This window comes from Gobio gobio (genome assembly GCF_949357685.1).
Source record: "Gobio gobio genome assembly, chromosome: 24".
Lineage (NCBI taxonomy): Eukaryota > Metazoa > Chordata > Actinopteri > Cypriniformes > Gobionidae > Gobio > Gobio gobio.
In genome coordinates, this window is record NC_137120.1 from 15,100,142 (window position 1) to 15,244,320 (window position 144,179).

Here is a 144,179-nt window from a genome sequence, read left to right on the forward strand (position 1 = left end):
TAAATATTTAATTTAATACATTTTTATGATTTAAATAACCTTACTAGGCTATAATATGTATTATGATAATATAATATAAATGATCATAATATATTTCTTGATTATCGGTAAGACTTTCCTTTTCATAAACAGACTTTCTTTTTTTTAATTTTAGATTTTATTAAAATTATTTTTTTTTTAAACAGCTTTCTTCGAGGAAACTAAGAAAAAAATAAATGAATCAAAAAGCTTTATGTTATTATATTTTATGATCAGTACAGCATTTAAGATCATAAAATAATTCTTTATTAATGAGACTTTCTCTCTCTCTCTGCTGTAATGTGTTCGTGTAGGTCTGAAGGTTTGGCAGTAGGTGGAGCCACATTCACTACAATCATATTCCAACAAGAATGTAGCAGTGAGAAAAAACATAATTTGAAAAGGCTTGTGAGAAGAACCTGGGTCGTATAAGAAGATGATCGCAGCACCTCGTGTGTGAGAGATCCAGCACTCAGTGGGAGAATCACACACGGTAAGCATCTCTGCTCACTTCACACTCTTCTAGCACTTCTGGGAAGATGGGGGGAACCATAGTTTCCAAGGTACATTGCTCTTGCATTGCATTATAAGATCTATGACAGGATTTTCACATCATTTAGATTGATATTTACAGTAACGGCTTGCAAAATAAGCACAACTGTTTGTGTTTCACGTTGAACAACTGCACTTTGTTTTATAGGGTGAAGTATCTGGTGATATTACACAAATACTCAGTGCTTTTGAATGAGAATGAACTTCTGCAAGTCTTCACTGAAACAAAGCTAGCATGATTACACGAATAGGAGGTTTTCTTGAACAGAAAACAACAATTTCAACTAGAGGTTGCTGGAGGGCTTTGTCAGATAAATATGGTGTCTAAGTACTAGTTGGTACATGCCTTCAGTAGCACTCCGTTTGAAATGGCTGTAATAAGCTTGTACTGTAGATTTACTGCTTGTGTTTTATTTGAACTCTTTCACTCTGGGAGGTTCAGAACAGAGATCTGCATCCTCATTCCTCAGGGAAACCCGTTAAATTCAATATCACAAGACTGAAATTGTCAAGAACATTCCCACAGTGTTGAAATGAGATCTGCTGCCTCATCTCAGATCTGCAGGATATGGTCGTTTGCACAAGGACAATGCGTTAGTTTTAAAAATGTGCCATGGCATAATTACTTTTATGAACCGGGTGAACGGGCACGGATCGGACACTGTTGTTTTGAGGAGGACTCTGCCAAGTTTCTGCAGGACTGAGCCAGCGTCAACAGCCGTTGTATTCAAACCAAACAATGTGACCTTTGCAACACGGACGAAATGTAATTGGGGTTTCGGTGGAAACGGTGCAAGTGCATTTGAAGGCGCATACTGGTGATTTATGAAAGTGTGCTCATCTATTCTCTCTGTGTGTCTGCAGGTCACAATGCTCGGGATCTGCTTGTGTTTGAGTGTTGCCGTCCGCTTTGCGGTGTCTCAGGAAGCCGAAGCTCAGGAGCCAGTTACATACATGGCAAGTCTAAAACACATAAAAGCACATAAAATGCGTTACAATATTACATTACTCCCTAAAAAAATAACTAATTGTGTTACTTAGTTACTTTTTTATGGAAAGTAATGTGTTACGTTACTTTTGTGTTACTCACTAAAAAAATAACTAGTTGCGTTACTTAGTTACTTTTATGGAAAGTAATGTGTTACGTTTTTTTTTTGCGTTACTTCCTAAAAAAGTATCTAATTGTGTTACTTAATTACTTTTATGGAAAGTAATGTTACGTTTCTTTTGCATTACTCCCTAAAAAAGTAACTAGTTGCATTACTTAGTTACTTTTTATGGAAAGTAATGTTACATTACTTTTGTGTTACTCCCTAAAAATGAACTAATTGTGTTACTTTGTTACTATTTTGTGGAAAGTAATGTGTTACGTTACTTTTGCGTTACTCCCTAAAAAAGTTACTAATTGCTTTACTTTGGTACTTTTATGGAAAGTAATGTGTTACGTTTCTTTTGCGTTACTCCCTAAAAAAGTAACTAATTGTGATACTTACATTACTTAGTTCCTTTTTATGGAAAGTAATGTTTACTTTTGCATTTTTCGTTACTCCTACTAAAAAGTAACTAATTGTGTTACTTAGTTACTTTTTATGGAAAGTAATGTGTTACGTTTCTTTTGCGTTTATCCCTTAAAAAGTAACTAATTGCATTACTTAGTTATTTTTTATGTAAAAAGTAAGGTGTTACATTTCTTTTGCATTACTCCCTAAAAAGTAACTAATTTTGTTACTTAGTTACTTTTTATGGAAAGTAATGTGTTACGTCACTTTTGCGTTACTCCTACTAAAAAAGTAACTAATTGTGTTACTTAGCTACTTTATATGGAAAGTAATGTGTTACGTCACTTTTGCATTTTGCGTTAATCCTACTAAAAAAGTAACTAATTGTATTACTTAGTTACTTTTTATGGAAAAGTATTTTTATAGGTGCGTTACTTTTGCATTACTTTTTCTCACCTTGGCTGGGCTGGACTTGCTTGTTTGCATTATAACAACAACAAAAAAAAAATTGGCAAATGTGAAGGCCGTTTCACACCAAAAGTGAAACGAATAAGCAAATTCACACAAATGCAAAGTAATTCTAAAGCATACTTTACTAAAGCTGCTGAATTGGATCATTGAAGGTAAGCAGCAAAGACATTGGTTAATAAACAGAGATTAAATACATAAAGTTTATTTGTGTTATTTAACATTATTTAATTATTGCAGGTTTGCTAATATTCTGAGTTTGTATTTTACTGTTTTTATTCATTTTGAGGAATTCTGAATCTGTTTTTGTGCAAGTGAGATGTGTAAATGCATGCTCACATTTAGTCTAGAACTACAATAACATCATGTTCACACATGACGCCTCTGCACTTACTCATGATTCTCTCAACATGAGGACAGGAGAGCTGTCAGTCAATAAATGGGAAAACAACTTGCGTAACTTATTTTTAAAAAATAACTCAGATATTTTGTATTTTTGTAAATTTAAAAGTAATGTGTTTCTTGAAAAACTTAATCTGATTTCATAACTTGCGTACTTGTAATGCATTACCCTCAACACTGGTGTAGAGTTCTTATTATTATTCTTCCTTCTTCCTTCGCTCTTGAGTCTATGGCATCCCGTAGAACTGCTTGTGGGTACAGGGATAGAGGACAGTCTGATCATTCACCACAGCAATTTTTAAGTCTCTTACTTAATCCCTCTTGCGCCACCAACTGTCCAAATATGTTTATACTAATAACTTTTGAACCTCAAGGACAAGAAACGAAATTTTCCCTTGACTCATCAATTTCATGAAAAACCCTTTTTCAAACTCGTCCTAGACAGTGCATCTGATTTTCAATAAAATTGGTACAGATAATCTTCAGATCATGCTGGCAGAAATATATTAAAAGAATTTTGATAGACCAAACCATTTTCGAATAATACCCAAACGATTTCGACAAACAGAGCAATGTGAGGCTATATCTCTGCAACACTTTAGCATATTGAGGCGAGTCTTGGTACATGTCATCACAAGCATGCCCCGAGGCTACGTGCAGTGTTCCGGCACAGTGCTAGGTCAGGAGATATGAAAAAGTCCTATTTTTGTTTATAACTTTTGAACGGTTTGCTCAAAAACTGATCTCTTTGGATCCAGTGCAGCGTACCGAGTCAAATGATACCCAATTGATCCCATATCGACCATTTTGGGTGTCGGTCATTTTTAATTTGGTAGTAAAATGCTGTATTTTATAAACACATTAGTGTATCATTGCGAAACTCGGTGAGGGTCATCGTCACCATGCCCTGAAGGTACATTTTGGAACAGCACCACCTTCTGGTCAAAATGTATAATTACGTTTCAATAAATGCTAATACTTTTGATTAAGTTTGCCTATTTTAATTAAACTGGTCTTGATACATACTTGATTCATACCGATAACAATTATACCAACTATGCCATATTCGGTTGAACTTGCTATCCACCATTTTGCATTTCTTTGAAAATATACTTTTTGAACTCCTAGATAGATACAGACTGATATATATTTGCTGCATTTATTATCATTTATTTTAACACATATTTATCATCTCTTGCCTCTTACCCATTTGTTTTTTCTTTTGCAGTGCACTGAAGGTTATGAATTTGACTTTGATAAACAAATCTGTAAAGGTAACGCAGCTCTTTTCCCCTCGATCAATTGTAATAATAGTATAAGCATTTGTGTTAAACCAATATATAGGGCAGGACAGAATTTGTTGACCCAATTGTGTTAATCATGTGTCTTTCTATACATAGATATAGATGAGTGTACGACAGTCCAGGACGCCTGTAAAGGGGGCATGAAATGTGTCAACCATTTTGGTGGATACCTCTGCTTACCCCACAACGCTCAGATAATCGTGAGTAACGGCGAGGATAATCCAACTACTGCCCCACCAATGGAAAGAAGAGAAGATACGCCCGGGATAGCCCCTAATTACAGGGGCGATTACTCAAGACTCATTCAAAGCGCAACACATACAATCCAGTGTGGTGTCGGTTTCATGCCAGACTCTCAGAACTACTGCAGAGGTAAGCAATAGCTGTGTGATTGAGTCTCTCCAGAATCTTCTTCAAGGTCTGGACATTGCACTATGGCGGGCGAAAAGCGAAACAAAAAAAAGGCTCTTTATTGGCAATGATGGTTCCATGAAGAACCTTTAACGTCCATGGAAATTTCCATTGCACAAAAGGTTCTTTAGATTATTAGAATCTTCTTCACACTAAGACAAAAATAGTTCTTTTAAAAAACTAAAATGTTTCTTCTATGGCATCGCTGCGAAAACCTTTATTTATAAGAGTGTACGAATTAGTAGGATTCATTAAATTCAAAATGGCAGAAACGTACACAGTACACACATTCAAATTATCCAATGAATTCTAGCCCATACAGAGCAACAATTTATTACAGCGGCACCTTGTGTCTAATTCTCACAAAATTTTGTACATAGCTTTTTGTGGACAACCTGCACATGTATACCAAATTTCACGATTAACGGATTTTAATTTTACTTTCAATGGCAATTTACATTCAAATGGCTGCTTAACTTTATTTGGCTGCTGTCTTTATTCCTGTTGATTTTTTGTTCAAAAACACAAACTTCCATACTATATAGAATGCTTGAAGAGTAGTATGTCCGAAACTTTAGTATTAATGAAACAGTATGTGTGAAATTACCCTGATGGATTAACGGCAAGATTTTTGAGTGTGCAGTTGATGGAGACTCTTATATCCCATAAGGCCATGGGAGAGGACACAGTTGACAGCATACGTCACATGGTGCAGATGGAAAAATTGGGCTGGTTATGAAAATTGCATGACACACTGTCCGCAAGAGGAGTTGAAAGTGTATAAGTGAGGTATACTTTGCGTTTTACTCTTGCAAAATATACTTTTAGTCTATTATATGATACACTACAAATTTTGTAGCAATAGAATGTGAATGAAAAAATAGGTTTTACATTTTTTTAAATTGACAGAAAAAAATATACTCTGTCCCATACACTTCCAAAGTTATTAGCAAAAATGCCCCAAAAAATGCTTATTAGCCCATAGCACTTGAAATACACTATATTGCTAAAAGTTTTGAGACGCCTGTTTTACATGCACATGAACTTTAATGACATCCCATTCTTAATCTTTAGGGTTTAATATGGTGTTGGCCAACCCTTTGCAGCTATAACAGCTTCAACTCTTCTGGGAAGGCCCAAGCCCAAGCCCTGAAAAACAACCCCCATACCATAATCCCCCTTCCACCAAACTTTACACATGGCACAATGCAGTCAGACAAGTACCATTCTCCTGGCAACCGCCAAACACAGACTCGTCCATCGTATTGCCAGACAGAGAAGTGTGATTGGTCACTCCAGAGAACACGTCTCAACTGCTCTAGAGTCCAGTGGTGGCGTGCTTTACACCACTATTGCACTTTTGGATATGTAAGGCTTGGATGCAGCTGCTCGGCCAAGGAAACCCATTCCATGAAGCTCTCTACGCACTGTTCTTGAGCTAATCTGAAGGCCACATGAAGTTTCAAGGTCTGTATCTATTGATTCTGCAGAAAGTTGGCGACTTCTGCGCAGTGCGCACTGTGCGCCTCAGCATGCGCTGACTCCGCTCTGGGATTTTACGTGGCCTACTACTTCGTGGCTGTTGTTCCCAATTGCTTCCACTTTGTTATAATACCACTAACAGTTGAGCGTGGAATATTTAGTAGTGAGGAAATTTCACGAATGGACTTAAAGCACAGGTGGTAACCTATCATGGTACCACGCTTGAATTCACTGAGCTCCATAAGCGACCCATTCTTTCACAAATGTTTGTAGAAGCATGTCCCAATACTTTTGGCAATATAGTGTATTAGCGTTATGGCAACAGAGTACCCGCCTTCAAGGAAGTTAACGCTTGAGAGTGGAGAGTGGCCAGACTCTCTGTACAAATGAAATATACGAGAGTCTGGTAGAACCAGGCTACAACCTTGCATGTTCAACCCAAAATGTTGATATTAATACGGTTGACGTAAAACCTGTGTTGGCAGAGAAAAGCAAATGTTGCTGAAAATATTAAATTAGTCAGCATACATGGCTAATTTAATGCTGAAAGATCTTTGTGGGCTGAATGTGTAGTCAAGACACACACCAGCAGGGCTAACTGGACCATGCTAACAAGCCAAACACTGAGCCCCTGGGAAGTCATTGTGTCACTCTTTGGGATGTGGTTGTATCAGTTCAGAGGATGCAGTTCCAGGAATTTGCTTCCTCTGGGTCTGTCTTCTTCTATCTGGTGGATAAAACAATTTTTGTGTGTGCGCTAATGATGTTTTTCTTTCCCAACTTGATAGATGGCTCAGTCGTGTTACAGCATGCAGAATCCCTGTGCTAGAAGCAAACAATTTGAGTTGCATAAACCATTCAAGATGAGACTGAAAGACATGAATTGCAAAGACATGCCAACTAACATTTCATCCCAAAAGAGTAATACATTTGTTTCCCAATCTTAAATCATTTTATTAGATACTATAGCCGCGTTTCCACCGAAATTACCCGGAACTTTTTTCCCAGGAACTTTTTCTCCCCCAGACCTGCTACTATGAGAAGTCATTTGCACAGATTCCATTTGCTTTATTACATGAGAGCGAAGTGAAGAGATCAGGGGAAGTTGGTTTGTACTGGTTAGCATTGGTTTGGTTTTGGTCTTGCTGGGGGATTATACTGTTTAAGAGCAAAACATAGCTGGTGCAGCAGTTTCAAGAAAAGTTTCCATTTAAATGTCATGTGGTGACATCAAAAATGAACCATCAAAAAGTAATAATATATTTTCCTTACACTTGAATACATGTGAGTGTACACATCTTAATAATTAATTTCACACAAGATTTTTTTAAATACATTTTTAAAGTAATAAAATATTTTTTACAAATATCATGCATTATTAATTCATACATTTGAATTTTGTTATAGGTTTGGGGAGTCACATTACATCCTGAACTATTTAAAATAAATAATAAACATTAATAATGCTTATTAATAAGCAGTGAACCTTTACATATTGCTGGGTAGATTACTTAAAAATTGCAGCCAGTTACGGATTCCAAATTACATGACAAAAAGTGTAGTTATTAAAGTAATCCATTACATTACACATTTAAGGTAATCAGACTACTTTTGGATTACTTTTTTTGACTAACTCATTTGCCACATTGATTTGAATAGGATAATCTTGTACCATTTAAAAATACAAAGAGAATGAAAATATAGACTATTCCATTGATTGTTATCAACAACATAGGCATATTTTAAGATATGCTTTCAGTTAAAATATGCATTTTAGTCTGAGACTAGTTTAAGCCTATGCCATTGTTTTGTCTCAAGATGTACACCAGTAATGTTTTTTTTTTTTCTAAGGCACATTTATAAAAGCTACTTAAATGCCCCAATTGAACTATATCCTAATCATGCCTTAATCTAAGCCCTGTCTGTGAAACCAGGCTGAAGTGTATTAAATATTACATTATGTCAGTGTTTTCCAGACTGGGTGGATTTGTACAGTGTTTGTACGACAAAAGCCTTCCAAAGCCTTCATACATGGTTAAATGACTAACTGAGTGATCATTCAAATAATAATTAATGTGGATCTGATTAGATATGCAGTGTTGTAACGTAGAGAAAACACTTGTTAGAAGTGAAGTGTTTTATGTAAATCCAGATCAAATGCTGTGGGTCCCAGTTTTCAGTGGTAGTCACATGATTAGCCACATGGTCAGTATCTCCACAAACCTGTAAGAGCTTCTAAACGGATATAAGCTATAATACAACTCTTATGTAGTAAGGAGAATCAATGAATTATGGGAGAATAACATGTAATCAATAAAAAAATGACTAGAATGATTGCAAGTATTTTAAAATGTAATATAATCTATTTACAAGTACTTAATTTTTTGCACTACATGTATTCAGTTACTATACTACTAAACAAAAATATTTTATCAGAAGTGATAAAACCTGGTACCCTAAAACATGACTTTGTCTCCAGGATAAGTGCATTGCACCAGCCATTGTATTATAATAACTGGTTCTTTCTGTCACAAACAGCTAACATAGGTTATGTGGTGTTATTCGAGGAAGTATGGGTCAGGACATGCATCTGTCAGCCCATTAAAATGAGTCAACAATTAGCTCGGGCCTCTTCCCGCAAAGAGAGTCGGCCTTCCTTCAGTTTACATATTTTCGTCCAGTCTCTTTCAGAAGTGCCTTGGCAGCAATTCCTTTGGAATCTGAAACCAGTTTTTTTGTTGGAATTAAATCACCATCATGTGGGTGATCACAGACTCCAGGTGTGCCTCTCTCAGAGAGGTGGGCAAGAAAACTGCAACTTTTTCATCTGAACTCTTGCCTGCGAGGTCTCGCACCTCATTTTTTCCAGTGTGCATCGTCCAGTTTGGCTATCAGCAGTGCTGAACCCCCTGAAAGGGCCCAAACGCTGGTCAGCAAAGCTTTGGAAACGCTGGACGAGAGGCCCCCCTAGAGGCTTCGGGTCTGTGCTTTGACATTACTCTCACATTAATGCTTCAAATGGTCACTAGGAGGAATCTGCCTGAATGTCCTTTCGTTTGGATAAGGAGGTTTTGCAGTCACATGTGTTGCACATCCAATAGTCTGTATATGAATCACAGAAAACTGGGCTATTCTTAGGCCTTTGTATATAGTTACTTGACCAAACCTGGCAGATAAGCGCAGACCACCCACGATGGCCCCCACAACGCGTAAGGACAGAACTAAGCTGGAAATCTCGCCAGACATACCAAAGAATGATTAGGAGTGCAGAAAAGATGTGGGTTTTGGATTATGCTACCTGTTGTTTTAAATAAGTGGTGTTATTAGTGTTATGTTTGAGGAACGGAATTAAATGGCCAGTGAATTGCATTAACAGGCCAGTAGTTATTTTGATTACTCATGCACTCGCATTTTTAATTTCATAATTTGTCATTAATGTTCAGTTGCGTACCACCTTTTTTCTTTTTACAGATGTGAATGAATGTCTCACCGCAAACCCCTGCCAACATCAGTGCTACAATCTGATTGGTTCTTACCTCTGCCAATGTGAAGTCGGATACGAACTGGCTTCAGACTCCGTCTCCTGCCAAGGTAATTTTTAAAAATATATATTTTTTTACACTTTTTAAATCTATGTAAGAAAGTATAACCTTTTAATTTTTTTTATTGCATGCTAGTTTGTTTGAATATTTCTGGATATTTTTTAACCTATTACCAAGGACAACAATTTTGACTCTTCTCTCAGTGTATGTAAACAAATGAGTAAAGTATTCACAGTAATATGCTTACAAACATCAGATTGACATTCAATTCATTTAGTTGATGTGATTGCAATGCCTGACAAAAAAAAGCATATACTTTTTTTTAACACTATACGGTTGTAGCAGATCAACACAATCAAACAGTATTTCAATGCCAATAACATCAAACAATTTATTTTTTTCCCCATTGATATCAGATTATATCTTGGGTCCCTGTGAGTTTCATTCATGTGTTTTCCAGACATCGATGAGTGTGAGTTCTCAAACTACATTTGCCAGTTCCAGTGTGTGAATCAACCTGGAGGATACAGTTGTGTGTGTCCTGAGGGATACCAGCTCCAAGGGACACGGATGTGCCAAGGTATAATCCTGTTTTTGTAGTTCAGGGCTCTTGCAGTAGCTTCTGAAGGTGCTAATTGACCTTTTCTACCCTGTTCATAGATATAAACGAGTGTGAAACGGCACACAACTGCAGAGAAGATGAAATGTGTTGGAATTACTACGGAGGATTCCGTTGCTATCCCAGAAACCCCTGCCGTGAGCCATACGTGAAAACAGGCGAAGGGTGTGTCAAATGTCCTAATAAAATCATGCTGTTGCAATAAAATAAAAAATTCCACCCTGTTTTTAACGTTTAACTCTCTACCAACAGTCGCTGCCGGTGCCAATCACCAGGTGTTTGCCGGGGACTGCCGCCTGTCATTGTCTACAAGTACATGAGCATCTTTTCCGATCGCTCAGTGCCTGCTGATATCTTCCAGATTCAAGCTACGAGTGTCTACCCCAATATGGTAAACACTTTCACGATCAAATCCGGCAATGAGGGAGGAGAATTCTACCTGAGGGTAAGATGTGACAAATTTTTAAACAGATACCCCAATCCTAAATCAGTGAGTACAGCCTTTCATACATAATAAAAAAACTAATTTAAATCCATGGCATTTCTCTGCCAAAACAGGTTTTACGTCAACCCTATTAATATAAAAATTTAGTTCTCTTCTTTTGTTCTCTCTCGTACATTTAATTTGTACAGAGAGTCTGGCCACTCTCCACTCTCAAGCATTAACTTCCTTGAAGGCGGGTACTCTGTTGAAGTTTAAAACTATTGGATCTGCCCAGAGCCCCTCTGGATCTGCCATAACCAATCGCTAACGTTTGGTCATGATGTACATCACCTCAAACTAGCACACGACATCAACATCATCGTTCTCAGCCACTCCCTCTGTTCGCTGATTGGACCGGTTAAAATTTGACCGGAGAAAATCAGAGAATATACCGCAGTCCCAGACGGAGTACTGAAGGAAAATGAAAATTGAAAAAAATTAAAATTGAAATGAAAAAGCGGAAGTACGTAGGAGGGCGGAGCCAGGCTAGCAAAGTTGAAGATCAGTGCAAAATGCTAAAGCCTTTTTTTCTGTAAAAGACTGATAACGATTATTTTCCATAACAGAGTTGAGAGCTTGACAATATAACTAAACATAATAAAAAAAACTTGTTGACACTGTTAGAGATACTCACCTCTGTTTGAACCGGAAACCCATAACATTCCTTTTCCAAAACAGGTTTAGCGCCAACCAAGTTACATTTTAAATATTTTTAGGTTGAATGTTACAGGGTTGAAAGGTCTAATAAAGACTTTTTTTCTGTAAAAGACTGATCACTATTATTTTCCGTAACAGAGTTGAACAATTGAGCTTGACAATAATACTGTAAACATAATACAAACTTATAGAGACCGTTAGATACTTACCTCTGTTTGAACCCATAATATTCATTTTCCAAAACATGTTTAACACCAACCCTGTTACATTTAAAATGTTTTCAGGTTTAAAGTTACAGGGTTGAAGATCAGTGCAAAAAGGTCTAATAAAGGCCTTAGCACTGCAAACATTATTATTGTTCTTTTTGCCGAAAATCTTTTTCTGTAAAAAAAAAAAAAAAAAGATCACTGTTATTTTTCCATAACAGAGTTGAACAATTGGGGTTGACAACATAACTGTAAACGATATATAAAAAATGGATGAAGACTGTACGAGATACTTACCTCATTTTTGATCCAACGGCATTTCTTTTCCAAAACCGGTTTAGTGCCAACCCTGTTACATTTAAAATGTTTTTGGGTTGAATGTTACAGGGTTGAAGATTAGAGCAAAACAGACTAATAATGACCTTATCTACCAAAACGCCAGATTATTTACAGTCAGTATTCTAGTGCTTTTTGCCAGTAATGTTTTTCTGTAATAACCAGTGTTGGAAGTAACGCGTTACTTTGTAGCTGTACTGTAATTCCACTACTTTTAGCAGTAACGCGCATTACAATTACTGAAATTTAAATGAGTTTGTTACTTGCGTTACTCTCTTTTGTGAAAAGTTAACGCTTGCAGACAAGAAGCTCAAATCTAGGCCCTAGCCTGGCCCATGTCTGACAGCTTATCAAAATTCTCTGCCCGAGTCCGACTGGAGCCCGTGTTTTTTTTTTATCCTCCCCATTACACATTGTTGCAGCCATTAAAATAGTTCAGTTTTGTTTTGAATGTCAAAGTTTTGTTAGTTTCGTAAGTTAATTTAGAAAAATATTTGGAGCATTTTTTTGTTTGTTAAATTAAAGTTTTTATTTTTTAAAGTGGCAACCAAGCGGCCAGCGGCCACCAGTGAGTTAACCCAACGCTTTAGCCTCTCAAATCAACACTTGACTTGTCTTGCCTAAAATAAAATCCATAGATATAAAACACTTCAAGCATCACAATGTTAGTTTAAACGTTTAGCCTACTATCGTCACCACCACAGTAAAAAGGCATTTTTGATAAGTTGAGGTAGGCTGATCGTACATTCGCAAACTAAACAGGCTACACAATCTAAAAAACATGCAGGTTGTCTTACCTTACACCTCTCCGCAAAATTAATATAAATATGATCTTCAATTCCTGCGCTTTATGCACATTTAACAGAGTTCACGTCAACGAAAGCAACAGATATGAGCTGCATTTTATTAATCAGCTCATTTCAAGATCAAAGACCACAATATGAGAAAGAGCGACCTAAGCACTGGTGAGATCATTTAGTCTCATTAGTTTTAATGAAGATGATTGTGTTTTTGAGCATCTGAGACTTACTTTACTTGCGGCAGTTTGCCTGTTGGCTTGCTACTCATTTGTGGTGATGCGTGCTACAGTAACGCCGTCATATCTGGGTACAACATGTCATATAAAGCCTATAACGCTCTCACACATTTAATTTTTAACAATTTGCCAGGAGTAAAATTTACATATGTGGTTTAAACAACTAGATGCATTTACACCTGTCCAGTTTCGCCTGAAATGTTGAATGAAAAATTATGTTTATTGTGTTTGACTGTTCAGTACTGTTCATATTTACATTTAAAAAGTAACTTAAAAGTTACTTTCCCTAGTAACTAATTACTTTTGATATACATTAATTGGTAAAGTAATTCAATTACTTGTAAAATAAGTAACTAGTAACTGTAACTAATTTTCAGTAACTATTTCAGTACTATTTTCTTAGAACAGAGTTGAACCATAATTGGGGTTGATGATGTAACTGTAATCATTAAAAAATTATAGAGACTGTAAGAGATACTTACCTCACTTTGCACCCATGACATTCCAAAACAGGCTTAGCGTCAACCATGTTACATTTAAAATGTTGTGCTGTTGAACGTTACAGGGTTGCAGATCAGTGCAAAAAGGTCGTATAACGGCTAACACTGCACATCATCAGATTATTTACAGTCAGCATTTTTTTTGCCAAGAACAATAATCTTTCTGACAAAAATCATGAGTTGAGCTATGTAGCTCTAAACACAATACAGATGAAGACTGATGTTTTTCTTTTGCACTAACCCTGTTATAATCAAAATAAAATGGGTCACTTTGATTGATAACATTTGCTTGTGGTGTAGTCTCTCTAGTCATTGTCTTTCTCTTTGTCTTTCAGCGCTCCAGTAATGTAAGTGCCATGTTGGTAATGACCAAACCTTTGACTGGACCCAGAGAACATGTTGTGGATCTGGAGATGGTCACCCAGAGTAATGCATTGAGCTACCGTTCCAGCTCACTGCTGAGACTCACCATTGTAGTGGGCCCATACCCTTTCTAAATTATCTAGTTTGACTGAATCAGCACCTTGGTTTTATGTTTGTACTGCAGCTTACTATGTTTAAAATGTTCAACACAGCATGGTCACCTTGTCTAGATCAGTGGTTCTTAACAGGTTGGTTACAACCCAAAAATGGATCATAGACGGAAACCAATTCTAAATTAGTTCATATTTGAATGTTTATCTTTATATGACAAATCTTTTGTATAATACATTCCATGGTACTGTATTGAGTCACCAATTAATGTTCAATGTAAAATGTGGCCCTAAAGCAAAACCAGCTGAGAACCGCTGGTCTAGATAGTTGCATATTTACTGGGTTTCAAACAGGAATTGGTTTACTAATCATAAAAAGTAGGCTGTCTGGTTTATTGAAGTTTTCAAGTAATTTGTACTTTGAAAAATGAAAGACAAGGTCTGAGAGGGTGACATGAACACAGCTGGATAACAGAAGAAAACACAGTTGCTCAAGTTTCATTCTGAAAAGCACTTATTGGTTATTTTTTGTCTTGGTAGTAAGAGGTTTGCGAGATTCTGCTGCATGGATGCATGTCAGTCTTTTAAAGGAGTAGTTGACCCAAAAATGAGAAGTCATCATTTACTCACTTTTTGACTTTCTTTCTTCTGTAGAACACATGAGGTGAAGTTTAGCAGAATGTGCCCTGTGCTTGTTTCCATACAATAAATGTAAATGGATGTTTCAACGCCAAAAATGACAAAACACACCATAAAAGTAGTCCTTACAACTCTTCAGCTATATTGCAAGTCTTCTGAAAAGACCAAAATGTAAGTTATACACTGAAATGATTCCATCCACCACAGCTCTCAAAATGGTCCAAAAGGGTTGTCCCTAGTCTCTTAATGAGTCATGGGATGTGTTTTGGGCATAATGTGCAATAAACCAATCAGAGTCTCATCTCACATTCCCTTTAAAAGCCAGTTGCACTCGCACCATTGCGGATTCACTATTTACATGCGAGCGGAAAGACTGAACGCTTCTCCAGAGAGGAATCCTTTCATTTTTAATATTTGGCATGTGTGTGTGCTGCTGCGCGTGTGTGTGTAATAATCAGAGTGTACGTGCGTTGTGCACCGCCTATAGGCGCATATTACTAACACACCCTTTAAATAACACAAAAATACTGCACTATTGACTTTAGAGCAGGTTTGTGTTGGTCAATGGCGCAGTCGTTTTCAGTTCCTCAAAATAGCAACACACCAACAATGCGCCTGAACACACCTGGTTTTCAGACCAGCACACCCATGGGCGCCAGTGCATTTGCTATTTAAACAACGTGGCGCTGGATGTGAAAATGAGAACTGCTTCAGGCTGAAACTAGCAAAAAATATTTTTTTTGTCATTTCCATCCACATTCGCTGTTACTGTATGGAAAAGAGCAGCATGAACATTTTACTAAACTTCTCCTTTTGTGCTCCTCAGAAGAAAGTAAATTGTACAAATTCGCAAAATGCAGAGCTTTCATTTTTAAATGAACTAACCTTTTATCAATAAATCAATGCTTTACATTTCTTGTACATGGAATATGTAGAAACAGAATGTAATTATCAAAAAGCACTTATAGATTTGACTTTAGCAGGGGGAAAGTGTTTTATAGGTGGAAACAGAACTGCATATATAGTTAGGTGGAACAGTTTGTGTCGTAATCTAATGGCATCCTTAGCTAATGGAAATCTCTGAATGTGTCCTCCGCCTTGCAAATACTGCAGAAATGACCTCCTATCCTATGAGAATAAGGCAATAATGTTTTGGAAACAGAAGTGATGTTTTCAGGAAATTGCTGGCAAGGCTTTTGGGTCGCATAAGCAATGGAACTGTTGCCTAACATGTCTGTATGGTTGCCAGAGCAGCGTTTGATCTTCTGCAGTGTTTTGTGTCGATGGTTTGTGACAAACACTGTTTCTTAAACCGTTGCGTCACACCCAGCACCCCCAGAGACGCGGGTGAGGCCGGAATGGGTCGCGCACCACCACGGTGTATGAAATTATTTTGGCAAACAATCTCGGTGTTGGATGCATCTTAGTATTGTGATATAATATGGATGCTTGCAAATCAAAAATGCTTTCGTATGATCAAACACTTTGATTCACGCATGGTGAATGCTCCCTGTTTTTCTCTTATTGAGATAATTTTTGCTTGAATCTAAATTGATGTGGACCGGTTGTTTCTGCTAAGTGAGGGCAACAACGGTCTTTGTGTTTGTTTAACAAACTAAAATTGGATTTGCACCTATTGTTTGGAATGTTTCTGTCAGCTCTCAAGTTGCACTTTTAAAAAAAAAAAACTCATTCTTAGTCTTTGTGCCATTTATTCGGCTGTAAAGTTTTTGGAAATAAAAATGAATTCAGTAACAATCGTGTCATTTTCATTCCTTCGCTTCGCTTGCAATCTATATAGCTGTATCAAAACAAACGTAGCACCAGAAAGAAAAACGCTCATGTTGAAAAACCTTCTGCTAGTATTGCATAACATGCATGGGTCAGTTTGGTGTATTACTGGAACAGTTTAAGACGACCACCAAGATTCATCTGCAGTTATTACCTCCTGCGGTTGCAGATGGGAATATATTACTATGTGATGTTGTCATGACAATAGTTGAGCATTTCCTGTAAGAATATTTACACTCTGACAGCCCACTCATTTACAGAAAGCATGCAAGTCATACACGAACTGCATGTCTTTGCTTAGATTTCAATGTATATAAGAACAATCTTTGAAGTAGAATGTAAAGTCATTTTCTTTATGGCAAACTTATTACTATTGAATAATGTGAATATATTATTAAGTGAAAAACTAGGTTTGGTGGGTTAGAACTTTTATGAAACGCGCCCTGACTTTGCTATACTACTTTACTAATACTGTATTATTGGTGTTAAATGTTTGTATTCACATGGTCCAGTGATAAACCTTTAAAATATTGATTTTAAGGGTAATATTTAAAAAGACTGTCTTACTTTAAACTGTTGTTTGCAACCAGCTGAAGATAGCATGTCTATCATAGAAGCAATACCACAGTAATTGTCATAGCAAAAAGGTGCAAACGCGGTCTCAAATGTATAATTAATTGTGTAAATGTATTTTTTTGTTTGTTTTGTTTAGTTGTAAGCAGATGAAATGTATGAGACGCTAAAAGCCTGAGTTTAGTGTAACTTTAAACCAATAGTCAATGTAATAGCTTCATCTGCTGGTTATAGGGAGTATCGCATCATTTCCACAGCTCTCACAGAGATGAAATTCACCTTAGTTTGTACTGAAATTAAACTCAGCAGTCAATCTCAAAAAACGCTTTTTGTTTTTAAAAGACAGTAAGTGAATTTGATTTACCTCATCACACATTCCCCGCCAGAACTGGTGCATTTTGTCGGTAATATTAATGTTTAGGTCGAAGCTAGTTCGCTGTGTATGACGTAAGCCATTTCTGTCGGCCAAATCAGATTTGAACCAATCGCGAAGGCGGAGAGGTTTGCGTAACCAATCGGAGCGCAGCACTGTGACTCACCATACATGGACAGCCATCGCCATATAAGGAAACATCGACTCGCTTTATATGGAGGAAAGTAGATCTTTGTGCGAACGTCCTCGTGAGTTAAATACCATAAATAAGCCCGAAATCAGCATTTACACGCTCCCAAAAAACATTAAACTTCACATAAAACCACAATATTGTAATACACGTGTTCAACGTGACATATTAAGCGTGATATTGACGTTACTGTTGGGAACTAGTTATTTTTGCGGAGGTGCATTGTACGGTCGCGATTCGTTGTTTCCAAATGTGGCAAGCGCAGCGTAAGTTCAGTTGAGGTTTGATTGATGGACTGTAGGCGGAAACTATATGTTGTAAACTTTGTACGATGGTCGTAAAGGGCTAGTTCTGGAGGTTTATTTTTGTAGTTTGCAAGCCAGGTAAATCGCGACTTTCCTAGGGAAATTAAACCCCAGATAGCGCGCGTTACGTCCGAGTTGTATGTTGAGTTGAGCTAATGTTTCTTAGCCTAGCATATGTGGGGTAAGTTCTGTATCGAGTGAAGCGATCTGCGATCTGCTCGGATCGCTACACGGACCGCAGACTGCAGTAGTGCCGCTATAGCAGGTCAGTGTGTCAGCGATGCTGGGGGGAAACGGGGCCGCCAGAGGGGCTGGGCGCTCGGGGAACGGCGCGGGCTTGACCCATCTACAGGTGGGCAGCACATCTGGGGCTCTAGGGGCGGTGAACTCCGTCATAAACCTGCCCGACGGCGGCAGATACGACGACAGGCCGTCGGTCGAGGCTGTGCTGAGCGGCTCTGACGGAGACTCGGATTCCGGGGATGACGAAGAGAGTTCTGTGCTGGACAGGAGAGGGGTGAAGCGGGAGAGGAGCGAGATGGAGGTCGGGGGATCCTCGGGGTCTAACGCCGCACTGTCGGCGGGATATGGAGTAGTTTCCAGCGGGGTGGCTGGTGCGAAACCCGGCAAGAAAACACGAGGACGGGTGAAAATTAAGATGGAGTTTATTGACAACAAGCTGAGGAGATACACGACCTTCAGCAAGAGAAAGACTGGCATAATGAAAAAGGTACATGTACTGCACCAATAGTAGTGCTAAACCATGTTGTCACTACAACTACTACCGTTACTAGTGCTGTAATATACTGATACAAGTATTAAACACTACAAGTACTAATATCACTATACTGCTTCTAATACTGTAGAAATACTAGTATCTCTTTTGCTAGTACTATATCACTACTATTGCTATATCAATTTTCTGACAATAGCACAATAGTACCAATACCACTAGCATTATACTATTGTATAAGTATTGTATTACTCCTAGTGTTGTATCAATACTTGCACTACTATATACAATTTACTGATACTAGTAAAGTGTCCATGATACATATCATGTACTATTATACTCATACTAGCTCTATATCACTCACATTAGTTTTGTACCAGTGCTTTTTCATCTCATTGATGGAGCTATTGAACCATACTTGTATCGTACAATTATTATTGCTGTTACAATACATTTGATTTACTATTGCTAGTACTTTACCAGTCATACTAGAATTGTACTTTTACTAGCTTTATAACGACATACTGATTGTGTTATACATGTGTAGTACCATTATACTCATAACTCATACTGTACTATTACTAGTACCATTATACCATTACTTGTGCCATAAAACCATACTAGTACTTCACTAATTCTAGTGCCATACCTCTGTGTTCATACTATTACTAGACCATTGGTGTTAAACTGTAACCCAACAAGTACTATAACAATACTAGTACTAGTACAATGCTAGTACTATTGCTTTACTTATAGTAGTGCTATAACACTACTATTTTAGTTTACCACTATATACTAGTTATGAACAACTGTTAGTACTTTATCAACATGACAATGTTGTTATTGCACCGTTATTGGTGCTATTTACCGGTGTTAGTACAGTACCATTACTAGTGCTGTACTAATTGCATTACTACTATACTCATACTTAAGCTATGTTGAATAAACATGGTATACCACTATACTTGTGTTACTGTACTCATAGTAGTACTTTACAGCTAGTGGTGCCATACAACTACACTTACACTAGTGCTCTACTAGTACTAGTTTCTAACGAATACTAGTGTTAAAATGCTTTTGATACTGGTACTACACCAACACTGGTGTAAAAACTATACCTTAACTATAACGTTATTGGTGCTATATCAACTTACAGATGTTAGTACTAGTAGTGATTGTGCTGTATTAATTGCATTACGACTGATACTCAAGCTACATCAATACTAGAACCATGCTATACCACTATACTTGTGTTAGTACTGTACTCATACTAGTACCTTTAACTAGTGGTGCTATACCACTACACTTCAACTAGCTCTACTAATACTAGTTTCTAACGAATATTTGTGCCATATTACTGTGTTCATAGTATTACTACACCATTGGTGTTAAACTATACTATCACAAGTACTATGCCATTACTAGTGAACATGCTAGTACTATTACTTTATTTATAGTAGTGCTATGACACTATACTATTTTAGTTTACCACTATATACCAGGGTTTTTCCTGGGTCAAAAATGGTCTTCGGTGGTGGTTGACACACACACACACACACACACACACACACACACACACCCTACCCATGTGATCTGCGAGCGCAATACTGACAGTAAATGTAAAAAATGTAAAAAATCTTATTTTGATATCTCATATGTATGATCTCTTGCATCGATGTTTGTTTCTTTTGTTCCTCATTTTTTACACTATTTAAAGATAATTGTTTTGGTATATAATCATATCAATATTAAAAAGTAGCATTAAAAATGAACAAATAACCAAACTTTGAACATCGCGAAAGATGTCAACACACAGAAAACGCTTCATAACTGAATATAATTTGTTTCCCGTTTATTGAAAGTATGCTTTATGTCAGCTGGTCAGAGAAGAGTCAACGTTTTTTGAGCACAATTCACACCCAGCGGTAATTGTCCGAATGCCCCACGTGCAATATGGTTTCGGTCTTCCGACCTTTTGATTTGGATTAATAGGAGCTCTCTGATCGTTCTCTCTGTCACTCAGTCACAAGCGCAGCATCTATTCTACATCACTCATAAATCACAATAACTCATCAAATTAGGCTTTGGCGGGACATCAATTCGTTTTGGCGGTCGCCAAAAAAATTTAAATGCAGGAAAAACCCTGTATACAAGTTATGTACAACTGCTAGTACTTTATCAACCTGTTAATGATGTTAGTAATGTACCATTACTAGCACTATATATATTTACTGATTGTGCTGTATTAATTGCATTACTATTATACTGATACTCTAGCTACGTCAATACTAGAACCATGTTATACCACTATACTTGCGTTAGTACTGTACTCATACTAGTACATTGGTATGCTAGTGGTGGTGCTGTACCACTACACTTAAACTAGTGCTCTACTAATACTAGTGTCACTGCTGTGCTGATACTACACCAACACTGGCGTTAAATTAAACTGTTACAAGTACTATGCCAATACTACTTAACATGCTAGTACTATATACTACTTTTATAAGTACTAGTTCTGTAGCTCTGTACTGATAATAGTTTAACGCCATGTCCCACATCCCACGCCCTCCTCTCTTACTTTCTAAAGTCTTAGCTGAAAGTAGTTTCCTCATCTGTTCTGACTCATTTGTCATTGCCCCCTCAATTGTCACTCATTCCTGTCTCCGCAGAAATAGCCCAGATGACTGATCAGGTTACCACTGCTCTAGACATTGGTAATACATTTGCACATCTTGAGAACTGGCTTAGTTGCAGAAGTCGGGCACGGAGGGTGTAATGACAACCTGTGGTAGGCCACAGCTGACCTCAGGAACATGTGACGGGGTTCTGTAGTAGTTAGTTACAGTTAATTGCCCTTCTTACCAGTTCTTTTATCTCTTTTGCTTGGGCTGCTGTCATCAACTTTCGTCCTTTTCATTACAACCACAAGAATCACAATTCAAGCGGCGTCGCGTCGCACAAGCATAGTGTAATTTTATTGGCGCATAAGCTTGATGTTTGTCATCATTGTTGTCCGCTCAATCAGCGTTGAGGTTACAAAACACGAGTTTGCCAGTGCTTATCAATTAGTGTCCTCTGGTGAAGGAAGCATCGCTCTAGAATAGACATTTTTGAGTAATGTTGCCATCAACGGGCAACCAGCTGAGCGACAGGAGACACAACCGTTCTAAAGTATCCAGATAGATATTTGTTGCCCATTCTCAATGGGAAATTGTCCAAGCAACATCGCATGGCAACATTGCTCAAAAAGGTCCCCCGTGTATCATCACCTTTACTCTTATCTTGCTTTCTTCTCATTTTCCAGGCTTACGAACTGTCCACCTTAACTGGGACGCAAGTTTTGCTCTTGGTTGCCAGTGAGACAGGCCACGTCTACACATTTGCCACGCGGAAACTTCAGCCCATGATCACCAGTGAGACGGGTAAAGCCCTCATCCAGACCTGCCTGAATTCTCCTGATTCTCCACCCCGTACGGACCCTTCATCAGACCAGCGGATGAGTGCCACGGGATTCGAGGAGACGGACCTCACCTACCAGGTCTCAGAGGCTGATGGTCTCACAGAGCCAAAGGTACATATTTACTACTGCGTATATATTCAATCAACTAGTCAGTGAGGTGTGTAATCGACTAAAGCCGCGCTTCCACCGCAGGAACTTTCCCCAGGAACTAGGAACTTTGGGGTGGTACTTGGTGTGTTTCAACCGCAGGAACCAGGGTCTAAATGAAGTTCCGGGTAAAAATTTCCCCATCCGAAAGTCCCTGCTTGCGAGGTAGTACTTTTTCAAAGTTCAGGAACTTTCGGGGGTGGGAACATGCTGATTGGTTGAGCTCACGGCGCAGCATTTTTAAAAGTCTTTTGCGAGGATCTTTCCGCGTTCAGCAAATATCAGTCTTGCTCTTTCTGTCTGATGGTGCACGTTAATCTGAGCCATCTCACGGTCAATGTCCGTAATAGCTGATAACATGCGTTGTCTTATTTTAAATCTAGCTTTACGAGCTTTCAGAATACGCTTTAGTATCATTGCTCGTCTCTTTTCCACAGTTTTGTTAATTACCTCTTTAGTAAACCAAAACATAACCAGCAAAAGCCGCAAAGCTTGAATCTCAGTCGCGCGCAGTCCCACGTCACCGGACTAATTTGCCTAATCTTCACAGTACTTTAGACCACAGTGGAAACGCAGACAGTAGCAGGTCTGGGGGAAAAAAAGTTCCTGTAAAAAAAGTTCCTGGTACAAATTGTTCTGGGTAATTTCCGTGGAAACGGGGCTTAAGGCTGTGTTCACACTCGACGACTAGAAAAAGTTGACAAGCGCTCTTTTAATTAAAAAGAAAAGAAAAGCTGGCAGCGTTTGGTTCCATATAGCAGCCGAGGGCGTCTTTTGTTGTTATAACAACAGCTGCAACAAGAGTGCTGTGTGATGCAGATATACAAAATGTCAAGAAAGAGAAAGTGGCTCTTGCGTTGGCTTTTGAAGTTAACGGGGAGAAGAATGTCGGTTCACTGCACGACATTATACGGGGAAGAAAACAAGAGCTCCGGTTGGATGATGTGCGGTTTGCGGCATATTTTAGACTTAAAAAAATGTTTAGTCTACCGGCACCTTCTCCACTTTTCTTGTTGTTATGTAAACGAGTCAGGTCTCGATACTCGCTTGTCATTGGTCAGCTGTCAAAAAGGCGCTTGACGTAGGGCGTTTTTATCAGAAAAGTTTAACTTTTTTCAACTTGAAAAGATGCTCTGAACTGCAGAAAAAGACGTTGGCGTTGGGGTTTAAAAACACGGTTTACTCCATAGGATTATAATGTAACGCATTTTTCTGTTCACAATATCAAGATTGGATGGAGCACAATGGGTCTTGAGATGTGTCTTGAAAGTTTAGTAATTTGTAGAAAGTTGGTAGAAAAAAAGTTACTTGATAATTTAATACATCTTAAAAAAATATCAGGATGCACTGCACAGACACGTTTGTTTGTTCAATAAAGCCCCGATCACACAGAACACGTTTTTCAGGTTCGAAAACGCGAGGCGCACCACACTGCCTTTTTTGGTTGATGTTTTTTCATTTAGAAAAGAGCAGTGCGCTGCGTTTTTTTTTTTTTTTTATGTGTCTAGGAAACCCCCGAATCAGCTGTCCTGTCAGTCTGATCAAGGTAAAGGTCGCCACAACGGAAGGCTCACCTCTCCATTAATTCGATTGGACAATAGAAAAAAAACGCAATGACGTTGGGCGCTTTTCCACTCCGAGTTGATTTTTTTTTTCAACTTCTTCTAAAACAGCGTGTAAATCGCGCTCTGCCAACAGAAATCTATTAAAAAAACCTCTCGCCTCTTGCTGCAAAAATGCGTTCTGTGTTATCGGGGCCTAAGGCCGCATTGTTGTGTTCCCAATAGCTTGATGGAGCACACCGGTCTCAACGTTTGTTTTGAAACTTGGTAGAAAACCAACAAATTGCGCAACAAATGGCGCCTCTCAATGAATCTAATTTGAAGTTTAAAAAAGAGAAGAAAATGTAAATAAACACTCAATAATCTAGTTGTTTGCTCTAAATTAGCCTCAGACTAGTTGGTTGATGTATTAGTTGACTATGCTGAATATTTTGCATCCTTTATAGGATGATCCGTTATTTGAGTTTCACTTTAAGGAAACTTTCTCCCATTCCTGTGTTTCTTGACCTTTGTAGGTCTTGGTTTTCCAGACTACAATAGCTCATTTTAATGTTGAAAGAAATCAGGCACGACTTTGAAACGACCTCTTTTCGACTATCAGTATTTATCATGCAAATACAAGTTTTGCCCACATTTAAGAGCATTTGCGTCACCCCGAGTATGCCTTTGCATGGCAGCATGTATTATTCACTATGTCCAACTCTCATTGATAAGGATTAGATGCTGTCTCCATGCCCTTATATAGTCTGGTTTTCCCAGTACACTTTCTTGGCTCATGGCTGATCACATTCCGTATAAGCTGCAGCTGTTTTCAAATTTGGATGACATATCCCCCCCTTTTCCCTGCTGATTTAGGGCAAGTAGTGAGTGAGCATGCAGAATGAGAAAACCGAATCTCTGGTTAAGAAATGGCTTACAGCAGATCCTCAACTTGTTGGGCTGATGACAAGCTCATCAGATAGTCCATGTCTTGAAAAGTCATCATGGGAATGGGATCCTCCAACCATATTAAATCTCAGATAAACAACGCTTTTACCAGATTATTTGAGGGGTTTTGCTTTGGTATAGTTGTTTGTATGGCTTTCACTGCCAATATAAAAGTAAGCATTAGTATTGCCACAACATAAATGTGCTTTTATTTGGGTAGATAAATGTCCACAAATGCTTATCACATTGATTGTTGTGGATGCAACAACATATGCAAATGTTCTAATCAAAAGCAAAAGTACCGGTATGTGTTTACTGATGCTAAAGATGTCAAATCCCTGCAATTTCATACTAAAATGAAATGGATGTAACAACCCAGACTTTTCACAGTGGAACAGATGTGACAGGAAATACATTTATGTTAGAGCTGCATGATTAATCAGTAAAAGATCGCAATCTTGATTCAAACACCAACGCGGTGACAACGATTTTCCTATATGTCCATTAAACCTTTGACAAAATCACACCAGAACATTCACATCTGTGTTCTGATCCAGAGAGAGCAATGTTTTCAACCACACAGGATCTTTATTTTTGTTACACACATTTTCATATTATTTCAGAAGAACTAGGATGAAAGTTTATAGTTCTTATATTAACACTGATGTCTACAGAAGTGATCAAAATAGAGCAAATCATCTTTTGAAACTAACTTTGAAACTCGTTTCGATATTATCGTTACACCAGTAGGTGGCGACAAGTGACTGTTAAAAATGTATTTGTCATTGAATCGATCATTAAAGAGCACCTATTATGGCATTTAAAATGTTCCAAATATTGTTTTAGAAGTCCCCAACAACAGTTTTGCATGCATGCAATGACAAAAAAGACTTTAGTTTTCTTATAATATGCATTTATTTTTACCTGTTTTGACAGCGATTCTCAAATGATTCCTTTAGTGATTCACTTTTCAAAACCCCGCCTTTACGTGACGCTAATCAGCGGTGATTGGTCCGATGACCCAGTCTGTGCAGATATTTTCGGAAACGGAACGCCCATCAAAGTCTTATAGTGACAGTAATTTGTTAATATGTGTCAGGAGTTATGAATATGAAAACCGCGTCGGTAACGTTTGATTGTAATATGAGCCTCAGCTGATCTCATTCATAAAAAAACTCATAAAAATATTCTCCTCACGAAGACTTGCGACAAATCAACATCCCTCAGGGCTTTTAGTTCAAAAGTGTGCAGATGAGGAGACATATTGATAGATTCTCATATGTCTGTGTCAAATTTCTAAACAGAGGAGTATTTTTTATTCAATACTTCCTCAAAATGCGCAGATGTAGCCTAATCATGAGCGATTGAGTCTCTTATGTGTTGTTTTCAATTCATACTGGCAGCCGGAGGGCGCTCTGTGCACATGTAGTCCATATATGGTACAGATAGAAGAAGAAGATACCATGTGCCATAATAGAAGTCCATAATAAAAGCTTCCTGAGATCGCGAAACATGCAAATATAGACATTTGAAGACTAATAGACACACAATCGCGACGATGTATGGTTTGTATTCAAGCCACTTAGTCTTCAAATGCTCATCCTTGGGCAGATGAAAAAAGTTTGCTTTTGAGTCGCACTTCAGAACACAGCGTCTCGTCGCCATGATGTTTTCTAGTTTTCACTGGCGTCTTGGAGCGCAATAAGTGGGCGTATCGTATTCAAATAACTTGACAAGTTGACGTCATCTAGTCAGAGAAAAAGCTTCGGTCTTCTAACGATTCTTAAAAATGGCTCAGAGTCAACTCTTACTTTTGAAAGAAAATAACTATATATACGGTGCACTGTCATATTTCAAACTTTGCAGGATGTTTTTGTTAGGGGTGTGCATTGGGACTGCCCTCACAATTCGATTCGATTACGATTCACCAGGTAACGATTCGATTCAATTAGATTCTACGATGCATTGCGATGCATCAAAATTCTACTGCACACAACAAGGCAAATTTTTAATCAGTCATGAGGCAATACAAGCAGTCAGATATTGAAAAACAGATTTTATTGGCTGCTATTATCACTCTCCTGTATCTTTGACATAAATGTCATTAAATAAAATAAAATTGAATGGTACAGGGTATTGAATATGGCATTTTCAAACCTGAAAAAGAAAACGTAAATCACTGCTTTCAGTGCTTTGAATGAGAAATGTTTCTCTTCTCTGCTTTAGAACCATTTGAAATTAAATAGAGCAATAATAACAGCCAACTTTTTCCAGCAGTGAACATAAGTGTTTTAATTAATCAGTAATCTCCCTCCGCCTCAGCCATCTTGATTGTTGTTGTTTTTATGACCCCGGAAGTAATTGAAACTTCACAACTTCATTGTCCAACTCAAGGCCAGAAAATAAACGATGACATAATCGATTATGGCACTTAGCCGCATTGATGCTGAATCGTGCATGCCCCGCATTGCGATGCATTGCCGAATCGATTATTGTTGACACCACTAGTTTTTGTTCACTTAGATCTATGTTACACACTACATGAAAGGTACATTTCAAAATTCCATGATAGGTGCTCTTTAAAAAGATTTATTCAGAAACACTCATTCATCCAGTAATGAAACAAGTCAAATCTTTATTAGTGAGTCATTTAATAATTTTGGTGACTATGTAACTTTTCCGTCCGCTAGAGCAGGGGTTTTCAAACTGGGGTCCGGGGACCCCCAGGCGTCCTCCAGAAGGTTCTAAGGGGTCCCCAAAAGATTTCAGAGAAAAAAAAGACAAAGCAAAACTGTTTTATTTTTGTAGCCAACAAGTCTACAGAACATTCTAAGCATTTCATTTCTAAATGTTTCTCTCCTTTCGTGCCGTATACATACTAAGCATATATGTTTGTTTTATATCTTTCTAGTGAGTTTTTCTCACTATAGTCCCCTTTCTCTTGCTCACCCCTTTAAGTTTAGAAACGATATGTTGTATTTATAATGTCACACTTACTATTTATCGAGCAGTTTAAATGTTTTCATACATAAAAATATATAGATGGGTTTTAGGAAGGGGGTCCCTCATTAAAGGTTCATCATATTTGGGGGTCCTTGGCATCAGAAAGTTTGAAAACCCCTGCGCTAGAGGTCGCCTATTCAAAACAAAGGCGTAGCTTGATGATGCCAAGTTTGAGCACAGAATCTTGGGACATGTGGTCTTCCCCTCACAGCCGGTGGAAAATAATCAGGATAGGACTCATGGTAGAAATCATGTTCATGGATGCGATTTATTAACATTACTGTAGTATGAAGCGGAGCAGGACCGAGTGTTGTAGAGCTGAGCAAGGCAGCTGGAGCAATTGTTAATAAGATGGATGCAACACGTCTCACGAGCAGCGGGACTTTTATGCCACTGTTTCCAACACTGATAATAATCATAAATGTTTCTTGAGCATCAAATCTAATAATTTCTGAAGGATCATGTGACACTGAAGACTGGAATAATTGATCATAGGAATAAATGAACCTTTACTATATATTTGCAAAGAAAACCGGAATTTTTAATTAGAACAATGTCACAATATTTAGTTTTTTTCTGTATTTTTGAAACATTAAAAAAATCTTTCTGACCCCAAATGTTTGAACGGTAGTGTAACTGTTAACACAACTTGTGTATTAAAGGTAGGGCAGACAATTTTTGCAGAGGCTAGCAAAAGTAAGCTAGAGTCTGCAAAGCGTTACGAGAGACGCCGTTAAATCACCTCATGTCTCAAAGCATAATAATGAATAGAGGTTGACCGAAAACTAGGTTGGACCATAACCGATTAATTAACCAATATTTTTTCAAATGGATACTGGATAAAAAAAAACATAACATAAATAAACTAGTGCTGAACTTTATAACAAGAAGGACAAAAACAGTACTGGTCCATGAAAAGTGCTAAATTAAAAGAATATATATAAATATGAATATATTAAAATGAGAAGCTCTAACAGAACATTCTTCAGAAAATAATTTAAACATTAAAATATTACAGGTCAAATGTGTTTCTTTTGCTATAACCTAGAAACATGCTTGTAAATTTCATAGTTAAAGCAGCACTAGGTAGTTTTTGATCTCGGGGTCCCCCTACAGTTGAGAAACAGTATTGTCCTCTATTACTGTCGTAAACTGTCATTCTACATCAGGGGATGCATTGCACGTGCATGTGTTGACATGACAACTATGATAGCCCTGAACACTGCCGGAGTTCACATGCATGTGTTCTGCTTGCGTCGTCTGTGAGATGTCTTCATCCCAGGTACAGTGGCATATGTTTCAGCATGTCATATGAATATAATTTCATGGGTTTTATTTTTTTCAAACGCCAAATGATCGCAATGCTCACGTTTACAAGCCAGCCAGTTTATAGTAGCCTAGTCTATTGGTTCCCGTTTTACAGAATCTATGATACTTCAATTCAATGTTTGAGTGGTAGGTAATAACCATATATCGTCAATATTATAATATCAAGCTACCCTAGATGAATCTGCAAATTTGAAAAATCGATTTGCATTATAGCTTGAGGAAAGACAAATAAACCAATATCACAGACATGTTAGGTATCCTAAAATATGATTTTATACGTCTTATGTATTTACTTGCAAGAATGTAGCCCCTCCTCCTTCAGCTCACGTCAATGAGCAAACGCTGGCCCAATGTTGATCCTCGTCCTGCCTTTAATCCCATCACTTTCTCGTTTCCTCTTTTTGCTTTCCTCCGACAAAACCTTTGCTTTCTTATTTTTCTGTGCTGCTTCGGCCATGACTATAACATTCGGCAAACAAATTATAGTTTTTCTCGCACGTCCGAATTTCAGGAAGTGGGGGTGGTGGTGGAAGTGACGAATATGCCATAAAGCAGTCAAATTTTGTAGTTCTTTTTTTTCTCGGGTTACTACCCGAAACCCGAAGTTTAAAAGTACGATTAAACACGATACAGACCCCGTCAGAATATGGCAGACGTGTCATAAACCAATTGTAAGTCGATGTATCATCACAAGAGGTTTGAAAATATATTATAAAGGTTGAAAAGTTACCTAGTGCTGCTTTAACACTTTGCAAGTCCCATTTAACAAGGAAGTATTAGCGTAGATGTACTATATGCATTATGCAATATACATTTTTACTGCATGTATTAATATTTGAGCAATACAATTGTAACTTGATCATTCATGCTAGTTCATAGTGCATTAACCAAGGTTAACAGATAAAAATAAAATTCAAACTCAATTTAATGTTGAAATTTGCATGCTAACGATGAACAATACTTCCACAGCATTTTTTAATGTTACAAAAGGAATCTTATTGTAAAGTGTTACCATTTCATATAAATCCAAACAGTCTGCTTTTTTAGAACAATTAACGATTATCTGATATAAAAAAAAACAAATGCGTTTCTGCTTTGTTTATATTTCTGTCGGCAGCATGACTACACAGTTTGCTTTCTCACGTCACTAGTTTTATATATGCAACATTTGGGTTGGACTTGCGTGTGTTTTTATCACATTGTTTTAACTGCTTGAGGTACTGCTAATGTTAGCGTCCTCAGCCTCGACGACAAAAAAACTGCTGTTCTTTACCTGCTAATGCAGCATCTAGTCAACAAATGAATTACGTTATAATGATTTGGTAAGAAGTACTGTAGTGTTCTATATTCATACCATTTCGCTGTCGTGTTTTAAACGCGCATCTGATGTGTCAGCGCTCTCCGTGCAGCGCACAGCCTCATGTGTTAATATAAACAACATGAGGCGTCAGTGATAGTTTTTATTTCGGCTCTAAAGGCTGCTCTCGTGCTATATAATGCCAGCAGACCCTTCTCAACGCTCTAGTACTGTGTAATGACAGCACACCCTTCTCAGATGATCTAGCAACGGACGCAACCCGGAAAAACTATCGGTGTGGATTTTTGCCGATAACCGATTGTTCCACCAATCAACTATCGGTGCCGATCAATCGGCAAAACCCATGAATCGGTCGACCTCTAATAATGGTAATAACTCTAATAACTCTAACATGTCCCCCTGGGACGAGAGATTTCTGTATTTTTTTCTGTATTAAAAAAACCTCAGATGACGCCAGAGGCTAGTTCTGCATGTTTTCAACCCGCCCATAGGGGGTGGGATCTCACTCACAGAATGTAAAATGCGCATGGCCGCTCAGGCATTCATAACGGAGCAGTGCAGAGCAAAGCAAGTTTTTTCAATGAATTCCTATGAAAGTAAAGCTTTCATAGGCATGAACTGAAAATCCGCCAGACTGGACACACACCGTGAATGACTGTGCGGCCATGAACGAATGCCTGTGCGGCCATGAACGAATGCCTGTGCGGCCGTGAACGAATGCCTGTGCGGCCGTGCTCATTTTAGTTTCTTTTTAGAATTAGCGCCACTTCGGGGCGGGTTGTGAAATGTGGGTTCATTAGCCTGTTATTCTTAATGAAAAACACAACAACAAAACCAAACTAAATTATTTTATTACAATAAAAATTAAAACTACTGTGGGATGGTGCTGCGGTGAGCAAGTGGTGTAACCGGTGGGAGTGGCCTCGTTGTACAAAATTAATCATTTTAAGTTGTTGTCTTTCAGCCACATTAGCCAAAAATACATTTTCTGGCTTTTCTCAATCTTGAAGGCACCAACTTCTAAAATAATTTCACATTTCTACTACATAAATAACCCAATTTAAATACACATTCATCTTTCCAGCGGTGAAGTACCCCTTTAAGCATTTTAAATAGACTGCAGCAATTAACATTTTGTCAGACCCTTACGTTTTGTAATGTATTTGTAACTCATTTTGTTTAGTTGTCTGTTCGAAAGCACAAAAACTGTGCTTCTCAATTTATCCAGAATTGTGCAGCTCTAATTCATATTCATTTTTGCGGTCAATATTGGTATTGAGAATCGTAACCCTTTCATACGTGGATTATTGATTGTCAAATTCCAGATCCGATCTCAGCCAAGCTCAGTTTTGCTACACATTGACCAGGAATGAGTAGTTTAGTTGAGATCTTTTGAAGGAGAAGAGAAAGTGTTGCTCCGCTCACAGGCTGCCAGATCGCTCATCCCTGTTTCTCCTGAAATAGCAGCGCTCTCTCGCTGTGTGGACACCTGTTTTCCTGTGAAGGCAGCTGCCGTTCTCGGGATCGCCATGACACAATGGCCTTTATCACACGCAGTTGTTGCGACATGCTCTGCTGCGATCAATCAGGACAACATGACATAAATGTTAATGGCTGTTTTTGTTCATATTGTGAAAGTGAACAAGTTTGGCCATCGAGTTTCAAATAAATGCGTTCCAAATAATAAAATAATATGAAGTACCTTTCATTTGTCAAGTTATTTGACTGGATTATCAAATAGACATTATTACATATACACTGTCTGGCCAAAAACAGTGGCTGATTGGATTTAAACAGGCAACTACTTAAGAGTCTATGATTGGATGATATTGATTATGTTTCTAGCTTATATAATTTAGCGACAGTTCTTCTAACCCTTTAAACACTCATGTAGGAAGACACATCATGGCCATATTCCAGGATGAGGCTCAAATTTAGTCCAGAGCTTAAAGGGTTAGTTCACCCAAAAATGAAAATGATGTCATTAATTACTTACCCTCATGACGTTCGACACCCGTAAGACCTTCATCCGTTCATCTTCGGGACACAAATGAAGATATTTTAGTTGAAATCCGATCGCTCAGAAAGGCCTCCATTGGCACAATGCACTTTACACTCTCAAGACCCATAAAAGGTACTAAAGACGTCGTTACAAAGTCCATATCACTACAGTGGTTCTACAATAACTTTATAAAGCGACGAGAATAGTTTTTGTGCGCAAAAAAACCCTAAATAACGACTTATATCATGATGACCGATTTCAAAACAAGGCATCATGAAGCTTCGAAGCGTTATGAATCAGTGAGTCGATTCAGCGGTTTGAATCGCCAAAGTCAACTGATTTCAGCAGTTTGGCGGTTTGACACGCGATCCGAATCATGATTCGACTCGCTGATTCATAAGGCTTTGAAGCTTCATGATGCATTATTTTGAAATCGGTCATCACTATATAAGTCATTATTTAGGGTTTTTTTGCGCACAAAAACTATTCTCGTCGCTTTATAAAGTTATTGAAGAACCACTGTAGTGAGATGGACTTTGTAACGACGTCTTTAGTACCTTTTATGGGTCTCGAGAGTGTAAAGTGCATTGTGCCAATGGAGGCCTTTCTGAGCGATCGGATTTCAACTAAAATATCTTAATTTGTGTTCCGAAGATGAACAGAGGTCTTACGGGTGTCGAACGACATGAGGGTAAGTAATTAATGACAGAATTTTCATTTTTGGGTGAACTAACCCTTTAAATTCACTGACTGTCTTTGACTTTACAGAGTGCTGGACTCTTGCATTGACAATGCAAGATCTGGACCAATAACTGATGTAAATAAAACTTAGAGATCGTCCCTCTAAATCTTTTTCTTTTCTGCCTTTGTTGCTGCAGGAGATGATAAAGCCTCCGTTCACTGTTGCCACTTTAACTGGATGCACCAACAGCACGACCACGCAGTCCTCTGCCTCTTCCTCTCCCTCCTCATCCTCATTGCCCATGCACACTCAGAGCACCTGTTGGCAGATGAACACCCAGAGCGTCTCCAGTGCTAACGGCACCGTGCTCAAGAGCTCTCCCGCTGGCGTGATGCAGCTGCCGGGCGGATTCACGCTCATGCCAGGTGGGCTTGTTTCTTCATTCCTTTGTTGCATGAGTATTATTTTTTTCCCTTCCTTTTACAGATAAGTCCAGATTAACTCTTATTTGACTGTTCAGATGGTTTGCATGATGCATTGCATCAGCTTGCATGACATCTTGGTGTCTTAATGCGCACAAACTTATTTGCTTGCTTGCATGCCTGCACACTTTGAATTCTGCTTCCAACTGATTTCGTCTGTGTAAAGGCCTATTCAGATCGAGAGCGGTGTCACAAAACGAATCGCAATAGATTTGGATTATTAAGATGTATTTATTCAAAAATGTTTCTATGATGTTTTGTGTTTATGCATGCTTTTGGTCATTAAAAAAAATCTAATATTTTAGAAGGATTCATTTCAGTAAAACTCATTAGACGAGTGAAATTGGTTGGCGTAATATTTTTTAATTTTTCCTGAAAAATATTGCTTATTAATTTGAAAAACTTTTGTCGGTAAGTTAGTCATGCGTTGCAACACAAAAAAGTGTCATGGACAATTAGACCCTTACAATATCAGATCATTTGACCTTTTTACGACAAGAACAAGGGTAGTTCGGGTGTAAAAATGTCGTGTGGTGCGACTCCCCAAAACCTAATTGAAGTATTATGTATCAAAAAAAATATTTTGCAAGCTATATTTTAACTTTTTTAAATTGATAAGTATCAAAAAGAGTAATTTAAAAGCTATATTTTAACTTTTTTAAATGAATAAGTATCAAAAAGAATACTTTAAAAGCTATATTTTAACTTTTTTAAATGAATAAGTATCAAAAAGAATACTTTAAAAGCTATATTTTAACTTTTTTAAATTAATAAGTATCAAAAAGAATAATTTAAAAGCTATATTTTAACTTTTACATTTATTCATTTAGCAGACGCTTTAATCCAAAGCGACTTTTTAAACTTTTTTTAAATAAGTAACCAAAATAATACTTTGAAAGCTATATTTTAACTTTTAAACCTAATAATTAATGTGTACACTCCAATCTATTAAAAGTGCATTTTGTTTTTTTTGGCTTTATGCTTACACCACATTTATTTATTTTGAATTTTTTTTTGCAAATAACATAAACCAACATGAATATTAATATTACACTTTAAACTAGATCATAAACATTGCATTGACCCACATATCAAACATTTACATTAAAGACTAAGATAATACGTTTTACACATGACTCATCAGGGTGTTTTGATTATATTTTAATATCTCTGAGATGATAAATTCAGTCCTGTGAACCTGTTCAAACTGACATGCCAACCAAAGAAATCTCTCCAATCGCTTTGTTTTGTGTTTAAAATCCTGCTCGGTGTGAGTAGGCCTTGAACGTGCGAGTTTCGCGTGGCTTGCTGAGGGTGTCGCTGTGTGTCCCGCAGGCGCTTCTCTTCCGCCTGGCACACACACTATTCCTCTCAGTCAGCTGCAGACACACTCTCTGGCAATACAGTGTCCACAGACGCAAAACAGCCACGCCATGACTAGCAGCACCGCCGCCGCTGTCCCTGCACACACACAACCCGCTGCACAGGCCACGCTCTTCCGCCTGCCGGCCACTGTCTCGCTGACAGGTCAGTGTGTTTCATACTCTCTGTGTGTTTCGCCGTCTCGAGGGAAACTGAACTCCCGGTGCATGCTACAGCTTTCTAAAATGATTTTAATATAGTGATGGCTTTCCAAGTAACAAAACTAATACACAAAAATAAGTGATACTTCAAAAATTAAGTTAAATGTATGTGACATTTCTATTTTTTTATATATATAAACCAATTATTGGTGTGAGATTATATAAATATATTGGAGTGCGTTATTTATTTATAATATACATTTATTTATAATAATAATAAAAATATATTTATAATGTCTTTTATTTGTTTTAATAATAATTATAATTTATTATAATTGTTTGTTTATATATAATAATTTATTTCTTTACAATTTGTTTATTTTTATAACAATTTATTTGTTTTAATAATAATTCATATAATTATTAAAAAATATTTATTTAGTTTTAATAATTGTTTATTTATTTATAATATTTATTAATTATTTATAATATATTTATTTATTTATGATAATAAATGTATTAAATAAATGTATTATTATTATAAATAAATATATTATTATAAATAATAAATAATTAAATGTTATTATAAAATGATATTATACATAAATAAACACATTATCATATATAAATATATTATTATAAATAAATAAATAAATAAATGTATTAATATATATATATATATATATATTTATTTATTTATATACATTTTTATAATTGCAATTTAATGTTTACTTTTTATTATAAAAACTTAAATAAACCTTTAAAATACTGCATTGTAAAGCAACATACTGACATGTGAGGTGTCAGTTATTTTAGTATTTATATACTATTTGTATATTTTTAATATACTTTTTATAGTTTTTATTTTAATTGTCGTTTGTCATTTTCATTTATTTTTTTAATATTTCTATTTATCTTTAATTTATTTTTCTAAGTTACAAATATATTATAACAAGTTTGAATGATTTTGGTACTTCAGCGTAAACATTTGATATATTAAATATAACATTTTATGTGTTTATATAGGTAAATTTATGTAATATTTGCAATTTCTTTTTTCACATTCATTTCAATGAACTATTATAAACTATTTTAAATAGTTGTAGTTGTAGGGTGTGCAGTTAATTTATGTATATGTTTATGTCTCGTATTAAAGTGCACTGAGGGTGTTTTCTGTTGTTTAATGTCAGGTGGTGCGATGCCTCAACAGTTACAAGCCATCCAGGTTCACCCCAGCCCCCAAAGCAGTGATAGCAGTCCAGAGATCAGCCACACGTCCAGCAGCTCCGCTGGTACTTCCTGCAACAGCCTTCTCTCTGATTACTGACGTCATTACAGTCAATCAGTAAAACATCTTCTCTGTCTCTTCTGCTCTCCCACAGCAAGTCACACTGCTACTATAGTCACGTCCTCAGTGCCTTCTTCAGTGGCAGGTCACATGATGTACCCTGGAGCGCACGTCATGTATGCTACATCCACCTCTGGCCTTGCTGATGGGGGTCTAACTGTGCTCAATACCTTCCCACAGTCTCACACTGCAATGCACATGTCCCACACGCAAGGCCAAGACTCAGGTCAGTCAGTCAGCCAGTCATAATGGGGTATTAATGTGGAATTGGCATAATAATAATAATATGAACGGATAGTCTTTAATCAATATGGAAAACTTCTAATTATGGTAATTCCGAAAGTGTTTTAACACACCATAATTCCGTTGGTTTTATTGTATTCTTTGTTTTGGTCATGTTCAGGTGCAGTTCCTCAGATGTTTCTCACAGGACCTCCAGGAACTGTACAGATCCCAGTTTCAGCCGTTCCGCTACATTCGGTAATATAAAAAAACAGTGAGCATTTCTTTACATGAAACTTTAGAAATTAAAAAAATGTAACTGCGTTGTATCTAAACGTTTATTGGGTTTTGTATGTCAAAGGAGCTTCTGAAACAAGTTTTTTAACATTTTAGTTTAGTTTTGTTTATATTTTACAATATTAAGCCTTTATTGATTGTGTTGCAAGAATAAAGCCATAATGTTATGAGAATATATTAAGTTTTTATTCACATGACGTTACGCCTTTATTCTCGTGACGTTACCCCTTTATTCTCATGACGTTACCCCTTTAGTCTCGTGACGTTACCCCTTTATTCTCGTGACGTTACCCCTTTAGTCTCGTGACGTTACCCCTTTAGTCTCGTGACGTTACCCCTTTAGTCTCGTGACGTTACCCCTTTAGTCTCGTGACGTTACCCCTTTAGTCTCGTGACGTTACCCCTTTAGTCTCGTGACGTTACCCCTTTATTCTCGTGACGTTACCCCTTTAGTCTCGTGATGTTACGCCTTTATTCTCATGACGTTACCCCTTTAGTCTCGTGACGTTACCCCTTTAGTCTCGTGACGTTACGCCTTTATTCTCGTGACGTTACGCCTTTATTCTCGTGACGTTACCCCTTTATTCTCGTGACGTTACGCCTTTAGTCTCGTGACGTTACCCCTTTAGTCTCGTGACGTTACCCCTTTAGTCTCGTGACGTTACCCCTTTAGTCTCGTGATGTTACGCCTTTATTCTCATGACGTTACCCCTTTAGTCTCGTGACGTTACCCCTTTATTCTCGTGATGTTACCCCTTTAGTCTCGTGACGTTACCCCTTTAGTCTCGTGACGTTACCCCTTTAGTCTCGTGACGTTACCCCTTTAGTCTCGTGACGTTACCCCTTTAGTCTCGTGACGTTACCCCTTTATTCTCGTGACGTTACCCCTTTAGTCTCGTGATGTTACGCCTTTATTCTCATGACGTTACCCCTTTAGTCTCGTGACGTTACCCCTTTAGTCTCGTGACGTTACGCCTTTATTCTCGTGACGTTACGCCTTTATTCTCGTGACGTTACCCCTTTATTCTCGTGACGTTACGCCTTTAGTCTCGTGACGTTACCCCTTTATTCTCGTGACGTTACCCCTTTAGTCTCGTGACGTTACGCCTTTATTCTCGTGACGTTACCCCTTTAGTCTCGTGACGTTACGCCTTTATTCTCGTGACGTTACCCCTTTATTCTCGTGACGCTACCCCTTTAGTCTCGTGACGTTACGCCTTTATTCTCGTGACGTTACGCCTTTATTCTTGTGACGTTACGCCTTTATTCTCGTGACGTTACGCCTTTATTCTCGTGACGTTACGCCTTTATTCTCGTGACGTTACCCCTTTATTCTCGTGACGCTACCCCTTTAGTCTCGTGACGTTACGCCTTTATTCTCGTGACGTTACGCCTTTATTCTCGTGACGTTACCCCTTTATTCTCGTGACATTACGCCTTTAGTCTCGTGACGTTACCCCTTTATTCTCGTGACGTTACCCCTTTAGTCTCGTGACGTTACGCCTTTATTCTCGTGACGTTACGCCTTTATTCTCGTGACGTTACCCCTTTACAGGGTACCCGCGGGACCTTAAAAAGTCTTAAATGTCTTTAAATTCAAAATCAAAATTTTAAGGCCTTAAAAGTCTTAAATTCGCTGAAGTATTGAGTTCTAGGTCTTAAATAATTTTAAACAGGTCTTAATTTTCCTACGTCCATGTAACGCTACTCCATTGCTCATTGAAATGCTCCCGCAATGTTTTAGTGTGTGTGTGTGTGTGTGTGTGTGTGTGTGTGTGTGTGGTTCGTTTTTTCGCTAGTGAGAGACCAACATGCATCTTATATAGCAGCCAATCAGCTTTCGTGTTATTGGCGCGGGTCTCTTTCGGATTGTACCACAGACACATCAAACATATTTTATTCTTCAGCTTCAGTTCTCCAGTTCTTCCAGTTCACGCGATTGTGAAAGCAAAGGCGAATCTTTCTCACCTGCCATCTCGTATAATGACCAAATAAAAGTTTGATATGCCCGATAGCACTAAACAAAGAGTTTAAAAAGCGATGGAAACCCCGAACTCATTCGCTACTGACACACGGACTGATGTCAGACTGGCCGCGGATTCTGCACGCGTTTGCCGCCTGTCAGCGCTCGCGCGAGTGTACCGAATCTAGGCTCATTCATAGATATCCATATCTATGGGCTCATTACTGTAGCAATCCAATATAGCCTAGCCTATACCCACCCCTGCCTGTGTCGTTAGTATTAATCACACAACAACAACAACGGGAAAAAATAAACAGTAGCCTACCTAAACTTAAAGCACTGTTTGTATCTGTATATTTAAGTTGTATTTATTTGTCCTATTGTCAAACAAGATTCATGCATTTTGTTTGTTTTATTGCCATGTGTGACTATAGTGCATCTAATATAATGATATGGTAAATGTGGCATCCTAATTATGAAAAAAAAAAGAAACATGCACATTTCTGAAAATGACCACCACAAAATCAGTAATTTTGATCTCACAAATTTTTTTTATATACATACACACACACTATCGGTCAAAAGTTTGCGAACGGTTCGATTTTTTAAATGTTTTTTTAAAGAAGTCTCTCCTGCTCACCAAGGCTGCATTTATTTGATCCAAAATACAGCAAAAACAGTATTATTGTGAATAATGTTTTTTTTTACAATTTAAAATAACTATTTTATATTTCAATATATATCTTAAAATATAATTTATTTCTGTGATTCAAAGCTGAATTTTCAGCATCATTGCTCCAGACTTTAGAGTCACATAATCCTTCAGAAATCTTTTTTTTTTTTTTTTTACTTTTTTTTTTATCCATCAAAGAATCCAAAAAAAATGTTTTACACAACTGTGTTAATGATAATAATCATAAATGTGTGTTGATCATCAGATCCTCATATGAGAATGATTAGTGATTTAGTGAAGGATCATGTGACACTGAAGACTGGAGTAATGATGATAAATTCAGCTTTGATCACAGGAATAAATGACACTACTATATATTCACATAGAAAATAGTCACAACAGAACTGTCACAATATTACAGCTTTTTGTATTTTTAATAACATAAATGCAGCATTGGTGAGCAGAATGTAAAAACATTAAAAAATCTTTCCGTTCTCAGACTTTTGACGGGTAGTGTGTTTGTATATTAATCCTGGTGGGATTGAGCTATGAGGAAGTGCAAGATTACTAATACTTACTTAATTTTGCAAGTAATTTTGTGATTCTGCATTTCCTTTTGTACGCTTTTTTTTTTAAATTGCGTGATATAGGTCTTAAATTTAATTCATAATGGTCTTGAAAAGGTCTTAAAAAGTCTTAAATTTGACTTGGTGAAACCTGCAGATACCCTGCTTTAGTCTCGTGACGTTACCCCTTTATTCTCGTGACATTACGCCTTTAGTCTCGTGACGTTACCCCTTTATTCTTGTGACGTTACGCCTTTATTCTCGTGACGTTACCCCTTTATTCTCGTGACGTTACGCCTTTAGTCTCGTGACGTTACCCCTTTATTCTTGTGACGTTACGCCTTTATTCTCGTGACGTTACCCCTTTATTCTCGTGACGTTACGCCTTTAGTCTCGTGACGTTACGCCTTTAGTCTCGTGACGTTACGCCTTTATTCTCGTGACGTTACCCCTTTAGTCTCGTGACGTTACGCCTTTATTCTCGTGACGTTACCCCTTTATTCTCGTGACGTTACGCCTTTAGTCTCGTGACGTTACGCCTTTATTCTCGTGACGTTACGCCTTTAGTCTCGTGACGTTACCCCTTTATTCTCGTGACGTTACGCCTTTATTCTCGTGACATTACCCCTTTATTCTCGTGACGTTACCCCTTTAGTCTCGTGACGTTACGCCTTTATTCTCGTGACGTTACGCCTTTATTCTCGTGACGTTACGCCTTTATTCTCGTGACGTTACGCCTTTATTCTCGTGACGTTACGCCTTTATTCTCGTGACGTTACCCCTTTATTCTCGTGACGTTACCCCTTTATTCTCATGACGTTACCCCTTTATTCTCGTGACGTTACCCCTTTAGTCTCGTGACGTTACCCCTTTAGTCTCGTGACGTTACCCCTTTATTCTCGTGACGTTACCCCTTTAGTCTCGTGACGTTACCCCTTTAGTCTCGTGACGTTACCCCTTTAGTCTCGTGACGTTACGCCTTTATTCTCGTGACGTTACGCCTTTATTCTCGTGACGTTACCCCTTTATTCTCGTGACGTTACCCCTTTATTCTCATGACGTTACCCCTTTATTCTCGTGACGTTACCCCTTTAGTCTCGTGACGTTACCCCTTTAGTCTCGTGACGTTACCCCTTTATTCTCGTGACGTTACCCCTTTATTCTCGTGACGTTACCCCTTTAGTCTCGTGACGTTACCCCTTTAGTCTCGTGACGTTACCCCTTTAGTCTCGTGACGTTACCCCTTTAGTCTCGTGACGTTACCCCTTTATTCTCGTGACGTTACCCCTTTAGTCTCGTGACGTTACCCCTTTAGTCTCGTGACGTTACCCCTTTAGTCTCGTGACGTTACCCCTTTAGTCTCGTGACGTTACGCCTTTATTCTCGTGACGTTACCCCTTTATTCTCGTGACATTACCCCTTTATTCTCGTGACGTTACCCCTTTAGTCTCGTGACGTTACGCCTTTATTCTCGTGACGTTACGCCTTTAGTCTCGTGACGTTACGCCTTTATTCTCGTGACGTTACCCCTTTATTCTCGTGACGTTACCCCTTTAGTCTCGTGACGTTACGCCTTTATTCTCGTGACGTTACGCCTTTATTCTCGTGACGTTACCCCTTTATTCTCGTGACGTTACCCCTTTATTCTCATGACGTTACCCCTTTATTCTCGTGACGTTACCCCTTTAGTCTCGTGACGTTACCCCTTTAGTCTCGTGACGTTACCCCTTTATTCTCGTGACGTTACCCCTTTATTCTCGTGACGTTACCCCTTTATTCTCGTGATGTTACCCCTTTATTCTCGTGACGTTACCCCTTTATTCTCGTGACGTTACCCCTTTATTCTCGTGACGTTACCCCTTTATTCTCGTGATGTTACCCCTTTATTCTCGTGATGTTACCCCTTTATTCTCGTGACGTTACCCCTTTATTCTCGTGATGTTACCCCTTTATTCTCGTGACGTTACCCCTTTATTCTCGTGATGTTACCCCTTTATTCTCGTGACGTTACCCCTTTATTCTCGTGATGTTACCCCTTTATTCTCGTGACGTTACCCCTTTATTCTTGTGATGTTACCCCTTTATTCTCGTGACGTTACCCCTTTAGTCTCGTGACGTTACGCCTTTATTCTCGTGACGTTACCCCTTTAGTCTTGTGACGTTACGCCTTTATTCTCGTGACGTTACCCCTTTATTCTCGTCTTTATTCTTTGTTCTTGTAACAATATGGCTTTATTTTCAAAACATTGCATCTTTATTCTTGTAATGTTTTGGCTTTCTCATAATCATGAAATGTTATTTTCAAAACTATTTTGTTCTCATAACATTGACTTTTCTCAAACCTTTGCAACCGCTGTTTTTAATTCGACACTGGAACGCAGTTGTAGATAATGGTATGATTGACAGTCAGGACGGTGTGATTCGCTCATGAAGATGGATAAGAGCATGCAGTAACCGGTCTGTTTGTGTTTTCTCAGATGCTAATAAACCAGCAGCCCTCTGGTAGCAGCAGCGCCACCCTCACGGAGCTGCGGGTGGTTAATTTGGACAATCCCAAAGGAGACTGACCCATAAAACATGAGGCCAGTGTGACCGCTCACTCACACTGATATTCCAGGGATCACTCATGCCATGCAATCAGACTGCCATTATATTTATTACTGCCTTCTTGCTGCGTGGGGTTCATAAGCCCATACATACAGGAATATTGAGGTGTAACGGGACATTTGAAGGATGATTGCGTCTCCTCATGGACTCATTTTGGTTCTCATCTATACTCCGACACGCATATTTACTTCAGGATTTCACAGAGACGTCTGCACTATCGCTGCTGGGTGTTCACCTTTTTGCCGAGGGACTCCGATGTTGGACGATTATGTTCACTTTCAGTAAAAAGTCAAACCTCTTTGCGGTACCACAGTTGAAGAATCTTCATTTTCTTTCTTTTGGGAATGCCTCCTGATCTGCTTTAGAATTCATTTTGAGATCGCTTGTGAATCTTTTGAGGTCAAAAAAATGAGTCTTTCAAGAGTTTTATGTTGTGAAGTTAGCCGACCATGAGTCTTCAGTGTCGGTTTAATGACGGTTTTGTGTGTCATTTAAGGAGTGATTCACACAGTTCTGTCATCTTTTTCCAAACTTCATGTCATTTCAAACCGTAAGCTAGTTATTTTGCAGTGTCTGACCTTCTTTCCATTTGATTAAACGGTGACTGGTGCCGTCAAGCTCCAAAAAGTACCATTAAATAGTACTTTTTATATGCTTTTTTTGGTCATTTAGAGCTAAACAGCCTGTGAACCGGCAGGCTTGGAAAGACATGAGGGTGAGAGATGGGTGAACTTGCCTTCAAAATAATGCTGGATACTCTTGCACTGCCATCAACACTTGCATAACATCATGTCTAAAAAATGTAACTTTTCACCCTCATCACATTCTGAACGGCTTTAGAAGTTTTGCGATACCTTAAAATGATCCGATTATTTGAATGTGCTGCTATAATTTGGGTTTAGACATGATCAGTACTATAGCAATGCCTGGAAAAGACGTTGTGATGCTGTGCCAATCTTTTCTGTACAGAAGTCATCGTTTCTGCGCAAGTTTTCAGGCAACACGAGCTCGAGCCACTTTTTACTGATGCTGTAAGAGAAGAACACTGACTGGCGTTTGCACTGCACGACAACGTACCGGAAACGGCGGTGCCGCAGAATCACAGCTGAAGAAACGGATGCGGTTTGGGGTTCGCTTGAGCTTTCCACTGCTTTTCAGCTTATTTAGTTCACCAAAACAATAAAATATGTGATGGATCTGCTATTAGGTACAAGAATGGCAAGTTTGGTTATTTTCACTGATTTAGCTTAAATTAAATCAAACTGTTTATACGTGCACCCACATATTAATACTGTAAGTGATTTATTTTAGTTTTTATCACCATACTCTTTAATTGTTTTGTTTTCCTTCCAAATATCGTATGTGATTTCTTGAAACGTCCAAAGGGCTGTATATCTCGACGATGTGTGCTTGTGTATGCGTTTGCTCTTTCTCCACAGATCTTTAAAGCATTATTGACATTGGTTTGCGTCCACGTTTTCTCGAACTGCTAAACGGATTTAAACGGACCACAGCAATACCGGGAGTTTCAGGAATGACGTTTTCTCTTCGTTTCGTGGCTTTTCAGTTTTCTTTTTTGACCAGTGCAAAACGAAAAAAAAACAATGGGGAAAAGTATTTGATTGTTTTATTCAGTATTAATGCGTTTTTAAATCCAGGGGGAAACTTTCTTGAGTTGTTGATTTCCATTATGATGTTCTTGAGGGAATCTCTTGAATCTTGCCAGGTCATATTTCACTCCACAACCAGAAACAATAAAGGTTTTTTGGCCATTTTCATGACAATTAACCACTTTTGCGCTCATTTCTGATGCAACAACTATAAATCATAAGGTGTTTAGGCATTGTGTTAGTATTTAATTCATGAAAATGATATTTTTTACTGCATTACAATTTGGAAAAGTACACTAATCATGAACATTTTAGGAAAAGTACTAATATTACATTTTTTGAGTGAAATATGCCCTGGTGTGAAAGTGTGTGAACACTAGAGGAAAGTGTTGAATGTACCATAACTGCTTATGGCCCTCATTGTACATAATCTGATTTCCTACTTTACCAGTAGCTGATATGGCTGCGTCTGAAATGAAAATGTTTCTGCACCCTGGATATATTCAGTGGACTGTATATATTAGTTTTAATGTGAAGCACGGACATCTTGATTTTCCTCTTTCCTTAAGCACGGCGTAACCAGTTGTGGATGAAACGTTTGCTTTATTATGTTCATTATCTTCTACAGTGCCATTTTTGGAAGCATTAGGTTTGTTTTATTAGATTTGTTGGTTTGTTTTTGTAATACATGCTGGGTAAGATTTATTAATTTGATTAAAATTGAAGTTGACAGTACAAAAATTGAAAGTGAAATCCTATTTTAACCACTTGTTGTAAAAGAAATGCTGTAATTATGTATAGCTCTTTCTTTTGTAATAAAAGAAAGATTTGAGAATAATTTTACACAAGCTTGACATTTTGAATCATGCATTTTTAATGTTTTCATCAAGTTTGTCTGATGCAGACATAATATATATTTACACTTTGGTGACGCACCGAATACAATCTTATTTCTGCAGTAAGTATAGAATTTTATTTAGCAGAATTTGAATAATTTATCCCAAAATGCTCTTGACTACAGTTAACATCTTACACATAAATTTAACTTATTTCCAACATTCACTGAACAAAAATATAAAAGCAACACTTTTGTTTTTGCCCCCATTTTTCATGAGCTGATCTAAGACTTTTTCTATGGTACACAAAAGGCCTATTTCTCTCAAATATTATTCACAAATCTGTTTAGTGAAACTTTTCTGTGTTAGTGAGCACTTCTCCTTTGGCAAGATAATCCATCCACCTCACAGGTGTGGCATATCAAGATGCTGATTAGACAGCATGATTATTGCACCGGTGTGTCTTAAGCTGGCCTAGGGAATACTTGGGCTGAATCCAAAATCACCACCTAAACCAGGGGTCTCCAAACTCTGTCCTGGAGGGCCGCTGTCCTGCAGAGTTTAGCTCCAACCACAAATAAACAGACCTGAACCAGCTAATCAAGGTCTTGCACGGTCCTAGAAAGACACTGATTAGCTGGTTCAGGTGTGTTTAATTGGGGTTGGAGCTAAACTCTGCAGGACAGCGGCCCTCCAAGACCGAGTTTGGAGACCCCTGCCCTAAACTTTCATTCACTATTCCACATTAGTATTTCACGTTAGTCCACTAATAGTTCACTTGAAGGAGTGAATGAAAACAAGTGATTTCAGACAGCTGTTGAGTGTACATCGGCTCGTTATCGTGGTGCAATGTGGGATTGAATGAGTGCACTCAATAACGTCCACTATGGTTAATTCAGACACCACTACAAATGGTTGTCCTTTCAAATAATGAAATATGGGTATGGGGGTGATTTCGGATTCAGCCTAGGATTCAAGGAAAAAGAGTAGCTAAAATTGAAATAATTAATTAAAAATAACAGTACATTATTTATGGGTAAAATAAATGTAATGGTTTATAATATAATTTAATTTATAAAATCAATATTTCACAGTATTAATTGGGTCTTCATACATGGGGGCCTCAAATTTCTGTAAAAAAATTCTGGGGGGGTTAAAATAAATGTATACATTGGGTCTTTATACATGCAAATAGCTGCCTTTTGGATTTAAGTGAGGGGGTCCCTGGCACAAGGAGGATAATATTTGGTGGACCGTGGTATCTAAAAGATTGGAAACCCCCAAACATAGACGTCTATGCCCCCAACAGGTATTAGTTCCTTTATTAGTGACGTTGAGTCCAGAGGAGCTGATCCTGCGTCAGTGCTAGCCTAGAGAGAGCTGTGTCACGCCTTCTTGCTTTCACTGTGGTACGCAGGGAAGGAGACGAGAGGACATTTTTTATGGATGTCAAAGGAGGAGACTCTACACTACACTGAATAAACCACTTTTGTGTAAATAAGTTACTTTGTGTAAAACAAATGCCAATGTGATGCATGTCTCCAGCAAGTAGACATGCTAAGCTTTCAAATGGTACCACATATGAGGTCAGAGCTCCTCCACAGACATTTAACATTTAAAGTATATACTTAATGATGTACAGGGTCCCTGAGTTTAAGTGGTTAAAGGCACGCCTTCTTGCTAACACTGGTATGCAGGGAAGCAGAGGTGGACAGTAACTAAGTACATTTACTTAAGTTCTGTACTTAAGAACACTTTTTTAGTATCTGTACTTTCCTTGAGTAGCGTCTTTTCTGGAAACTTATGACTTTTACTTCACTACATTTGAAAGACAAATATCGTACTTTTTACTCCACTACATTTCTATCAAGGCCCTCGAAGTAGAAAGTCGCAGCTGCTTTGAAAGTCAGTGGATGATTTGTTTTCTTTAAAACGTGATTCGTGTTTTTTTTTTGTTTTTTTGCAGACAGCCTATCAGTAATCACTCTTGTAGGATCACATGAAGTTCAATGATTTCCAAGTATTTTTTGAACACCAATCAATTGATGGCAAAATAGAAGGCGGCAGTTCCCAGACGCAGTGCGCGCAACCATAGTCATACTTAAAAGTTAAAATTCAGAAGTCTGCTCAAGTCTGAGAAAGTGCGACGACACGAAAGTACACACAGAAAGCTGCCTCTCAGACGCCAGACCACAAGTACTGAATTTTAGTCTTTTGAATCTACAAAAATCTTATTATAGTCAATTAAAACTAGACTAAAACTAAAACAATTCAGATGCCTAAAATGTTATAGTCAAAAGACTGACTAAAACTAAATCAAAATTTGGTGTCAAAATTAACACTGGTATGAAGTATGGTTGGTCAAATGATTTTCATTGATTTACCCGCCAAGTTGCCATAGCCTTGTGGATACAGCGCTAACGCATAGGTAACGTTCAACAGTGATATTAGTTAGCATGCAAAAACGTAGTTGGGCTAATCATGTTAACTAATGTTAACAGGATTTTTACATAATCCTGTCAAATAAACACAATGTAGAAACCTTTCTTTTCTAGTATGATTTTGATTTTGATAAGAGCTTTGTAACTTTTAAGTTCAAGATATGCTAGCATGTCAGATGGAGCATGACTGGCTTAAACCACCACGATGGAACAGCGTGCATTCATACAACAATGCAACAATAATAAAATAATGCGTTTACTTTTACTTTTGATACTTAAGTACTTTTAAAAGCAAGTACTTCTGCACTTTTACTTAAGTAAAAATCTATCTTTACTTCTTTCACTTGTAATGGAATAATATTTAACCAATAGTACTTTTACTTTTACTCAAGTAATGGAGTTGTGTACTTTGTTCACCTCTGCAGGGAAGGAGACGAGGAAATGTTTTATGGATGTCAATGGAGGAGAGTCTACACTACACAGAATAAACCACTTTTGTGAGGAAATATCATTTAATGAATCGACAACCTATTGGCTAATCTTAAACGTGTGTTCTTAAAGCTGCTGTCCGTAACTTTTTTGTGTTCAAGATTTACAAAAATTATATAATGAGAATGTACAACATGATTCCATTTTCCAAACTGTGTTTTTGTCTTACCCTGAATCATTATGGTACACTTATAATAAGTGTTTATATTGGGACTATTTCAGACCGGTCTGGTAGGAACTGCTGCGGAGGAGCACAGTCCCTGCGTGACTCGCTATAGACATAAACAGAGAGAAGTAGCTCCGGCTGCAATATTCTTCCGCAAGACACATGCAGTTCTGTTTATTAAAGCTACACTATGTAACTTTTCCGTCCACTAGAGGTCGCCTGTTCAAAACAAAGGCGTAGTTTGATGACGCCACGTTTGAGCGCAGAATCTTGGGACATGTGGTCTTCACCTCACAGCCGGTGGAAAAGAGTCAGGATAGGACTCGGGCAGAAATCATGTTCATGGATGCGATTATTAACATTACTGTAGTATGAAGCAGAGCAGGACCGAGTGTTGTGGAGCTGAGCAAGGCCGCAGGAGCCATTGAAGAGCGGGACTGTTATTATGGCATAGTCGCCGGCGGGACTTTTATTATGACACGGTTGCCGGCGCCACTTCCTCTTTTCCAGTCATGAGTATGAGGTAACGCAACTCTGTTTATCATATTAGATATATCTGAGTGTGTTGAAAAGGAAGTTATGACGTTCGCTCGGCGGCTGCTATGACACTTGTTCACACTGCAGTGAGAGTAAAGTGTTTCACTGAATAAAACCGGAAACCGAGGGTGAACGCAGATATGACGCAATCGACAGGCGACTCCCTCACACGCATAGCTCACACGTCCCGGTTCCTCGGTTAAAATAGCAATTTCTCACGATTTACAAATAGTTGGAAACATTTGGGATATTCTAAGTACTCAACTGAACAAAATATATAACACTGGCCTAGTGGTTTCTGGATATTTTACTGTAAAAATCCTACATAGTTCACCTTTAACCGCTAGAGCGCAAAAAGTTACGGACTGGAGCTTTAAACATTTGTTTTGGATTTATGTATTTTTTGAGTTTACACTGAAAGTAAATGCTGTTTTATAAAAGAAGTCGCAGGCAATTGCGCGGCATGTATGATTCAGTTTACGTCACTTCTCATTAATTTCTATGGTATCCACAAACAGTGATTTACTGTCACACAACAAAATTCAATGGCTGTGTCCGAAATTGCCCCTATACCCTAAATCAGGGGTGTCCAACCCTGGTCCTGGAGGGCTACCACCCTGCACCCATGGCCACAGGTGTATAAAATCAAGCACTTAGACATGCAGACGCTTCTAATTTCCTCACTACTAAACATTCCACGGTCAACTGTTAGTGGTATTATATCAAAATGGAAGCAATTGGGAACAACAGCAGCTCAGCCACAAAGTGGTTGGCCACGTAAAATCACAGAGCGGGGTCAGCGCATGCTGAGGTGCACAGTGAGCAGAACTCACCAACTTTCTGCAGAGTCAATAGCTACAGACCTCCAAACTTCTCGTCGCCTTCAGATTAGCTCAAGAAGAACAGTAAGTAGAGAACTTCATGGAATGGGTTTCCATTGCCGAGCAGCTGCACCTTACATCAGCAAATTCAATGCAAAGCGTCGGATGCAGTGATCTAAAGCACGCCTCCACTGGACTCTAGAGCACTCGTGTTCTCTGGATTGACCAATCACACTTCTCTGTCTGGTAATCCGATGGACAAGTCATGGTTTGGCGGTTGCCAGGAGAACGGTACTTGCAAGTAGTGTTGTAGTCAAGACCACCTAAACCGAGACCAAGACAAGACCAAGACCAGCGTGTGCCGAGACCAAGACAAGACCAAGACAAGACGAGACCGAGTCAAGACCAAAACCAGACCAGCACTCCTTAAATTCATCTAAAAGATCCATATCTACTGTCTGAGAAATGTCTTATATTTAATGAATAAATACAAATAGGATAGTAAGACACTATAGCGCTGTTACCAATCAAATCACTAACAATAAAATTCATGGCACAGAAGTTCCATCTGAATTGTATAATTACACCTGCATAAATAATGTTCAGATTAATTTAACATTAAAACATAAACATTATTTAACAGTTACAGAATCCTTTATTCAACCGATTTGTTCAAAGCAGTTGTTATAAATCAATATCATTTGCAATCACGCTTATATTCATGAAAATAGCTCTCTTGCTCTTGCGATATTGCTTAATTATATTCTATGTTATGTAAAAAAAACTAAATCTCAATCTAATTTTGGGCATTTTTGAGACAATGCTGCATTGATTTTGAATAAAGAAGTTATTGATTGCATTTTAAGCTGTACATTTTTACATCAGATCACATTAATGATGTTAAATCAGACAATGCACCGGCAATTTAGTGATATCCTTGCTGTTGTGGTCTTGACTGGTCTTTAGATAAAATCCCGAGTCCTCCAAATCCGAGACCAAGACAAGACCGAGAAATGCAGTCGAGAAATGCAGTCGAGACCGAGACAAGACCAAGACCTTCAAAAAATGGTCTTAAGACCGGTCTCGAGTACTACAACACTACTTGCAAGAACACCTTTGGGATGAATTAGAGCGGAGACTACAGCCAGGCCTTCTCGTCCAACATCAGTGCCTGACCTCACAAATGCGCTTCTAGAAGAATGGTGAAAAAATCCCATAAACACACTCCTAAACCTTGTGGAAAGCCTTCCCAGAAGAGTTGAAGCTGTTATAGCTGTAAAGGGAGCGGTGTCATTAAAGTTCATGTGCATGTAAAGGCAGGCGTCCCAAAACTTTTGGCAATATAGTGTAGGGCAGGGGTTCTCAACCCTGGTCCTCGAGGCCAACTGTCCTAAAGAGTTTAGCTCGAACCTTGATCAAACTCACCTGCCTGTAGCTTTCTAGTAATCCTGAAGGTGTGTTTGACTGGGCCTCGGGGACCAGGGTTGAGAACCCCTGCACTATTTGAGGGGACAGACATTTGTAGTGGTGTCCAAAACCATAGTGGACATTATCAAGTGCACTCATGCATTACGAGTGTACGCTCAATGGCTAGAGAATACCCATAATGCACTATGAAGGTTGTGCTGAATGAAATCCCACGTGTCACCAGAAGATGGCGCCCACAGCTGAATCATCCATCCATTTTCATAACCACTAGTCCAATGTGGCCACAGCGTAATATCACACAGGCATAAATTCCTTTTTTATTGATTACTAAACTGTTTAATTAAGGTACATAGTTTCCATAGCATCCCAATGTGCATACTATCCGCCCTAAATAGTATTGAATATTACTAATCTCTAGTTGATCCAGGGTCAGCGCGCTAGAGGGCGCTGTGTGTGATTGAGTCAGGAGGAGCTGATCCCGCTAGAGGGCGCTGTGTGTGTGTGTTCAGCAGGAGAGCGCGTGAGTGAGTGTGTGTTTGGCTCACTGTTGACATTCTGTCTGGCCTGCCAACCATATGAGCTCGTACGAGCAGTTTGAAGCCTATAATTTCACTCAACTGTAATGTCATTGGTGTTTATTATATACCAGGACCAAAGCACGCAATCTAATGTAATGGTAAGTCGCTGATTCATCCTGTAGTTCTGTTGTTTTAAATATATCTTTGCTGATAGAGGTACAGTCACGTCGTTTGGATGATTTGCAGCTCTCTGTGATCATTTCTCATTTTATCCTGTAAGTGAACATCGATATGTTTTATAATGGCATGCTCGCGTGCAGACTTTGGTAATGTTATGTAGACGCAGAGCAGTTCGTTAAGCTAAGCGTGTTAGCCAGCGTGCTAATACCAATGTGATTTGCGACATTACAAGTCAGTTTGAGTTAAAAATATGCAGATGGCAGTTTAATACTGTATATGTAACCATTTTAAATGGTGGACTGTTTATTTTTTGCAGCCCGTTGTTTGTACAATATGCTGTTAAGAGTATGAAATGGACGTGTTTGCGTGGTCAGATGAGTAAATTAGATATTTTACAACTATAAAAAGGGATAAGCATTTAGATGGATGCCTTAAAATGGTTTAAATAAGTAGTTTTTTTTCTCCAAAAGTCTGTTTATAAACTGTAGTCAAACTTTACAAGGAACTGTATTTTAATACTAAATATAATGGATTAATAAAATGTATAGGTACTAAAGAACAACTATAGATGACGTTTAAGCTGTTTTGCCCCGCCCCTGGCCAACTCATTATTTTTTTTAACTTGTATTATTCGTTTATCATTAGTTTTAACACAGTTTAGTACATTGAAAATTGCTACTTTAGCTGTTTTTCTTCAGCAATAAATGGGTTATGAGTACGTGGGCATGGTCTACTTAATGTGGGTGTGGTTTACTAAATACAGGCGTGGTTTATTAAAAGTAGGCGTGATTTACTAAATGTGGGCGTTGCCTACCTGTGTTTTTTTACTTCAACAAACGGTATTACAAAAATATTGTTTTATTTTTTGATTGTTCGTGCTAATTCAGCCTTAAATTCAGACCATTGTTGATCAATAAATATTGACACGATCAATGTTTGGCTGGTTATCATGATGGTCCCATTAGCCCTGTAGCTGCATATTTGCAAGCTGAAAGCAAATTGCTAGTGCCTCATTATATTATAAAGATTATTTCATCAGTGCCCACTTTTTCAGAGGGCTCTTAAAAGTGTACACAATACTGGATTTTTTCCATCTGCTTCCTTTGAGCGGACAAACAGGGTTGAATTGGCCCTCAGAAGCAGGAAATGGCTTTGAAGGGAACTTCCTGTTGACGTTTTTTCTGTATTTGCAGGTGTAATTGAAGCAGATCTTAAGATGCTGCTCTCTTTGGGGATGCTGATGCTCTCTGCCACACAGATTTACACCATTTTCACGGTTCAGATATTTGCCTTCCTCAATCTCCTGCCCGTGGAGGCTGATATATCGGCTGTGAGTTTCTAACACCTGACCTGCAACAGTAAATGCATATGCAACTTTTAAACACATGGTTGTGGGACAGTAATTTATGGTTGTGGTTGTTTTTCAGTATTCATTTGACAATAAAACGGAGAACTTTGATGACCTACCAGCTCGATTTGGCTACCGGCTGCCCAGTGAAGGACTGAAGGTGAGTTTGTTGTGGAATAAATTACACGTTACTATATATTCACATAGAAAACATCTGTTTTACATCGGAGTAATATTTCACTGTTTTTATTGTATTTTTGATCAAATTAATGCAGCGTTGGTGAGCAGAAGAGACTCCTTCAAACAATAAAACCCGACACCAAACTTTTGAATGTTAGTGTATGTAAAATCTGTGCAATATTTGTTTAGAATAATCAGACGAATGAGTGCTTCATCAGGTGTGTGTATGAAGTTCACACTATAAGTGGTCATGACAGCCAGATGTGCACGGCAGGAGAATTGATGCATACGCCAGGTGTTCCAGATTGGTTACCCGCACTCTGACACTGGAAAAGGGGCTAGCCTTTAAAAATAGCTCGTTTGACCTGACCCCTGGACCTCAGCGTTGGTGACCGAGGCGAGTTCAGTGAGTCTGGTAGCAGCACTGACCCTGTTCCATGTGATGAGTGGAGATGATTGACCCAGAACTGCTGCACTCATGCGCTAATGTGAAACCGTACTCTCATCTGCAGAGCTGATGACCTCAAAGCAGAAAAACCATTGGAGATGTTAATGTGCATACCTTCTTATTTCTGAAAGCGGTTGCCTGAATGACAGATCTTAAGGAAACACTATAATAAGACACCAGACGTCGATGAGACGTGTTGTAGAGCGCCCCCATTATGCTTTTTCGGATATAACCTTTCATGTAGTGTGTAGTAGAGCTGCTTGTGAATATAATAGGTCTGCAAAGTTTTAAAGATCAAAGTGCAGATAAATGGAGTTATTCTCTCCAAAAGAGGAAACCGATTCTGAACTGCCTGAAATTAGTCAGAATAGAGTAGACCAATCACAACAGACTGGGCCATCTGGCCAATCAGAGCAGAGTAGACCAATCACAACAGACTGGGCCATCTGACCAATCAGAGCAGAGTAGACCAATCACAACAGACTGGGCCATCTGACCAATCAGAGCAGAGTAGACCAATCACAACAGACTGGGCCATCTGACCAATCAGAGCAGAGTAGACCAATCACAACAGACTGGGTCATCTGACCAATCAGAGCAGAGTTGACCAATCATAACAGACTGGGTCATCTGACCAATCCGAGTAGAGTGGACCAATCATAACAGACTGGGTCATCTGACCAATCAGAGCATAATCAACATTGTAAGTTACACAAAACTTGTCCAGTTGATTGAAGATCTTGAGGCTCATTTTCTGTTCCTGATCCACTGACACTCACTCATGATGTGCTGGTGAAACATTACTTCACATCTGAGTCACTTCCTCATTCAGAGGTTTCTCCATCTGTCAGCTCAAGCAAAAGTGATTTGTAGAGGTCAGCAGCCAGATTTTTCATTTGAGTTCCTAGGCAACAGCGCTGACCTTTGTCCTGTTCCTCTGGACGCAGTGTAATGCACTTATCTTCATCTGTTCTGCTCAGCACTGTGCTGGGAGTTAATCCGGCTCAGGCTGGCCTGTGTTGTGGAACATGGCAGCCCATCTGAGAGTCATGATCAAACCTGAGCCGAGGCACCGCAGCGGCTGGAGCAGGAAGGAGGGTTAACCACTTCCTGAAACTGGGGCTACAGTTGCTTTCATGTGTGCATCGTGATTGGCTCTGAATATATTATTGCCTCTGAGGGCCCCTGGTCCCAGATCAGCAGCTTTAGGGTCCAGCACAGAAATACCTGTTTAATTTAAATATACCTGAATTAAAATAAAATGCAAATATAAACTTTGAAATGTTCCAAAACCAAGACTGAAATAAATTAAAGCTAAATAGAAATATTAAAAAAATAATTAAAAACCAAAGCGTAACAAAATTAATAATTCATAGCATCCTCTGTAGAAAAGCACCCATTTTACAATTAATCAAAATATTAATTAAACAGTTAAATTAATTATTTATTATAATTATTTAATGATAGCATAATTAACTTACCATAATACCATAATTATAATTATCTTGTTGTGATTGGTCTACTCTGCTCTGATTGGTCAGATGACCCAGTCTGCTGTGATTGGTCTACTCTACTCTGATTGGTCAGATGACCCAGTCTGCTGTGATTGGTCTACTCTACTCTGATTGGTCAGATGACCCAGTCTGCTGTGATTGGTCCACTCTACTCTGATTGGTCAGATGACCCAGTCTGCTGTGATTGGTCCACTCTACTCTGATTGGTCAGATGACCCAGTCTGCTGTGATTGGTCCACTCTACTCTGATTGGTCAGATGACCCAGTCTGCTGTGATTGGTCCACTCTACTCTGATTGGTCAGATGACCCAGTCTGCTGTGATTGGTCCACTCTACTCTGATTGGTCAGATGACCCAGTCTGCTGTGATTGGTCCACTCTACTCTGATTGGTCAGATGACCCAGTCTGCTGTGATTGGTCCACTCTACTCTGATTGGTCAGTTGACCCGGTCTGCTGTGATTGGTCTACTCCGCTCTGATTGGTCAGATGACCCAGTCTGCTGTGATTGGTCCACTCTACTCTGATTGGTCAGTTGACCCGGTCTGCTGTGATTGGTCTACTCCGCTCTGATTGGTCAGATGACCCAGTCTGCTGTGATTGGTCTGCTCTGCTCTGATTGGTCAGATGACCCAGTCTGCTGTGATTGGTCTGCTCTGCTCTGATTGGTCAGATGACCCAGTCTGCTGTGATTGGTCCACTCTACTCTGATTGGTCAGATGACCCAGTCTGCTGCGATTGGTCTACTCTACTCTGATTGGTCAGATGACCCAGTCTGCTGTGATTGGTCTGCTCTACTCTGATTGGTCAGATGACCCAGTCTGCTGTGATTGGTCCACTCTACTCTGATTGGTCAGATGACCCAGTCTGCTGTGATTGGTCCACTCTACTCTGATTGGTCAGATGACCCAGTCTGCTGTGATTGGTCCACTCTACTCTGATTGGTCAGATGACCCAGTCTGCTGTGATTGGTCTGCTGTGCTCTGATTGGTAACAATAAATGGCTGATATTAAAATATACTATTTTGTCTGAATAAAAAAATCAACCCTAAAATCAAATGTTTTAAACAGTTTATAATCATTTATTAAATATTTCATGAAATTGTTTAATAAAAACAATTATGTTATGGCTAGTTATTAATTCTATATAATATTACATTTATATAGCACAAGTGAATTTAGACATTACAACAAGCATAAGCATACAAGTTAAAGCATGAAAAATGTATCTTTCATTATTTAATATAATTCATTATTTGATATTATGCTTTAAATAATACGTGTTTAATATAATTATTCATTAATAACAATAACTGTACTATTTTGTCTAAAAAACCCACAAAAATAAAACATTCAAAGCAAAGTTTTAAACACGTGGATGTAATCATCACAGCATTAAAATACAAAGGATGAAATATTTTATATAATTTTTTTAAATTTAATACCAATTACTTTTATTTAAAATGTATTTAATTATAAAAACAGTTTTAGGAGATTATTAAAATTTCATACTATTTTGTCTAATTAAGATAAAAATAAAACATTAAAATCTAATGTTTTAAACTAGTTTAGGCATCACAGCAATGTAATGCATGAAAATAGATATTCATTTTATTAATACTTATTTAATACAATCATTTAATAATAATAATGATGTTAAAATTAACACTTTATTGTCTAAACAAACAAATCATAAAAATCAAACGTTTTAAACAAGTGATTTTAAGCATCACAAGTTACAACAATAAAAATGTAACTTTTAAAAATATATATAATTATGTATTAATAACGATTGTGTTATGGCTGATTATTAAAATTCCATATTCTGTCTAAATAAACTTAAGTAATTATAATGTACATATGAAAAAATTAAGATTTAGAGATTTACATTTATTAAATTAATATATATATTTTTTTACACAAATAAGGTGTTTTTCTGTTAGATGAGAGAATGTGCATGAAACTGAAGGAAGAAAGGATGATATGTTGTGTGTTTAATGCTCTGGTCATGTGGTGTTTTCCTTTGATTGGGAGTGTTAGTGTCGCCCTCAGTGCTCAGTCATGTGCTGGCCTCATGGCTCAATAACCCGTTCCTCAAACACAGGAAGTGCCGTGACACTGGCGGAAGCTCTTCTCCATGAGGCTGGTAGTGTGTCAGACATTGTTACCGTGTGTCTGGCTCAGCAGAGGGTGCTGTTGGGATCTTGTGTCCGCCTGAGCTGATGTTTGTCGTGTCCGCAGGGCTTCCTGATCGGTGCGCGTCCTGAGAATGCCTGCGTGCCGATCGACCCTCCACCCCTGAGGGACAACCTCTCCAGTGCCTTCATCGTGCTCATCAAGCGCTTCGACTGCAACTTTGACATCAAGGTTTGAGGATCACACACACCTCATCATTCCCTCACAGAGAGCCAGAGAAACACTCCCAGATCTGTAGTAGTGTAACATGAAGTCATCCACGCAGATCATCTCATGGGTTACATTGTTACGGTGGAATGAGATATTTAAGTACTGAGAAATATTAGGGCTTGGTTTAGTTTTTATTATAGTAACTACATGTAACACATAACAATGACACTGTAAAATAAAGTGTTTCCTAATATTTATGGTAACACTTTACAATAATGTCCCGTTAGTTAATGCATTTACTTAAACTGAAATAAAAACACAACAAGATAAAACTTAAGGCAATTCAATTTATCATTATTTTTGTAAATTATAAATAAAATATGTTATAAATTATATAATTTGTTCATAAATGATAGTATTCATAAATCATTAATTCATTAATTAATTGTATATATATATATATATATATATATATATATATATATATATATATATATATATATATATAAATTAAAACTTTACATTTTACAATGTTGATGTTTTTATACAGTTACACACATTTTTTTGGTTAAATGCATTCTTATAATTTATATATATATATATATATATATATATATACATTTTAATAATTATATCTTTTTATGAATTAAAATGTTTAAATGCTGTGTTTGTTATAATTATATATCTGTAATATTTTTTTAAATAAATTATAAATTATTTATTATAAATTATAAAATGTTTAACAAAATGACTAAAACATCTAAATATTAATTTATATATTTTTTGTAAATTATAAAGAACATTTTTGTTTATACAATTATACATTTTTATTTTTGTAGTTAAATGCATTTTTATAATTGTTATATATATATATATATATATATATATATATATATATATATATATATATATATATATATATATATATATATATATATATATATATATATATATATATATATATATATATATATATATATATATAAATACATTTTATTAATTATATGTTTTATGAATTAAAATGTTTAAATGCTGTGTTTGTCTTCAATAAATTATTAGATTTTTTATAAATGTTTAAAAAAATTACTAAAACTGAAATAAAATTCAAAATATTAATTTATACATTTTATGTAAATTATAAATAAAATATATTATAAATTATATAAGTTGTTCATAAATGATGGTATTAATTAATTCATTAATCATAAATTATTTTTTATAAATTAATTGTTTTAATAAATTAACTTTTTACACTTTGCACTTTTTTAATACAGTTATACATTTTTATATGCATTTTTATAATTTATATATATATATATATATATTTTTTTTTTAAATAATTTATAAATAGTTTATTATAAATTATAAAATGTTTAACAAAATGACTAAAACTTAAGCCAATTCAAAATATTAATTTATAATATTTTTGTAAATTATAAAAAATATATATATATTATAAAATAATATTATTAATTAATTAATTATACATTATTTTTTAGAATTTCTCATTTTACAATGTAGATTTTCTTTTGTAGTTTTAAATTTTTATTTTTGTAGTTAAATACATTTTTATTATTTTTATATATATATAAATACATTTTATTAATTATATCTTTTTATGAATTAAAATGTTTAAATGCTGTGTTTGTTATAATCATATTTCTTTGATCAATTTTAAATAATCTATTATAAATGATAAACTGTCTAAATACATTTTTTTTAAAAGCCTTTTTTTTAATCAATTATAGCTTTTTGTTATAATGTATAACTTGTATTAAAAATGTCCTACTACTGCTACTAAAAATACAAACAAGGGTAACAAAGAAACGTCTCTGTCCAAGTACGCAAATGCTCTGCTAAATGCAAAACTGCCCGCGCTCTTCAAGACGTGCTTCAGTGCGCACGTGTGTCACGCTGCTGGCAAATCATATGCAAAGACGTCAAGAGGTTAGTGTTCACCTGCAGGACTTCCTGTCGCACAATAAACCGCTGGACAAAGTTAATCATCTATAGCGCTGGGGAGTTTGTGCACCTTTTTAAGGATGGTGGAATAATAAAGTATAAAAAGCATAGAAGTTCTGCAGTATTTTAATATTGTTCTAATTCAATCCATTCAAATAGTTTGTCATTATATCTGTGACCTTCACGTGGCATGGGTGTGTGTTTTTATGTCAAAGGAATGTCTTGATCGCTCTTATCTCTGTCTGCAAACATTCACTGATCACTAATCACACACAGACTTTATCAAACACAATAATACCACGCTGGAATATATCTTCAAGAGATTTAGGTTGGGTTAAAATTGACAGTCTGACCTTGTAAGTCTCAGTTCTGCCAGGAGTGGCCGCTGTGTGAGGCTCACAAAACCTTAATCGAGACAAGAAAACACTGACACAAATGCTCTTGTGTGATCGTCAAGCCATACATGTGTCATACAAGACCATGTGTGTGTGTGTGTGTGTGTGTGTGTGTGTGTCTGAACACAATGCCTCTGTCCTCGTCCTTCTTCAGGTCCTCCACGCGCAGAAGGCCGGCTACAAGGCGGCGATTGTCCACAATGTGGACTCCGATGACTTAATCAGCATGGGATCCAATGATCGTAAGTTCTGCACACGGATGCATGAAGCATGCAGCGGAGACATGCGCTCATGTGTTCTGCTGTGGGACAATGCTGCGATTCACAGGCCGCTGCTAATAACCAGAGCTGTATTTATGTATTCTGACCGGGGCGTGATGCCGCTCAACTGGGAATGTTATGTCAGGACCAACCTTCAGCGTTCTTAAAGGAACACGCCGACTTTTGGACGTTTAGCTTATTCTGGGGGAGAGTTAGATAAGTCCATGCATACCATTCTCATCTCTGTGCGTGCCGTAACTCTGTCTGACGCACCCACCGCTAGCCTAGCTTAGCACAAAGACTGGAGGTAAACGGCTCCAGCTAGCCTACTGCTCAATAAGTGACAAAATAACGCCAACATTTTCCTATTTGCATGTTGTGATGTGTATAGTTACATCGTGTACTATTTTAAAGGAACAGTGCATCATTTACTCACCATAATCCTGTCAACTTTGGACCCCATTGACGTTCATTATATCAACTAAAACATTCTGCAAAATATCTAGTGTTACTGAAATATCTGAAACGGTTCCAATACTCATTTTCCGCCATAGTAATACACCGACACAGTTGCCCTTTCTCGCTCTCATCTCTCTGACGGTGAATTGACACACACCCGCCTCCTGTCACTCACTCCTTTCATTCGTTCTGGTTGAATAATGTTACACAGCCTGACGTTCAGCACGGGTTTGCGGTTATTGTGCTTCATTTTATCAATTTGTGCAGGTTTCGCACTCTTACCAAAAGTGGACCTCTGATCTATGCAAGTGGCGCACACATAAAGCCACCTCTCAAACAGCTTGCGAGTACCTAATTGAGATTTTTCTTGGCTTATTGCGCTTAAACGGTCAAATACAAACAAAATGATGCCCATCTTGTCGTTGGCGAGTACTCAGGTAAAAACAGTCGAAAATAGTTTAGAAAACGCATGTGTATCAGTATATTGGATCTGTGCATAAACTCTTAAAGTGATAGTAGCCTAATAAACCTGTTGCTGTCTGTCATGTTCATCAAAGAACAAAAGAAAAAGGGAAAATCACTTGCTGCTCTTGACTAAATATATTTAATAATTTTAATTGTAAGCATTAAACTGTATTTAATTTTAACAGTGAAGAATATCCAGTTATTTTACATTTGATCACTTTAATTTCTCTAGTGTTTTTTACCTGAATACTGTTAGACCCACTGAAAAACTTAAAGCTGTGTCTTATTTAATTTGCATTTTTAGTCTGTTTTGTTTATTTCTTATTTTATTCAGGGTTTCCACGGGTCCTTGAAAGTTTGTGAATCTTAAAAAAAAAAATGTCAAGGCCCTGGAAAGTTTGTGAAAATAAACACACATAGAGGCTGGTCCTTGAAAGTGCTTGAATTTATTTTGTGCAAGTAGTTTTCTGGAAAAAATTCCATATTATTCCCTCCAGTCCGCTAATGTTATTTCTCCTACATTTCGTGGCCTATGCATACTAGCTTGCTTGATTTACGATAGTTACGCGCATTTACGTGTTACACCAAACACAAATATGTTCAGTCAATGACTGTATATTGTGTTCAATAAACATAAAACATTTGTGATAATCTGTTGCCCAAATATTTTATTTAATCTAATGCTGAATTGCTTTGCTTGTTAAGATCCCATGTAAACCCATGAGACAAGAAAAACTTAAAAAGCATATTCATATATCTTCAAACTTCTGGTTACATGAGCCTAAGCTCTTTTCAATCAAATCCATGCAAAAGTTAATATCAGATCATTTCAGAATACAGTATAGGATGTACCGAATATTCTTCAGTTTTATGCAAAACAGAAATACGACAAATAGAATATCAGATCTGTCATATGGCCAAAAATAAATGCAAAAAAATGCTTTTTTGCATAGTTTGACACATGAAAACTATAACAATGTATCGTACAAGGTAACACGATGTAACCTTGCTGTCACTTGAAATGTGTCCCCACATTAAATCCTTGAGTTAGCCAAGGTGTGGGAACCCTGATTATTACTTTTCTTTAGTTCAGAGTTTCAAAAAAAGCCTCCCCGTGCTGTGTTTAAACTATTGCAACAACATTACCCAAATTATCAAACAAATTATGAGATAATAAAACAAATATATATATATATATATATATATATATATGGCAGTTTTCCCTGTGGTATCAAAAATGGTATTGAATATCAATATTTTTCAAGGTATCGTATGAAAGTAAAAAATTCCAGTATTGTGACAACACTAATGTAATTATATTTCAATGAGCCCAACTCTCCACAGATTTAACAGCATTTTATTGATAAGAATGGAGTGTAGGATCGATAGACAGGTGGAGCTGGGGAGGAGGAAGGACAAAGACAATTCTCATTTGTTTGTTTATTTATGTGAAATGATTATCCCTTTAAAGTGTAGATCAAATCAAAACCGACTTCTTTTAAAATGTTAAAACACACTCATAACAGTCATTTCATAAGGGTTTGTTTACAGAATGTTTGTGTTTTTGCAGTGGATATTCTGAAACAGATCGACATTCCCTCAGTGTTTATTGGTGAAGAAGCGGCCAACTCTCTGAAAGAGGATTACATCTATGAGAAAGGGTGAGGGACTGAACACTGCACTGTTCCGAACACAAACATCTGCTCCGGGGGCACTCCTCCAGTCATATGACATGAGGAAAGTCTGGAAATATAACATATTACCAAACTGTTTTCCCACATTAAACTTTAGGCTGTATTCTCTGAAAAAAATGACTCCGTAAACAACTAAAAGGTCGACACATATAAAGTGATCAACAGGAGCAAGTTCTTCTTTATAGACCTGTTGTTTAAAAGCAGTATCACACACACTCAGAGTCTTGCTTTGTGTTTTTAGTGGTCATGTGATTCTCATGCCGGACTTCAGTTTGCCTCTGGAATATTACCTGATCCCGTTCCTCATCATCGTTGGAATCTGCCTCATCCTCATTGTAGTTTTCATGGTGAGGCAGTATTGTGTGTAACACAGACAAAATATGAGAATATATTAGTTTGGACTGACACGTTTAAATCCTTTTAATGTCAGATCACAAAGTTCGTACAGGACAGACATAGAGCCCGGAGAAGTCGCTTACGCAAGGACCAGCTGAAGAAACTCCCCATTCACAAGTTTAAGAAAGGTAAGACATGTGATCATACACTGAGCATGCATTGTGGTTCAGGGTTCACGTACATAAAATCCCTCATACAAAAAATACAGGACTGACTACCGTATTCTGCTGCTGTGTGAACGTGACCCATGTGACACTGAAGACTGGAGTAATGATGCTGGAAATCACACTTTACTATATATTCACATAGAAAACAGCTGATTTACATTGAAATAATATTATTCAATATAATAGTTATATTGTTTGATTGACAGCTCCAGCATCTATATATTTCTGTACATGAATCATATCATAACACTCAGGGGGGGTCAATCTCATGTCAATCTTGAGTACCTATAGAGTAGTACTGCATCCTTCATATCTCCGAAAAGTCTTTAGTTTTGTTTTATTTATAAAAGAAAGATAGGCTGTACTGAGTCTTTCCGAAAAAAACCGAGTGGATGGAGGTGTATCGTGTGGGCGGAGCTAAAGAATCACGAGTGCACGCAGCTATTGCGTTGAGAGCGTCTGAAAGCTGTGACATCCTTAAACGTGGAGAAAAACATTATTCTAAATAAACCATGGAGATCAATCAGATTTAGCCATACATATATGATCCAGAATCAGATCTAGAGGCTAAAATTGAACAGAAGAAGCAGCAACGACGACTACAGCAGGACGTCTCTATGGTATGTAACTTACTGTAACTGTATATACTTGCTTAGCGGCTTGTCATGCACGAGTTTTACAACATTTGTGTGTTTACTCGTGGTTTATGAGGACGTGATTTGGTTTATGGACTATTATATGTGATTTAATGTTAGCAGTAGCAAGCGTAACGGTTTTGCACGTCAGACTAGTGCGTGTTTACATAGAAAAACAATGGAATAGTAGCGTATTTGAATGAACAAGTCGATAGTTCATAACACACAGACATTTGAAGCAGTTTTACTCACCGCCTGCTTCCAACACATGACCGTGAACCTTAATCGCTGGGACTGCTCCATTTTTCAGCATTAGACGAGCTACAAATCCGGAGTTGAACCCGGCCTTGTTTATAAAACGATCGTCGCCGAAATACAGGAACAAACAAAAACACTTGCATAACTCCGTTGCTGCTCCAGAAAAACAAACCCCATCCACTGTTCCATTAACGCTGGGTTCTTTGGGAAGCTGTACAGCAGGGGTCTCCTCACTCAGTCCTGGAGGGCCGCTGTCCTGCAGAGTTTAGCTCCAACCCCAATTAAACACACCTGAACCAGCTAATCAATGTCTAACTAGGGCCTTGTAAGACACTGATTAGCAGGTTCAGGTGTGTTTATTTGAGGTTGGAGCTAAACTCTGCAGGACAGCGGCCCTCCAGGACCGAGTGTGGAGACCCCTGCTGTACAGGGTTGTCTTGCCCTGACAACCAAAAACACACTTCTTTGGTGACATTGTTGATGTCGTGAAGTCCTGCGACTGCAGCGCAGCCGAGCAAAGCGCTTTGATGGGCGTACTGCTTTCGCTCTCTCGCTCTGGTCTACGGGTGCGTGCACGCCCTTCCGGGAGAAGTGCCCTTAGGACCGGTATAAGGAAATTCCGCCCCATTTGACGTCACATAGGCCCATACTCGTAAAAAAAACTTTCCGAAACTTGTGAGAAACCGGAAGGAGTATTTTTGGCACAGAAATACTCCATCAAACGTCCATTTTTGAAACTTTGTCCATGTTTAGCATGGGAATCCAAGTATTTAACAGTGTAAAAACCTCAGTATGCATGAAACAGCATTTCACCCCCCCTTTAAACGCCGGCGATAAACGCGCAAAAATCGTCCCGATGTGAACAGGCCTTTATAGTATGATAATCTCCTGTCAAAAGCTCAAGGAAAATCTGATTTCTAAGTTCATGATGGTCTGGTTGGTGTGTTGTTGGAAAATGCAGTGTTTTTAAGTTATTTCACTTATTGCTTATATTTAAAGGGTTAGTTCACCCAAAAATGTAAATTCTGTTATTAAATAGTTGAGTTTTACCATTTTTGAATCCATTCAGCCGATCTTTGTATCTGGCGTTAGCACTTTTAGCATAGCTTAGCATTCATCATTGATTCTAATCAGTCCATTAGCATCTCATTCAAAAAATGACCAAAGAAATTTTTTAATATTTTTCCTATTTAAAACTTGACTCTTCTACAGTTACATCGTGTGCTAAGACCAACTGAAAATGAAAAGTTGCGATTTTCTACACCTATATGGCTAGGAACTACTTTCTCATTCCTGCGTAATAGTCGCGGATCTTCGCGGCTGTACCATGGCTGCAGCGGCGCAATGATTCGTTGGTATTCTGTGAAACATGGTGGTAGTATACACCTTTGACTTACTATCACAGCCCTTTACAACACACAGAACCATGGCTAAACACACAGGTAAATCCACAACACAATTTGTCGGCTGCAAGCCTGAAACTCTCTCTGCAACTACACAAACTTAGTGCCGGTCACATTGAAAGTTACCTAGCTGGGGGCTACTTTCAGGCGCGGCATTCCATCATTGTGCTGCTGCAGCCATGGTACGGCCGCGAAGATCCGCGACTATTACGCAGGAATGAGAAAGTAGTTCCTAGCCATATAGGTGTAGAAAATCGCAACTTTTCATTTTCAGTTGGTCTTAGCACACAATGCAACTGTAGAAGAGTCAAGTTTTAAATAGGAAAAATGTTGAAAGTGTCTTTGGTCATTTTTTGAATGAGATGCTAATGGACTGATCAGAATCAATGATGTATGCTAAGCTATGCTAAAAGTGCTACCGCCGGATACAAAGATCGGCTGAATGGATTCAAAAACGGTAAAACTCAACTATTTAACTCTAGGGGACTTGTAAAATGAGGCGATTTTCAAAAAAAGTGGAGTGTTCCTTTAATTCCTCTCCCTCATGTCATTCCAAACCCATAAGACCTTTGTTCATCTTTGGAACACAAATGAAGATCTTTTTAATGAAATCCGAGAGCTCTCTGACCCCTCCATTGACAGCTACACAACTACCACTTTCAAGCCCCAGAAAGGCAGTAAAAACATCATCAAATTACCCATGTGACTCCAGTGGTTTAACCTCAATTTTATGAAATTGAGTGCCTTAAACACAATTTGCCACTTTATTTACAAAATATGAATCTCCGTTACGCATTAACAAAAGTACCTTGACACGCGAGTTGTGTTGCCGTCAGAGTTGCTGCAAGAACACGCATCCGAGATTACCACTTTATTAACAAAATATTAAATTGTGTTTAAGGCACTCGCGTAACTTCATAAAATTGAGGTTAAACCACTGGAGACACATGGGTTACTTTACTGATGTCTTAATGAAACTTGAGCCTCTTTATTTTGATGTTGCTGGCCATCAGCATTGTGTGTTTTCCATGCGGGACGGACAGCCTGGCATTGTGGACACGTGACGAATGTGGGTGAATGTGGAATTCCCCTCCCACGCTGGAGCTCTCGGCATCTCCACCTCCTCACAGTGAATCATCAAGCCATTTTACAACCAAATCAACACCAGGACCATTGACTGTGAGCCTGCATGAATGAGCTTCCTGTTCAGTCATAGTGCGGTCCTTATAAACACGTTCAGTTGAAATGTTGGGCCATTGTTTCTCCTGAAGGAGGTGTCAGACGTCACTTTCACTGTTCGGGTCAGGATTTAGGTTACAGCCACCTGTGTTGGCGGATCCTCTTTCAGATGAAAGGTGTGTGAGATTTCATGAGGCAGAAAGTGTCCGATACGCTTCAGATATTCAGTCATATCAGTGTGAAGGTCATGTGTTCCATCTCATCTATTTACCAGATGCCATGTGGATCATTTATCTACCACATTATACGTAAATGCCAACAGGACACATACTTAAAAGCCTTTATTTTCTTTATGCAAAATATATGGATATGAGTGAGCCAGCTTGTCTAAAACGAAGATGTTTTACTTTGGCTAATGATACATCCCCTCAAGTTTGCTAGATCAACCCGCTGACACATCTTACCCCATATCATTCTCAACACACGCACTAATTCCCTTCACACAGATAAAGCACAGCAAATGTGTGTGTGTGTTTCCACCGTCCTCTGCGCTGACTCGCAGGTTTTCTTCATCCGCCCGCTGTGCTGATTCATCGGTTCTGCTGCCCGCTGCAGTCCCACTGAGCGAGTGTGTGTTTCCTGTCGTATGACCGTGCACACACACTCTACCAGCTCTCTGCAGTGACGGCGCAGTTCACTGCAATTTGCAATTCATTAATACACACTCATTTAACTACCGAATCTGTGGTATACGAAGCATTTGTGAATCTGGAGGAGAGTTTTACGCGCAATTACTCGGAATTTGCTCATATATTTATGAACGTTTCATGAATGAGGCCCAGTTACTCTTTTTAACGTCAAGCAAGTCACATAAGTAACAGTCGCGTGCCCAGTCTATTCTCTGCTATATGCGTTGACCTAAAACGTACACTTTTCACAATGTTGAAGTAGCCTATTAAAATCATTCAGATATTTGCGTGCCGTTGCGATATGCATATCGCGATATTTTGATATATTGTGCAGCCCTAATTAGGACATGGTAATGTTATGCCTGATCGGTGTGTAATGTTGGAAAAAACTAATTATACTATAATATATTGGATATGCCGCTGATGGCAAACTGCATTATGAAATGTCTTTCGAACAGTGTACTAGGTTTGATCCTAGAGCACAAACATTATCAGTTCTGAACGCATGAAGAATGTGCTCTGCGAGGTCATTCGCTTCAGAGTTGTGATGGTGGATTGGTGCCATGTAAACTCTTCCAAAGAACCTGAAGCTTTGAGCAGAAATGAAGCCGCTGGCGTCCTGTAGTGACGGATATAAGCGTGTCCATATACGGTCAGACGCGGCTGCTGGTGTAAACACTGACCGTCAGTGAAAACGCTGAGGAATGTCAGGGAGGGCAGGACAGATTCCTGAGACTGGAATGTTTTCCTTCATTCAGGGCAGCCAGTTTTTAAGCTGACGGAAATAAAAAAAGCCTTAAAATGATGACTTTCAAATATACTGCAATGTTGAGAGGCTAAAATCACTCGTTTGATCACTAGACATTGAGGAATAATAAAGATATCAGTAGCTGAACTCCATTCACTGAGTAGAAAGATGCCATTGGTCATATACTCTAAGTATACGTCTTGTTTCTACATTCATTTGGAGATTCAGTGTGAAAATATGTATATGAGATTTTTTTCTGTGGATGTGTTGTAGGTGACTCTTATGATGTGTGCGCGATCTGTCTGGACGAGTATGAGGAGGGCGAGAAGCTGCGGGTCCTGCCCTGCTCACACGGTGAGTGTCTCGCGCTTCACTTCAGCTGTGATGGATTTAAAGACAGATGTTCTGGATTCAGAGCAAGTTCAGCTCTATCTACAGTCTCGCTTGATTACCATAGAAAACTAAATTAAAATAGAAAAGCAAATACTTTTTTGTGGTAAAATCGATGTAGTTGCAGAATTTATAAAGAAATGCAATTAATTAAATTAAGGCATTGTGAAAACATTTAACTAATATATATATATATATATATACACATACATATATATACACATACATACATACACATACATACATACATACATACATACATATATACATACATACATACATACATACATACATACATACATACATACATACATACATACATACATACATACATACATACATACATACATACATACATACATACATACATACATACATACATACATACTCACACACACGCACAAATTACTATAATTATTATTTGGCTATATTATACTATAATAAATATATATATATATATATATATATATAAATCAACCAAAGGACATAAAATTGCCAAATAATAATTATAGTAATTTAAACACATATACATACACATACAATACTGGTGAAAAGTTTGGGAACATTACTATTTTTTATGTTTTTAAAAGAAGTCTCTTATGCTCATAAAGCCCGCATTTATTTGATCAAAATACATTAATATTGTGAAATATTAAATTTTAAAATAATAGTTTTCTATTTTAATATACTTTAAACTGTAATTTAATCCTGTGATCAAAGCTGAATTTTTAACATTACTAGAAATAAAATAAAATAAAATAGAAATATACACTACCGTTTAAAAGTTTGGGATCAGTATAATTTTTCTTTCTTTTTTTAAATACTTTCAGCAAAGATGTGTTAAATAGATCAAAATATAATATATAAAATATAAATTGTATATTCATTTTAATCAATGTTTTATCAACCAGTTGCCTGGATTAAATAAATAATAAGCAAATACAGCAGACAATGACATGGAGGTGCCGGCGCCGCGTGAACAACGTCTTAAATGAACAACTACTAGAAAAAAAGCTTTAGTTGGGCGCAGCCCTAGCTACTTATTTCAGATAGGCCTATATTTGAGCCAGCAAATGTCACAAAGGGCATTCTGGGTTGAGCGCTGAACAGAATGAGCTTCAGAAATGAAATGCCGTTTAACCCTTCACAGAGGAGCAGCGGACGGGCACGGAAGCGTACTAAACTAATATTATGATTAGGCTACTTTTATTATTAAATTAATATGCCCTGCAATATTTCACAGCGCATCAACGCATAACCAATGTGCTGCGATTAGTTTGAGCGTACTCCTCATTTCAAAAACAACTTGTTTAACATGCATCTCGATTTTTTTTCCACAATGGGCCACGAGTGAAATATTAAGAAAATAAATTGTATTAATCTCTCATCGTCTCTAAGAGATTATGCACCGTTAATGTAGCGTCAGATGGTATAAACTCGGGTCGTTTTTACTTTCAGTTTCTGTAGTGAATAATTGACTGGCGTTTGAGACTTCTTCACCGGCATAACTCTTGCGCAAAGTTTGCACTTGCGATATGATATCCACTGGCCCCCCTCATGGTTTAAGATGCAAATATTTTCAATATTGATGTGGCATTTTTCTTTATGGTCACGCAAAATGATGGACAGACAATGATTCACATTTCGAGCGCATCATTTAACGTGATAACAAAATTAAGTAGGCTAAATTATTAAATACAATAATTAGTAAATTATGAATTATTTAAAGACGGCCTGAAATCAAATTTTACAATTTGTATTTTTATATGTAATATTGTAGTGATTACTATAACTGATTTATCTGTGCACTTCAGTAATTAAAAAAAATGAATTTACCCTTATAATCTTTAATCAGATACGTTAACTTTCCCTCCCCCATCGAAACGACTTCTCTTCTCTCCCGGTCATGTGCTATGGCACGAGGCGTGGTTTTCGCCCGCGGTCTCATTTCTGCACCGCCTCTCAGAAACCTGTCACTGATCGTAGCAATATGGTGGTTAGGCGCATTTTTCTCGGTGTACACAATACCTTTTTCAGGAAGGACTTGAGGCAAAAAGAGATAAATATATGAGAAATAGAAGCTTTTTGTATGTAAAAATTACTCAATATAGTGTGACAAACAGCTTGTCATGACGGCTCGCACTTAGGAATGCAGCGTGTTTGAACGCGCTTACGGCACGCCCCCCCTTATAAGGGAGAGCTGAGAAAAAAGTTGTACAGAAATAAAGCCATAAAAGGCTTAAAATTAGTTAAATCTGCAGCATAAACCAGCTAATAGTGAGGAAATATGCTCAGTAATATATGTGGAAAAGATTTAGAGAGAAAATACATTTATTTAAGAGATAGATCGAGTTTTTCTCCACAACTGAGTGCAAACTGGCATTCAAATGTGCCTCCATTTCGTTAGCAACGCCCAACTTCCAACGATCCAATCAATTCCCGAAGGATGAAATCAAGCCTCGCCCTACATTTTTTCTAATTTCAGAAGCCGTTTCACCCGGATATACGTCACAATAAGGAGAAAAAGACGATCTCAACTTACGTTTCACGCCGACTTTAAATAAAAAGAAGGAAAATAAACAAATTACAAGCTAAATTAAACTGGTTTGCTTAATTTCTGTAAATACTTAAATACAAAAAAATAAATAAAACAAATTATTTAAATTTTTTAATCCATAAAATAAAGAACGGAGTATCACATTTCAACGCCAGGGTGAGTAAATGACTTCATTTTAGGGTAAACTGTCCCTTTAAGATACATTTAAAGTTAGTTGAATTGTTAAACGAGTTATGAATAAATGAAAAGGATTCTCATGTTTGTCAGTATCTCGCACTAACTCTCTCTACACCGATCATCAGCCTATCACTGCAAGTGTGTTGACCCGTGGCTGACCAAAACCAAGAAGACCTGTCCGGTGTGCAAGCAGAAGGTCGTGCCGTCTGACGGCGACTCCGACTCGGAGTCCGACTCCGGTGACGAGGAGAACGAAGTTTCGGAGAACACACCCCTGCTGCGATCTCTGGCCTCTACTAGCGCCCATTCCTTCGGCACCATGTCCGGCTCGCCGTCCCAGCACGACGTGGAGTCGTCGGACTACGACGAGCGCAGCGACACCAGCGACAGCGAGGAGGAGGTCACGGTGGAAACGGTCGTCGTGCAGCTGCAGCAGGGCCGTCCCGACGACATGGAGGCCGACGCGTAAACGCAGACTCTTCAGAGATTCCCATACATTTCACAATCACTCAGTTTATCAGTCAGAATTTAGCAAAGTTTGATACAAATCACGATTTCCCTTCTAAAGATGCTGCGAAATTTACTACGCACCAACCTCCGCAGATGAACGCCACCCCTGGGAATGTAATCCGTGCTTTCGGACTCATCCCATCGCAAACAACTGCATGTTTTATACGACGCAATGACACTTTATGATCCATACGTCGACAGGACGTCAGTTTTAGTTCGATCATTAACAGTGGAAGCGTTCTAATATCAGTCACTCACGAGATCTTAGTTTAACATCATTTATGTACTGTAAGTAGGAAATAAGTTGGTAAGGAGGAGTTGGAGGGATTAGTTTTTGATAACACAACGTGAACTGTTACTAATGTCTGATTGCCTTTTAATGTTGCTTTACTGTAAATATCTCTTTCTGCTCACCCTCGTTTATAAGTAGTCTATATTCATTTCTCTTCATGAATAAATTACTACACCTTTTGGTGGTTTGGTCTCAGTTTCTCATCCGTCATACAAACACGAGTGGACCTATACGGGGAAAAGTTTGTTTTACATTTTTATGTGCAAAAATGGTCCTCAGAGAAATGTTTTGTGCAATAAAACTTTATATTTTCCATTTTTGTGCTATAAACCCAACCACATTTTAGCTTATAACCATGTGTGAACCATTTTTGGTAGAATTTTCCTTAAAGTCTGTGTTGTTCATTACTGGATATCTAATGAAACAGATGTGTGTTGCTTAGGGGTGTAACGATTCGGTTCTGTTTGCTGTGGAGTCATGGTTCATGGCAGGGCATCAGTAATAACAACACTAGATTCACTTTTAACTTAATAATAACAACAGCAATAATTTAACTTGTTAACTTTATACATTGGCTTCTTGTTTTCTTTAGAGCAGTTAGCATACCGGAGTAAACTAAAATTAAATAAATAATTTGACCATTTACCATAATACAAAAAAAAACACATTTAATAAAAATTAAATCACACACGTAATGTCCCACTGTAGCCTATTTATTTTAAACACATTCATTGTATGAATATGACTGATACTGAAGAATAAACAGGCCTATAAGTTAAAGCAATTAAATAGTCGTTTTTGTTAATACAATTAAGTAGCCACCACACTAATTTGAAAATAAACAAAATAAAGTGGCATTTTGGGGTTATGGAAACAACAGTTACCATGGCGAATACACAATACGTCATTAATGAAACAAGAAAACTGCTCCAGATGAACATCAAGCCTGCATGCCTTCCCAGCTAACACCCGTCGAACCAGTTACGGGATTTATTGGTACTTTACTTTTATTTCATGACTTACGAATTGACAACGAAACGTTGCATGCTCATGAAGTGATATGGAGCGCGCGCGGCCGCATTTGAGCCGAGAGTGCGCTACGAGTGCGGCACAACGGCAGACAGGACATGAAAGCGGTTTTCTGAGGTGAGAATTTTTTTTTATTTCGTAACAAGCTACGAAAATTATGTTGCTGGGACTCCAAGGTAGCTTTTAGCCAACCTGACTAAATGGGGAAACTGGTTTGTCATTCCACCACGCAGCTTGAGCGATCACCCAAGTTACGTGACATGCACTTGAAGACAAAAGTTAGTGTAAATGTAGTAAATAATATAATATTTTGTAAAAACATAGCTATTATTAGTTGTTAAAAGTGTACTAATTACTATTTAATCAAATGTCAAGGAAGAAAAATAATTTGTGGCATGTGGTGACATGAGAGCTGGGCCGGGGCAGCAGGAAGCGGGCGCGTTAGGTTTGACATGAGAGTATTGCGGTTCGTACCGTGCAGGGCTCCAGACTGCGACCAAATGGTGGCATTTTGCGGCTAAAATTTGAGTGTGTGTGACTGAATTTTACATCCAGTTACACATGTGCGACCAGTAAATTTGCTTGCTGTCGGTACTGGAGAAATTTTGAAAATACACATACTATTTATACTTGATAGACGTTATATCTGTCAAATTCTATCTTTGCCAGCCGTTTCTATACGAGATAATATTAAACCATTTGTCCGTGATGCATTTTTGCTATTCGCAATCCAGAAGAGAGAGAAAGCGAGCGAGCGCTCTCTCACGTGGAGCTACAGCGAACACAACACCACCACAGTCACCTTAATGAGTGACGACGGCCAAGAGAACTAACGTTACACAAACGTTTAGTCTGCTTAAACTTTAGGGATGTACTGTGATATTAAATAATTTTATTTTCGATTTCGGCTTCCAATAATTATAAAAAGAAGAGATGAGGTAATACTATGCCTATAGCCGTGTTCCATCGAGCGCGACATCCTTTCCTTCACAGCCTTGCGCTGTCATTTCTCCCTAAACCTAAAGTCAGAATCAGTGATTGTTGTAAACTGCAGTCTCTACTGTTGCCAAACTGCGGGATGTGTTTGATAATAAAGAGCTATTAAATGCACAATAATCCGCTTCTGCATTCGGTCTTAAAGGGGCAGCGTCTAATAAACCTGCTGACGATTGAGCCATTAATTCGAAACTAACAAAAGGCAAAGGGAAAATATTCACATCTCTTGAATGAATAACTTAAGCTTTTATAAGCATTAATCGATCAATTTATACAGTGAAAACTATGCAGTGTTATTTTACATTTCATTACTTTATTAGATTTCTTTGTAGGTTTGTTCTTTCTAAGTAATATTAATGTTAGCAGACCTTCCGAATGCCTGCACACTGGTCCATTTACAAATAGATGTTTTATATTTTTGTTCAAACATTGCTGTTTCTTTTGCTATAGATATTTTACTTTTCAGATTATAAAGCCATGTTAATTATGTTCTTAATTATGTTTTTTTTTTTCATAAAAAAAAAAAAATACAGTATAATAAAAAGAACCGATAAGAATACCGCTAAAGTACCGGATCGATAAGCAGTATGGGTAAGAGTAGTAATACCGTTAAAACCTTAACGAGACTAGTAATAAAGTGGAAATTAGTAGATTTGGTTTGCATGTTGATTTACGGTGTGCGACCCTAAATTTTCTGGTTGTGCCCCTAAAATTTTCAGTTGGGGGCCACTGTGCTCCTAGTGAAAAAAGTTAGTCTTAGCCCTGCCGTGGGTTGTGTATCGTGGTTTTTCGGTTCGGTTTGAATATCGCCACATTAACACTTTGGTAGAAAGTAGGGCTGCATGATATATCAAAATTATAATATTGCAAATGTACTTATCGCAATGGCTTACGATAATGATTTTATACTTCAAAAGATTACAATAAGTCTTACGTTTTAGGTCGACATGTGGACAGGACACACGTGTGACATGATTAACGTTATTAAATGCAATACGCGAAGTAGTCGCCGCCACTCGGACAGCGCATGTTCCAGAATTCAGTTCTCTTCCACAGCTTATATGGCCATATACACACTGTGAAGACTAAGTGTTTTGTTTTTATATTTGATCATTCAATTTCTGTTAAATTAACCTAATGTAGGCCTGGTTTACATTGAAGTTAAAATGACACGTTATATGCAACGCTAAAGTAAAACTCTGCTGGGTCATTGTGTCAAATTTCATATTTGTGTAGAAAGACAAACATAGCGATCCTAAAGATTAAATGTCCCCGTTTAATAATCCACTGTTTTGTAGAAGAGGGTCAAAATGACAATTTTCACCTGAGATTTGGAGCCAAATTACAGGGGTGTAAAAATGACTTTAGAAAGATGGCAGCATCATTATTTTATTTTCACACATAGATTGGTAGGTCTATTAGTGAAATCCGTAGACTCTAATCAATCTTTTTTGCATTATATGCCAACAGTAAGTATTAAAGACATCTTAATATCCTTTTAGATTCTGATCCTTCAACTTTTCTTTTAGTTTCTTCATTTTAAAGGCCCTCGATGGTTCAGTCCCAGAGCTATGGAGATGTAAATGTCAATTGTACACATTTTCAGTGGCCAAAAACCAAATGTGTCTTTGCATACAGCTGGTGCTCATTTCATTTAAAGAGGAATATCTGAAGAACAGATGTTTAAACTAGAAATGTATATGTTCCATAGTTTGCATGCCTGTAACTCTAAAAGTATTCAAGATATCTTGATATCCTTCTAGATTCTCATTCTTTAATCAATGTTTCTTTTGGAATCTTCATTTTCAAGGCCCAATACAGTCCAGTCCCATAGATATGAGGATCTCAAAGCAGCTCCAAGTTCAAATTGTTGAATTTAACCCATTTTCAGTGGTCAAGAACCAAATGTCTCTTCACAGTGGATACTTTTTTCTTTTAAAGAGGAATACCTGAACAAAAAATTATGTTGAAACTAGAAATGTATCGTGTGTTTTTCTATCAGTTCAATTGCATAGAACATTCCTGTCGGAGTGCCAAAAAAATGTTCTTTTTCTAAAAGTTTGCATGCCTGTAGCTCAAAGTATTCAAGATATCTTAATAGCCTTCTAGATTCTCATTCTTAAAGGATTAGTTCACTTCAAAAGGAAAATTCTGATATTTTACTCACCACCATCTCATCCAAGATGTTTATGTCTTGTCTTTCTTCAGTCGAAAAGAAATTAAGTTTGAGTTAAACATTCCAGGATTTTTCTCCACATCATAGACTTCAATGGAGAATCAATGCAGTTTCAAAGGAAGGGGTTCAGAATAGGAATAGGAATTCAAAGGAATAGGGCCTTCAGTTCGCCAGTGAAAAAAAAAGAGGGTAAAACAACGATGTCAGACGATTTTGAAGTTGAAGATGGAGTGTTTTTTGGTAAAGGGCGTTTGTCTTTGAAAGTTCGCTTGGGGCGGTACTTCCACCTACATCTAGCTTAGGGATGGCTCGATACCACAATTTTGGCTTCGGTACGGTACCACAATCTAATACCGAAGTACCAATATTAAATCGATCCCATACAGGGTCTGAATTTTGGCACGGGTATTGCGCATCATTTTACTCACTCTCACAAGTTTGGGGTTTATGAGCGGGAAATTACCGCAAATGTTCATTATTAAATTAATCAACAAAGAGTAATCACATCAAATCAGGCATTTGGAAATGTTCTTGTGAGAAGTAATTTCAGCAATACTGCGCATCTCCCATCTCAAACTCAATTTGCAAATTGCTTCTGGCTTCAAAATAAAAAAAATTAAATAAAATCGCACCTGCACTATAAAAGCCATCTGCGCACTCAGATTCAACACTTTCGCTGCCGTTTCGGGAGAGCTGACGGTAATCACTTGCCCACGTCTTTTTAAACTATGGCAATTTGAATGTGCAAACGATTTTATAGCATTTCGTAATACATGGTATGGGAGCTCTGAGAGTTTTCTTTGCGCTCATACCAACAACAAACACACAAGCCTAAAGAGCTTGCGCATTCCAAATTATTGTTTTTCTTAGTCAAATACACACAATGTCAAAAATGTCCATCTTTAGTGAGTAGTAGGGCTGTAATTTCCCAGGCGATTAGTCGATTATTAGTTGATACGTTCTGGCTCGACCAAAATTCCGATTTTTTTTGCCACGTTCATTTCATCAGGTGGAAAGCACTAATTGCTAATGGGGGTGTTTTCAGAGCACCCCTGTTTCACAGGTAACAGTCTGTCTTCAGAATACCCCCCTTGTTTTCACTTCTTTTGGATTAGCTCTACCCACTGGAGAAGAGACAGATTGAAGTAACGTTAGGCTACTTTGCAGTATAATATTTATTTAATTGTGAGAGCGTTTTCCTAGTCAGTCCCCTTCTACCATGTCAACAAAGACGTCGGCAGTGTGGCAGCATTTTTTTTTTAAAGAAAAAGGGAAAAAAGTTGAATGCAAATTTTGCAAGCAACAGTTTGCAAATCACAGCTCGACGACAAACATGTCATATCACCGAAAAATGGTAAGCTAACTTGTCTGCGTTAGGTTGCCCCGTACCTTTTATTTTTGTGCAAACTGCAAATTTATTTCTAGTGTTATTTATTGGATTTGGGCACTTTAATCTTTTATTTGGAGCCTAATGCGCATGGCGCTGTGCCCACTGTTTGTATTAGTTTTGAGCTTATGCTTTATTTTTCAGGTATGCACTTTATTTCATTTTTGCTCTTAATCTGGCTTGTTTAATACATTTTCCTTTTTTATTAAAGTGGACGTGCCTTTTGTGTTTAAGAGTAAAAGCTTTAAGTTAATAGTCTATTCGTGTCTCAGCCACGAAGCTGAGCTGATCCTATGTTCGAGCTGCACAGAGCGGCTGAAATGATAGTGTCTGTCAGTTATTATAATACATATGACAAAAACAATTATCTAAATTATGTTGCATAATCCTCAAAAATTCTTGTGATCTCACTAGTTGACACCATAGTACTCCATTTTCGAAAATCAGGTGCACGTGATGCAACGCCGTCAGAGCCGACAGACTCGTGTGTCAGACTCATTTCAGTGAAAAATAATCAGGTCAAAAACGATTTAATATACTGCAAATAACCTACTAGTTTATGTTTATTTATTTATAATTAATTTAGGCAGACAAGGTTACCAGGTACTGCGCACAGTGCGCAGCTAATTAATTTACTTTTTTTTTTCTAACGGAATTTAGTCAAAGATTTCAGGACTTCAGTTGACCAAGATTTTCTTTGGTTGATTACAGCCCTAGTGAGTAGTCACAAACACAGTTGGTTATGTCTTTCGCGAATGTAAATAGTGCAATAGTAAGCGTGCAAATATTATAAAATTTAAACATCACTGATTGAAATCGAACGCTGGCGATTTTGTTATATTTAAACAATACGATCTTATGCATGTGCGTTGATCAGCATTAAAAGAAAAAGGTCTAAATTATATTGTTTGAATGATGCACTCACCTGTCGATCTCTTAATGTCTTGTACAAGTCGGGAATGGCAAGTGATGCTTGGCAAGCTTTGATGGTTCTTCAGCAGTTTTAGAAGCAAAGTAATTCCAAATTTCACATCTACTCTGTTAATTAATTCGTTTTGGGCGTGTTGAGTGCGATTCAACTGCTGTATTCCTTTTGTTCTGTGTTGCCACATTTGCTGGTTTCACGTCAGTTTGGGTAGCACACTGCTGTGAACATCGGAACAGCAGCATATACTGAAAAATCATGATATTCTACCGTTTGAAATAATAATCATATATATATATATATATATATATATATATATATATATATATATATATATATATATATATATATATACACACACACATTCCGGTATACCGTGCATCCCTAGTCTAGCGTGACCTTTCCGACGTGATTACGTAATCCATTGCGAGCCTCAGAGCAGCGCAAGATGATCAATTTAAGTTAAAAGTATATACACATTTCAAATATTTTTTGAAAATGACCGATGGTTTGGCTAGATAAGACCCTATTCCTCGTCTGAGATCACGCAGAGGCTCTGAAGCCCTTCCTTTGAAACTGCATTTGTTTTGAACCTTCAACATTTTGGTTGCCATTGAAGTCTATGATGTGGAGAAAAACTCGACTGAAGAAAGAGACACGAACACCTTGGATGAGATAGGGGTGAGTAAAATATCACCATTTTGAAGTGAACTATTCCTTTAATAAACCGTTAATTTGGAATCTTCATTTTCAAGGCCCTATATAGTTCAGTCCCATAGATATGAGGATCTCAAAGCAGATCCATGTTCAAATTGTTGAATTTTAACCAGTTTCAATGGTCAAGAACAAAATGTAGGTAACTTTTTAAACAGCTGGTTTCATTTAAAGAGGAATGTCTGGAGAATAAATAAAGGGAAACATTTCTAGTTTCAGTGTTATCAAAACAACAATGTGAAAGGTCAAGTCGAGGCACATTAACTTGCTCTCAAACATGTCAGGGAAAGACCCTGCAGTTCACGTTCAGAAGTTGTAGGGATGTTTTCTCAAAATAATTATGATATCACATTATTTAATGAGTTAATCGCATTTTAGTGCAGCCCTGAAAGTTTTGTTACATTAAATTCGGTTTAAATGTAACATTCAACAAAATGGTGGGAAAGGTGAAAATGATCAACTCCGTGTAAAAAAAAAAAAAAAAACACCTTCCCATTTTATGTGCATAAGACTTTTTGTGTGATAAAACTACTAACAAATTTGTTTTCCATTAACAGTTTCCAATTTTTGTACAAACTAGGCAAGTTTTAGTTCATCTAACTTTCAAAGATTCCTCATGAAATAACCCCTTTAAAAAAAAATAATAATAAATAACATTCAGCAAAAGAAACCAACAAGTAATTTGGTTGGAATAGATTTATTTAATTTGTCTGTAAACAAGGTGGTGAAATTAATTTATGGCATTTCTTGGTTTATGCATATGAAATCAGACATATCAGACTGTATCCAAGATGTATGAAAAGAGTACAGGGAAACAAGAAGTGAACCATAGTCAAAATATCCCACAAGGCCAGAGCTTTTGTAGACACTAGAAACCCGCGAAAGAAAGAACTGATCGAGTCATTTGGGAAGCTGTTCGAATCAAATAGCAACAGATTCTCTACATTATGGCACAGAATACACATTATGATTGGAGTGTCATACTTAACAGTGAACATTTGGACTTGATAAAACATCAAGTTTTGACAGACAGTTGTACCGCCGACGACTCAAAGGCGATTTATCCCACAGTCATGACACAGCATGGGTTCAATTCAATTCAAGTGTTGAAAGAGCTGACAAAACAAGACCTAAGTCTCATTCGCAAGCAGATGTTAGTGTTTTGTTGGTCAATGTAGTGTGTAAATAACCCAAAAATTGGTCCAATTGAAAAGAATTCAAACTGTATACTCCAAATACCCACTGTCTGAAATGGCAGTCGTCTTGGATATTAAAAAATATATTACATAAGCTAGCAAAATAAGTGCAATGGCGGAATGTCCATGAACATTCAATAGTGGGGTTGATGGGAGAAAATGCTACCTGCAGCCCAAAAATAGAGCTCGACCTCCACTCCATGAATGTTGGAAAGAAAGGGAAAGAACATGAATCTGTCATTCGGGAAGAGTCGCGTCTACAGCTAGAGCTGAAGCGTCAATGACCGCAAACTTTGGGTTGAGGGAAAATAAAGGAAAGGACATTTGTTAGCGCAGACGGCATATTTAATTTGAAGCCAATTAAAAATGCCGCCCATCCTGACTAAGGTCCATTCGGTAGGCTCGGAGATATGTATACAGTCGACCTTCCCAGATTTGCTCTAGGAAGGGGAATTTGAGTTTAGCTCAAGCCCTTGGTAATAAACTAAACACCCAGAATGTTCGTTTTCTTTCCATGAATAAGCAGAAATGAGACGTGAAGTCTTCACACTTACATTTGGTCATGTTTAGCAATGGAATCGTAGTGCCAAAATGGGAACGAACACAATAAATGGACATATATGGGATGGGGGATGTAAAGAAATTGGGGATGGAACAAGTTGAAAACCAATAGATGAAGCAAATCTGGTCTAGAAAGGTTAGTGTTGGTAAGAATGAGCAGCTAGGTGGGCAGGTGTCTTAATATCCAGATTTCCTCAGGTAATCAGCCATGGTAAACGCTTTCTTGTTGAGCTGCCCTCCATGGATACCTTCCTTTCCCATGACTATAACCAATGCTGGAGTACACAAGGAAAAAAAACAAGAACAGAAATCAACAAACTTGAGGGGCGGGGGAAAAGAAAAGAAACAACTTTCCCAACTTAAAAAAGGATGCAATTGTTGACACAAGATTCATTACCCTTCCTTGCCATTAAGATGTCCAAAAACTTTAAATGTGTTTCATGGGGGGAAAAAAAATTCTTCACAGCTTATTTTGGAAACGTGGGTGACTTTTTCCCCTCCCTAAATTTCACTACTTGATCAAGAAAAAGAAAGAAAAAAGAAGCTAAAACCCTGAATCTCTCAAGTATTTTGCCATTGAAAATGCCTTCTTATTCAAGCCGCCACCGTGGACGCCTTCTTTGCCCATTACAAGAACCAAGACTGAAAGAAAAAGACAGAGAAAGGAAGTTAAGAGGACAGGACAATCCCAGCCCTGGAGAAAAGCCAAACCAACAGCAACAGGCTGAGATAGGACAGAATAAAAAGCAGAAAGAGATCAAGAGCACACGCATGCACAGTGAAAGATTAGAGGAAACACCTTGATTTAGATACTTCTAACACTTTTAATAACTTTCGTTAACATTTAACAAATTCTGCGAGGTTTGTGGCACTGATTATTAAAAAAAAAATAAAGCTTTGTTCGAGGCACTTAAGGGTCATCAGGAGATTTAGAGATCGATGGATAGATACGGTTGGATGGGTGAATGGATGGATAGATGAATGAATGGGTGGATGAATGAATGAATAAATGGATGGACAGATGAATGAATGGGTGGACGGATGGATGAATGGGTGGACGAATGAATGAGTGGGTGGACGGATGAATGGGTGGATAGATGAATAAATGGGTGGAGGAATAGATGAATGGGTGGGTGGATGGACAGATGAATGAATGGGTGGACGGATGGATGGGTGGATGAGTGAATGGATGGGTGGGTGTTTTTGAAGGAAGTCCTATGCTCATCAAGCCTGCATTTATTTGATTTAAAAAAATAATAAAAAAATAAAAGTAATATTGCCAAATACTATTCCAATTTAAAATAATGGTTTTCTATTTTAATATACTTTAAAATATAATTTATTCCTGGGATCAAAGCTGATTTTTCAGCATCATTACTCCAGTCTTCAGTGTCACATGATCCTCCAGAAATCCATTTCGGAGATGATTTATCACTGTTGAAAATATTTTCTAACAATATAAATCTTCACCATCACTTTTTATCAATTTAACATCCTTGCTGAATAAAAGCATTAATATCTTTAAAAAAATAAATAAAATAAAAAATAATAAAATGGCTGACTCAAAACCTCAAAAAAAAAATCACGGGTTATAAAAAAAATAAATCAAGTTTCCAAACTTTTCAACTGACGACAGGCCACAAAATTATTAAAATTAATGCATATCCGAGGTGGTAATGTAGCATTAATGCATTATCAATTATCCCCCTTATACCATGATCCCCACATCAAGATTTCTATGTTGTACATCACGTTTTTAATCCTCACGACAATCATAACTACTTATCTATGGAGATACCGAAAGTAACACGTAAACACTATCCCGTTTCCTGGTTCTTGCTGTTGTAGGGCTGTTTGAAACCGATGAAATGATTTGTGCGCTGAGATATAATGAAAGTTATTATAGTGTTATCATTTAGATCAGGTCTATTGGTCCAGCATTTCTCCAATTCACTTGAACATTTAAACTCAAGCATGTGAAATCAAAATGCAGGAAAGTAGGAAAGCAGGATAGCAGGTTTAGTTCCTCTCCTCAATACATGCCGTGAGGTTTATGAAAGAGATTGATTCATGAAGAACAGTTTTATTTTAGGAAACAGGAAATCCGCTCACATTTTAAAGAGCAGCAGAGCCAAAGATGCGTGTGAGATCAGCAGGAACGCATGCAGATGAGAGGGAATGTACCTCGACGGGTCTCGTGATCAACAGAGACTAGCTAGCTTACGAAAGGTGGCTTTAGATGACCCGTACTGGCAAGTGCTTGAGTCATATTCCATCAAAAAAATTTAATTAAGCCTGTTTAGCCTGATTCCCACCATGTTACAACAACAACAAAAAAAACAATCAAAATTCCTTAATTTTCATTATTTATGTTACACTAATGTGGACACTTGAGCTGATTTCAATTACAAAGGCTACTACAGAAAGGGGCGGGGTTTAAAATGTGTAAAAAAAAAAATATTCAACCTAAACAGTTCACCCAAACTCCAGGGGCCTATACCATGAAGCCGGTTTAGCTGGCTCGCCAGATGTGTTATAGCTTACTTTGTGCCAATCCTGGGTTTTTGGTACCATTAAAGTGGTTTGGCTTTTAGCTGTGTTTATCTCCGTAGTAACTTACGCTCCACAGCTAACCTGCTCCAGGGCAGGTTATGTTCCAGGTAAGAGATCTCAAACCGAAATTGGACCAATCAGCTGTGAGCAAAGGGTCACATCTCTGATGCAGTAAATTCACTCCCCGTTTCTACTCCAAATTAGGTCACTACATTGCAAATGGCTTTTAACAATGCTTATTTATAATAATTTTGAATGATTTAGATGTAATTTATGCAATTATACCCGTAATCAACTACACATGTATAATTTTAGTTATTCAATCATTAATAGGCACTTAGTTAAAATTAGTATAACGAGCCTATATAAAAGGTCATACAAATAAGCTTTAAAATCAGTAAATAAAGCTATAAAAATGACTACACGTGAGCTTAAATGTTCAATTCTCTCTATATCAACTAAACTAACTTCATAACTTACTTGCACTGACGTAGTACAATTTCTCTTTAAAGGAACACTCCACTTTTTTGAAAATAGGCTCATTTTCCAACTCCCCTAGAGTTAAACAGTTGAGTTTAACAGTTTTCGAATCCCTTTAGCCGATCTCAGAGTCTGGCGGTAGCACTTTTAGCATAGATCACTGAATCGGATTAGACCGTTAGCATCGCGCTCAAAAAAAAAAAATTACCAAAGACTTGATATTTTTCCTATTTCCTATTTTTCCTACTACTGCCAGACCCGGAGATCGGCTGAAAGGATTCGAAAACGGTAAAAGTCAACTGTTTAACTCTAGGGGAGTTGGAATATCCGCTTATTTGGAGTGTTCCTTTAAGTTGTCCTCTTTCATAGACAGTTCTTTTCTTGCAGTGTAAATTTGTTTAAGTTCTTAATATTTTTCAATCATGTAATATTCTGCAGAAGAGGGAAGTGAATTTTGCTGCTTCTCTCGCGAAAAGCGAGTCACAGTTTTACTGATCCACAGCATGTGATTGGCTGTTCACTACTGATGTCACAGCTAAACTCAGGATCAAAGCCTGAGAAAGTTGATGATCAGCATCATGGGACCAACAAAGCCTGAATTGATTGGTTTGAGTTTGTTTAACTACCATCATGATATAGGCCCCAGGTGTCTCTGAAACACCAAACGCTAAAGGATTTAATGGCATTTGGCTCTTAAAACCATAAACAGGATGCATGAATTTCATGAAGATATATTGAGGAAAGGTTGACATCTAAATTGCTATATTATCCATCTACCACTAAAAAAAACTGAACCAGTGTAAGAAAGGATGTGTACCTTTGGCCGCTTTGCCGACAGTGATGTTGTATGTTGGCTCTCCTCCCTGACTCTTCGTCCTGATGTCCATTGTCCAATCACTGTCCACATGGAGGCTGTCTCGGATAACAGAGCACTTCTTTGAACCCAAGGTCAGGCCGTTGGTGAAGAAACTTTGTCGGTCTTTCCCTACTAGGACGTCGATTTCTGTTGGCTGATAATAGAGAAAATAACAGCATATTAAATGTGGAACCATCTTGTCTAGTGTTTTTCAGTTTATTATGGATTAATGAACAGCCAAATGCAAAGTGACAACTGTAGATGGGCACTGGTAGAGAAGCCTGATGCACTATGGAGTGCACGATGCAGGCCATCTAGACAAACTAAGAGACTTTGCACTTCAGTGAGGCTATTCAAGGCCCGGTCACATTTAGTGGTTCCATGGATCATAGTAAATTTGAGTCATGGATCGGATTACGGCTGGACGATGAATCGAAAAAGTAATCAAAACCGAAATTCAGAACCTCTAACCGACGTAATTTTCCCATGTCGGTTATTTCGGTTTTAGTCACGCGACTCTGCCCCGTCAGTCACATCAAGTGCAGGAGCAGTTATCTTTGTTTATACAGTCTGGATGCTCAGAATTACTATGGTAATTGCATGTTTTATACAGGCAAGTTAATCGCCGTTCTTATATGCGCTGATACACGCACACACAGACGGCGCACAAGCCCTGAAGCCAGATCACTTTCACTTGCGTCCTCATGGAGTTTGTCAATTAAATGTGTGTAAAGCAAGCAGCAACCTCCTCCAGACAAGGCTCCAGAAGATTCGTTTACATTATATAAAGCCTTAAAGTTCTGCATAATTAAGGGCATAGCCACTTTAAGTGTCAGGTGGATAGCCATTTGTCTGCTGTCTGTTAGTCATCGCGTCACCTCAGCTCCACCCACGTCCCGCCTCTTTGCCCATTTTCTATTATACGGGAGTGACACGCAATGACGCATTGCTAAGATGGTAACGGCCAGCTCGTCCCTACTTTACGCTTCAAAACTGCTCTTCAGAATCCTATGGGTGACGTCATGGACACTAAACCATAGACTGTAAAACAATATGGACGTAAAGGCTTCCCAATTTGAACAATCAAGCGATTTTACACTACTCAAGAATACAGCAAACATCTCTGTTCAGTGCTCGTGAGCTTTTTTCTGTGACACAGAGAGCTGAGCCGTGTCGTGTCTCTGACAACGCTCATGCCCTGCAGCCCGATCACTTTCACCCTTACAAAACTTTGTCAATTGTATGTGTTTTAAGGCCAGCCCATTTGAACCTTTTAGACCATCGGATGTGTATTACGTTGAACTAATGCCTAATATATTGTGACACACGAACACTCATACAGACAATAGCTTGCACATCAGCGCAGAAACTCACTGTCAATGTGGTCCTGTGATTTATCACTAAAGTAGCTTAAACTCAACCGTTATAGCATAGATTTGTCTACCTTTAAAGGGGTACTTCAGCGCTGGGAAGATGAATGCATTTAAACTGGGTAATTTAAGAACGAGAAATGTGAAATTATTTTTGAATTTGGTGCCTTCTAGACTGAGAAAAGGCCACTCCCAAAGCCACAGCCACTGGTTATATCACTTGCCCACCATGACACCGCCCCACCGTCGTTTTGATTTTCATAGTAATAAAATCATTTCGTTCAGTTAGAGAACAGACACTATAATTAAAAACTGAACGTGTCTTTTCAATAAAGTGTGAGTGAGCCGAACTAAAGTCACGACACACGCAGCAGGAGTCAGATTTCATTCATCACGAGAGCGAAGAGCTGAGGTAAGCGCGGCAGTCATTCACGACACGTGTCCAGTCTGGCGCGTTTTCAGATCATGCCTATGGAAGCTTAACTTTCATAGGAATTCATTAAAAAGTTGAAACACTCACTTTGCTCCTCACCGCTCCGTTATGAATGCCCGAGCTGAGCGGCCGTGCGCATTTACATTATGTAAGTGAGATCACTCCTGTGGGTGGGTTGAAAACATGCGGAACTAACTCCTACTACTGGCTGTAGTCTCTAGCCTTAGGCCAAAAAATCTTCCGATGACGTAAATATCGTCATTTTATGTAATCGGAGGATTTTTTCCAAAAATAAAATGCATAATTCTCTCGTCTCAGGGGCACATGAGGGGGGAAAAGTACGATAATTTGAATATACTACCGGGTTTCTACTAATACAAAGCTTAATGCTAAATCACTGAAGTAACCCTTTAAAGTAACTACAAACCACAGCTTCATAATTAATAGAAACGGTAGGACCAATTTGCACACAATCACTCACATTAATCCATTCCTACTGTACGTTTACTGTACTAAGTGTAATGCAGGCCTACTGTGCTAATGTATATGATGTACAACAAACAGAAATCTGTAATTTGTAAATCTGTAAACGTTATGACCCATAGACAATAACTGTTGAAAGTGAACGGTTTCCTTCAAGTATTAAAAAAAAAAAAAAAACACAAAGAAATGCACTTTCATTAGAAAAAAAATATCCCACCTTTAATAGTTAAACATTTACAGTACAAACCTTATCAGTGAAAATGAAAAAAAGAGCAAATTAATCGTTCATTAATCGTAATCGAGGTAAAATGTTCAATTATGTTCAATGATTTCCATTTATTATTTAAAGCGCACTTTGAGTAAACGACTTGCCTAACGTCAAACATTATTAAAAAGGCATGTGAACAGTCAAATGCATAAAAAGAACTAATTTCAGGCATAGATGAATACAATGTAAACAAATAAATTACAGTCTAACTGTACACTAAAAAAAATCCTTGAAAAATACAGCACAATGTACTATTAATTTAACAGAATTTTGTGGGGGGGTTTTTACAGGTGTTTTACCGGCATTTTGAATTTTGCACCGTTTTAGGGGTAACGGGTAATGAGGAGCTGTCCGTACTTTCTGTTATTTTTATAGATACATTTTTTTTTTTACAGGTGTAGTATTAATTTCAGGTACAGAAATGTAATAAATGTAAAACAGCTATATAAGCTAATAAGGATTCAATTAAGAACAGTTTAAAGCTAATCTAGGATTTGTTGATCCAGGCTTTATTTTAAATCGAGTTGTGTTGAACCACTTAATTTTAAACACATTTAACAAATCATGGATTAAAACCTCCATTTACGAATCCCCATTGTAATTAAACAGCAATAATTCAATTTCCTTCTTTATTGACCACCAGAAACTCTCTCTCATAGCAGCTCTTAGCGATAAAGGAAATAAGTTTAAAATGTCAGCTGTTTTTATAAACTACTTAGGCTAGAGAGACCGTTACTGATCAAGCAGGCAATGATGGGATGGGGGAAAACTTTTTTGAAGCAGCGCGTGCAGATTTCATAAACCTGGAAATATATTTATAGTATCAATTAATGAAGTAATAAGGCAGCTTAACACATGACAAAAAACTGATAAGAAAAAACGACTGGCATGATTGGCCATCTCTGCTCTTAACAGTGCCGCCCTGACCGTTTGATCGGGGCGCTGCAGCCACAGGTGGAGCAGGCCCGCTCACTGGCGCTCACCTCATCATCACTATCATGGAATGAGGCAATACAGTTTATATCGATATACAGTAGATTGATACGAGTGCATCTTAAAAATAGCCAAGTACGCAGAGTGAGCGGATGCAGGGAAAGTGCATGATACAACTTGTCCTCAACATGACATGCTTTATATTAAGGGCTTTAAAATAACTGGTAAGATATAGTGAACGCGTATAGTTTAAAGCAGCTTGCCCTGTCAGATGTTCTGATAGATACTTGTGCTGACAGACAGATAAATACTTCATGCGCTTGAAATGTGGTGCTTTCCTCAGTGCATAACTTACATTTCACAGGTATTTCCTCCATCTGTAAATGTTAGAAAGTCAAGCATGCAAATATGTCCATTTCGCTGTCAGGAGACGTCAAGCCTTCTGCAAGTGAATCTCCGCTAAAATTCAGGCTTCCATGAATGAGCGCCGCCGCATGCATGCGCACCAAACAGACGGAGCGCAACGCAATAATTCTGACTAAAATATACATATTTCTAAAATATTTGTAGTTGGACAATAAATGTGCCATATGTGGAATTTTAAACCTACAAGTAAGTAAATTTTTTATGAAAGTGACCATTATAATGAGGTAAACAAAATGTAGGTTAATATGCTTTTGTGAATTGTAACATTACAATCTAAAAACAAAATTAACAATGTTAGAATTTAATGTGATTTTAACCCCCTTTTTACATACATTATAGCATAACCAACGGTACATTCACTGTATTTGTTTATAGCCTTCAATAACAACAGTTTTTAGGACATCATTGGGCAGGATGTGAAATAAAACTGCATTTTAATAATAATTAAAAAAATGTTTTATACAAATAGAAAAATCATAGAAAATACCGGGATATATCCCCGTGTATCGCCATTCAACCAAAAAAATTAAATAAAAAAAAGATATTTTTTGGCCATATCACCTAGCCCTACTCAGGACCCACAAATATTCCCCCATTGCATTACTACACATTGTATATACACTAGGGCTGGACCAGAATATTCGAATATTCGTTCGATGGGTTGGTATTCGATTTTCAAATTTGTGATTCGAATATTCGTTGTTGTTGTTGTTTTTTTCGTGAACACCTGGCATCCCGCTCAAAACGGCTCTCATTCGCGCTTGCATATGTTTACACTATAAAATAGAATACTTTTTTTCAATTATCTTATAGCCAAGCCATTTTAATAGCCTCGTTATACTTAATAAATATATTTGCTTCTTCTTAGTGTTCAGTGCACCAGAGCGCACAACTGCACAAGCTTATGTGGCAGAAGCCATGTCTGAGCTTGCATTTTGGGTTAAACTGCATTCGTTTGACATTGTGGAAAATAGAATAATATAATCAAAATGTATTATCCTTTTTATACGTTAGGGATGTGACGGTGAAAAAATATTCCCTCAGCGTTTCCCTCAATGCTGTGCTTGTGCGCTGAGCGGCTGAACGCATGCAGCTCTGCGCCGCGTTTACTTTCGGTTTGCCAATTCAGGGGCGGGTTGCTTGAATTGTGGGTTCATTAGCTATTATTCTATAATGAAAAACATAGCAACAAAACAGTACAATGACAAACTCCCTTAAGTAGGCGCTTTTACATCGCTTTAAAACCAAATATTCCGCGATCATCTTGTAATTTAGCTCCTCGCTCTCGTGTAGAATATTATCTGACTGCTGCTGCTGATGTGCTGAGACGGCCGTTAGTTTGGCTCGAGTGGCACGTTCAGTTTTTTTAATTGTAGTTAGTCTTAGACCTTAGCCCGGCCGTGTCCTACAGCTTACCAAAACTATCAGCCCGAGTCCCTTGATTTTTTTATTTTTATTTTATTTTTTTATCCTCCCTATTAGGCCTACACATTGTTGCAGCCATTAAAATAGTTCAGTTTTGTTTTTAATGTCAAAGTAGTTATATTTTGTTTAGTTTCTTTATTAAGTTAATTTAGAAAAATGTTTAAAGCATTTTTTTGTTTGTTAAATTAAAGTTTTAGTTGTTTTAAAGTAATGACCAAGCGGACAGCAGCTGACAGTGAGTTAACCGCATGTTGGATCAATTTAGCCTCTCAAATCAACACTGGACTTGTCTTACTTGTAATTAAATCCATAGATATAAAACACTTCAAGCATCACAATGTTGGTTTAAACATTTAGCCTACTATCACCACCACCACAGTAAAAAGGCATTTTTGACAAGCTGAGGCTGATGCTGCTCGCAATGGCGCAAATAAAACAAATAAAATGAAGTGACGTGACGTGTTTTTTTTAATTAATTAATTAATTTTTTATTTAATTTGTTTTTTATTTTAGTGCCATATAGAACCTTTTTTTTGAGTAAACATTCCTCCCTATTACACATTGTTGCAGCCATTAAAATAGTTCAGTTTTGTTTTTAATGTCAAAGTAGTTATATTTCGTTTTGTTTCTTTATTAAGTTAATTTAGACAAATGTTTAAAGCATTTTTTTGATTGTTAAATTAAAGTTTTCTTTTTTTTAAGTAACGACCAAGCGGACTGAGTGAGTTAACAACACGTTTGATCCATTTATCCTCTTAAATCAACACTTAACTTGTCTTGCTTATAATACGTTTTTTTTTTTTTTTTTGAGGAAACGTGTTCAAAAAGAAATCAATAAAAATTAGGCAGGTTGTCTTAACTTACACCTCTCCGCAAAATTAATATAAATCCGATCTTCAATTCTTGCGCTATATGCACATTTAACGGAGTTCATGTCAACGAAAGCAACAGATATGAGCTGCATTATAGGCTATTCATCAGCTCATTTCAAGATCAAAGACCGCAATATCAGAACGAGTGACCTAAGCACTGTAAGAGCATTGAGTCTCATTAATGAAGATGATTGTGTTTTTGAGCATCTAAGAGGTTCGGCAGTTTGCGTGTTGGCTTGCTTTACTCATTTGCGGCGATACTCTAAACACTGTGAGCCATCTTGACAGTCGTGTTGTCATAGTCTCATGTTGTTTCCACCAGCGCTGCACACCTCATTGTTTCTTTTAATTAATGAATGTCTAAAATATAAAATGAAGGAAAAAACCTGCGTCCCAGGGGCAGAAATAGGGGCTCTTAGTCTTAGTCTCTTAGTAGTAAATTTTTTCTTAGTCTGTTCTATAACTGAACAGAATTATTTTTAGCTACTATAATATATCAAAACTGGGACGTAACAGATCTGTGTGTTTTGTATCACTAGTTCATTGCCCGTTCGCGGAGCATAAAAGCCCTGCCCGCGTGAGGCGCGCCGCTTCTCTAGATTCCAGCCTTTATTAGAGAGAAGGATATGTTCAGCTCCTTCCCTCCGAAGCTTCGAATATTCGATGTTGATCACTACCAAAGCTTCGAAGCTCAAAAAATGGTATTCGGACCAGCCCTAATATACACCATTATATAACATAGTTCTGACACTCTGTAAACTTGAATTTCTCACACTGTACATTTTTATATTGGGTGAACTATACACATCACAGATGATCACTACCCACAATATCTATTGTTGCATTTTTGTATTGGGATATATTGTGACACGACGCATGTGACGGTATGTGTGTGTGCGCTTCAGATGCGAGTGCGAAATCTGCGGGAATGAGTAGAATTAACGTTATGTGCAATCCCGCACAAAATTCAGACCGGTCACACTAATACTAACACAGTCATGAAGAATAATCCAGCAGAACATGCATTCGCCGTGTTAACTGGACTGAATGAGAGGAGGCGGGTACATGTCAACTCACTGTCGGTCGGAGAGGAGAACAGCTGGTATCGATACTGTAGAAAATGAGTATCGTATCGTTTCAGATATTTCAGTATCGATACATATCGAAATAGATATTTTTGACAACACTACTAGTCACATTAGCTCAATTTTGCAAAAAGAGCCATCGTCAGTAGTGTAGCGACGCATGAAGCACAGCTCACACCGAAGCCAGTCAAAACAAGACCCTTTCGATAGGTCAAACACAGAATTTGCATGACAAACTTGAACCAGTTGAGTGTGGAATCTTTTCCGACGAATTTCCAAATCAAACACATTCCTACTAGGGCTGGGACAATAAATCAATTCTGAGATTTTCCGAATACGTCACGATTCTCTCTTGAATCGATTCTGATCTTAGTTTTTAACAGCAGATGGCGCTCTAGGCTAGTTTGTAACCATTTTTAAATGAAGTCTGAGAATGTACTTGCACCTTAGAATGTTTTTATGACGCAAGATTAATGTAAACGGCCCACTGCAAATACCCTTGTGATTCGCTTCAACTTAAATATTTTATAGAAGGTTCAAGGGGTGTGTAAGGAATTAGAAGCAAGCAGAGCTAATACGGCTGTTTCTAAAGCACGAAGCGCCATCTGCTGTTAAAAACTACGCTCAGAATCGATTCAGAATAATTTCTCGATTCACGATGCGTTGATTTATTGTTCCAGCCCTAATTCCAACTGAAATTTTCCCACAAAATTTCATGAAGCCACAATTAATGTGGCCCACACCTTTAAGGTGTGAGAATCCGCATGACCAACCCAATGCCAAATCTGTCACGTGGACTGCTTTTGAAAAAAAAAATTTTTGACCTTGAAAAATTGCTGAACACCAGTAAATCTGACCGCACCTTTGCTGAACTAGCAGACAACCCAACCCAACAGCTAGTCCATTTGGACTATTGGGCCCTATCATACACCCGGCGCAATGCGACGCCAGGCATGACAAGTGTTTTCTGCTAGTTTCAGCCTGACGCAGTTCTCATTTTCACATCCAGCTCCACATTGTTTAAAATATCAAATGCACTGGCGCCCATGGGCGTGCTGGTCTGAAAACGAGGTGTGTTCAGGTGCATTGTTGGTGTGTTGCCATTTTGAGGAACTGAAAACGACTGCGCCATTGACCAACACAAACCTGCTCTAAAGTCAATAGTGCAGTATTTTTGTGTTATTTAAAGGGTGTATTAGTAATACACGCCTATAGGCGGTGCCCAACGCGCATACACTCTGATTATTACACACAGGGACGCGCAGCAGCACACACACATTTTAAAAATAAAAGGATTCCTCTCTGGAGAAGCGTTCAGTCTTTCCGCTCGCATGTAAATAGGTACGTGATGGTACGAGCGCAATTGGCTTTTAAAGGGAATGGGAGATTAGACTATGATTGGTTTATTGCAGGTTACGCCCAAAACACACCCATGATTCATTAAGAGACTAGAGACAACCCTTTAGGACCACATCCCGTCGTTAAACTAGTAAAAGTGGATTCGGACTCGCCCTCAGTGCACCTGCGCCATGAGCTCGGATCTGTAAAATAGGGCCCATGGTCTTCCAACAATGAAAACATTGATATTCACACTGACAAACACCACATGCTCCATTTTGATCATCAAGTTTGGAAAGATGTGTATTTTTAGCGTACTCTGAACATTTAAAGGGATATTTGTGGAATATGATGAAAGCAGATTTGTTCCCGCGTCCTTAAAAGGAACGTCTAGCTGGGAAACATTCTGCCTAACCCTCAAACTGGAATGCATTAATCACATTAAACATTGGCTTTATTTGTCAAATGCTGACAGATCAAGTCTGAACGTGCAGTTTTCTGATTGGGTTCATTGTCGTTTGTTCTGCATAACGTCACAGCCGCTTTGTTTGTCCCTGAGGCCAAACCACTGAAGCAGCTTCCCTTCGGAGAGAATCAGCATGCTGAGGTTATTTCCAGTCAGGTTTGGAAGCTCTGGTATGGCAATAGAACTCACTAACTTTAAACTCATTCTTGGCTAGCAAAACAGGAAACTACGAGGGAAAAGCTGCTATCCCAAACCCGTATGACTGACTGAGGCTGCCAAGCGTTAACAGAAAGAGGTCGTACAGGTTTGGAACGCCATGAGGTGACTCAATTTAGGGCGAACTACATGGAGACGCCTTAAAAACACAATTTTGTTCATTTGATCCTCAGAAACTCACCTTTCTGAATTATTACCAAGGAGGAAGTTAAAAATTAACACTTTTCCAATCTCATTCCATAGCAGAAACAATACTCTTTCACCTTCTAGCCATTGAATTCCCATGACTTTTCCAGTCTTTTATGAACTCTTTGAAACTTTCAGACCTTCAAATCGGTTTTAAAATTCCCTAACATTTCCAGGGTTTTCACGGCCATAGGAGCCCTGCAATAGGCTTTATGCCGAACGTCAGAATGGGAAAAGATGCAACCGGTTTTAGAGAATACAGTAATTTGTCTGCGCAAAACCTGCATATAATAGGACATAATACTCATTTATAATGTTATATGTCATCTACAAATCTGTTGCATATTCACCCCAAATAATAAATTCAGTCATCACTCATTCATCCACATGTCGTTCCAAACATGTAGGATGGACTTTCTTCTGTGGAAGACCAAAGATGTTCCCTAGTATCCTTCATTAATGGAAGTAGGGCCCTATGATCTCTGCGATGTGGAAAACAGAGGAATAGCAGAATAGTCATAAACTGAATTTACTGTATAACGTGGAACTTGTCAAATTTTTGATGAATACATAAAAAGCAGGCCAGTAAACTTAAGACTAGTTATAGTATAGACTAGTGTCTGTGAATATTAAACCACAAAGCTCTTCATGGCAACATGTCAAAATAAACGTTCACTTTAACCTGAAGAAATTATGTGTACAAAAATATATGAACAGTAGAATTTAGCTACGTCTCAATGGAACACTAATAATAATAACATCAATCATAATTATTAAAAGTTTAATTTCATACAATTAAAATATAAAATACATTTTTAGGCCTTCAGAAAACATTTTTGGAATTTGAGAAAAACAAACATTTCATACAGCCCTAAATGTGTTATTTTTAATGTTTTTGTATTGATAAATTGTATACGTGTTATGATTTTAATTAATTAGACACGATTTTGGATTACTAAAATGCAATTTAAACATTAAAATGGAAGTCCAAAAAAAATGTGACACGGAAAAAAATGAAATTTGGAAGAATAAATAAAACTGATTTCATAGAATGTACGTCAATGGACAAACAAACTGTTTGGCTACCAACATTCTTTAATATATCTTATTTTGTTTTGCGCAGAAGAAAGAAAGCCGTACATGTTTGGAACGGCATGAGAGAAAGACATTTTTTTTTTAAATATATATTATTAGGTGAACTATCCCTTTAACCTGTTGACAAATCTAAAACGAGTGTTTTCAATGCTTACATACTTTTAAAGTAAGCCATCGAATGCGTTCATTAAGCTGGGGAAAGTACAGGACGGTGTGGTAAATAAGGCTGTTACTGGATGAATTAACACCCATTTATCGACCGCCATCTTGGACTGGCAGGTACTGCGACCATCCCGTATTCTAGAAAGTCGTTACGCACATTCCGCGGCTGGATGACGCGTATATTCCCCTACACAAGTGCGTGAACGTAGTGATTCTCGAATCTGACCGGTCGATCGGATCGGCCTGTTTGCACAAACACCACCTCCCTCTTTATGACTGCACACATTTCTATAAGACCTTTTTTAACGTCACAACGTCCTTTATTTTAGCCAAATACATTAAGCTAACCTCGATGATACAGTGACAAACTTGGCCTTAATGAAAAATAAAACATCCGACTAAAATGCGGTCTATGTAGGGAGCCTACTAGCTATCGAAACAGCCACAGTTCTCAGACTACATGCAGCTGAAAGATTGCTGTCGTGTTAATAACGCGTATTTACCGTGATGTTTATGAACGTGCCCCCCTCCTGCGCTGCCCACACGTATTTAGAGTCCGAGTTGCACCCAACAATGGCGGAGTCCTGGCAGCTGCCGTCCGACATCAGGTTATCCACGTAGCTTTGCCACGACATGTTTGCCTTCTGGTCTCAAACGCTCTCACACTGGCTCTGAAAAGACGGGACTGACACTCTTGTGCGGCCTCAGTTTGCGGTTTCCGTAAATTTGTGAGACTGTGAGTCCCGCACGCCCCCTTCTCTAATGTGAGTTTGAGCAGTAAAGAGTCCCGGCTGCACGCCGCTCTGGGTGTAGTCCCTTAAATATCCCTCCGCGCACAGCGGTCCATAGGACAAAGCGCGCGGATTGATATACACTCTCTGATTGGACGAATGAGTGTTTAGAAGGCACGTTGTGTATGAGAAAGTTAGTTAATGTGTGTAATATATTATTAAAATCATGAAAACAGTGCATTTTCAAGGTTTTGCACTATTTATTGGATGCTTAATTCTTTATAAATATTGCAGTATTTATTATAAATGTTTTATCCGTGCACATCCTTATTTATACATTTTTTAATTCACATGTCCTCATAATCTTCAATCAAAATAATTTCCCCTCCCTCTTGCAACGACTGGCGCGAGGGTGGAGCAACCTGTCACTCACATGAGATCGACCAATAGCAAACACTAGGACAAAATCGAGTCGCCCACTGATCTATATAACATAATTTATGTAAATCAGTCCCGCACTACGTTTTCTCTTGTTCGAGAAGCAGTTTCACTCAAATACACTTCACTAAAACACTATATGTTTCATATCTTATTTTATTTTGTTAAAGAGGACTTCACATATCCAGAGCTCGCCATTTTGTGACCTTTTTACGAGTCTCCCTTCAAACAAGTTTTTATAACAAAAGAGTTTTTATTACAAAGCTCCTCCGCCACGCCCTAGTCCTCGTGACAGCAGTGATTCATTTCAGCTGAAACGCCTCAGTGTGAGCTTTTGGGTGAAATCAAGAGCTATTTGCTTGAAGTTGGAGTTGCCACACAGCTGGGAAATAAATCTGGTTATTTTGGCACACAGATGGACATCAAAACTCATCGAGTTTATTAACATCGTCTCTGACTGGAACATCCAGCACTGACTAATGAAACGTGAGACGTTTGTTCTGAAATGTTGTCGGTCACCACAAATATCATAGCCTCTTATGACCTCTTGTGGACGAATCCTGTAATGACATAATTAGAAAGTCAGATTAAGTTTCAAACATTCTATTTTATTATAGTTTATTCTATTTTTTAGTATAGTAGATAGAGCTAGCTGGTCTTTTACATGTATTAATTCAGTAGATGTTTTATTATTTTTTTAATATGTTTTATTAAAACATTTAAAAAAAATATCTCAAGCACAATGTTTTGCTTAATTGTATGCATGCTGTGCTAGCGACCTCTTGTGAATTAAAGGGACAGTGCACCCAAAAGATCTGTGAGATCTGCTTGGTTACAAACATTCTTTTAAAATACGTTCAATTTGCGGATTAGCAACAGGAAAATCATACCGGTATATGATCTATCCACTTTTGGCAGAGTTCCTCTAAAAACATTGGGTTAAAAACAATCCAATTTGAGTTGTTTTCAGCCCAAGGGCTGGGTATATATTGGACAGAACACATGTTGGGTTAATTTTACCCAGCAAATTGGGTAACACAAAAACTACCCTAAACACTGGGTGGTAAAGTCTGACCCAGGATCTGGGTAACACAAAAACTACCCAAACACTGGGTTGTTACGTCTGACCCAGGATCTGGGTAACACAAAAACTACCCTAAACACTGGGTTCTTACGTCTGACCCATGATCTGGGTAAAACAAAAACTACTCAAACACTGGGTTGTTATTCGAACCCAGGATCTGAGTAACACAAACACTGGGTTGTTTCGTCTGACCCAGGATCTGGGTAACACAAAAACTACCCAAACACTGGGTTGTTATGTCTGACCCAGGATCTGGGTAACACAAAAACTACCCTAAACACTGAGTTGTAAAGTCTGACCCAGGATCTGGGTAACACAAAAACTACTCAAACACTGGGTTGTTACATCTGACCCAGGATCTGAGTAACACAAAAACTACCCTAACACTAGGTTGAAACGTCTGACCCAGGATCTGGGTAACACAAAAACTACTCAAACACTGGGTTGTTACATCTGACCCAGGATCTGAGTAACACAAAAACTACCCTAACACTGGGTTGTTACATCTGACCCAGGATCTGGGTAACACAAAAACAACCCTTACACTGGGTTGTTACGTCTGACCCAAGATCTGGGTAACACAAAAACTACCCTAACACTGGATTGTTACGTCTTACCCAGGATCTGGGTAAAACAAAATCTGACCCTGGATCTGGGTAACACAAAAACTACCCTAACACTGGGTTGTAACGTCTGACCCAGGATCTGGGTAAAACAAAAACTACCCTAACACTGGGTTGTAAAGTCTGACCCAGGATATGGGGTACACAAAAACTACCCTAACACTGGGTTGTTACGTCTGATCCAGGATCTGGGGAACACAAAAACTACCCTAACACTGGGTTGTTAGGTCTGACACAGGATCTGGGTAACACAAAAACTACCCTAATACTGGTTTGTAATGTCGGACCCAGGATCTGGGTAACACAAAAACTACCCTAACACTGGGTTGTAACGTCTGACCCAGAATCTGGGTAACACAAAAACTACTCAAACACTGGGTTATGTCTGACCCAAGATCTGGGTAACACAAAACTACCCAAACACTGTGTTGTAACGTCTGACCCAGAATCTGGGTAACACAAAACTACCCAAACCCTGTGTTGTAACGTCTGACCCAGAATCTGGGTAACACAAAACTACCCAAACACTGTGTTGTAACGTCTGACCCAGAATCTGGGTAACACAAAACTACCCAAACACTGTGTGTAACGTCTGACCCAGAATCTGGGTAACACAAAAACTACCCTAACACTGGGTTGTTACGTCTGACCCAGGATCTGGGTAACACAAAAACTACCCTAACACTGGGTTGTTACATCTGACCCAGGATCTGGGTAACACAAAAACTACCCTAACACTGGGTTGTAATGTCTGACCCAGAATCTGGGTAGCACAAAACTACCCAAACACTGTGTTGTAACGTCTGACCCAGGATCTGGGTAACACAAAAACTACCCTAACACTGTGTTGTAACGTCTGACCCAGAATCTGGGTAACACAAAAACTACCCTAACACTGGTTTGTAACGTCTGACCCAGGATCTGGGTAACACAAAAACTACCCTAACACTGGGTTGTTACGTCTGACCCAGGATCTGGGTAACACAAAAACTACCCTAACACTGGTTTGTAACGTCTGATCCAGGATCTGGGTAACACAAAAACTACCCTAACACTGGGTTGTTACGTCTGACCCAGGAACTGGGTAACACAAAAACTACCCTAACACTGGGTTGTAACATCTGACCCAGGATCTGGGTAACACAAAAACTACCCTAACACTGGGTTGTTACGTCTGACCCAGGATCTGGGTAACACAAAAACTACCCTAACACTGGGTTGTTACGTCGAACCCAGGATCTGGGTAACACAAAAACTACCCTAACACTGGGTTGTTACGTCTGACCCAGAATCTAGGTAACAAAAAATCTACCCAAACACTGGGTTGTTACGTCTGACCCAGGATCTGGGTAACACAAAAACTACCCTAACACTGGGTTGTTACGTCTGAACCAGGATCTGGGTAACAAAAAATCTACCCAAACACTGGGTTGTTACGTCTGACCCAGGATCTGGGTAACACAAAAACTACCCTAACACCGTGTTGTAACGTCAGACCCAGAATCTGGGTAACAAAAAACTACCCAAACACTGTGTTGTAACGTCTGACCCAGAATCTGGGTAACACAAAACTACCCAAACACTGTGTTGTAACGTCTGACCCAGAATATGGGTAACACAAAACTACCCAAACACTGTGTAGTAACGTCTGACCCAGAATCTGGGTTACACAAAAACTACCCTAACACTGGGTTGTTACGTCTGACCCAGGATATGGGTAATACAAAAACTACCCAAACACTGGGTTGTTACGTCTGACCCAGAATCTGGGTAACAAAAAAACTACCCAAACACTGTGTTGTAACGTCTGTTCCAGAATCTGGGTAACACAAAACTACCCAAACACTGTTGTAACGTCTGACCCAGAATCTGGGTAACACAAAAACTACCCTAACCTGGGTTGTTACGTCTGACCCAGGATATGGGTTACACAAAATCTGACCCTGGATCTGGGTGACACAAAAACTACCCTAACACTGGGTTGTAGCGTCTGACCCAGGATGTGGGTAACACAAAAACTACTCAAACACTGGGTTGTAACGTCTGACCCAGGATCTGGGTAACACAAAAACTACCCAAACACTGGGTTGTAAAGTCTGACCCAGGATCTGGGGTACACAAAAACTACCCTAACACTGGGTTGTTACGTCTGATCCAGGATCTGGGGAACACAAAAACTACCCTAACACTGGGTTGTTACGTCTGACACAGGATCTGGGTAACACAAAAACTACCCTAATACTGGTTTGTAACGTCAGACCCAGAATCTGGGTAACAAAAAACTACCCAAACACTGTGTTGTAACGTCTGACCCAGAATCTGGGTAACACAAAACTACCCAAACACTGTGTTGTAACGTCTGACCCAGAATATGGGTAACACAAAACTACCCAAACACTGTGTAGTAACGTCTGACCCAGAATCTGGGTTACACAAAAACTACCCTAACACTGGGTTGTTACGTCTGACCCAGGATATGGGTAATACAAAAACTACCCAAACACTGGGTTGTTACGTCTGACCCAGAATCTGGGTAACAAAAAAACTACCCAAACACTGTGTTGTAACGTCTGTTCCAGAATCTGGGTAACACAAAACTACCCAAACACTGTTGTAACGTCTGACCCAGAATCTGGGTAACACAAAAACTACCCTAACCTGGGTTGTTACGTCTGACCCAGGATATGGGTTACACAAAATCTGACCCTGGATCTGGGTGACACAAAAACTACCCTAACACTGGGTTGTAGCGTCTGACCCAGGATGTGGGTAACACAAAAACTACTCAAACACTGGGTTGTAACGTCTGACCCAGGATCTGGGTAACACAAAAACTACCCAAACACTGGGTTGTAAAGTCTGACCCAGGATCTGGGGTACACAAAAACTACCCTAACACTGGGTTGTTACGTCTGATCCAGGATCTGGGGAACACAAAAACTACCCTAACACTGGGTTGTTACGTCTGACACAGGATCTGGGTAACACAAAAACTACCCTAATACTGGTTTGTAACGTCGGACCCAGGATCTGGGTAACACAAAAACTACCCTAACACTGGGTTGTAACGTCTGACCCAGAATCTGGGTAACACAAAAATTACTCAAACACTTGGTTATGTCTGACCCAAGATCTGGGTAACACAAAACTACACAAACACTGTGTTGTAACGTCTGACCCAGAATCTGGGTAAAACAAAACTACCCAAACACTGTGTTGTAACGTCTGACCCAGAATCTGGGTAACACAAAAACTACCCTAACACTGGGTTGTTACGTGTGACCCAGGATCTGGGTAACACAAAAACTACCCTAACACTGGGTTGTTACGTCTGACCCAGGATCTGGGTAACACAAAATCTACCCTAACACTGGGTTGTAATGTCTGACCCCGAATCTGGGTAACACAAAACTACCCAAACACTGTGTTGTAACGTCTGACCCAGAATCTGGGTAACACAAAACTACCCTAATACTGTGTTGTAACGTCTGATCCAGAATCTGGGTAACACAAAAACTACCCTAACACTGGTTTGTAACGTCTGACCCAGGATCTGGGTAACACAAAAACTACCCTAACACTGGGTTGTTACGTCTGAACTAGGATCTGGGTAACACAAAAATTACCCTAACACTGGTTTGTAACGTCTGATCCAGGATCTGGGTAACACAAAAACTACCCTAACACTGGGTTGTTACGTCTGACCCAGGATCTGGGAAAACACAAAAACTATCCTAACACTGGGTTGTTACGTCTGACCCAGGATCTGGGTAATACAAAAACTACCCTAACACTGGGTTGTAACATCTGACCCAGGATCTGGGTAACACAAAAACTGCCCTAACACTGGGTTGTTACGTCTGACCCAGGATCTGGGTAACACAAAAACTACCCAAACACTGGGTTGTAAAGTCTGACCCAGGATCTGGGGTACACAAAAACTACCCTAACACTGGGTTGTTACGTCTGATCCAGGATCTGGGGAACACAAAAACTACCCTAACACTGGGTTGTTACGTCTGACACAGGATCTGGGTAACACAAAAACTACCCTAATACTGGTTTGTAACGTCGGACCCAGGATCTGGGTAACACAAAAACTATCCTAACACTGGGTGTAACGTCTGACCCAGAATCTGGGTAACACAAAAATTACTCAAACACTTGGTTATGTCTGACCCAAGATCTGGGTAACACAAAACTACACAAACACTGTGTTGTAACGTCTGACCCAGAATCTGGGTAACACAAAAACTACCCTAACACTGGGTTGTTACGTGTGACCCAGGATCTGGGTAACACAAAAACTACCCTAACACTGGGTTGTTACGTCTGACCCAGGATCTGGGTAACACAAAAACTACCCTAACACTGGGTTGTAATGTCTGACCCCGAATCTGGGTAACACAAAACTACCCAAACACTGTGTTGTAACGTCTGACCCAGAATCTGGGTAACACAAAACTACCCTAATACTGTGTTGTAACGTCTGATCCAGAATCTGGGTAACACAAAAACTACCCTAACACTGGTTTGTAACGTCTGACCCAGGATCTGGGTAACACAAAAACTACCCTAACACTGGGTTGTTACGTCTGAACTAGGATCTGGGTAACACAAAAATTACCCTAACACTGGTTTGTAACGTCTGATCCAGGATCTGGGTAACACAAAAACTACCCTAACACTGGGTTGTTACGTCTGACCCAGGATCTGGGAAAACACAAAAACTATCCTAACACTGGGTTGTTACGTCTGACCCAGGATCTGGGTAACACAAAAACTACCCTAACACTGGGTTGTAACATCTGACCCAGGATCTGGGTAACACAAAAACTGCCCTAACACTGGGTTGTTACGTCTGACCCAGGATCTGGGTAACACAAAAACTACCCTAACACTGGGTTGTAACATCTGACCCAGGATCTGGGTAACACAAAAACTGCCCTAACACTGGGTTGTAACATCTGACCCAGGATCTGGGTAACACAAAAACTACCCTAACACTGGGTTGTTACGTCGAACCCAGGATCTGGGTAACACAAAAACTACCCTAACACTGGGTTGTTACGTCTGACCCAGAATCTGGGTAACCAAAAATCTACCCAAAAACTGGGTTGTTACGTCTGACCCAGGATCTGGGTAACACAAAAACTACCCTAACACTGGGTTGTCACGTCTGAACCAGGATCTGGGTAACAAAAAATCTACCCAAACACTGGGTTGTTACGTCTGACCCAGGATCTGGGTAACACAAAAACTACCCTAACACTGGGTTGTAATGTCTGACTCAGAATCTAGGTAACACAAAAACTACTCAAACACTGGGTTATGTCTGACCCAAGATCTGGGTAACAAAAAAAACTACCCAAACACCGTGTTGTAATGTCAGACCCAGAATCTGGGTAACACAAAACTACCCAAACACTGTGTTGTAACGTCTGACCCAGAATCTGGGTAACACAAAACTACCCAAACACTGTGTTGTAACGTCTGACCCAGAATCTGAGTAACGCAAAAACTACCCTAACACTGGGTTGTTACGTCTGACCCAGGATATGGGTAACACAAAAACTACCCTAACACTGGGTTGTTACGTCTGACCCAGAATCCGGGTAACACAAAACTACCCAAACACTGTTGTAACGTCTGACCCAGAATCTGGGTAACACAAAAACTACCCTAACACTGGGTTGTTACGTCTGACCCAGGATCTGGGTTACACAAAAACAACCTTTATACTGGGTTGTAATGTCTGACCCAGGATCTGGTTAACACAAAAACTACCCTAACACTGGGTTGTTACGTCTGACCCAGGATATGGGTAACACAAAACTACCCTAACACTGGGTTGTAACGTCTGTTCCAGAATCTGGGTAACACAAAAACTACCCTAACACTGGGTTGTTACGTCTGACCCAGGATCTGGGTAACACAAAAACTACCCTAACACTGGGTTGTAATGTCTGACCCAGGATCTGGGTAACACAAAACTACCCAAACACTGTGTGTAACGTCTGACCCAGTATCTGGGTAACACAAAAACTACCCTAACTGGGTTGTTACGTCTGACCCAGAATCTGGGTAACACAAAAACTACCCTAACACTGGGTTGTTACGTCTGACCCAGGATCTGGGTAACACAAAAATTACCCTAACACTGGTTTGTAACGTCTGATCCAGGATCTGGGTAACACAAAAACTACCCTAACACTGGGTTGTTACGTCTGACCCAGGATCTGGGGTACACAAAAACTACCCTAACACTGGGTTGTTACGTCTGATCCAGGATCTGGGGAACACAAAAACTACCCTAACACTGGGTTGTTACGTCTGACACAGGATCTGGGTAACACAAAAACTACCCTAATACTGGTTTGTAACGTCGGACCCAGGATCTGGGTAACACAAAAACTACCCTAACACTGGGTTGTAACGTCTGACCCAGAATCTGGGTAACACAAAAATTACTCAAACACTTGGTTATGTCTGACCCAAGATCTGGGTAACACAAAACTACACAAACACTGTGTTGTAACGTCTGACCCAGAATCTGGGTAAAACAAAACTACCCAAACACTGTGTTGTAACGTCTGACCCAGAATCTGGGTAACACAAAAACTACCCTAACACTGGGTTGTTACGTGTGACCCAGGATCTGGGTAACACAAAAACTACCCTAACACTGGGTTGTTACGTCTGACCCAGGATCTGGGTAACACAAAAACTACCCTAACACTGGGTTGTAATGTCTGACCCCGAATCTGGGTAACACAAAACTACCCAAACACTGTGTTGTAACGTCTGACCCAGAATCTGGGTAACACAAAACTACCCTAATACTGTGTTGTAACGTCTGATCCAGAATCTGGGTAACACAAAAACTACCCTAACACTGGTTTGTAACGTCTGACCCAGGATCTGGGTAACACAAAAACTACCCTAACACTGGGTTGTTACGTCTGAACTAGGATCTGGGTAACACAAAAATTACCCTAACACTGGTTTGTAACGTCTGATCCAGGATCTGGGTAACACAAAAACTACCCTAACACTGGGTTGTTACGTCTGACCCAGGATCTGGGAAAACACAAAAACTATCCTAACACTGGGTTGTTACGTCTGACCCAGGATCTGGGTAACACAAAAACTACCCTAACACTGGGTTGTAACATCTGACCCAGGATCTGGGTAACACAAAAACTGCCCTAACACTGGGTTGTTACGTCTGACCCAGGATCTGGGTAACACAAAAACTACCCTAACACTGGGTTGTAACATCTGACCCAGGATCTGGGTAACACAAAAACTGCCCTAACACTGGGTTGTAACATCTGACCCAGGATCTGGGTAACACAAAAACTACCCTAACACTGGGTTGTTACGTCGAACCCAGGATCTGGGTAACACAAAAACTACCCTAACACTGGGTTGTTACGTCTGACCCAGAATCTGGGTAACCAAAAATCTACCCAAAAACTGGGTTGTTACGTCTGACCCAGGATCTGGGTAACACAAAAACTACCCTAACACTGGGTTGTCACGTCTGAACCAGGATCTGGGTAACAAAAAATCTACCCAAACACTGGGTTGTTACGTCTGACCCAGGATCTGGGTAACACAAAAACTACCCTAACACTGGGTTGTAATGTCTGACTCAGAATCTAGGTAACACAAAAACTACTCAAACACTGGGTTATGTCTGACCCAAGATCTGGGTAACAAAAAAAACTACCCAAACACCGTGTTGTAATGTCAGACCCAGAATCTGGGTAACACAAAACTACCCAAACACTGTGTTGTAACGTCTGACCCAGAATCTGGGTAACACAAAACTACCCAAACACTGTGTTGTAACGTCTGACCCAGAATCTGAGTAACGCAAAAACTACCCTAACACTGGGTTGTTACGTCTGACCCAGGATATGGGTAACACAAAAACTACCCTAACACTGGGTTGTTACGTCTGACCCAGAATCCGGGTAACACAAAACTACCCAAACACTGTTGTAACGTCTGACCCAGAATCTGGGTAACACAAAAACTACCCTAACACTGGGTTGTTACGTCTGACCCAGGATCTGGGTTACACAAAAACAACCTTTATACTGGGTTGTAATGTCTGACCCAGGATCTGGTTAACACAAAAACTACCCTAACACTGGGTTGTTACGTCTGACCCAGGATATGGGTAACACAAAAACTACGCTAACACTGGGTTGTAACGTCTGTTCCAGAATCTGGGTAACACAAAACTACCCAAACACTGTTGTAACGTCTGACCCAGAATCTGGGTAACACAAAAACTACCCTAACACTGGGTTGTTACGTCTGACCCAGGATCTGGGTTACACAAAAACAACCTTTATACTGGGTTGTAATGTCTTACCCAGGATCTGGTTAACACAAAAACTACCCTAACACTGGGTTGTTACGTCTGACCCAGGATCTGGGTAACACAAAAACTACCCTAACACTGGGTTGTAATGTCTGACCCAGGATCTGGGTAACACAAAACTACCCAAACACTGTGTGTAACGTCTGACCCAGTATCTGGGTAACACAAAAACTACCCTAACTGGGTTGTTACGTCTGACCCAGAATCTGGGTAACACAAAAACTACCCTAACACTGGGTTGTTACGTCTGACCCAGGATCTGGGTAACACAAAAATTACCCTAACACTGGTTTGTAACGTCTGATCCAGGATCTGGGTAACACAAAAACTACCCTAACACTGGGTTGTTACGTCTGACCCAGGATCTGGGAAAACACAAAAACTACCCTAACACTGGGTTGTTACGTCTGACCCAGGATCTGGGTAACACAAAAACTACCCTAACACTGGGTTGTTACGTCTGACCCAGGATCTGGGTAACACAAAAACTACCCTAACACTGGGTTGTTACGTCGAACCCAGGATCTGGGTAACACAAAAACTAACCTAACACTGGGTTGTTACGTCTGACCCAGAATCTGGGTAACAAAAAATCTACCCAAACACTGGGTTGTTACGTCTGACCCAGGATCTGGGTAACACAAAAACTACCCTAACACTGGGTTGTTACGTCTGAACCAGGATCTGGGTAACAAAAAATCTACCCAAACACTGGGTTGTTACGTCTGACCCAGGATCTGGGCAACACAAAAACTACCCTAACACTGGGTTGTTACGTCTGACTCAGAATCTAGGTAACACAAAAACTACTCAAACACTGGGTTATGTCTGACCCAAGATCTGGGTAACAAAAAAAACTACCCAAACACAGTGTTGTAACGTCAGACCCAGAATCTGGGTAACAAAAAACTACCCAAACACTGTGTTGTAACGTCTGACCCAGAATCTGGGTAACACAAAACTACCCAAACACTGTGTTGTAACGTCTGACCCAGAATCTGAGTAACACAAAAACTACCCTAACACTGGGTTGTTACGTCTGAACCAGAATCTGGGTAACACAAAAACTACCCTAACACTGGGTTGTTACGTCTGACCCAGGATCTGGGTTACACAAAAACTACCCTAACACTGGGTTGTAATGTCTGACCCAGGATCTGGGTAACACAAAACTACCTAAACACTGGGTTGTAACGTCTGACCCAGAATCTGGGTAACACAAAAACTACTCAAACACTGGGTTATGTCTGACCCAAGATCTGGGTAACACAAAACTACACAAACACTGTGTTGTAACGTCTGACCCAGAATCTGGGTAACACAAAACTACACAAACACTGTGTTGTAACGTCTGACCCAGAATCTGGGTAACACAAAACTACCCAAACACTGTGTGTAACGTCTGACCCAGAATCTGGGTAACACAAAAACTACCCTAACACTGGGTTGTTACGAGTGACCCAGGATCTGGGTAACACAAAAACTACCCTAACACTGGGTTGTTACGTCTGACCCAGGATCTGGGTAACACAAAAACTACCCTAACACTGGGTTGTAATGTCTGACCCCGAATCTGGGTAACACAAAACTACCCAAACACTGTGTTGTAACGTCTGACCCAGAATCTGGGTAACACAAAACTACCCTAATACTGTGTTGTAACGTCTGATCCAGAATCTGGGTAACACAAAAACTACCCTAACACTGGTTTGTAACGTCTGACCCAGGATCTGGGTAACACAAAAACTACCCTAACACTGGGTTGTTACGTCTGAACCAGGATCTGGGTAACACAAAAATTACCCTAACACTGGTTTGTAACGTCTGATCCAGGATCTGGGTAACACAAAAACTACCCTAACACTGGGTTGTTACGTCTGACCCAGGATCTGGGAAAACACAAAAACTATCCTAACACTGGGTTGTTACGTCTGACCCAGGATCTGGGTAACACAAAAACTACCCTAACACTGGGTTGTAACATCTGACCCAGGATCTGGGTAACACAAAAACTGCCCTAACACTGGGTTGTTACGTCTGACCCAGGATCTGGGTAACACAAAAACTACCCTAACACTGGGTTGTCACGTCTGAACCAGGATCTGGGTAACAAAAAATCTACCCAAACACTGGGTTGTTACGTCTGACCCAGGATCTGGGTAACACAAAAACTACCCTAACACTGGGTTATGTCTGACTCAGAATCTAGGTAACACAAAAACTACTCAAACACAGGGTTATGTCTGACCCAAGATCTGGGTAACAAAAAAAACTACCCAAACACCGTGTTGTAATGTCAGACCCAGAATCTGGGTAACACAAAACTACCCAAACACTGTGTTGTAACGTCTGACCCAGAATCTGGGTAACACAAAACTACCCTGTAGTAAAGCTTGTTTGTACGGGAAGAAGGAGGCGGGAACCGGCGAACAATAAACAAACTTTTAATTAAACAAACACAAACTAAAATGGCGGCGACAGCCCCTCGCGGACGACTGTCGCCTACAAACAAATAAACACAAAATGAAAATAATAAGCTGCAGCCCCTCACGGTCGACTGCAGCAACACATAATAAAACATAAATAAAATACAACATAAATTCCAGGCCTGGTCCTCTCTCGTCCCTCACTGTCGTCACTCCTCCTTTATACTCCCTCACTCCTCCGCAAGGGCCGAGATCGCTGCGGCTCGCAGCTAGCGCTCATCCTCTCTGATGAGCGCCGCCTCGTCCCGCCCTCACGGTCCCTCGGCCTCGCTGCTCGCCACATACCCAAACACTGTGTTGTAACGTCTGACCCAGAATCTGGGTAACACAAAACTACCCAAACACTGTGTTGTAACGTCTGACCCAGAATCTGGGTAACACAAAACTACCCAAACACTGTGTTGTAACGTCTGACCCAGAATCTGAGTAACACAAAAACTACCCTAACACTGGGTTGTTACGTCTGACCCAGGATATGGGTAACACAAAACTACCCAAACACTGTTGTAAAGTCTGAACCAGAATCTGGGTAACACAAAAACTACCCTAACACTGGGTTGTTACGTCTGACCCATGATCTGGGTTACACAAAAACAACCTTTATACTGGGTTGTAATGTCTGACCCAGGATCTGGTTAACACAAAAACTACCCTAACACTGGGTTGTTACGTCTGACCCAGGATCTGGGTAACACAAAAACTACCCTAACACTGGGTTGTAATGTCTGACCCAGGATCTGGGTAACACAAAACTACCTAAACACTGTGTGTAACGTCTGACCCAGTATCTGGGTAACACAAAAACTACCCTAACTGGGTTGTTACGTCTGACCCAGAATCTGGGTAACACAAAAACTACCCTAACACTGGGTTGTTACGTCTGACCCAGGATCTGGGTAACACAAAAATTACCCTAACACTGGTTTGTAACGTCTGATCCAGGATCTGGGTAACACAAAAACTACCCTAACACTGGGTTGTTACGTCTGACCCAGGATCTGGGAAAACACAAAAACTACCCTAACACTGGGTTGTTACGTCTGACCCAGGATCTGGGTAACACAAAAACTACCCTAACACTGGGTTGTAACATCTGACCCAGGATCTGGGTAACACAAAAACTACCCTAACACTGGGTTGTTACGTCTGACCCAGAATCTGGGTAACACAAAAACTACCCTAACACTGGGTTGTTACGTCGAACCCAGGATCTTGGAAAACACAAAAACTACCCAAACACTGGGTTGTTACGTCTGACCCAGGATCTGGGTAACACAAAAACTACCCTAACACTGGGTTGTAACGTCTGACCCAGGATCTGGGTAACACAAAAACTACCCTAACACTGGGTTGTTATGTCTGACCCAGGATCTGGGTAACACAAAAACTACCCTAACACTGGGTTGTTACGTCGGACCCAGGATCCGGGTAACACAAAACTACCCTAATACTGGGTTGTTACGTCTGAACCAGGATCTGGGTAACAAAAAATCTACCTAAACACTGGGTTGTTACATCTGATCCAGGATCTGGGTAACACAAAAACTACCCTAACACTGGGTTGTAACGTCTGACACAGGATCTGGGTAACACAAAACTACCCTAACACTGGGTTGTTACGTCTGAACCAGGATCTGGGTAACAAAAAATCTACCTAAACACTGGGTTGTTACATCTGATCCAGGATCTGGGTAACACAAAAACTACCCTAACACTGGGTTGTTACGTCGGACCCAGGATCTGGGTAACACAAAACTACCCTAACACTGGGTTGTTACGTCTGAACCAGGATCTGGGTAACAAAAAATCTACCTAAACACTGGGTTGTAACGTCTGACACAGGATCTGGGTAACACAAAAACTACCCTAACACTGTGTTGTTACGTCTGACCCAGGATCTGGGTAACACAAAAATTACCCTAACACTGTGTTGTTACGTCTGACCCAGGATATGGGTAACACAAAAACTACCCTAACACTGGGTTGTTACGTCTGACCCAGGATCTGGGTAACACAAAAATTACCCTAACACTGTGTTGTAACGTCTGACCAGGAACTGGGTAACACAAAAACTACCCTAACACTAAGTTGTTACGTCTCACCCAGAATCTTGGAAAGCACAAAAACTACCCTAACACTGGGTTGTTACGTCTGACCCAGGATCTGGGTAACACAAAAACTACCCTAACACTGGGTTGTTACGTCTGACCCAGGATCTGGGTAACACAAAACTACCCAAACACTGTGTTGTAACGTCTGTTCCAGAATCTGGGTAACACAAAACTACCCAAACACTGTTGTAACGTCTGACCCAGAATCTGGGTAACACAAAAACTACCCTAACACTGGGTTGTTACGTCTGACCCAGGATCTGGGTTACACAAAAACAACCTTTATACTGGGTTGTAATGTCTGACCCAGGATCTGGGTAACACAAAAACTACCCTAACACTGGGTTGTAATGTCTGACCCAGGATCTGGGTAACACAAAACTACCCAAACACTGTGTGTAACGTCTGACCCAGTATCTGGGTAACACAAAAACTACCCTAACTGGGTTGTTACGTCTGACCCAGGATCTGGGTAACACAAAAACTACCCTAACACTGGGTTGTTACGTCTGAGCCAGGATCTGGGTAACACAAAAACTACCCTAACACTGGGTTGTTACGTCTGACCGAGGATCTGGGTAACACAAAAACTACCCTAACACTGGGTTGTAATGTCTGACCCAGAATCTGGGTAACACAAAAATACCCAAACACTGTGTTGTAAAGTCTGACCCAGAATCTGGGTAACACAAAACTACCCGAACACTGTGTTGTAACGTCTGACCCAGAATCTGGGTAACACAAAAACTACCCTAACACTGGTTTGTAACGTCTGACACAGGATCTGGGTAACACAAAAACTACCCAAACACTGGGTTGTTACGTCTGACCCAGGATCTGGGTAACACAAAAATTACCCTAACACTGGTTTGTAACGTCTGACCCAGGATCTGGGTAACACAAAACCACCCTAACACTGGGTTGTTAAGTCTGACCCAGGATCTGGGTAACACAAAAACTACCCTAACACTGGGTTGTAATGTCTGACCCAGATTCTGGGTAACACAAAACTACCCAAACACTGTGTTGTAACCTCTGACCCAGAATCTGGGTAAAGCAAAACTACCCGAACACTGTGTTGTAACGTCTGACCCAGAATCTGGGTAACACAAAAACTACCCTAACACTGGTTTGTAACGTCTGACACAGGATCTGGGTAACACAAAAACTACCCTAACACTGGGTTGTTACGTCTGACCCAGGATCTGGGTAACACAAAAATTACCCTAACACTGTGTTGTAACGTCTGACCCAGGATCTGGGTAACTCAAAAACTACCCTAACACTGGGTTGTTACGTCTCACCCAAAATCTTGGAAAACACAAAAACTACCCTAACACTGGGTTGTTACGTCTGACCCAGGATCTGGGTAACACAAAAACTACCCTAACACTGGGTTGTAAAGTCTGACCCAGGATCTGGGTAACACAAAACTACCCAAACACTGTGTGTAACGTCTGACCCAGTATCTGGGTAACACAAAAACTACCCTAACTGGGTTGTTACGTCTGACCCAGGATCTGGGTAACACAAAAACTACCCTAACACTGGTTTGTAACGTCTGACCCAGGATCTGGGTAACACAAAAACTACCCTAACACTGGGTTGTTATGTCTGAGCCAGGATCTGGGTAACACAAAAACTACCCTAACACTGGGTTGTTAAGTCTGACCCAGGATCTGGGTAACACAAAAACTACCCTAACACTGGGTTGTAATGTCTGACCCAGATTCTGGGTAACACAAAACTACCCAAACACTGTGTTGTAACCTCTGACCCAGAATCTGGGTAAAGCAAAACTACCCGAACACTGTGTTGTAACGTCTGACCCAGAATCTGGGTAACACAAAAACTACCCTAACACTGGGTTGTTACGTCTGACCCAGGATCTGGGTAACACAAAAATTACCCTAACACTGTGTTGTAACGTCTGACCCAGGATCTGGGTAACTCAAAAACTACCCTAACACTGGGTTGTTACGTCTCACCCAAAATCTTGGAAAACACAAAAACTACCCTAACACTGGGTTGTTACGTCTGACCCAGGATCTGGGTAACACAAAAACTACCCTAACACTGGGTTGTAAAGTCTGACCCAGGATCTGGGTAACACAAAAACTACCCTAACACTGGGTTGTTATGTCTGACCCAGGATCTGGGTAACACAAAAACTACCCTAACACTGGGTTGTTACGTCGGACCCAGGATCTGGGTAACACAAAACTACCCTAATAGTAAGTAAGTAAGTAATCCTTTATTTGTCCCGCAGTGGGGAAATTGCATTTAGCAACAGCAGGGGTACAATGGTAAAATAGTATCACAAACATTAAGAAAAAGAAAATCCTAAAATAAACTAGTAATAAATAAAGTATTAAATAAAAAATAAAAATATGCTAACAAATATTGCACCGTTTCGGGAATTACACAGTTAAATGGCCCATTACTAAAATATTATAAAAATATAAAAATAAAAATATTGCTACAGTAGAAAAGAGTTTCATGCTAACAGTGTTCATTGTGCAGTCTGACTGCAGCAGGAAGAAAAGACCTTCGGAATCTCTCCTTCACACACCGAGGGTGGAGCAGTCTGTGACTGAAGCTGCTCTCCAGAGCTGACAGAGTGTCCTGCAGGGGGTGTGATTCATGGCCCCGCATAGATGACAATTTTGCCAGGACCCTTCTGTCACCCACCTCCCTCACTGAGTCCAGAGGACAGCCCAGGACAGAGCTGCACTTCCTGATGACCTTGTCCAGCTTCCTCCTCTCCTTCTCAGTGATACTGCTGCTCCAGCAGACCACACCGTACAGGATAGCTGATGCCACCACAGAGTCATAAAAAGTCTTCAGGAGTGCCCCCTGCACTCCAAAAGACCTCAGTCTCCTCAGGAGGTAGAGCCTGCTCTGTCCCTTCCTGTATAATGATTCTGTATTGAGAGTCCAGTCCAGTTTATGGTTCAAGTGAACACCCAGGTACTTGTAAGAGTCCACTCTCTCAATGTCAATTCCCTGGATGTTCACTGGTGGGGGAGCAGACCGGTGTCTGCGGAAATCCACCACCATCTCCTTAGTCTTCCCTGTATTTATAAGGAGGTGGTTTGGCCGACACCAGTTCACAAAGTCCTGCGTCACTCCTCTATACTCTGTGTCGTCGTCGTCACTGATCAAGCCAACGACGGCAGAGTCATCAGAGAACTTAATCAGGACACAGCCGTCAGTGTTGTGTCTGAAATCTGCCGTGTAGAGGGAGAAGAGGAAGGGCGCGAGCACCGTGCCCTGGGGAACACCCACACTGCAGGTCAGGGGGTCAGACACACAGTCCTGTGCTCTCACAAACTGGGTCCTGTTTGTCAGGTAGTCCAGGATCCACTCAGCCAGATGACAATCCACTCCAGTCCATATCAGCTTGTCTCTCAGAAGCACCGGCTGGATGGTGTTAAATGCGCTGGAGAAGTCAAAGAATAGAATCCTCACAGTGTTGCCGGGCTTCTCCAGATGAGTTAGAGCACGGTGTTGTAGAAAAATCACCGCATCCTCCACTCCAATCCCAGAACGGTAGGCAAACTGCAACGGATCCATCGCTGAGCTCACCTCTGAGCGGAGGTGGCCCAGGACCAGTCTCTCCAGTGTCTTCATCAGATGTGACGTGAGAGCCACCGGCCTGAAACTGCAGAAGTCCCTTGAGTGCGTTGTCTTGGGCACTGGTACTACACAGGAGGTCTTCCATAACTGAGGTACCACCCTCAGCTTGAGGCTCAGGTTGAAGACATGCTCAATGATCCCACACAGTTCATCTGCACAGGCTTTCAGTAGCCTTGAGATGATTCCGTCTGGTCCAGCTGCCTTCCGTGCTTTGATCCTTCGCAGCTCATTTCTCACCTGGGCCGAGGTGAAGGACAAAGGTGGGCTGAGAGGGTGGACGAGTCCCTGGGACAGTGAGAACGTGGTGAGATGTGAAGGTCCAGAGGTGTGAAGGGCTGGGGGAATGTGGCATCGTCCAGGTAACGAGGCGTGCATGGGGGGAGCAGGGGGTGATTGGTCAAACCGATTAAAGTATTGGTTCAAGTCATTAACCCATTTCAGGTCACCCTCTGCCTGGGATTGGGGTGCTTTAAAGCCTGAGATGGTCTTCAAGCTTCTCCACACCCCCCTGATATTCTGCTGCTGCAGCTGCTCCTCCATCTTCCTCCTATAGCTGGCCTTACCCTCCCTGATCTTCCTTCTCAGCTCCCTCTGTACAGCCCTGAGCTCCTCCCTATCCCCTGACTTAAAAACTCTCTTCTTCTCCTTCAGTAGAGCCTTAATGTCAGGGGTAATCCACGGCTTATTGTTTGCAAAACACCGTACCGTTTTGGAGGGCACAGTGTTTTCAAAACAAAAGTTGATATAGTCCGTTATAGTTTCCGTGATAGCATTGATGTCCTCCCCATGTGGGTCACAGAGCTCAGACCACACAGTGGTGTTGAAGCAGTCCCTCAGAGCCTCCTCGCTCTCAGTAGTCCACCTCCTCACCACGCGGGGCTCAACAGGCTGCCTGTGCACTATAGGTTTATACACAGGCTGTAGATGGACAATATTGTGGTCAGCTCTGCCAAGGGGGGGGAGGGAAGATGGGGAGTATGCCTCCTTGAAATTTGCATAAAATAAATCCAGTATTTTATTGTTCCTGGTGGGACAGGTGACATACTGTGTGAATGTTGGCAACACAGAGGAGGGGGGTGCATGATTGAAATCCCCAGAGATGAGGAAGAGAGCCTGTGGGTGCTGTGTCTGCAGGCTGCTGGTAACCGAGAGCATTGTATCACAGGCAGTGTCAGCATTAGCAGAGGGAGGCACATACACAGCTATCACAATAACCTGCGTGACCTCCCGTGGCAGGTAGTATAGTCTCATGCTCACCACTAACAGTTCAATGTCCCTGTTACACAGTTCTATTTTCACTGAACAATGTCCTGGTTTACACCATCTCTCATTAACAAACACAGCCAGACCTCCTCCTTTCCTCTTACCACTGTCCACAGTCCTGTCTGCTCTCAGCAGATGAAAGTAATCCAATGTAACAGCGGAGTCCGGGATACAAGGGGTTAACCAGGTTTCCGTGAACACAATGACGCAACACTGTCTATACTCGCGCTGGTGTCGGGTGAGCGCCGCCAGTTCGTCAAACTTATTGGGAAGAGATCTCACGTTTCCCATGATGACGGAGGGGAGAGCAGGTCTAAAGCGTCTCTTCTTTTCTCGGAGTTTACTTCCCGCGCGGCGTCCTCGGCGAGTCTTCCGAAGCAGCTCAGCGGGGATTACGTGTTTGTCCTGAGGGAGCATTACCGCGCTCCTTAGCACGATCAGCTGTTCCCTACTGTAAACAATGGACGCCCGGGCTCCGACGCACATTGCGATTTGCATAAAAAATGTCCAGAACTAAGTAAGTCCAAGGAAATATGGTAGGTTATGTAGTGCTTAGTTCTTACATAAAGTATATACAAATATTATACAAAAATAAAGTGTCTAAGTAGCTAAAACAGGGAGAAAACGAGAAAAAGGGGATAAGAGCTGTTGCAGCCGGCAGCCAGCTCGCACGGCGCCGGAAACTCGATGTATATATCGGATCTCACAACTTCTACCCTAACACTGGGTTGTTACGTCTGAACCAGGTTCTGGGTAACAAAAAATCTACCCAAACACTGGGTTGTTACATCTGACCCAGGATGTGGGTAACACAAAAACTACCCTAACACTGGGTTGTAACATCTGACCTAGGACCTGGGTAACATAAAAACTACCCTAACACTGGTTTGTAACGTCTGACACAGGATCTGGGTAACACAAAAACTACCCTAACACTGGGTTGTTACGTCTGACCCAGGATCTGGGTAACACAAAAATTACCCTAACACTGTGCTGTAACGTGTGACCCAGGAACTGGGAAACACAAAAACTACCCTAACACTGGGTTGTTACGTCTCACCCAGAATCTTGGAAAACAAAAAAACTACCCTAACACTTGGTTGTTACGTCTGACCCAGGATCTGGGTAACACAAAAACTACCCTAACACTGGGTTGTAACGTCTGACCCAGGATCTGGGTAACACAAAAACTACCCTAACACTGGGTTGTTATGTCTGACCCAGGATCTGGGTAACACAAAAATCTACCCTAACACTGGGTTGTTACGTCTGACCTAGGATCTGGGTAACACAAAAACAACCTTTACACTGGGTTTTCTAATGTCTGACCCAGGATCTGGGTAAGACAAAAACTACCCAAACACTGTGTTGTAACGTCTGACCCAGAATCTGGGTAACACAAAACTACCCAAACACTGTGTTGTAACGTCTGACCCAGAATCTGGGTAACACAAAATACCCAAACACTGTGTTGTAACGTCTGACCCAGAATCTGGGTAACACAAAACTACCCAAACACTGTGTGTAACGTCTGACCCAGAATCTGGGTAACACAAAAACTACCCTAACACTGGGTTGTTACGTCTGACCCAGGATCTGGGTAACACAAAAACTACCCTAACACTGGGTTGTTACGTCTGACCCAGGATCTGGGTAACACAAAAACTACCCTAACACTGGGTTGTAATGTCTGACCCCGAATCTGGGTAACACAAAACTACCCAAACACTGTGTTGTAACGTCTGACCCAGAATCTGGGTAACACAAAACTACCCTAACACTGGTTTGTAACGTCTGACCCAGGATCTGGGTAACACAAAAACTACCCTAACACTGGGTTGTTACGTCTGACCCAGGATCTGGGTAACACAAAAATTACCCTAACACTGGTTTGTAACGTCTGATCCAGGATCTGGGTAACACAAAAACTACCCTAACACTGGGTTGTTACGTCTGACCCAGGATCTGGGAAAACACAAAAACTACCCTAACACTGGGTTGTTACGTCTGACCCAGGATCTGGGTAACACAAAAACTACCCTAACACTGGGTTGTAACATCTGACCCAGGATCTGGGTCACATAAAAACTACCCTAACACTGGGTTGTTACGTCTGACCCAGGATCTGGGTAACACAAAAACTACCCTAACACTGGGTTGTTACGTCGAACCCAGGATCTGGGTAACACAAAAACTACCCTAACACTGGGTTGTAACGTCTGACCCAGAATCTGGGTAACAAAAAATCTACCCAAACACTGGGTTGTTACGTCTGACCCAGGATCTGGGTAACACAAAAACTACCCTAACACTGGGTTGTTACGTCTGAACCAGGATCTGGGTAACAAAAAATCTACCCAAACACTGGGTTGTTACGTCTGACCCAGGATCTGGGTAACACAAAAACTACCCTAACACTGGGTTGTTTTGTCTGACTCAGAATCTAGGTAACACAAAAACTACTCAAACACTGGGTTATGTCTGACCCAAGATCTGGGTAACAAAAAAAACTACCCTAACACCGTGTTGTAACGTCAGACCCAGAATCTGGGTAACACAAAACTACTCAAACACTGTGTTGTAACGTCTGACCCAGAATCTGGGTAACACAAAACTACCCAAACACTGTGTTGTAACGTCTGACCCAGAATCTGGGTAACACAAAACTACCCAAACACTGTGTTGTAACGTCTGACCCAGAATCTGGGTAACACAAAAACTACCCTAACACTGGGTTGTTACGTCTGACCCAGGATATGGGTAACACAAAAACTACCCTTGACACTGGGTTGTTACGTCTGACCCAGAATCTGGGTAACACAAAACTACCCAAACACTGTGTTGTAACGTCTGTTCCAGAATCTGGGTAACACAAAACTACCCAAACACTGTTGTAACGTCTGACCCAGAATCTGGGTAACACAAAAACTACCCTAACACTGGGTTGTTACGTCTGACCCAGGATCTGGGTTACACAAAAACAACCTTTATACTGGGTTGTAATGTCTGACCCAGGATCTGGTTAACACAAAAACTACCCTAACACTGGGTTGTTACGTCTGACCCAGGATCTGGGTAACACAAAAACTACCCTAACACTGGGTTGTAATGTCTGACCCAGGATCTGGGTAACACAAAACTACCCAAACACTGTGTGTAACGTCTGACCCAGTATCTGGGTAACACAAAAACTACCCTAACTGGGTTGTTACGTCTGACCCAGGATCTGGGTAACACAAAAACTACCCTAACACTGGGTTGTTACGTCTGAGCCAGGATCTGGGTAACACAAAAACTACCCTAACACTGGGTTGTTACGTCTGACCCAGGATCTGGGTAACACAAAAACTACCCTAACACTGGGTTGTAATGTCTGACCCAGAATCTGGGTAACACAAAACTACCCAAACACTGTGTTGTAAAGTCTGACCCAGAATCTGGGTAACACAAAACTGCCCGAACACTGTGTTGTAACGTCTGACCCAGAATCTGGGTAACACAAAAACTACCCTAACACTGGTTTGTAACGTCTGACACAGGATCTGGGTAACACAAAACCTACCCAAACACTGGGTTGTTACGTCTGACCCAGGATCTGGGTAACACAAAAATTACCCTAACACTGGTTTGTAACGTCTGACCCAGGATCTGGGTAACACAAAAACTACCCTAACACTGGGTTGTTACGTCTGAGCCAGGATCTGGGTAACACAAAAACTATCCTAACACTGGGTTGTTAAGTCTGACCCAGGATCTGGGTAACACAAAAACTACCCTAACACTGGGTTGTAATGTCTGACCCAGATTCTGGTTAACACAAAACTACCCAAACACTGTGTTGTAACCTCTGACCCAGAATCTGGGTAAAACAAAACTACCCGAACACTGTGTTGTAACGTCTGACCCAGAATCTGGGTAACACAAAAACTACCCTAACACTGGTTTGAAACGTCTGACACAGGATCTGGGTAACACAAAAACTACCCTAACACTGGGTTGTTATGTCTGACCCAGGATCTGGGTAACACAAAACTTACCCTAACACTGTGTTGTAACGTCTGACCCAGGATCTGGGTAACACAAAAACTACCCTAACACTGGGTTGTTACGTCGGACCCAGGATCTGGGTAACACAAAACTACCCTAACACTGGGTTGTTACGTCTGAACCAGGTTCTGGGTAACAAAAAATCTACCCTAACACTGGGTTGTTACGTCTCACCCAAAATCTTGGAAAACACAAAAACTACCCTAACACTGGGTTGTTACGTCTGACCCAGGATCTGGGTAACACAAAAACTACCCTAACACTGGGTTGTTACGTCTGACCCAGGATCTGGGTAACACAAAAATTACCCTAACACTGGTTTGTAACGTCTGATCCAGGATCTGGGTAACACAAAAACTACCCTAACACTGGGTTGTTACGTCTGACCCAGGATCTGGGAAAACACAAAAACTACCCTAACACTGGGTTGTTACGTCTGACCCAGGATCTGGGTAACACAAAAACTACCCTAACACTGGGTTGTAACATCTGACCCAGGATCTGGGTCACATAAAAACTACCCTAACACTGGGTTGTTACGTCTGACCCAGGATCTGGGTAACACAAAAACTACCCTAACACTGGGTTGTTACGTCGAACCCAGGATCTGGGTAACACAAAAACTACCCTAACACTGGGTTGTAACGTCTGACCCAGAATCTGGGTAACAAAAAATCTACCCAAACACTGGGTTGTTACGTCTGACCCAGGATCTGGGTAACACAAAAACTACCCTAACACTGGGTTGTTACGTCTGAACCAGGATCTGGGTAACAAAAAATCTACCCAAACACTGGGTTGTTACGTCTGACCCAGGATCTGGGTAACACAAAAACTACCCTAACACTGGGTTGTTTTGTCTGACTCAGAATCTAGGTAACACAAAAACTACTCAAACACTGGGTTATGTCTGACCCAAGATCTGGGTAACAAAAAAAACTACCCTAACACCGTGTTGTAACGTCAGACCCAGAATCTGGGTAACACAAAACTACTCAAACACTGTGTTGTAACGTCTGACCCAGAATCTGGGTAACACAAAACTACCCAAACACTGTGTTGTAACGTCTGACCCAGAATCTGGGTAACACAAAACTACCCAAACACTGTGTTGTAACGTCTGACCCAGAATCTGGGTAACACAAAAACTACCCTAACACTGGGTTGTTACGTCTGACCCAGGATATGGGTAACACAAAAACTACCCTTGACACTGGGTTGTTACGTCTGACCCAGAATCTGGGTAACACAAAACTACCCAAACACTGTGTTGTAACGTCTGTTCCAGAATCTGGGTAACACAAAACTACCCAAACACTGTTGTAACGTCTGACCCAGAATCTGGGTAACACAAAAACTACCCTAACACTGGGTTGTTACGTCTGACCCAGGATCTGGGTTACACAAAAACAACCTTTATACTGGGTTGTAATGTCTGACCCAGGATCTGGTTAACACAAAAACTACCCTAACACTGGGTTGTTACGTCTGACCCAGGATCTGGGTAACACAAAAACTACCCTAACACTGGGTTGTAATGTCTGACCCAGGATCTGGGTAACACAAAACTACCCAAACACTGTGTGTAACGTCTGACCCAGTATCTGGGTAACACAAAAACTACCCTAACTGGGTTGTTACGTCTGACCCAGGATCTGGGTAACACAAAAACTACCCTAACACTGGGTTGTTACGTCTGAGCCAGGATCTGGGTAACACAAAAACTACCCTAACACTGGGTTGTTACGTCTGACCCAGGATCTGGGTAACACAAAAACTACCCTAACACTGGGTTGTAATGTCTGACCCAGAATCTGGGTAACACAAAACTACCCAAACACTGTGTTGTAAAGTCTGACCCAGAATCTGGGTAACACAAAACTGCCCGAACACTGTGTTGTAACGTCTGACCCAGAATCTGGGTAACACAAAAACTACCCTAACACTGGTTTGTAACGTCTGACACAGGATCTGGGTAACACAAAACCTACCCAAACACTGGGTTGTTACGTCTGACCCAGGATCTGGGTAACACAAAAATTACCCTAACACTGGTTTGTAACGTCTGACCCAGGATCTGGGTAACACAAAAACTACCCTAACACTGGGTTGTTACGTCTGAGCCAGGATCTGGGTAACACAAAAACTACCCTAACACTGGGTTGTTAAGTCTGACCCAGGATCTGGGTAACACAAAAACTACCCTAACACTGGGTTGTAATGTCTGACCCAGATTCTGGTTAACACAAAACTACCCAAACACTGTGTTGTAACCTCTGACCCAGAATCTGGGTAAAACAAAACTACCCGAACACTGTGTTGTAACGTCTGACCCAGAATCTGGGTAACACAAAAACTACCCTAACACTGGTTTGAAACGTCTGACACAGGATCTGGGTAACACAAAAACTACCCTAACACTGGGTTGTTATGTCTGACCCAGGATCTGGGTAACACAAAACTTACCCTAACACTGTGTTGTAACGTCTGACCCAGGATCTGGGTAACACAAAAACTACCCTAACACTGGGTTGTTACGTCGGACCCAGGATCTGGGTAACACAAAACTACCCTAACACTGGGTTGTTACGTCTGAACCAGGTTCTGGGTAACAAAAAATCTACCCTAACACTGGGTTGTTACGTCTCACCCAAAATCTTGGAAAACACAAAAACTACCCTAACACTGGGTTGTTACGTCTGACCCAGGATCTGGGTAACACAAAAACTACCCTAACACTGGGTTGTAAAGTCTGACCCAGGATCTGGGTAACACAAAAACTACCCTAACACTGGGTTGTTATGTCTGACCCAGGATCTGGGTAACACAAAAACTACCCTAACACTGGGTTGTTACGTCGGACCCAGAATCTTGGAAAACACAAAAACTACCCTAACACTGGGTTGTTACGTCTGACCCAGGATCTGGGTAACACAAAAACTACCCTAACACTGGGTTGTAACGTCTGACCCAGGATCTGGGTAACACAAAAACTACCCTAACACTGGGTTGTTATGTCTGACCCAGGATCTGGGTAACACAAAAATCTACCCTAACACTGGGTTGTTACGTCTGACCTAGGATCTGGGTAACACAAAAAACAACCTTTATACTGGGTTTTCTAATGTCTGACCCAGGATCTGGGTAAGACAAAAACTACCCAAACACTGTGTTGTAACGTCTGACCCAGAATCTGGGTAACACAAAACTACCCAAACACTGTGTTGTAACGTCTGACCCAGAATCTGGGTAACACAAAACTACCCAAACACTGTGTTGTAACGTCTGACCCAGAATCTGGGTAACACAAAACTACCCAAACACTGTGTGTAACGTCTGACCCAGAATCTGGGTAACACAAAAACTACCCTAACACTGGGTTGTTACGTCTGACCCAGGATCTGGGTAACACAAAAACTACCCTAACACTGGGTTGTTACGTCTGACCCAGGATCTGGGTAACACAAAAACTACCCTAACACTGTGTTGTAACGTCTGACCCAGAATCTGGGTAACACAAAACTACCCTAATACTGTGTTGTAACGTCTGACCCAGAATCTGGGTAACACAAAAACTACCCTAACACTGGTTTGTAATGTCTGACCCAGGATCTGGGTAACACAAAAACTACCCTAACACTTGGTTGTTACGTCTGACCCAGGATCTGGGTAACACAAAAATTACCCTAACACTGGTTTGTAACGTCTGATCCAGGATCTGGGTTACACAAAAACTACCCTAACACTGGGTTGTTACGTCTGACCCAGGATCTGGGAAAACACAAAAACTACCCTAACACTGGGTTGTTACGTCTGACCCAGGATCTGGGTAACACAAAAACTACCCTAACACTGGGTTGTAACATCTGACCCAGGATCTGGGTCACACAAAAACTACCCTAACACTGGGTTGTTACGTCTGACCCAGGATCTGGGTAACACAAAAACTACCCTGACACTGGGTTGTTACGTCGAACCCAGGATCTGGGTAACACAAAAACTACCCTAACACTGGGTTGTAACGTCTGACCCAGAATCTGGGTAACAAAAAATCTACCCAAACACTGGGTTGTTACGTCTGACCCAGGATCTGGGTAACACAAAAACTACCCTAACACTGGGTTGTTACGTCTGAACCAGGATCTGGGTAACAAAAAATCTACCCAAACACTGGGTTGTTACGTCTGACCCAGGATCTGGGTAACACAAAAACTACCCTAACACTGGGTTGTTTTGTCTGACTCAGAATCTAGGTAACACAAAAACTACTCAAACACTGGGTTATGTCTGACCCAAGATCTGGGTAACAAAAAAAACTACCCAAACACCGTGTTGTAACGTCAGACCCAGAATCTGGGTAACACAAAACTACTCAAACACTGTGTTGTAACGTCTGACCCAGAATCTGGGTAACACAAAACTACCCAAACACTGTGTTGTAACGTCTGTTCCAGAATCTGGGTAACACAAAACTACCCAAACACTGTTGTAACGTCTGACCCAGAATCTGGGTAACACAAAAACTACCCTAACACTGGGTTGTTACGTCTGACCCAGGATCTGGGTTACACAAAAACAACCATTATACTGGGTTGTAATGTCTGACCCAGGATCTGGTTAACACAAAAACTACCCTAACACTGGGTTGTTACGTCTGACCCAGGATCTGGGTAACACAAAAACTACCCTAACACTGGGTTGTAATGTCTGACCCAGGATCTGGGTAACACAAAACTACCCAAACACTGTGTGTAACGTCTGACCCAGTATCTGGGTAACACAAAAACTACCCTAACTGGGTTGTTACGTCTGACCCAGGATCTGGGTTACACAAAAACAACCTTTATACTGGGTTGTAATGTCTGACCCAGGATCTGGTTAACACAAAAACTACCCTAACACTGGGTTGTTACGTCTGACCCAGGATCTGGGTAACACAAAAACTACCCTAACACTGGGTTGTAATGTCTGACCCAGGATCTGGGTAACACAAAACTACCCAAACACTGTGTGTAACGTCTGACCCAGTATCTGGGTAACACAAAAACTACCCTAACTGGGTTGTTACGTCTGACCCAGGATCTGGGTAACACAAAAACTACCCTAACACTGGGTTGTTACGTCTGAGCCAGGATCTGGGTAACACAAAAACTACCCTAACACTGGGTTGTTACGTCTGACCCAGGATCTGGGTAACACAAAAACTACCCTAACACTGGGTTGTAATGTCTGACCCAGAATCTGGGTAACACAAAACTACCCAAACACTGTGTTGTAAAGTCTGACCCAGAATCTGGGTAACACAAAACTGCCCGAACACTGTGTTGCAACGTCTGACCCAGAATCTGGGTAACACAAAAACTACCCTAACACTGGTTTGTAACGTCTGACACAGGATCTGGGTAACACAAAACCTACCCAAACACTGGGTTGTTACGTCTGACCCAGGATCTGGGTAACACAAAAATTACCCTAACACTGGTTTGTAACGTCTGACCCAGGATCTGGGTAACACAAAAACTACCCTAACACTGGGTTGTTACGTCTGAGCCAGGATCTGGGTAACACAAAAACTACCCTAACACTGGGTTGTTAAGTCTGACCCAGGATCTGGGTAACACAAAAACTACCCTAACACTGGGTTGTAATGTCTGACCCAGATTCTGGTTAACACAAAACTACCCAAACACTGTGTTGTAACCTCTGACCCAGAATCTGGGTAAAACAAAACTACCCGAACACTGTGTTGTAACGTCTGACCCAGAATCTGGGTAACACAAAAACTACCCAAACACTGGTTTGAAACGTCTGACACAGGATCTGGGTAACACAAAAACTACCCTAACACTGGGTTGTTACGTCTGACCCTGGATCTGGGTAACACAAAACTTACCCTAACACTGTGTTGTAACGTCTGACCCAGGATCTGGGTAACACAAAAACTACCATAACACTGGGTTGTTACGTCGGACCCAGGATCTGGGTAACACAAAACTACCCTAACACTGGGTTGTTACGTCTGAACCAGGTTCTGGGTAACAAAAAATCTACCCTAACACTGGGTTGTTACGTCTCACCCAAAATCTTGGAAAACACAAAAACTACCCTAACACTGGGTTGTTACGTCTGACCCAGGATCTGGGTAACACAAAAACTACCCTAACACTGGGTTGTAAAGTCTGACCCAGGATCTGGGTAACACAAAAACTACCCTAACACTGGGTTGTTATGTCTGACCCAGGATCTGGGTAACACAAAAACTACCCTAACACTGGGTTGTTACGTCGGACCCAGAATCTTGGAAAACACAAAAACTACCCTAACACTGGGTTGTTACGTCTGACCCAGGATCTGGGTAACACAAAAACTACCCTAACACTGGGTTGTAACGTCTGACCCAGGATCTGGGTAACACAAAAACTACCCTAACACTGGGTTGTTATGTCTGACCCAGGATCTGGGTAACACAAAAATCTACCCTAACACTGGGTTGTTACGTCTGACCTAGGATCTGGGTAACACAAAAAACAACCTTTATACTGGGTTTTCTAATGTCTGACCCAGGATCTGGGTAAGACAAAAACTACCCAAACACTGTGTTGTAACGTCTGACCCAGAATCTGGGTAACACAAAACTACCCAAACACTGTGTTGTAACGTCTGACCCAGAATCTGGGTAACACAAAACTACCCAAACACTGTGTTGTAACGTCTGACCCAGAATCTGGGTAACACAAAACTACCCAAACACTGTGTGTAACGTCTGACCCAGAATCTGGGTAACACAAAAACTACCCTAACACTGGGTTGTTACGTCTGACCCAGGATCTGGGTAACACAAAAACTACCCTAACACTGGGTTGTTACGTCTGACCCAGGATCTGGGTAACACAAAAACTACCCTAACACTGTGTTGTAACGTCTGACCCAGAATCTGGGTAACACAAAACTACCCTAATACTGTGTTGTAACGTCTGACCCAGAATCTGGGTAACACAAAAACTACCCTAACACTGGTTTGTAACGTCTGACCCAGGATCTGGGTAACACAAAAACTACCCTAACACTGGGTTGTTACGTCTGACCCAGGATCTGGGTAACACAAAAATTACCCTAACACTGGTTTGTAACGTCTGATCCAGGATCTGGGTAACACAAAAACTACCCTAACACTGGGTTGTTACGTCTGACCCAGGATCTGGGAAAACACAAAAACTACCCTAACACTGGGTTGTTACGTCTGACCCAGGATCTGGGTAACACAAAAATTACCCTAACACTGGGTTGTAACATCTGACCCAGGATCTGGGTAACACAAAAACTACCCTAACACTGGGTTGTTACGTCTGACCCAGGATCTGGGTAACACAAAAACTACCCTAACACTGGGTTGTTACGTCGAACCCAGGATCTGGGTAACACAAAAACTACCCTAACACTGGGTTGTAACGTCTGACCCAGAATCTGGGTAACAAAAAATCTACCCAAACACTGGGTTGTTACGTCTGACCCAGGATCTGGGTAACACAAAAACTACCCTAACACTGGGTTGTTACGTCTGAACCAGGATCTGGGTAACAAAAAATCTACCCAAACACTGGGTTGTTACGTCTGACCCAGGATCTGGGTAACACAAAAACTACCCTAACACTGGGTTGTTTTGTCTGACTCAGAATCTAGGTAACACAAAAACTACTCAAACACTGGGTTATTTCTGACCCAAGATCTGGGTAACAAAAAAAACTACCCAAACACTGTGTTGTAACGTCTGACCCAGAATCTGGGTAACACAAAACTACCCAAACACTGTGTTGTGTAACGTCTGACCCAGAATCTGGGTAACACAAAACTACCCAAACACTGTGTTGTAACGTCTGACCCAGAATCTGGGTAACACAAAACTACCCAAACACTGTGTTGTAACGTCTGACCCAGAATCTGGGTAACACAAAAACTACCCTAACACTGGGTTGTTACGTCTGACCCAGGATATGGGTAACACAAAAACTACCCTAACACTGGGTTGTTACGTCTGACCCAGAATCTGGGTAACACAAAACTACCCAAACACTGTTGTAACGTCTGACCCAGAATCTGGGTAACACAAAAACTACCCTAACACTGGGTTGTTACGTCTGACCCAGGATCTGGGTTACACAAAAACAACCTTTATACTGGGTTGTAATGTCTGACCCAGGATCTGGTTAACACAAAAACTACCCTAACACTGGGTTGTTACGTCTGACCCAGGATCTGGGTAACACAAAAACTACCCTAACACTGGGTTGTAATGTCTGACCCAGGATCTGGGTAACACAAAACTACCCAAACACTGTGTGTAACGTCTGACCCAGTATCTGGGTAACACAAAAACTACCCTAACTGGGTTGTTACGTCTGACCCAGGATCTGGGTAACACAAAAACTACCCTAACACTGGGTTGTTACGTCTGAGCCAGGATCTGGGTAACACAAAAACTACCCTAACACTGGGTTGTTACGTCTGACCCAGGATCTGGGTAACACAAAAACAACCCTAACACTGGGTTGTAATGTCTGACCCAGAATCTGGGTAACACAAAACTACCCAAACACTGTGTTGTAAAGTCTGACCCAGAATCTGGGTAACACAAAACTGCCCGAACACTGTGTTGTAACGTCTGACCCAGAATCTGGGTAACACAAAAACTACCCCAACACTAGTTTGTAACGTCTGACACAGGATCTGGGTAACACAAAAACTACCCAAACACTGGGTTGTTACGTCTGACCCAGGATCTGGGTAACACAAAAATTACCCTAACACTGGTTTGTAACGTCTGACCCAGGATCTGGGTAACACAAAAACTACCCTAACACTGGGTTGTTACGTCTGAGCCAGGATCTGGGTAACACAAAAACTACCCTAACACTGGGTTGTTAAGTCTGACCCAGGATCTGGGTAACACAAAAACTACCCTAACACTGGGTTGTAATGTCTGACCCAGGATCTGGGTAACACAAAACTACCCAAACACCGTGTTGTAACGTCAGACCCAGAATCTGGGTAACACAAAACTACTCAAACACTGTGTTGTAACGTCTGACCCAGAATCTGGGTAACACAAAACTACCCAAACACTGTGTTGTAACGTCTGACCCAGAATCTGGGTAACACAAAACTACCCAAACACTGTGTTGTAACGTCTGACCCAGAATCTGGGTAACACAAAAACTACCCTAACACTGGGTTGTTACGTCTGACCCAGGATATGGGTAACACAAAAACTACCCTTGACACTGGGTTGTTACGTCTGACCCAGAATCTGGGTAACACAAAACTACCCAAACACTGTGTTGTAACGTCTGTTCCAGAATCTGGGTAACACAAAACTACCCAAACACTGTTGTAACGTCTGACCCAGAATCTGGGTAACACAAAAACTACCCTAACACTGGGTTGTTACGTCTGACCCAGGATCTGGGTTACACAAAAACAACCTTTATACTGGGTTGTAATGTCTGACCCAGGATCTGGTTAACACAAAAACTACCCTAACACTGGGTTGTTACGTCTGACCCAGGATCTGGGTAACACAAAAACTACCCTAACACTGGGTTGTAATGTCTGACCCAGGATCTGGGTAACACAAAACTACCCAAACACTGTGTGTAACGTCTGACCCAGTATCTGGGAAACACAAAAACTACCCTAACTGGGTTGTTACGTCTGACCCAGGATCTGGGTAACACAAAAACTACCCTAACACTGGGTTGTTACGTCTGAGCCAGGATCTGGGTAACACAAAAACTACCCTAACACTGGGTTGTTACGTCTGACCCAGGATCTGGGTAACACAAAAACTACCCTAACACTGGGTTGTAATGTCTGACCCAGAATCTGGGTAACACAAAACTACCCAAACACTGTGTTGTAAAGTCTGACCCAGAATCTGGGTAACACAAAACTGCCCGAACACTGTGTTGTAACGTCTGACCCAGAATCTGGGTAACACAAAAACTACCCTAACACTGGTTTGTAACGTCTGACACAGGATCTGGGTAACACAAAACCTACCCAAACACTGGGTTGTTACGTCTGACCCAGGATCTGGGTAACACAAAAATTACCCTAACACTGGTTTGTAACGTCTGACCCAGGATCTGGGTAACACAAAAACTACCCTAACACTGGGTTGTTACGTCTGAGCCAGGATCTGGGTAACACAAAAACTACCCTAACACTGGGTTGTTAAGTCTGACCCAGGATCTGGGTAACACAAAAACTACCCTAACACTGGGTTGTAATGTCTGACCCAGATTCTGGTTAACACAAAACTACCCAAACACTGTGTTGTAACCTCTGACCCAGAATCTGGGTAAAACAAAACTACCCGAACACTGTGTTGTAACGTCTGACCCAGAATCTGGGTAACACAAAAACTACCCTAACACTGGTTTGAAACGTCTGACACAGGATCTGGGTAACACAAAAACTACCCTAACACTGGGTTGTTATGTCTGACCCAGGATCTGGGTAACACAAAACTTACCCTAACACTGTGTTGTAACGTCTGACCCAGGATCTGGGTAACACAAAAACTACCCTAACACTGGGTTGTTACGTCGGACCCAGGATCTGGGTAACACAAAACTACCCTAACACTGGGTTGTTACGTCTGAACCAGGTTCTGGGTAACAAAAAATCTACCCTAACACTGGGTTGTTACGTCTCACCCAAAATCTTGGAAAACACAAAAACTACCCTAACACTGGGTTGTTACGTCTGACCCAGGATCTGGGTAACACAAAAACTACCCTAACACTGGGTTGTAAAGTCTGACCCAGGATCTGGGTAACACAAAAACTACCCTAACACTGGGTTGTTATGTCTGACCCAGGATCTGGGTAACACAAAAACTACCCTAACACTGGGTTGTTACGTCGGACCCAGAATCTTGGAAAACACAAAAACTACCCTAACACTGGGTTGTTACGTCTGACCCAGGATCTGGGTAACACAAAAACTACCCTAACACTGGGTTGTAACGTCTGACCCAGGATCTGGGTAACACAAAAACTACCCTAACACTGGGTTGTTATGTCTGACCCAGGATCTGGGTAACACAAAAATCTACCCTAACACTGGGTTGTTACGTCTGACCTAGGATCTGGGTAACACAAAAAACAACCTTTATACTGGGTTTTCTAATGTCTGACCCAGGATCTGGGTAAGACAAAAACTACCCAAACACTGTGTTGTAACGTCTGACCCAGAATCTGGGTAACACAAAACTACCCAAACACTGTGTTGTAACGTCTGACCCAGAATCTGGGTAACACAAAACTACCCAAACACTGTGTTGTAACGTCTGACCCAGAATCTGGGTAACACAAAACTACCCAAAAACTGTGTGTAACGTCTGACCCAGAATCTGGGTAACACAAAAACTACCCTAACACTGGGTTGTTACGTCTGACCCAGGATCTGGGTAACACAAAAACTACCCTAACACTGGGTTGTTACGTCTGACCCAGGATCTGGGTAACACAAAAACTACCTTAACACTGTGTTGTAACGTCTGACCCAGAATCTGGGTAACACAAAACTACCCTAATACTGTGTTGTAACGTCTGACCCAGAATCTGGGTAACACAAAAACTACCCTAACACTGGTTTGTAACGTCTGACCCAGGATCTGGGTAACACAAAAACTACCCTAACACTGGGTTGTTACGTCTGACCCAGGATCTGGGTAACACAAAAATTACCCTAACACTGGTTTGTAACGTCTGATCCAGGATCTGGGTTACACAAAAACTACCCTAACACTGGGTTGTTACGTCTGACCCAGGATCTGGGAAAACACAAAAACTACCCTAACACTGGGTTGTTACGTCTGACCCAGGATCTGGGTAACACAAAAACTACCCTAACACTGGGTTGTAACATCTGACCCAGGATCTGGGTCACACAAAAACTACCCTAACACTGGGTTGTTACGTCTGACCCAGGATCTGGGTAACACAAAAACTACCCTAACACTGGGTTGTTACGTCGAACCCAGGATCTGGGTAACACAAAAACTACCCTAACACTGGGTTGTAACGTCTGACCCAGAATCTGGGTAACAAAAAATCTACCCAAACACTGGGTTGTTACATCTGACCCAGGATCTGGGTAACACAAAAACTACCCTAACACTGGGTTGTTACGTCTGAACCAGGATCTGGGTAACAAAAAATCTACCCAAACACTGGGTTGTTACGTCTGACCCAGGATCTGGGTAACACAAAAACTACCCTAACACTGGGTTGTTTTGTCTGACTCAGAATCTAGGTAACACAAAAACTACTCAAACACTGGGTTATGTCTGACCCAAGATCTGGGTAACAAAAAAAACTACCCAAACACCGTGTTGTAACGTCAGACCCAGAATCTGGGTAACACAAAACTACTCAAACACTGTGTTGTAACGTCTGACCCAGAATCTGGGTAACACAAAACTACCCAAACACTGTGTTGTAACGTCTGACCCAGAATCTGGGTAACACAAAACTACCCAAACACTGTGTTGTAACGTCTGACCCAGAATCTGGGTAACACAAAAACTACCCTAACACTGGGTTGTTACGTCTGACCCAGGATATGGGTAACACAAAAACTACCCTTGACACTGGGTTGTTACGTCTGACCCAGAATCTGGGTAACACAAAACTACCCAAACACTGTGTTGTAACGTCTGTTCCAGAATCTGGGTAACACAAAACTACCCAAACACTGTTGTAACGTCTGACCCAGAATCTGGGTAACACAAAAACTACCCTAACACTGGGTTGTTACGTCTGACCCAGGATCTGGGTTACACAAAAACAACCTTTATACTGGGTTGTAATGTCTGACCCAGGATCTGGTTAACACAAAAACTACCCTAACACTGGGTTGTTACGTCTGACCCAGGATCTGGGTAACACAAAAACTACCCTAACACTGGGTTGTAATGTCTGACCCAGGATCTGGGTAACACAAAACTACCCAAACACTGTGTGTAACGTCTGACCCAGTATCTGGGTAACACAAAAACTACCCTAACTGGGTTGTTACGTCTGACCCAGGATCTGGGTAACACAAAAACTACCCTAACACTGGGTTGTTACGTCTGAGCCAGGATCTGGGTAACACAAAAACTACCCTAACACTGGGTTGTTACGTCTGACCCAGGATCTGGGTAACACAAAAACTACCCTAACACTGGGTTGTAATGTCTGACCCAGAATCTGGGTAACACAAAACTACCCAAACACTGTGTTGTAAAGTCTGACCCAGAATCTGGGTAACACAAAACTGCCCGAACACTGTGTTGCAACGTCTGACCCAGAATCTGGGTAACACAAAACTACCCAAACACTGTGTGTAACGTCTGACCCAGAATCTGGGTAACACAAAAACTACCCTAACACTGGGTTTTTACGTCTGACCCAGGATCTGGGTAACACAAAAACTACCCTAACACTGGGTTGTTACGTCTGACCCAGGATCTGGGTAACACAAAAACTACCCTAACACTGTGTTGTAACGTCTGACCCAGAATCTGGGTAACACAAAACTACCCTAATACTGTGTTGTAACGTCTGACCCAGAATCTGGGTAACACAAAAACTACCCTAACACTGGTTTGTAACGTCTGACCCAGGATCTGGGTAACACAAAAACTACCCTAACACTGGGTTGTTACGTCTGACCCAGGATCTGGGTAACACAAAAATTACCCTAACACTGGTTTGTAACGTCTGATCCAGGATCTGGGTAACACAAAAACTACCCTAACACTGGGTTGTTACGTCTGACCCAGGATCTGGGAAAACACAAAAACTACCCTAACACTGGGTTGTTACGTCTGACCCAGGATCTGGGTAACACAAAAATTACCCTAACACTGGGTTGTAACATCTGACCCAGGATCTGGGTAACACAAAAACTACCCTAACACTGGGTTGTTACGTCTGACCCAGGATCTGGGTAACACAAAAACTACCCTAACACTGGGTTGTTACGTCGAACCCAGGATCTGGGTAACACAAAAACTACCCTAACACTGGGTTGTAACGTCTGACCCAGAATCTGGGTAACAAAAAATCTACCCAAACACTGGGTTGTTACGTCTGACCCAGGATCTGGGTAACAAAAAACTACCCAAACACTGTGTTGTAACGTCTGACCCAGAATCTGGGTAACACAAAAACTACCCTAACACTGGGTTGTTACGTCTGACCCAGGATATGGGTAACACAAAAACTACCCTAACACTGGGTTGTTACGTCTGACCCAGATTCTGGGTAACACAAAACTACCCAAACACTGTTGTAACGTCTGACCCAGAATCTGGGTAACACAAAAACTACCCTAACACTGGGTTGTTACGTCTGACCCAGGATCTGGGTTACACAAAAACAACCTTTATACTGGGTTGTAATGTCTGACCCAGGATCTGGTTAACACAAAAACTACCCTAACACTGGGTTGTTACGTCTGACCCAGGATCTGGGTAACACAAAAACTACCCTAACACTGGGTTGTAATGTCTGACCCAGGATCTGGGTAACACAAAACTACCCAAACACTGTGTGTAACGTCTGACCCAGTATCTGGGTAACACAAAAACTACCCTAACTGGGTTGTTACGTCTGACCCAGGATCTGGGTAACACAAAAACTACCCTAACACTGGGTTGTTACGTCTGAGCCAGGATCTGGGTAACACAAAAACTACCCTAACACTGGGTTGTTACGTCTGACCCAGGATCTGGGTAACACAAAAACAACCCTAACACTGGGTTGTAATGTCTGACCCAGAATCTGGGTAACACAAAACTACCCAAACACTGTGTTGTAAAGTCTGACCCAGAATCTGGGTAACACAAAACTGCCCGAACACTGTGTTGTAACGTCTGACCCAGAATCTGGGTAACACAAAAACTACCCCAACACTAGTTTGTAACGTCTGACACAGGATCTGGGTAACACAAAAACTACCCAAACACTGGGTTGTTACGTCTGACCCAGGATCTGGGTAACACAAAAATTACCCTAACACTGGTTTGTAACGTCTGACCCAGGATCTGGGTAACACAAAAACTACCCTAACACTGGGTTGTTACGTCTGAGCCAGGATCTGGGTAACACAAAAACTACCCTAACACTGGGTTGTTAAGTCTGACCCAGGATCTGGGTAACACAAAAACTACCCTAACACTGGGTTGTAATGTCTGACCCAGGATCTGGGTAACACAAAACTACCCAAACACCGTGTTGTAACGTCAGACCCAGAATCTGGGTAACACAAAACTACTCAAACACTGTGTTGTAACGTCTGACCCAGAATCTGGGTAACACAAAACTACCCAAACACTGTGTTGTAACGTCTGACCCAGAATCTGGGTAACACAAAACTACCCAAACACTGTGTTGTAACGTCTGACCCAGAATCTGGGTAACACAAAAACTACCCTAACACTGGGTTGTTACGTCTGACCCAGGATATGGGTAACACAAAAACTACCCTTGACACTGGGTTGTTACGTCTGACCCAGAATCTGGGTAACACAAAACTACCCAAACACTGTGTTGTAACGTCTGTTCCAGAATCTGGGTAACACAAAACTACCCAAACACTGTTGTAACGTCTGACCCAGAATCTGGGTAACACAAAAACTACCCTAACACTGGGTTGTTACGTCTGACCCAGGATCTGGGTTACACAAAAACAACCTTTATACTGGGTTGTAATGTCTGACCCAGGATCTGGTTAACACAAAAACTACCCTAACACTGGGTTGTTACGTCTGACCCAGGATCTGGGTAACACAAAAACTACCCTAACACTGGGTTGTAATGTCTGACCCAGGATCTGGGTAACACAAAACTACCCAAACACTGTGTGTAACGTCTGACCCAGTATCTGGGAAACACAAAAACTACCCTAACTGGGTTGTTACGTCTGACCCAGGATCTGGGTAACACAAAAACTACCCTAACACTGGGTTGTTACGTCTGAGCCAGGATCTGGGTAACACAAAAACTACCCTAACACTGGGTTGTTACGTCTGACCCAGGATCTGGGTAACACAAAAACTACCCTAACACTGGGTTGTAATGTCTGACCCAGAATCTGGGTAACACAAAACTACCCAAACACTGTGTTGTAAAGTCTGACCCAGAATCTGGGTAACACAAAACTGCCCGAACACTGTGTTGTAACGTCTGACCCAGAATCTGGGTAACACAAAAACTACCCTAACACTGGTTTGTAACGTCTGACACAGGATCTGGGTAACACAAAACCTACCCAAACACTGGGTTGTTACGTCTGACCCAGGATCTGGGTAACACAAAAATTACCCTAACACTGGTTTGTAACGTCTGACCCAGGATCTGGGTAACACAAAAACTACCCTAACACTGGGTTGTTACGTCTGAGCCAGGATCTGGGTAACACAAAAACTACCCTAACACTGGGTTGTTAAGTCTGACCCAGGATCTGGGTAACACAAAAACTACCCTAACACTGGGTTGTAATGTCTGACCCAGATTCTGGTTAACACAAAACTACCCAAACACTGTGTTGTAACCTCTGACCCAGAATCTGGGTAAAACAAAACTACCCGAACACTGTGTTGTAACGTCTGACCCAGAATCTGGGTAACACAAAAACTACCCTAACACTGGTTTGAAACGTCTGACACAGGATCTGGGTAACACAAAAACTACCCTAACACTGGGTTGTTATGTCTGACCCAGGATCTGGGTAACACAAAACTTACCCTAACACTGTGTTGTAACGTCTGACCCAGGATCTGGGTAACACAAAAACTACCCTAACACTGGGTTGTTACGTCGGACCCAGGATCTGGGTAACACAAAACTACCCTAACACTGGGTTGTTACGTCTGAACCAGGTTCTGGGTAACAAAAAATCTACCCTAACACTGGGTTGTTACGTCTCACCCAAAATCTTGGAAAACACAAAAACTACCCTAACACTGGGTTGTTACGTCTGACCCAGGATCTGGGTAACACAAAAACTACCCTAACACTGGGTTGTAAAGTCTGACCCAGGATCTGGGTAACACAAAAACTACCCTAACACTGGGTTGTTATGTCTGACCCAGGATCTGGGTAACACAAAAACTACCCTAACACTGGGTTGTTACGTCGGACCCAGAATCTTGGAAAACACAAAAACTACCCTAACACTGGGTTGTTACGTCTGACCCAGGATCTGGGTAACACAAAAACTACCCTAACACTGGGTTGTAACGTCTGACCCAGGATCTGGGTAACACAAAAACTACCCTAACACTGGGTTGTTATGTCTGACCCAGGATCTGGGTAACACAAAAATCTACCCTAACACTGGGTTGTTACGTCTGACCTAGGATCTGGGTAACACAAAAAACAACCTTTATACTGGGTTTTCTAATGTCTGACCCAGGATCTGGGTAAGACAAAAACTACCCAAACACTGTGTTGTAACGTCTGACCCAGAATCTGGGTAACACAAAACTACCCAAACACTGTGTTGTAACGTCTGACCCAGAATCTGGGTAACACAAAACTACCCAAACACTGTGTTGTAACGTCTGACCCAGAATCTGGGTAACACAAAACTACCCAAAAACTGTGTGTAACGTCTGACCCAGAATCTGGGTAACACAAAAACTACCCTAACACTGGGTTGTTACGTCTGACCCAGGATCTGGGTAACACAAAAACTACCCTAACACTGGGTTGTTACGTCTGACCCAGGATCTGGGTAACACAAAAACTACCTTAACACTGTGTTGTAACGTCTGACCCAGAATCTGGGTAACACAAAACTACCCTAATACTGTGTTGTAACGTCTGACCCAGAATCTGGGTAACACAAAAACTACCCTAACACTGGTTTGTAACGTCTGACCCAGGATCTGGGTAACACAAAAACTACCCTAACACTGGGTTGTTACGTCTGACCCAGGATCTGGGTAACACAAAAATTACCCTAACACTGGTTTGTAACGTCTGATCCAGGATCTGGGTTACACAAAAACTACCCTAACACTGGGTTGTTACGTCTGACCCAGGATCTGGGAAAACACAAAAACTACCCTAACACTGGGTTGTTACGTCTGACCCAGGATCTGGGTAACACAAAAACTACCCTAACACTGGGTTGTAACATCTGACCCAGGATCTGGGTCACACAAAAACTACCCTAACACTGGGTTGTTACGTCTGACCCAGGATCTGGGTAACACAAAAACTACCCTAACACTGGGTTGTTACGTCGAACCCAGGATCTGGGTAACACAAAAACTACCCTAACACTGGGTTGTAACGTCTGACCCAGAATCTGGGTAACAAAAAATCTACCCAAACACTGGGTTGTTACATCTGACCCAGGATCTGGGTAACACAAAAACTACCCTAACACTGGGTTGTTACGTCTGAACCAGGATCTGGGTAACAAAAAATCTACCCAAACACTGGGTTGTTACGTCTGACCCAGGATCTGGGTAACACAAAAACTACCCTAACACTGGGTTGTTTTGTCTGACTCAGAATCTAGGTAACACAAAAACTACTCAAACACTGGGTTATGTCTGACCCAAGATCTGGGTAACAAAAAAAACTACCCAAACACCGTGTTGTAACGTCAGACCCAGAATCTGGGTAACACAAAACTACTCAAACACTGTGTTGTAACGTCTGACCCAGAATCTGGGTAACACAAAACTACCCAAACACTGTGTTGTAACGTCTGACCCAGAATCTGGGTAACACAAAACTACCCAAACACTGTGTTGTAACGTCTGACCCAGAATCTGGGTAACACAAAAACTACCCTAACACTGGGTTGTTACGTCTGACCCAGGATATGGGTAACACAAAAACTACCCTTGACACTGGGTTGTTACGTCTGACCCAGAATCTGGGTAACACAAAACTACCCAAACACTGTGTTGTAACGTCTGTTCCAGAATCTGGGTAACACAAAACTACCCAAACACTGTTGTAACGTCTGACCCAGAATCTGGGTAACACAAAAACTACCCTAACACTGGGTTGTTACGTCTGACCCAGGATCTGGGTTACACAAAAACAACCTTTATACTGGGTTGTAATGTCTGACCCAGGATCTGGTTAACACAAAAACTACCCTAACACTGGGTTGTTACGTCTGACCCAGGATCTGGGTAACACAAAAACTACCCTAACACTGGGTTGTAATGTCTGACCCAGGATCTGGGTAACACAAAACTACCCAAACACTGTGTGTAACGTCTGACCCAGTATCTGGGTAACACAAAAACTACCCTAACTGGGTTGTTACGTCTGACCCAGGATCTGGGTAACACAAAAACTACCCTAACACTGGGTTGTTACGTCTGAGCCAGGATCTGGGTAACACAAAAACTACCCTAACACTGGGTTGTTACGTCTGACCCAGGATCTGGGTAACACAAAAACTACCCTAACACTGGGTTGTAATGTCTGACCCAGAATCTGGGTAACACAAAACTACCCAAACACTGTGTTGTAAAGTCTGACCCAGAATCTGGGTAACACAAAACTGCCCGAACACTGTGTTGCAACGTCTGACCCAGAATCTGGGTAACACAAAACTACCCAAACACTGTGTGTAACGTCTGACCCAGAATCTGGGTAACACAAAAACTACCCTAACACTGGGTTTTTACGTCTGACCCAGGATCTGGGTAACACAAAAACTACCCTAACACTGGGTTGTTACGTCTGACCCAGGATCTGGGTAACACAAAAACTACCCTAACACTGTGTTGTAACGTCTGACCCAGAATCTGGGTAACACAAAACTACCCTAATACTGTGTTGTAACGTCTGACCCAGAATCTGGGTAACACAAAAACTACCCTAACACTGGTTTGTAACGTCTAACCCAGGATCTGGGTAACACAAAAACTACCCTAACACTGGGTTGTTACGTCTGACCCAGGATCTGGGTAACACAAAAATTACCCTAACACTGGTTTGTAACGTCTGATCCAGGATCTGGGTAACACAAAAACTACCCTAACACTGGGTTGTTACGTCTGACCCAGGATCTGGGTAACACAAAAATTACCCTAACACTGGGTTGTAACATCTGACCCAGGATCTGGGTAACACAAAAACTACCCTAACACTGGGTTGTTACGTCTGACCCAGGATCTGGGTAACACAAAAACTACCCTAACACTGGGTTGTTACGTCGAACCCAGGATCTGGGTAACACAAAAACTACCCTAACACTGGGTTGTAACGTCTGACCCAGAATCTGGGTAACAAAAAATCTACCCAAACACTGGGTTGTTACGTCTGACCCAGGATCTGGGTAACACAAAAACTACCCTAACACTGGGTTGTTACGTCTGAACCAGGATCTGGGTAACAAAAAATCTACCCAAACACTGGGTTGTTACGTCTGACCCAGGATCTGGGTAACACAAAAACTACCCTAACACTGGGTTGTTTTGTCTGACTCAGAATCTAGGTAACACAAAAACTACTCAAACACTGGGTTATTTCTGACCCAAGATCTGGGTAACAAAAAAAACTACCCAAACACTGTGTTGTAACGTCTGACCCAGAATCTGGGTAACACAAAACTACCCAAACACTGTGTTGTGTAACGTCTGACCCAGAATCTGGGTAACACAAAACTACCCAAACACTGTGTTGTAACGTCTGACCCAGAATCTGGGTAACACAAAACTACCCAAACACTGTGTTGTAACATCTGACCCAGAATCTGGGTAACACAAAAACTACCCTAACACTGGGTTGTTACGTCTGACCCAGGATATGGGTAACACAAAAACTACCCTAACACTGGGTTGTTACGTCTGACCCAGAATCTGGGTAACACAAAACTACCCAAACACTGTTGTAACGTCTGACCCAGAATCTGGGTAACACAAAAACTACCCTAACACTGGGTTGTTACGTCTGACCCAGGATCTGGGTAACACAAAAACTACCCTAACACTGGGTTGTTACGTCTGACCCAGGATCTGGGTAACACAAAAACTACCCTAACACTGTGTTGTAACGTCTGACCCAGAATCTGGGTAACACAAAACTACCCTAATACTGTGTTGTAACGTCTGACCCAGAATCTGGGTAACACAAAAACTACCCTAACACTGGTTTGTAACGTCTGACCCAGGATCTGGGTAACACAAAAACTACCCTAACACTGGGTTGTTACGTCTGACCCAGGATCTGGGTAACACAAAAATTACCCTAACACTGGTTTGTAACGTCTGATCCAGGATCTGGGTTACACAAAAACTACCCTAACACTGGGTTGTTACGTCTGACCCAGGATCTGGGAAAACACAAAAACTACCCTAACACTGGGTTGTTACGTCTGACCCAGGATCTGGGTAACACAAAAACTACCCTAACACTGGGTTGTAACATCTGACCCAGGATCTGGGTCACACAAAAACTACCCTAACACTGGGTTGTTACGTCTGACCCAGGATCTGGGTAACACAAAAACTACCCTAACACTGGGTTGTTACGTCGAACCCAGGATCTGGGTAACACAAAAACTACCCTAACACTGGGTTGTTACGTCTGACCCAGGATCTGGGTAACACAAAAATTACCCTAACACTGGTTTGTAACGTCTGATCCAGGATCTGGGTAACACAAAAACTACCCTAACACTGGGTTGTTACGTCTGACCCAGGATCTGGGAAAACACAAAAACTACCCTAACACTGGGTTGTTACGTCTGACCCAGGATCTGGGTAACACAAAAATTACCCTAACACTGGGTTGTAACATCTGACCCAGGATCTGGGTAACACAAAAACTACCCTAACACTGGGTTGTTACGTCTGACCCAGGATCTGGGTAACACAAAAACTACCCTAACACTGGGTTGTTACGTCGAACCCAGGATCTGGGTAACACAAAAACTACCCTAACACTGGGTTGTAACGTCTGACCCAGAATCTGGGTAACAAAAAATCTACCCAAACACTGGGTTGTTACGTCTGACCCAGGATCTGGGTAACACAAAAACTACCCTAACACTGGGTTGTTACGTCTGAACCAGGATCTGGGTAACAAAAAATCTACCCAAACACTGGGTTGTTACGTCTGACCCAGGATCTGGGTAACACAAAAACTACCCTAACACTGGGTTGTTTTGTCTGACTCAGAATCTAGGTAACACAAAAACTACTCAAACACTGGGTTATTTCTGACCCAAGATCTGGGTAACACAAAAACTACCCTAACACTGGGTTGTTACGTCTGACCCAGGATCTGGGTAACACAAAAATTACCCTAACACTGGGTTGTAACATCTGACCCAGGATCTGGGTAACACAAAAACTACCCTAACACTGGGTTGTTACGTCTGACCCAGGATCTGGGTAACACAAAAACTACCCTAACACTGGGTTGTTACGTCGAACCCAGGATCTGGGTAACACAAAAACTACCCTAACACTGGGTTGTAACGTCTGACCCAGAATCTGGGTAACAAAAAATCTACCCAAACACTGGGTTGTTACGTCTGACCCAGGATCTGGGTAACACAAAAACTACCCTAACACTGGGTTGTTACGTCTGAACCAGGATCTGGGTAACAAAAAATCTACCCAAACACTGGGTTGTTACGTCTGACCCAGGATCTGGGTAACACAAAAACTACCCTAACACTGGGTTGTTTTGTCTGACTCAGAATCTAGGTAACACAAAAACTACTCAAACACTGGGTTATTTCTGACCCAAGATCTGGGTAACAAAAAAAACTACCCAAACACTGTGTTGTAACGTCTGACCCAGAATCTGGGTAACACAAAACTACCCAAACACTGTGTTGTGTAACGTCTGACCCAGAATCTGGGTAACACAAAACTACCCAAACACTGTGTTGTAACGTCTGACCCAGAATCTGGGTAACACAAAACTACCCAAACACTGTGTTGTAACATCTGACCCAGAATCTGGGTAACACAAAAACTACCCTAACACTGGGTTGTTACGTCTGACCCAGGATATGGGTAACACAAAAACTACCCTAACACTGGGTTGTTACGTCTGACCCAGAATCTGGGTAACACAAAACTACCCAAACACTGTTGTAACGTCTGACCCAGAATCTGGGTAACACAAAAACTACCCTAACACTGGGTTGTTACGTCTGACCCAGGATCTGGGTAACACAAAAACTACCCTAACACTGGGTTGTTACGTCTGACCCAGGATCTGGGTAACACAAAAACTACCCTAACACTGTGTTGTAACGTCTGACCCAGAATCTGGGTAACACAAAACTACCCTAATACTGTGTTGTAACGTCTGACCCAGAATCTGGGTAACACAAAAACTACCCTAACACTGGTTTGTAACGTCTGACCCAGGATCTGGGTAACACAAAAACTACCCTAACACTGGGTTGTTACGTCTGACCCAGGATCTGGGTAACACAAAAATTACCCTAACACTGGTTTGTAACGTCTGATC

The 144,179-nt window shown here is 40.2% G+C and overlaps 4 protein-coding genes across 9 annotated transcripts; 3 read left to right on the forward strand and 1 right to left on the reverse strand.

The window, feature by feature from the left end:
• The first annotated feature begins 344 nt into the window (after positions 1–344).
• LOC307120705 (EGF-containing fibulin-like extracellular matrix protein 1) lies at positions 345–16,385 on the forward strand. Of its 2 annotated transcripts, none has more exons than XM_079807844.1 (9): positions 345–511; positions 1,435–1,527; positions 4,168–4,213; positions 4,340–4,615; positions 9,608–9,727; positions 10,139–10,258; positions 10,339–10,462; positions 10,550–10,742; positions 13,852–16,385. In XM_079807844.1, the coding sequence occupies exons 2-9, from the start codon at positions 1,441–1,443 to the stop codon at positions 14,011–14,013; spliced, it is 1,128 nt and encodes a 375-aa protein (XP_079663970.1). In that variant the 5' UTR covers positions 345–511; positions 1,435–1,440; the 3' UTR covers positions 14,014–16,385. The 2 variants fall into 2 exon arrangements, with proteins under 2 accessions (XP_079663970.1, XP_079663971.1); XM_079807845.1 differs by lacking the exon at positions 345–511 and adding an exon at positions 997–1,336.
• A 1,412-nt stretch (positions 16,386–17,797) lies between these two features.
• srfa (serum response factor a) lies at positions 17,798–45,170 on the forward strand. Of its 4 annotated transcripts, none has more exons than XM_079808636.1 (8): positions 17,798–18,590; positions 21,901–22,167; positions 33,223–33,451; positions 34,844–35,035; positions 36,222–36,323; positions 36,414–36,605; positions 36,783–36,859; positions 42,578–45,162. In XM_079808636.1, exons 1-8 carry the CDS (start codon positions 18,141–18,143, stop codon positions 42,665–42,667), a joined length of 1,599 nt encoding a protein of 532 aa, XP_079664762.1. In that variant the 5' UTR covers positions 17,798–18,140; the 3' UTR covers positions 42,668–45,162. The 4 variants fall into 4 exon arrangements, with proteins under 4 accessions (XP_079664762.1, XP_079664763.1, XP_079664764.1 ...); XM_079808637.1 differs by having other exon boundaries at positions 36,783–36,875; positions 42,578–45,159; XM_079808638.1 differs by lacking the exon at positions 34,844–35,035 and having other exon boundaries at positions 42,578–45,170.
• Positions 45,171–51,494: 6,324 nt separating this feature from the next.
• Positions 51,495–72,851, forward strand: rnf13 (ring finger protein 13). Its single transcript, XM_079808250.1, has 10 exons — positions 51,495–51,711; positions 52,927–53,063; positions 53,161–53,241; positions 57,463–57,588; positions 60,079–60,166; positions 62,679–62,769; positions 63,044–63,149; positions 63,233–63,326; positions 68,551–68,631; positions 71,527–72,851. Exons 2-10 carry the CDS (start codon positions 52,950–52,952, stop codon positions 71,868–71,870), a joined length of 1,125 nt encoding a protein of 374 aa, XP_079664376.1. The 5' UTR covers positions 51,495–51,711; positions 52,927–52,949; the 3' UTR covers positions 71,871–72,851.
• Positions 72,852–80,088: 7,237 nt separating this feature from the next.
• Positions 80,089–96,678, reverse strand: pfn2b (profilin 2b). 2 transcript variants are annotated; one of them, XM_079807955.1, is made up of 3 exons: positions 96,338–96,678; positions 85,038–85,230; positions 80,089–81,462 (listed from the first exon to the last, which is right to left on the reverse strand). In XM_079807955.1, exons 1-3 carry the CDS (start codon positions 96,467–96,469, stop codon positions 81,365–81,367), a joined length of 423 nt encoding a protein of 140 aa, XP_079664081.1. In that variant the 5' UTR covers positions 96,470–96,678; the 3' UTR covers positions 80,089–81,364. The 2 variants fall into 2 exon arrangements, with proteins under 2 accessions (XP_079664081.1, XP_079664082.1); XM_079807956.1 differs by having other exon boundaries at positions 80,110–81,829; positions 96,338–96,631.
• Positions 96,679–144,179: the final 47,501 nt, after the last annotated feature.

What these genes read in the sequence shown, in the direction of transcription:
- LOC307120705 (XM_079807844.1), top strand. Translation starts at nt 1,441, where the DNA reads ATGCTCGGGATCTGCTTGTGTTTGAGTGTTGCCGTCCGCTTTGCGGTG. An exon ending in AGGGACACGGATGTGCCAAG is followed by an intron (nt 10,259 to 10,338) that starts GTATAATCCTGT and finishes CCCTGTTCATAG; the next exon opens with ATATAAACGAGTGTGAAACG. An exon ending in GAGGAGAATTCTACCTGAGG is followed by an intron (nt 10,743 to 13,851) that starts GTAAGATGTGAC and finishes TTTGTCTTTCAG; the next exon opens with CGCTCCAGTAATGTAAGTGC.
- srfa (XM_079808636.1), top strand. Translation starts at nt 18,141, where the DNA reads ATGCTGGGGGGAAACGGGGCCGCCAGAGGGGCTGGGCGCTCGGGGAAC. An exon ending in CGGATTCACGCTCATGCCAG is followed by an intron (nt 33,452 to 34,843) that starts GTGGGCTTGTTT and finishes TGTGTCCCGCAG; the next exon opens with GCGCTTCTCTTCCGCCTGGC. An exon ending in CAGCCGTTCCGCTACATTCG is followed by an intron (nt 36,860 to 42,577) that starts GTAATATAAAAA and finishes GTGTTTTCTCAG; the next exon opens with ATGCTAATAAACCAGCAGCC.
- rnf13 (XM_079808250.1), top strand. Translation starts at nt 52,950, where the DNA reads ATGCTGCTCTCTTTGGGGATGCTGATGCTCTCTGCCACACAGATTTAC. An exon ending in CAGCATGGGATCCAATGATC is followed by an intron (nt 60,167 to 62,678) that starts GTAAGTTCTGCA and finishes GTGTTTTTGCAG; the next exon opens with TGGATATTCTGAAACAGATC. An exon ending in TCCTCATTGTAGTTTTCATG is followed by an intron (nt 63,150 to 63,232) that starts GTGAGGCAGTAT and finishes TTTTAATGTCAG; the next exon opens with ATCACAAAGTTCGTACAGGA.
- pfn2b (XM_079807955.1), bottom strand. Translation starts at nt 96,469, where the DNA reads ATGTCGTGGCAAAGCTACGTGGATAACCTGATGTCGGACGGCAGCTGC. An exon ending in GCACGTTCATAAACATCACG is followed by an intron (nt 85,231 to 96,337) that starts GTAAATACGCGT and finishes CTCTATTATCAG; the next exon opens with CCAACAGAAATCGACGTCCT. An exon ending in TGTCGGCAAAGCGGCCAAAG is followed by an intron (nt 81,463 to 85,037) that starts GTACACATCCTT and finishes TGTGTACTCCAG; the next exon opens with CATTGGTTATAGTCATGGGA.